This window comes from Lutra lutra, chromosome 9, assembly GCF_902655055.1.
Source record: "Lutra lutra chromosome 9, mLutLut1.2, whole genome shotgun sequence".
Lineage (NCBI taxonomy): Eukaryota > Metazoa > Chordata > Mammalia > Carnivora > Mustelidae > Lutra > Lutra lutra.
Genome location: NC_062286.1, coordinates 25,203,875 through 25,347,113, shown reverse-complemented (window position 1 = coordinate 25,347,113; position 143,239 = coordinate 25,203,875). Strand labels below are relative to the sequence as shown.

The 143,239-nt window shown below is 48.1% G+C and overlaps 1 protein-coding gene across 2 annotated transcripts; it reads left to right on the top strand.

Annotated features, from left to right (window-relative positions):
- Nucleotides 1–31,654: 31,654 nt before the first annotated feature.
- XDH (xanthine dehydrogenase) lies at nucleotides 31,655–92,845 on the top strand. Of its 2 annotated transcripts, none has more exons than XM_047744173.1 (36): nucleotides 31,655–31,809; nucleotides 37,884–37,941; nucleotides 40,864–40,960; nucleotides 42,149–42,257; nucleotides 45,542–45,668; nucleotides 46,610–46,671; nucleotides 50,168–50,236; nucleotides 50,541–50,627; nucleotides 51,677–51,818; nucleotides 54,394–54,486; nucleotides 55,052–55,203; nucleotides 56,175–56,268; nucleotides 57,663–57,772; nucleotides 59,873–60,057; nucleotides 61,358–61,532; nucleotides 63,259–63,342; nucleotides 64,819–64,988; nucleotides 68,640–68,763; nucleotides 70,659–70,778; nucleotides 71,455–71,551; nucleotides 72,328–72,452; nucleotides 72,819–72,952; nucleotides 73,355–73,442; nucleotides 74,614–74,700; nucleotides 79,722–79,913; nucleotides 80,107–80,252; nucleotides 81,069–81,150; nucleotides 81,701–81,796; nucleotides 83,150–83,278; nucleotides 83,933–84,007; nucleotides 85,428–85,480; nucleotides 87,178–87,292; nucleotides 88,075–88,140; nucleotides 88,847–89,035; nucleotides 90,374–90,550; nucleotides 92,209–92,845. In XM_047744173.1, exons 1-36 carry the CDS (start codon nucleotides 31,768–31,770, stop codon nucleotides 92,257–92,259), a joined length of 4,002 nt encoding a protein of 1,333 aa, XP_047600129.1. In that variant the 5' UTR covers nucleotides 31,655–31,767; the 3' UTR covers nucleotides 92,260–92,845. The 2 variants fall into 2 exon arrangements, with proteins under 2 accessions (XP_047600129.1, XP_047600128.1); XM_047744172.1 differs by having other exon boundaries at nucleotides 50,538–50,627.
- Nucleotides 92,846–143,239: the final 50,394 nt, after the last annotated feature.

The window sequence follows — 143,239 nt, the reverse complement described above, 5'->3', positions numbered from 1 at the left end:
GTTCTGCTCCTCCTGGGAGATGGCAGAGGGTCCCTGCGTTCCAGTCCACTACTGTATTCCCAGGTGGAGATTGGTTACCCAATCTGGGCTGGCCCTCAGTTTATGGCAAACCTAGCTGAGAGACCCCTCCTGGGCTCGCTGACCATAACCAGTTTCCCTGTTCTACTGTATGTTAACTCTACTGAGTAACTCTACTAATAGGCAGCCCTGTTAGTTCTGTGACTCCTGGGATCCTGAGACCACACTGAGACACCTAGAATTCTGCCTATTTCATCCTCTGAGCACCTTTCAGGCAGGGATGTCTCTCACTGGAGCAGATTTTTAAGGGTTCTGATTTTAGCCTCCTGGGCTCTATCACTTTCCAGTAGCTGGCTTATGGAGGCTCCCTCTACCCTCCATTTATCTTCTGATATCTACCCTCAGATTCACTTCTCCACACTTCCTACCTTGTAAAAAGTGTTGCTTTTCTACTTGTAGAGTTCCAGATTTTTTTTTTAAAATATCTCAGGTTGAATTCATGGGGGTTCAGAATGGTTCGATAGTCATCTAGCTAAATTCAAGGGACCAGATGAAACAAGGTCCCCTACTCTTCTGCTATCTTGCCTCCCTGGATGTGTAGAAGTATATCAAGCTTTTCCTTTTTAACAGTTGTTCCCTTTGCTTTTCCCCCTCCCACACACATTATTATTTTTCTGAACCATTCAAGAGAATGCTGTTCATATCATGTGCTTTTATTCTTAAATACTTCAGTGTGAGTTTCTTAAGAATAAGGATATTCTCTGTGTCACGGTACAATGATCCAAATAAGGAAGTTTAACATTGATATAATCCACAATCCATATGCATTTGTGCCAATTGTCCTGATAATGTTGATTATGGCTGTTTTTTCCCCAACCCAGGATCCAACTAGGATCACAGGTTGCATGTAATTGTGATGCCACCTTAGTTTCCTTTAACTTGGACCTGCTCCTTAGCCTTTCTTTCTCTTTCATGACCTTGACATTTTTGAAGTGTACAGACCAGTTGTTTTGAAGGACATCTCTCAGTTGGGGTTTGTCTGATGTGTCCTTATAGTTACAGTCAGATGATGCATTTCTGATGAGAACGCCGCCAAAATGATGTTGTGTCCTTCATGGTGCATTGTATTAGGAGGCACAGGATACTGATTTGTCCATTATCACAGATGTTTGATTTGATCACTGGCTTAAGGTGGTATCTGTCAAGTTTCTCTGTTGTGAAGTTGTTTATTTTTTTCTTTGTAACTAGTAAATAATTTGTGGAAAGATATTTTGAGACCATTTAAATATCTTGGTCCTCATCAAACATTCGCCAGCATGTATAGCATCCATAGAATAAGTGTTTTAAAGATTCAATAGGCATGCACACTTAACATTTGGAAAAAAAGGAGGGCAGAGACAGCTCTGTCATCTTTTTTTTAAATTTAAATTCAATTAGCCAACTTATAGTACATCATCAGTTTAAGATGTAGTGCTTAATAATTTATCAGTTGCATATAACACCCAGTGTTCATCATATCATGTGCCTTTCTTAATGCCCATCACCCAGTTTCCCCATCCCCCCACCCACCTTCCCTCCAGAACCCTCAGTTTGTTTCCCACAGTTAAGAGTCTCTCATGGTTTGTCTCCCTCTCTTTTCCCTTCCTTCCTCTAGTCCTCTGCCCTGTTTCTGATGTTCCACATATTAGTGAAACCATATGATAATTGTCTCTCTCTGATTGACTTATTTCAGTCAGCGTAATACCCTTTAGTTCCATCCATGTCAATGTAAATGGTAAGTGTTCACCATTTCTGATGGCTGAGTAATATTCCATTGTAAATATATATGTCACATCTTCTTTACCCATTTATCTGTTGAAGGACATCTCAGCTCTTTCCACAGTTTGTTTATTGTGGACATTGCTGCTATGAGCATTGGGGTTCATATGCCTCTTTTTTTCACTACATCTGTATCTTTGGGGTAATTGCTGGATCATAAGCTTACTCTATTTCTAATGTCTTGAGCAACTTCCATACCATTTACCAGACTGCCTGTACCAAATTGCATTCCCATCAACAGCGTAAGAGGGTTTTCCTTTATCCACATCTTTGCCAATATTTGTTATTTCCTGCCTAATTATTTTTAGCCATTCTGACTAGTGTAAGGTGGCATCTCATTGTGGTTTTGATTTGTATTTCCTTGATGTCAAGTGATGTGGGGCATTTTTTCATGTGTCTCTTGGCCATTTGTATGTCTTCTTAGGAGAAATGTCTGCTCATGTCTTTTGCCCTTTTCTTGACTGGTTTATTTGTTTTTTGGGTGTTGAGTTTGATAAATTCTTTGTAGATCTTGGATACCTGAAGAGGGATGTTACATCATATTTAAAGGGTTAATTCAATAAGAAGATCTAACAATTATAAATATTTATGCTCTTAATTTTATCAACTGATAAAATTAAGAGCATAAATAGCAGCCAGTTTTATCAACCAATTAAGAACTGAAGTAAAGAGACACATTGATAATAATACATGAATAATATGGGACTTCAACTTCCCACTCACAGCAATGGACAGATCACCTAAGCAGAAGGTCAACAAGGAAACAAGGGGTTTGAATGATGCACTGGACCAGAAGGACTTCACAGATATATACAGAGCATTCCATCCTAAAACAATAGAACACATTTTTTTTACAAGTGCACACAGAACATTCTCCAGAATAGGTCACATACTGCGTTGCAAGTCAGGTCTCAACCAATACCAAAAGATTGGGATTTTTCCCTGCATATTTTCTGACCACACTGCTTTGGTACTTGAACTCAATCACAAGAGGAAATTTGAAGGAATGTAAACACTTGGAGACAAACCATGAGAGTTTAATGTAAACACTTAAAGAGCATCCTACTGAAGAGTGAATGGGTCAACTAGGGAAATAAAGAAGAATTTTAAAATTTTAAAATGAGTGAGAATGAAAACACAACTGTTCAAAACCTTTGGGATACAGCAAAGGCAGTCCTAAGGGGGAAGTACATTGCAATACAAATCTTTCTCAAAAAAAAAAAAAAATCTCAAATATATAAGCTAAACTTACACTAAAGGATATGGAGAAAGAAGAGCATATAAAGCCTACACCAAGCAGGAGAAGAAAAGTAATAAAGATTAGAGCAGAAATAAATGAAATAGAAACCAGGAGAAGAGTAGAACAGATCAGCAAAAATTGAAGCTGGTTCCTTGAAAGAATTAATAAGATCAATAAACCCCTAGAGACTTATCAAAAAGAAAAGAGAAAAGTTTCAAATTAATAAAATCATGAATGAAAGAGGAACGATCGGGAAAAACACCAAGGAAATACAGCTCTGCCATCTTTTCAGCACTTGAGACTTAAAGAGTTTTTCTGGTCTGGCTACACCCTAAAACCAAGAGGTCAGTGCTGACAAGTCGAGCTGAGATCCTCCTGGAGCAGAATTTCTTTCCTCTCTGGCTCTATTAATGCTGTTTGCCAATCAGGTGGAATGTTTACTATGAAAATGTGAAGAACTGCAGGGAATAGGGAGGGGAGCTCAGATGAATCCATAAGAAAACTGGAAAATTACTCCATGGAATTTTAACTCTACAGGCTACACCAAAAGAGTAGACTTTCTCTTGTAATTCCCTTACTTGGTTTTTGGCATTGCACATCTTTTTGAAGCCAATCCTGTGTGTTATCAGGGTGCAAATATTAGCACTGTCTCTAACATCTTAACCTTGCCTTAGGGACAGAAGGGAGTATCCTTAATCAGTGGCCCTTAGAGTCCATGCTTGTTGGGAAAATGTAACTGGGCTTCTAAGAGCAGTTTGGGAACTGTTGGCACAGAGATAAGGCACAGAGGTACAGGTAGGCAAGGGGGAAATTGCAATGTGAACATAGATTACATCTGCTTAGGCAATCTACCAGCAAGAGGCTCACCCAGGACTTTGTGCTAATTTCTGTCCAACCCTGGTTATCTTCAGAAGAGTATGCAACATTTGAGCAAAGATCAGCTCTTATCAAAAAAAGTCAGCTTGTTATTGATAATAAAGAGTAAACTCTGGCTCTTATGGAATGGATTACATTTAGTAAAACATCTCAATGTACAATTTTTTTACATGAAAGAGTAGCTCTTGGAGAATTTCCTGGATTGGTGGGCATCGGTAAAAGAAGGCTAAACCATTCTGCACAAATGACGAAAGCAGCCACAGAAGGACAAGGCAAGGACAGCCTCCATCCCCTTCATCCTCTGCCTTCTACCAAAGACACAAGGAAAAATCTCAGGAAAAGAGAGAAGGTGTGTTGGGGAAAAGAATTAGCAAGATCGACATGGCTGAGAAGCAGAGACCGGTGACAGGTTTTGGATCCAATCTTGGGGAATTTGTGGGGGCTCTTAGCTCCTTGCCAATGTCCCAATATCTTCAACAAAACTCTCTTCTTCACAATTGCTTGTATGGTGATGCTTGGGGAAAACAAGGGAATGGGACTGAACTCCAGGTTTGGGTGGCTGCAAGGTGGAGAAGAAAAATGCTGTAGGAAGGAAGATGTCAGAAAGGGCAAGATTTCTGTGAGAGGAGGAGCTGGATCAAGTGAGGACGATGAGAAATCAAGCCTCTGAGGATTCCCAGCAATAGCAATGGAAGGAGAGTTCTGAGCACTCTTCTATGCAGGATCAAGCTCAACCCACTTTTACTTAAATCTCAAAACAGTTTATGCTGGGTGGGCTGGAGAGTGTGAGACCCTGGGATCAGGGCAGTCTGGAGCTGCAAAGTTGGGCTTAAAGAAAAGGAGGGTAACAAGGACAAGACAGCTGATTAGACCCTCGTGTCCTGCACTTGGAACAGATGCTTCAACTTCTGAAATTCCTTTCGTGCTCTTGGAAAGTGCTAATTTAACTTTCCAGAAGCTGGAGAGGGAAGCTCTTCTCTCCTCCATATTTCTTAGACTCCTTCACTCCCTCACTATGTTGTCTGACTGGCCAACATGGTTTCCTGCTATTTCCTAAAAGTAGCCTTGTGCTTTCTTTCCCCATGACAAGAGGTCATGCCAGTTCATGTTTCTCTGCCTTTAAAAAGCACATGCATCTCCTCTTTGTTCTTTAAGGTCTTAAAAGAACTTTGATGGAGAGCAATAAAATTCCATCCCACTAAAGAAGCTAATTGAAGGGTTTTAAATACTTGGTGAAAGGCTCTTTCCCTGAAGAGGAGACTATCTTCTTCCAACTAGAAAAAACAAAACAAAACAAAACCCAGATCCTCAAGGTGAACTCACACCGCTAGCTGCCTGGTGCCTACACAAGGCTTCTGAGAAATTTCCACCTGGGATTGAAGCTATGGAGCAGGAGCCATTTCTTGCTGTGGAAAAGGACAAAGTGGAACAGGGGAGTAGGGATAGCAAGACAGCCATTCGTGCTCTCTGGAAGGTTCTATATGGCTACCAGAGGCTTCCCCTGAAGAGTGGGACAGAGTTTCTGTGAGAAATTTTGTCAGTGGGCTATCTAAAGCTTTTTAAGAGCCTTAGTAGAATCCCAAGTCCTTGTTCATCAGGAAGAATTTTGTGGGTGAAAAGAAAGTTTTGGATTAAGTTTTTTCAACTTCATGAATAGATTAGAGTAAGATGTATAGTAAATAAAGCTTGGTGAGTCATGGTGACTTTATTCATGACAGTCAAAAGGCTGCAGCCCAGTGTCCATCGACAGGAAATGTGGTATATGCATACAGTGGAATGTCGTTTGGCCTTACAAAGGAGGGAAAGTCTGACACACGCCTCTGAGTTAGGGACAGGTAGGGCTAGGTAGGAAGACATAGGGGGCTTCTTGATCAGACTCATAGAAATACTCCAGACCACCCAGCCCTAGGTGTCTGAGGGGCAAGTCTTATTTATGACTGTTTTCTGTGGTCAACAGAAAATAACTAGATGGTAAAAAGAGGTAAGCCATTAAAGATTTATCACTAGTCCTTAATCAATGGTGTCCCCAGTATAGAAGTCAAGAAGATTTAAATTCCCTGGTTAGCTTTCTATAAAAGATCAACCCTAAAAGCCCTCAGTGGCAACCCTGTTGGGACCCCTCTCACAGAAAGCTTTTTCTGTATCCTTGGTTAATAAGCTCCTATTGCTTTGCTCGCTCTCCTTTGTCCATGAGATTCATTCTTTGACTCTGTGAGACAAGAACCTCAATCTCCAGCTTCACCCCAACACAGATGAGCCCTGAAGACATTATGCAAAGTAGAGTAAGCCAGTCACAAGCATACTACACGATCCTATTTATGTGACGTACCTAGAGTAGTCAAGTCACAGAGACAGAAATGGTGCCTGCCAGGGCCGGGGGTTGGGGGTTATGGGGAACAGTTTTATGGGTCCAGAGTTTCAGTATTACCAGATGAAAAGAGTTCTGTGGATGGATTGTGGAAATGGTTGCACAACAACATGAATGTACTTAATGCCACTCAACTGTGCACCTGAAAATAGTGATGATGTTAAGTTTTATGTTATGCATTTTCCATAATAAGGAAATTCAGTGAGAAAGATATTGTGTTGTTTGCAAAAGTTTGTAGTTCTTTAAAGCATGGTTTTCGACATGTGTTCCATGAACGCACTTGTGAGGAAAAGATTCTGTTGTCCAAATCAGCTAGAAAACCCTCTATATGTAGAGAAGCATGTTAAGCACAGAAGAGCCTCTGATAAGGCCTGCACTGAAAATTATTAAGCTTTGATTAATCCAGCATTTCACATGTGTACTTGATCCTAAAACACTTTCTCCCAGAGACCCCTTAAACATCTGTTAGAACTGGTATTCTGCAAAATATTGGTCTGGAAAACGGTATTTAAGTCTTCCTCTGATTTGTATAGGAGTTGTGTCTAGAAAGCGATGGCGGTTTTCTTCATGGACTTTGGAAGCTCAAATTTTTATCGATATAGCTAATGACCTTTATGATTAGCCATTAGAGATTAATAGATAATGCTTTGTTAGTTCAATAAAGAGGCCATAAATTAAAAGCTCTCATTGTGTAGAAAGGTCTTCTGACCTCCCTTCTCGAGAACTAGTTATTTGGATTTTGCTGATACTGGAGGCCCCCGCTGCCGCCCTGGCAGCAGCTGTCAAGTTTTCAGGCCTATAATTTGCAAATAAAAACCAGTCAGGTGGCAGTAACTGTCCCCAAATTGTCTCTTTTATTTGCCAGAGGCTACCTTTACCCTGACTGATGTAGTCCTACTTGGGTGGTGAGCTGATGTAAGAACAGCTCTTGCTTTCTTAGTTTTTATTTCATGCTTGGACTTCCTCTTGCATCTCCATCCAGGAAAGTTGCAGAAAAACAAATTATCTTAGGTCCACAAATTGACATTTTGGACAAATTATGTTCCCCTCCTGGAATTTGTATTTCCCATCTCTAAATTAAAGAGCATGGATTAGGTTGAAAAAGGTTGTTCTGGTTTAAAAAGTGCCCCCCCTTTCAGATAAAAGGAGTAATTTTCTGTTTTTTTTTTTTCTCAGCAAATCAACATTTTTGTCTTTACTTTGTGAAGGTTTTGAAGTCTAGATAGTTCCTGTTTTATAAGCATCTGCAATTTGCATACAGTGTATTTCTTTTTTTTTTTTTAAAGATTTTATTTATTTATTTGACAGAGAGAGATCACAAGTAGGCAGAGAGGCAGGTAGAGAGAGAGGAGGAAGCAGGCTCCCTGCTGAGCAGAGAGCCCGATGCGGGGCTCGATCCCAAGACCCTGAGATCATGACCTGAGCCGAAGGCAGCGGCTTAACCCACTGAGCCACCCAGGCGCCCCTGCATATAGTGTATTTCACAGAACTTAACAGTTCTGTTGTTTTTCTGTTACTTTTACTGCCAGGCTTTTGACAAATTGTTCTTAGAAAAGGTGGAAGTTTTAAAACTTCAGCTATTTTGAAAGAGAATAGAACATTTAAAAGTGAAACTGAGCAGAGTTTTAAAAACACCTATCAATAACAACATTTAAGGACAACCATTAAAAGAATTGAAATGGATATAAAACTTCTAAGCCAGAAAAGAGAAAAGAGAAAGAAATAGAATAAGAAAACAAATGGGCCAGAAACTGAATATTAAAAAAAGAAGAAAAATCATACAAAAGAAAGCACAAAGTAAAGTGGTAGGAACAAGCCCAAATATTTACATAATTAATAAAATGTTAATGACTTAAATATACTAGCTAAGATAGACTTAGAATGATTTTCTTTTTTTCTTTTTAAAGATTGTATTTATTTATTTGAGAGAGAGAGTATGCTCTTCTCTCTCAAATAAATAAGGGGCAGAAGGAGAGGGAGAATCAGTCTCCCTGCTGGAGCTTGATCCCTATCAAGCTATCCCTATCCTCTGGGATAGTGACCTGAGCCAATGACACTTAACCGACTGAGACATCCAGGCACCTGCATTTAGAATGGTTTTGAAACAGTCACACAAAATTCAGCCATGTGCTTTTACAAAAGTTAGGCCCCAAACTTAAAGTCACGTGAAGGTTAAAAGTAAAAAGTCTGGAAAAAGATAAAGCCCACAAAAATCTTACACAAAAGGAGGCTGAAGACAATATATTAATTTCAATAAAGCAGACCATAAAACAAAGAACGTCTTCCGTAGTACAGTGGTCTCTACATAGTATTTAAAAAGCTTAAATTACTAGAAAGATGCTTCAACACAGTTTCAAAAACATAAAGCAAAAACTGGTAAGTTCCCTGGAATTCTCGGGAGAAATGGGTGAATTCAGTATCAGAGCAAACTATTTCACTTAAAAAAAAATTTCAGTTACTGCAAAGTGAAATAGACAGATATCAGTGTCATGGTTGGAATTCACCAGGAAAGCATGTCATTTCACTTATAAAATTTAGTGTTAGGGGGCACCTGGGTGGCTCAGTGGGTTAAAGCCTCTGCCTTTGGCTCGGGTCGTGGTCCTGGTGTCCTGAGATTGAGCCCCACGTCGGGCTCTCTGCTCTGCAGGGAGCCTGCTTCCACCTCTCTCTCTATCTGTCTGCCTCTCTGCCTACTTGTGATCTCTGTCTGTCAAAAAAAAAAAAAAATTAGTGTTAGGCACTAGTCTAAATTTTGGGTGACAGTGGTGACACACAGGTGTGGTCCCCGATCTGCTGACTCAGCCCAGCTCCTGGGGATAATCTGGAGAAGGGTGGCCAGGACGCCCCCTCACCATGGCATGGGTAGAGTTTGGAGGTGGAGTTCACATATTATGGACTTAGATCCAGTTTGGGTCTTGCCTCTAGCGCTTAGGAGCTGTGTCTTTGGGGACAGTACCTTAACCTCAATCTAGTCATCCATAAAATGGGTGCAATGCCCACTACAAGCTGAGGGCAGGATACACTTGATACCTGTAAACCTCCCGCCCCAAACTTAAGGTGGCCTAGAGATAACATTCCTCACGCACTAGCAACTGCCTCAGAGCAAAGGCAGAGGAAAAACAAATGGTCAGCTGATAAAAATCGCAGTCATGTAGGGCATGAAATTCTACTATAGTTTGTAACTGTCTAATGATTTACAAGGAAAACACAATCTTAATATAGTCAGACCTCCAGGAGCCTATAGACTAAATTTCCTGGAGCTCTAATGTCACCTTCACGAAGGTGAAACTCCGTGTAACCAGTCACAGATGAAGCTCTTTCTGCCCACAGGTCCTGTCCCTGTGCTATAATAAAAACACCTTTTTTTTTTAAAATGCCATAAAATGTCTCAAGAATCCTTTTTGCACTATTGGGTTCAACCAATGATCCTGCATCAAGGCAATATGTCTTTTTTTTTTTTTTACTCTTTTTTTTTAATTTATTTTTTTTCTATTTTTTCAGCATAACAGTATTCATTATTTTTGCACCACACCCAGTGCTCCATGCAATCCGTGCCCTCTACAACACCCACCACCTGGTGCCCCCAACCTCCCACCCCTCACCCCTTCAAAATTCTCAGATCGTTTTTCAGAGTCCATAGTCTCTCATGGTTCACCTCCCCTTCCAATTTCCCTCAACTCCCTTCTCCTCTCCATCTCCCCTTGTCCTCCATGCTATTTGTTATGCTCCACAAATAAGTGAAACCATATGATAATTGGCTCTCTCTGCTTGACTTATTTCACTCAGCATAATCTCTTCCAGTCCCGTCCATGTTGCTACAAAACTTGGGTATTCATCCTTTCTTTTTTCTTTTTTTTTTTTTTTACAGCTTTATAAACATATATTTTTATCCCCAGGGGTACAGGTCTGCGAATCAAGGCAATATGTCTTACTTTGCCTCCTGGTCAAAATGATCATATTACCCAGGACATGTCTAGATATTCTAACAAGATATTGCATAAAACTCACACTATGAAACTATTAACTCCTTTTTAAAAAAAAAAATTCATCAGTGGCTGTCTATGAACTGACTCTTCATTTTAGGAGATCAGCACCAAATGTAGCCAGGATTTAAAACAGAGGTCCCGAGGCGTTTTCACCTACTGTCATTCATGTGATACATCAATAAATATTTACTAAGTTCTTCTTAGATGCCATAAACTCTTCGATGTCAGGCATGGTAGAGAACGCAACTATGAATAAGTCATGATTTCTACTTTGGAGGACCTTACTGTTGAGTGGGAGGACTCAGACTGGTATGAAAACTAACTCTTACTTCCCTAAAAACAGGAGCAAGGCAGGGATTCCTGCTCTTATCACTTCTGCTTAACATCGTTCTTGAGATAAGAATCCATGTAATAAGGAAAAAGTTAAGAGAAATGAAAGGCATAATATTGGAGATTAATAATTAAAATGCTTTATCCTCAGACAAATAAAAAAATAGTAGAACCAGTAAATTTACCAAAGTCATAAGATACAAGGTCATTGTACAAAAATTGATTGTATCTCTATATATCGGCAATGAAACATTGGAAAATGAAATTTTAAGAGCATTACCACTTACAATAACACCAAAAATATAAAATACTTAAGAATAAATCTTACTAAAGACATTCAAGTCCTTTATCCTCACAATTATACAAAATTATGGGGAGAAATTAAAGATGTGAGTAAATGGGAGAGATATGCCATGTTCATGATGAGAAGCCTCAACACTGGTAAGATGTGAATTCTCTCCAAATTGTTCTATAGAAATATAACCCCAAATATAATCCCAGTAGATTTTTTTTTAGAAATTGCTAAGCTGGTTTTAACACGTTAAAAATAGAAAAGGCATTTAGAATAGCCAAAACAATCTTGAAAAAGAACAGTTTTTGCTTTCTAACTTTTTTTTTTAAAGATTTTATTTATTTATTTGACAGAGAGAGATCACAAGCAGGCAGAGAGGCAGGCAGAGAGAGAGGAGGAAGCAGGCTCCCTGCTGAGCAGAGAGCCCGATGCGGGGCTCGATCCCAAGACCCTGAGATCATGACCTGAGCCGAAGGCAGCAGCTTAACCCACTGAGCCACCCAGGCGCCCCTTTCTAACTTTAAGAACTTATAAAAGTACAATAATTAAGATAAGTGGCATGGGCAGAAAAATAGACAAATAGACAAATGGAATAGAATAGAAAGTCCAGAAATAGGACCACACATGCACGGTCAATGGATTTTTAACAAGTTGCCAAAGGAATTCAATGGGATATGAAAGTTTTTTTTTAAATATTTTATTTATTTGACAGAGAGGGATCACAAGTAGGCAGAGAGGCAGGCAGAGAGAGAGGGAGAAGCAGGCTCCCTGCTGAGCAGAGAGCCCGATGCGAGGCTTGATCCCAGGACCCTGAGACCATGACCTGAGCCGAAGGCAGAGGCTTTAACCCACTGAGCCACCCAGGTGCCCCTGGGATATAAAAGTTTTTACAAAAGGTGCTAAAACAATCAGATTACTGCCTGGAAAAAAAAGACCCCAGTCCTACCTCATAGTGTGCAAAAAAAAAAAAAAAAAAAAAAAAAAGAAATTAATTTGAAACACATCATATATAGAAACACAAAAACTAAAATTAGAAAACTTCTACAAGAAAACACAATAGTTTTGTTACCTTGGAGTGGGCAAAGTTTTCTTAAATGGAACAAAATTCATTAACTATAAAATAATAAATTATGCTGAAACAAAATTTAAAAACTTATTAGGGGTGCCTCAGTGACTCAGTTGGTTAAGCATCTGGCTCTTGATTTCAGCTCAGGTCATGATCTCAGGGTTATGAGTTCAAGCCTCATGTTAGATTCTCTCTCACTTCCGATTCTCTCTTCCTCTCCCTCTGCCCACCACACCCCTCCCAGCTTGCGTGCACATGCACACACTCTCTCTTAAAAAACAAAACAAACTTCTTATCGGAAGATACCATTAAGAAAATGAATAGAGAAGCTGCGGATTGGGAAGATGTATTTGAGATGTATGTATGTAGATATGTCTACAGATACTTAACCTCAGAATAGATACAGAATTTCCACAGCTCAGTAATACAAAGAAAAAAACCCCAATTAAAGGCACTCCACAAAAGAAGAACTACAAGTGTCCAGTAAGCTTATGAAAAGATGCTTAGTGTCATTAGTTATCAAGGGAGTGAAAATTAAAACCACAATAAAGTAACACTTTACACCTACTTAAGTGGTTAAAATTAAAAAGACTGACACATCTTTGGGGCGCCTGGGTGGCTCAGTGGGTTAAGCCGCTGCCTTTGGCTCAGGTCATGGTCTCAGAGTCCTGGGATCGAGCCCCGCATCGGGCTCTCTGCTCAGCAGGGAGCCTGCTTCCTCCTCTCTCTCTGCCTGCCTCTCTGCCTGCTTGTGATCTCTCTGTCAAATAAATAAATAAAATCTTTAAAAAAAAAAGACTGACACATCTTTAAGGTGTAGAGTAGCTGTAACTTCTGTACATTGCCCCCCCCCCCGGGGTGTGTGTAACATATTACATCTACCTTGAAAAACCATCTAGCAGTTTCTTAGGAAGTTAAACATATGCTTATTTTAGAATTCTCTCCAGAATTTTTGGCACTGGTTATTTACCCAAGAGAAATGAAAATATAGTCCACAATAAAGATTTGCACGTGAATGTTCAGAGGTGTTTTATTCAGGATAGCCCTAAACTGTAAAACAAACAAACAAAAAAACAAACTAATATTACCAACAGAAGAATGGATAAGTGAATTGTAGTGTAGTCTGACAAGGCAATACCATTCAACCATGAAAATCAGTAAATAACTAGAGCACACAACAGCATGGTGAGTGAAACAGTACGCTGAGTGAAAGAAATCACATACAAATGTACACAAAAGTATACATATTGTAGGGCTCCACTTCCAAAACAGACAAACGTCCTCTATTGCGATAGAAATCAGAACTGTGGTTGCCACTTTGGAGGGCAGACTTGACTGGAAATGGGCATTAAAGAATTTCTTAGGATGAGAGAAGTGATGGGGGAAAGGCGAGTGGATTCATTTGTCAAAACTCACTGACCTGGGGCGCCTGGGTGTCTCAGTGGGTTAAAGCCTCTGCCTTCAGCTCGGGTCATGATCTCAGGGTCCTGGGATCGAGCCCCATGTCGGGCTCTCTGCTCGGCGGGGAGTCTGCTTCCCTTCTTCTCTCTCTGCCTGCCTCTCTGCCTACGTGTGATCTCTGTCTATCAAATAAATAAATAAAAATCTTAAAAAAAAAAAAAAGAAAACCTCACTGACCTACAAACTAAGATCTGTGCATCCCGTGGTATGCGAATTAAAAAGAAAGAAAGGGGGTGACTGGGTGGCTCTATCGGTTAAGTGGCCGACTCTTGATTTCAGCTCAGGTCATGATCTCAGGGTTGTGAGATCAAGCACTGTGGCTGGGCATGGGGCCTGCTAAGGATTCTCTCCCTCCCTCTGCACCTCACCCCGCACCAAAGCTTGTGCACACGCTCTCTTTCTTAAAACAACAACAACAACAACAACAACAAAAAAAAAAAAAAAAGAAAAAGAAAGAAAGGACTCTATTGCATGGTAACCACCAGAAACTGCACCAACTCCTAAATCACAAATTGGAACATCCAGCACTGGGACTACATCCTCCCTGACCTTATCCATCTTGATGGCCCGCCCCTTTTTCTGTATCCCTCAGCTCTTGTTTCTTCGCTTCCCTGTATCCAGGATAAGGTCCACGGCCCATTAATATTATTGCTCCCTTGTAGATAACCTTGACTCTTTTGCCTCTTTTCTGTCTATTCTATTTACCTCTCGCAGCCCAGCCTGGCATAAAGCAAGCCTCTGCTTGTTCCATGCCTGCTGGCATGCAGCTGGGTGTTTCTGGGCAGAAATCCCACTGTGGAGTAGCCTGATGTGCTTCTGGTTCTGTGATGACCAATCTTTTTTTTTTTTTTTAATTCATGTGAAGCCCTTAACATAAGTGACTCCATTTAAAAAAATATTTTATTATTATTTTAAAATTTTAAAAAAGATTTTATTTATTTATTTGACAGACAGAGATCACAAGTAGGCAGAGAAGCAGGCAGAGAGAGAGGGGGAAGCAGTTTCCCTGCTGAGCAGAGAGCCGGATGCGGGGCTTGATCCCAGGACCCTGAGACCATGACCTGAGCTGAAGGCAGAAGCTTAACCCACTGAGCCACCCAGGTGCTCCTTATTATTTTAAATTTTTATATTTAAAATTAAATTAATCAGCATACAATGTATTATTGGTTTCAGAGGTATGGGCCTGGGATTCATCAGTCTTTTTTTTTTTTTTTAAGATTTTATTTATTTATTTGACAGAGAGAGATCACAGGTAGGCAGAGAGGCAGGCAGAGAGAAGCAGGGGGAAGCAGGCTCCCCACTGAGCAGAGAGCCCGATCCGGGGCTCAATCCCAGGACCCTGAGATCATGACCTGCGCCAAAGGCAGAGGCTTAACCCGATGAGCCACCCAGGTGCCCCTGTGATTCCTCAACCTTATGTAACATCCAGTGCTCATTACATCACATGCCCTCCTTAATGTCCATCACCCAGTTACCCCATCACTCCACCCCCTACCACCCACACCCCAACCCTCCACACCCCCTAAACCCCCTCTCTAGCAATCCTCAGTTTATTTTCCATCATTAAGATGTGATGACCAATCTTTTTTTTTTTTTTTTTAAGATTTATTTATTTATTTGACAGAGATACAGCAAGAGAGGGAACACAAGCAAGAGTGGCAGAGGGAGAGGGAGAAGCAGGCTTCCTGCCAAGCAGGGAGCCAGATGTGGGGCTTGATCCCAGGATGCTGGGATCATGATCTGAGCCAAAGGCAGACACTTAACTGACTGAGCCACCCAGGTGACCTGTGATGACCGATCTTATTCTAAGCTTCCAGCCTCACTGCTGAGATAAGCTTATTTTGCTCTCCTCAAGGAATATTCTCTAGTTTCTAGCTGCACTGACTATACTGTGTTCCTCTTAGCTAAACACTGTCTCCTATATATATATTTTTAAACCCCAAAGAGTGTATAATCCATGTCTCCCCATTACCAAATCCAAACACCTGGTGGCATTAGCATCCCACTTTCCTTCTCTCCTGTGTCTGGAAGGAGTGTCCACTTCTCCACAGAACCAGGCTCCCCATTTGTCCTCTGGACCCCATCCTATTTTTGTCTTATCAGACTATTTGCTCTTTTGTTAGGGCTTCTGACTTCATGCTCTTTAACCCTTTGCTCTTGCTGGATCCATCCAATAAATACTCCAACATCTGTACACCAGATTGTTGTTCAGATCTCCAGCTGTTAGCATGACTTTCACTTCCCTATTTAGCTGTGCTTCTAAGAGCTTCCCGTGTCTCATCCTCACCTCTTATTTTTTTCTTCGGCGTATTCAATTTTGCTTCTACTCCCTCCATTCCTTAGGACTTGATCTTGCTAGGTCACTTCAAGCTGCCAAAGCCAGCAGTGATTTCTTCTTCCTCCTTTGACTGGAACCTTCTGTGACACTCTAGAATATTAACCTCCACCTTCTTTCTTGAAATGCTATGCTTTTTCTCGTGACTTCCATGATGCCATACTCCTTTGATTTTCTCCTGACTCCCTGGTCTTCTCCGACACCTTTGCCAATAACACCATACTTCCTCCCCTGCCTGAATTCTAGTAGGTGACAATCTCAGGGAGCAGTCTGTGGCTCTCTTCTTCTCCCCTTAAGAATAAGGGGATAAATCTTTATCCCATGCCTTCATATTTTACATAGTATGACCCTTAAAGGATCATCTGTAGCCCAGCTCTTTCTTCTGGTCCCCAGACTCTTGTATTCAATGGCTTATTTGGTGTTGCTAACTTGGATGGCTCACAGAAGTCTCAACATGAATATGTCCCAAAGAAAACAATTGATTTCCCCATTTCTACCTATCCATCACTCTTCCACATTTGGGTAAACTGCACCGAGGTAGAACCAGCTCCATCTTTCCTGCTACCTTCTTCTTCCCCCCCCGCCAAAACATTTTCTAACTCATCACAAATTCCTATGGATTTTGTCTCTAAAACATATCTTGAAATTATTACCGGCATGTCCATAACACTGTTTGTACCTCTAACCCAAGCCACCATCACCTCTTCTCTGACTCCTGCCTAACCTCCAGTTGGTCTTCCTGTTTCATCTCTTGGCCCCCTTTAATCCACTCCCCATATAGCAGCCAGAATGATTAGATAAATGAGTATAAGGTAATATCTCCCACTCACTCATAGACTCCATTGAAAACTATCAGTGGTGTATTTCACTTACAAAACAATCTAGGGAGCACTTGGGTGGCTCAGTTGGTTAAGCATCTGTCTTCGGCTCAGGTCATGATCTCAGGGGTTCTGAGATCAAGCCCCGTATCTGTCTCCTTGCTCAGCAGGGAGTCTGCTCCCTTTGCCCCTCCCCCTGCTTGTGGGTGCTCTCTCTCTCTCCTCCTTTCTCTCAAATAAATAAATACAAATCTTAAAAAACCAAATAAACCAACAACCCCCCCGCCAGCTGAAACACAACCTAAAACCCTTCACATGGTCTCAAGGTCCCACATGTTGTAGATTTCCTAGCCAACCTCTCCTTGAAATATTTTTCCACTTATTTACTATACTGATGTGCCTCTTCACATTAGTATGGAGAATAACCAGCCTCTTCCATTTCAGGTAGTCTGCACACCCTGTTCACTCTGCATGGACCAGTAAGTACACAAAGTTCCTTCACCTCACCAGTGGTGAAGGCCTTGTGTGGCCACTTCCGGCTCAGTACATTCAGTTCCAACATTGCTTCCTCAGTACGGCCTTCTGTTTGTTTTTCTGTCTCTTGACAGCCCAGTATTTTCTATTGTAGCAACCTAATTTGTAAATATGTCTTTATTGCCGTGTGTATTCACTTAATGCCAGTTTTCTGTAAAGACGTTTAATATCCGTGATGGTAGAGACCAGGCCTGTTTTGTTCACCCCTATATATCAGTGATTACAGTTTCTGACCCATAGTAGATACTCGGTAAGTATTTGTTGAATGAACTTACTGTTTCATATAATATAAATGATGATAATTTTTCCAGCCATGGGCTGGGATCAACTGTCTGTTTTTCTGTAACTATTCCAAATCTCCTCATCCCTAATTCAGGAGGGATGTATCATTCCCTCTAACAAAGTGCTAGTCTGTAGCTCTCTGTGTTTACATTTACCCTGCTACTAATGATGGCTGTGACTAGTATGCACTAATATTCCATTCTCCTCCACTTTGAGTTATAGGTGAAATTATATTTTCCAATGTCTTGTGGTGCTCCCTGTGAGAAGCTTAGCACACCTCCCAACATTCAGCTTCCTCATCAGCTTTCTCATCGGACCCACAGTGCCTCTCTATTTGAAGGATTCTATTCCTCTGATACCAGAGATGGGACACGGGCCTCACTTTGGCCTGAGCAGAAGGGAGGGGTGCAACTTCTGGCAGAAGCATTAGAGCCCCTGCATCAATCCACAGATTCTCTTTTCTATCTCTCCTGAGAATGGCAATGTCTCGTGTAGGGGCTGCTCCTTTAGCTTGGGTCCCAGGGCCTTAGGTGACCTGCAGGGAGCACGTCAGATGAGCAAGAAATAAATCACCAGTCAACCACTGAGATTTTGGGGGTTGATTGTGGCCACACTTTAACCCAACCTAAGCAGCCTGAGAGACTCACTTCCTCAAAGTTAGATGTGGCCAATGTGACAGCTTCAGTCAACAAAGTGTGACAAAACTGACGCATATCACATCTCCCCAGGTTTCTGAAGTCATGCCTTCAGGTTCAAATGCAGTGGAACAGTCACACATCAGGTATAAAATGGAAAGAAGATTAGAGATTTATGACTCGCTAAAGAGAGAGAACTTGAGATTGCCTGGAAGAAGAGCTTCTGCTCCTGATTCAAAGGCGCCTTGACTCTCATCCAAGTCCTTACTGCTGTCTTTGCATTTCTGGGATTGGACCCAACCTACAGGGAAGTCCTGGATGTCAGAGATCACATAGTACCATCTCTGTTTGGTTCCCCACAGGTGAGGTGAAGGAACTTTGTGTACTTACTGAGGTGGTCTGGCCCAAGGCAAGCTCCCAGGAGGAGTCCCCATTCTCTCCCTGTCTGCTGGTGGTCACTGGTGTGTCTCAGTGTGGGACCCAGGAACTTGCTCCTAGGAAGTACCTTACAGACATAAGGTTTATTGCTAGATGCCTGTGGCCAGGAGGTTCTTGGGAAAGTGGCTAAAATACCTTATAAAATGCTGCCAAGCTCCAACTTCTGCTTCAAGAAACATTTCCTGAATACCTGCTGTCTTCCTGGCAATTGACATTATTTCCTTATAACCGCCAGGTGAGGAAACTATTATCTCCATTAGGCAGATGGTGACTGTGGTTCAGAGAGTGTAGGGATCTTGCCCATGAGTGGAGGGTGTGCGTGAAGAGCCTGGGATCTGAACACAAATATTTGAATTCTATTCTCTCTCTCTGCCTGTCTCTGTCTTTGTTTCTCCCTGCCATGTCTGTCCTGAAGTTGGTCTGAAGGTCTTAGAGGGGACTAATCCACAGGTGGGGGCTCTTCCGGGTGTTTTAGGGCCTCCAGAAAGTTCCTGGAGGGAATCTGAATGGCGTATCTGTGTAAGTTAAGCTTTGTTCAGCAACAAATCTTCCAGGCTTCCTCCCCTATGCTTCCTTTCCTCTCCATGGATATTGGTAGGATAGGGCTGGATCTCCGGGTCCTTGCTGAGGGAGAAGGCAGGTACAAGGTGTGTGAAAACAGGTGCAAAGTTGGACTCTTTAATTCAGGCCATGCAATTACTGCTTCTTGGAGTTGATATCTGCTGCTTATACCCTGGAAAACTGGCGTCGGTGACAGAGGCTTGGCATTATCCTCTTGATTATCTCATTCTACAGAGGCCGGTACAGCATCATGTCACTTCCTACACAGTGTAAAAGGGAGGAAGAGCTTCCCCACCCATGTCCACGCAGGAAGGGACAGGAGTGTGGGGGCATGTGCTTCCTGAGGGAGCATGGTGGGACCCTGGGAAAGCTTCTGGAGGGAAGAAGAGGCTGTGCTCCAGCAGCCAACAGAATATCTATTCCTTTCCAGAAGAGAGGTGAGAGGAGATTGTCAGCTTTCCAGGGCTTCTTCTGGGGTGGGGTCAGATAAGCCCAGGTCTGACCCCTTCCTGCCAGAGCTGAGCCACCGGGCTACGGGTATGCTGGCGTCATGCTACTGGAAACCACAAGGCCCCAGGGGTGGGTGGATGTGCGCAGCTCACCCTCCCTCTGCCCAGGGTTGGCTTTCTTTGAGCAACTTTCTGGATTCCTTCCTTATCCTCTGCCAGACCCATTCTCCCATCTGTCCCTTCCTTACCCTTACAGTCATTATTCACCCACTTCTGGACCCCTTCCATCTGTTTAGCAAACATTCCTTCCAAATCCCTTTGAAATATTCCTCCTGAGAGAGCACTCAGCAATCATTGCTTGTGGCAGAGCGTCAACCCGTGAATGATTCCCGTATGACCTGCAGTTTTCTGGAAAGCCTTGCTTCACTTAAACCAGCATTTTTGGTGATTGAGGTTTACTCATTCCCAATATGTAATTTTCATTGTTGGTGCTTGCTGTTTTGTTTTACATATGGAGCGTTTCCATCCCAACTCTTCCTTGCTTGTCCAAATCTGTTGTTGACTAGATCTCTGCCCTGGTCAGTTTCTAGGGTGTATACGATCTTCTCGGTCATGAGGACAACACCGGTGTTCAAGCTGTAATCTCAGGGATCTAGTATAGTAGAAGGAGCACTGACTCTGGAATTAGAGGCTGAGGTTCAAGTTCAAACTGCTGCTCACTCCATCTCAGGTGAAAACGAAAGTGAGCCTTCATCTGAAAATGAAATTTCTTCAGTTGAAAATGGGGCTTATGACATGACATATTCCTGAGGATACCACGAAGTGATGTATATAAAAGAATCAATATACCATACAAACCGTATTGCATAATACAATCATGGTGAAAAGGAAGAAAAGGGGAGAAGAGTAATGATACAAATAAACTTGAGAGCAAAATGACTTTCTGTCCTGGATGGGAAGGAAGTTGACTCAGGCAAACTATATGAGAAGAATGGGTGCCTTTCCTTCCACCCTCCCCAGCCAAGCCGAGGTCACTGAGCAAATATTTACGGACCACTACTGTGTGTCACTGGGGACATGAAAATAAGCGAGATCCAATCTTTGTGTTATATGCCATGGCAGAAGTAGGCAGCCAATACAATGGAAACAGGTGAGGGAACAATGAATTGTCCTGGGTGCGACTGTGAGGCTGAGGCCACCAGCCTGGAGGAACTGGTTGTCTCTCAGTGGAGCTTTAAAGGGCTCAGTCGGGGAAGGAATTGGGAAAGGAAGTTCCAGGCTGAGGGTTGACATGGGCAAAGGCATTGGGGTTTGGTGGTGAGTTCAGGGGCATAGAGTAGTCTGTTGTGGCCAAAAATGGATGGTATGGGTGAGGTGGCTGAAATGAGGCTGCGAGATGAGCTGGGTCTTGACGTTGGTCTTGGTGGCACATAGAAGCCAGAGGGTGGCCATACCAGGAGCTTGGCTCTCCTTTGGAGGGACAGACCAGGAGAAATGGTGAGGCTGGGTCTTGGATATGAATTGGGAACCGATTTGTCAGGAACCCGGGTGTGTGGGGGCATGCTGTAAAGCAGAGTGACCTAGGCTATGAGTGCTTGCTTTCTTAGGCCCAAAGGACTTCTCAGCCAGTGTGGAAGGACAGATGCCCAGGGAGGCCAGAGGAGGGCCCTCGGAGGGGCAGGTCCAGGGGAGGACCACCTCTCGCCTGGCCTCAAGTTGGGCCCAAGAGGAGTCATCTTCTGTCCTTGGGGAGTCCTGCAGCCAGAGTTACCAGGAGGAGTTTGTAGGAGCACCAGACCTTGCCAGCAAGAAACTTCCATCCGCCAGAGGCTCTTTTAAGGAAGTCTCAGGCTGACAAGGTATTTCACAATACAGCAAAAACATTCTGAACATTTCAGAGGCTTGCTAAAGAAAGGATGATGCAAGGATTGTCCCCAGTAGGAAGTACTGGCCCAAACAGTTACCTATGAAAATGAAATAACATGAACTAGAACACTTCTATCCCCTGATAATATTTTCTTTTCCTTGGCTGCCCTGATGCTGAGCAAGAAATGGCAGTGTCCTGTGAGCAAGGGACAACTTGTTCAGAGCTGGGCAAGGCTCAAAGGACATGAGTAAAAAGAGCCATCGCATACTTGGGCAGGCTTTGTCTTTGGAAAGAAGGTCTCCCCTCTCCCCGCAAAAAGTCCTAGCATATCCCAAGCACTGTCAGAGCTGGAAGGGTCTGTGGACTTATACAGATGGGAAGGGGTCTTCTGAGAAATGTCAGGGAGAAGAGCAGATCCTGAGGCTCTTGCCTGAGCCTCTTGTCTCCCACGCTGGAACACCTTCTGTGGCATTATCTCGACTCAGTGCTTGGCTGCTGAAATCCTCTAGACCAGTGGAGTGGGGCCTCTGTTCCTAACAAAGTCATGGGGAGGCTTGCGAAATTTTGCCTAGGAAAAGATTTTATACATTTGTGTATATATAATTTATATTTATAAATACACAAACTTAATATTTGTGTATTTTATATATTCATGTGTATATATATATTTGTGTGTATATGTATGTGTATATTTATGTGTGTGTATATAATTTATATTTATAAATACACAGACTTAATATTTATGTATTTTATATATTTATGTATATATATTTGTGTTTGTATGTGTATATATATGTGTGTGTGTGTGTGTGTGTGTGTGTGCATATATATATATTTTGTGGGGGGGGGGGGCGGGGGAGAGGCAAATCCCCCAGCTCTGCTCACAGACCCACCAGGGAAGCACTCTTTATTTAGCTCCAGGCAGGGTGTTTCATGCATTTCCTGGAGCTGCTACTTCACTGGCACCATAGATGGGGCTCCTGGGGCTGTATGATCCATTCACAAGATTCTTGTCACCCCAGTTCCTGCTTCCGTGTGAGATTCTCAGAATAATGGTGACGATAACATAGACGTGAAGAATAGGGGACGTTTAGTATAGGGAGAACACTGATAGGGATCGAAACCACACAGTTGCACGTTCTGGGTCACTAAGGGCTATGAACTCTGCTGGTCTGGGTACTCAGCTGGAGAGAGGAGGCAGCCAAGAATCACAGGGATAGGAGAGACACCTGCTAAGGGGCCAGGGAGCACCCACAAGGCAACTGTGCCTGCCATTGTCTGCTCCCCATCCTTGGAATCCTTTCCTAGACTCCCTCCTTTTGGGTCTTCTGTCTTCCTTCTCATCTGCTTAGGCCTAAGTCTATGACTTATAGACTTGGTAGCTTCCTGGAACACAGAGGGAAAGGTTTCAGCTCCCGTATGGGATACCTCAGGCCCACAGGTTTTTTTTGTTTTTTTTTTTTTTTTAAGATTTTATTTATTTATTTGTGAGCGGGGTTGGGGAGAGAGTAGCAGAGGGAGAAGCAGGCCTCCCGCTGAGCAGGGAGCCTGATGAGGGCCTCAATCCCAGGATCCTGGGACCATGACCTGAGCCAAAGGCAGCCACTTGACAGACTAAGCTACCCAGGCGCCCCAGGCCCACAGGTTCTTAAGTTTATCAATACCTCTGGCTCTCCAGAGAGAAAAGGGGCCAAGTCCACCTGCTGGGTATGCCCTGTATGAGCACTCCTGCCTTCCCCTTCTCTGCATGCCCCAGACCTGGGGTCCTGCAGGGACCGGTGGCAGAAGAGTAACAAGTTCCATTTCATCTGCTCCTCCTGGCAGAGTGAGGCTGGAACCTAGGCCCTTTTCTCGGTCCCCAAGGAGTCAGTGTCAGATGGGTGACCGTTGAGATTGGATTCACTTTCCAGTCTTATTCTTCTCTATCCCTATAACTTTGTGACATTCTATATTCTATTTGGGATCGCAGGATTTCCCTGTACGGTTATAGTCAGCTACCTGATTTCTGCATGCTGGCTGGTCTCAGTCCTCAGAGCACCTCATATGGCCTGCAAGAGTGAAAACAGCTGTAGAACGTCTCTGCTTGTTTGTTCGGAAGACAGGCCTGAAGGGCTGGTACTGCTGCAGCCGTAGGGAGGCCACACTCCTGCTGCTTCTTCCTCTGCTGACACCATGCTGACTCTCTCCCTCCTGGTTCTTCCTCAGCGTGAAGGGAGGACTTTGTCAAGGATGCAGTTTCTCCCTTGCCTCCGAGTTCTGGGAAGAGCCGTTCTTGGGGAGGTGTCACAAGGAAAGCCCAGCCTCTGCTCTCTATTGCCATCAGAGATTCTAGACTCCGAGAAACTTGGTTCACATCCTGGTTTCCCCTTGCGTGGGGGTTACGGAACCCCTCTGAGCCCAGACAGCTTCCTCACATAGAAAACAAGAAATTATATCTGTCAGAGGGGTATTGTAGAAAGTAAATGAGATCCATACAGAACGACTGGCCTAGGACCTGGCACATATTTGCATCTTCATAAATCCTTGTCCTCTTTAAAATGTCTCTCACTGTGGAAGTGATTTAGCTTTGGCCAGTAGACCAGCCTCAGGACTGGGGGCCTCCCATGGCGCGATTTATAGCAAGAGCCCTGTATTCTCCTAAATGAGCTTTAAGTTGCTAAATCAGTAAGGAGATGTGAGGTCTTAATTTCCCCAATTGTCGCAAATGCATGAGGAGAAAACTACCAGTAGAAGCAGCCCCTGAAATCCCTCAGGAGGAAGTGGTCAGTGTGCTGATTCAGACTTCTAGCTCATGAGATTGAGACCCATGGTTTCAGAAAAATGGCAAATGTTAGGTCCCAAAACGTGGGGGTTACCCGTGGATGGCCAACATCACAAATGTTAATCCTCTAATGCAATGATCAGCTGGCCTTTGTGGCTCTGGAGAGAAGGGTGGGCTGCTTCTAGAAGTGTGACACAGGAGAGGAAGGTGCCATCAGTAGACAGCAGCCTTGTCCAGGCAGGGACCAGACCACAGGGAGGGATGCCTCTATGCAGAAGGTCAGTCCAGTTCCCACAACCTCTCTGTAAGCATCAGGGACCTGAACTTCAAGATAACAATTCTGAGGTGGCTAGCTTGCCTTCTGTCCCTGATTACTTTGGGGACTATGTTCTCTTTTTGGGTTGTATGCTCCAGGATATTAATAGCGGTTTAATCAGCTCTCTCTCTCTCTCTCTCTCTTTTTTTTTTCCCCTTCATAAGTGAAAGAGTTCCTTCCTTTTTTTTTTTTAAAGATTTTATTTATTTATTTGACAGATCACAAGTAGGCAGAGAGGCAGGCAGAGAGATGGTGGCGGGGGGGAAGCAGGCTCCCTGCTGAGCAGAGAGCCCGATGTGGGGCTCGATCCCAGGACCCTGGGATCATGACCCCAGCCGAAGGCAGGGGCTTTAACCCACTGAGAGACCCAGGCCCCTGAGTTCCTTCCTTTTTAAAAGAGAAAGCAAATAACAGCATTAACAACACTATGTTCCCATGGAACATACTGGTTCCAAGACAAATTTAGAATGGGAATAGTGGGTGATCTCCCCCATAGATGCCTGTACCCTAATTTGACTTTCCAAAGACTACTGTAATAAAACGGGTGGGGGCAGCTCTGGGAGGGCTGAAGGAAACTCTTGAGTTTTCAAGTGATAACTACTTTGAAGGAATCAATAGGTAAGTCCGAATTCTGCATCTCTGCCATGGGAAGTGGTGATATTTAGGAGGAAGGTAAGTTGTGGGTCTGCAATGTTGGCTCAGAGATCCTGGGTAATACATAAAGTACAATGAGGGGCCCTTTACGCCCTTTAAGCCTCTCTGACCCTGTATTAATCAGTGCCCGGTACGCTGCCTAGGATATGGCAGAGTCCCACTAAAACTGATAAATGAATGGATATGTGACCATTGCCCAGCATAGAAGTTTCTCTAGAGCCCATCCTTAAAACCAAGTGTGGGGATGAGGACACGTAAGGCCAAGGAGCCCATGTTCCATGGTGACGTCATTTGCACATGTAGCTTTGCAAGGGGACCAAGTCAGATATTCAAGCCATGCTGTCTTGCCTTTAATTAAAACCAGGTTCTGGCCTTGCTGTCATTCATTCATTTATTCTTTGTTCATCATTCAACAAGTATTTTTTGAGTAAATACTATGTTTATCATGTCTATGTAGTGTTCTGCACTGAAGACAGGTGAACATCTCTGCCCTTGGAGAACTTATTGTATTAGTGAATGTAATACTAGGTGCTGTAATAGACAAATCCAGAAATCTCAACGGGTAAGCACAATACAAATTTATTTCTTGTTTCTATAAAGTCATATAGACAATGTGGGAGTCTAGGGCAGGCTGCCCCAAAATGTACCACTTTGGTGTTTTTTTTTTTTTTAAGATTTTATTTATTTATTTGACAGAAAGAGAGAGATCACAAGTAGGCAGAGAGGCAGGCAGAGAGACAGAGGGAGAAGTAGGCTCCCTGCTGAGCAGAGAGCCTGACACAGGGCTCGATCCCAGGACCCTGAGATCATGACCCGAGCCAAAGGCAGAGGTTTAACCCATTGAGCCACCCAGGTACCCCTCATTTTATGTTTTGATTTTATTTTGAATTAAAGTTATTTAAGAAACAACCAATATAGGAAGAATAACCTGACTGCATCCCCAACCCTCACCTTTGACTTCAGAAAGGAAATAAATCATCCCTGTGAAAAGTACCCTCCCTGTATGTACCCAGAGGTAAAGAGACATGTTTGTCACCAGAGATAGAGAATTCTAGGCAAAGAACGTTGTGTAGATGAACCTTGCTACTTTTACCAATTAACTCCCCCAGTCCAAATTCTGTTTAGAATTCCTTACCAACTGAAGCTCTTAAACACAAGTTTTCTTTGTCCTGTCCATTCCTCACAGATTTATGTTTCTTTGTCTAAAAAAATATAAAAACTGCCTGACTTGGTCATTTCTTTGGGTCTCAATTTTGTTATTGGGCCTCTGTGTACATGTAATTAAATTTTGTTTTTCTTTTTCTCCTGTTTACCTGTCTCTTGTCAATTTAATTCTTATACCATCTAGAAGTACTCTGAAGGATAGGGGAAAATATCTTCCTTCCCCAAGACCTCCCAGGGTAGGGGAAGAGAGCACTCAGATCTTTGTGTTTCTTTAAACACTTGGGCTGACTGGAAGTTCTGCCATCTTCAGTGTGTGGCTTCCCAGGTCATCCTGGGCATTGACATTAGTGATCAGACAGTGGAGAGAGAGAACGGGAGCCTTGATATTGTGAACATCACATTCACCCACATTCTATTCATCAGAACTCAGTCAGAGGCCTTTCCTCACCTATAAGAAGGTAGGAAATGGTTCTGGCAGGGCAGTGACCTCCCAGCAGAAACTCTTCATTAGAGAAGAAAGGCATGGATATTTGGTGAAAGAGTAGATATGTCTGACATACTTACATTCTACTGGAGAGAGAATGGGTGTAACCATAAATACCTTAAGTGAGTGCATTGTATACTATTTCAGATGATAAAATGAAAAAAGTCAGGTGAGAGGCATGGGGGTGTAAATAAGTTGTGAAAATAATTTTCTTCAGTGGCTACTCATTGGGCCATGCTGTCTACAGGGCAAATGTGAGTTGATCTTTTGCATGAGTCAGAGGTAAGGACTCTCCTTCCTAAATGTGCTGGAGCACCTTGGATTAGAAAGAGAGACCTGACTTTGTGTCCAGATAGGCACACATTATCATCACCGCAAATGTCTCCGGGGTTACAGAGTTTACTGAGTACAAAAAGACATTCTCAAAAAACATAGTAGATGCAGACAGATAAAATGAGTTTAAATTGCTTCTGGGATTTTTTTATTCCTTGAACTCTTGTGTACCCGTAGTAACTGACCCAGGCTGAAATTCAGATGCTTTTAAAAGTTTTGACTCTGTGTCTCTTTTTCAATAATACCAGCTTCTTGATTCTAGAAGGATCTACTTCCCAGATGCATCTAGAATATCAAGGGTTGATTTCTGCCATAGTAATAAAGGCTTACTTGTTGCTGAGGAATACTAGCTGGTTACTGATATCAATGATAGAAGTTTAGTTGGAAAGGAGCTGGTGAGGGAATTAAATGTTGCCAATAATATCCGGAATAATGGGGGAAATTTCTGTATTTGATAAGAGTCAGGGGGTATTATACTAAGTAAAATAAGTCAGATTGAGAAAGACAAATACCGTGTTATATGATTTCACTTATATGTGGAATCTAAAAAACAAAACAAATGAATGAACAAACAAACGAAAATCAGATATCAGACCTAAAAATACAGAGAACTGATGGTTGCTGGAGTGGAGGGCGGTAGGGAGATGGGCAAAACGGGTGAAGGGGAGTGGGAGATACAGGGTTCTAGTTATGAAATGAATAAGTCATGGGGACGAAAGGTACAGTACAGGGAATAGAGTCAGTGATATTGTAATAGGGTTGCATGGCGGCAGGTAGTAGCCACACATGGGATAAGCCTAGCATAATATTTAGAACTGTTGAATCACTGTGTTGTTCCCCTGAAACCAATGTAATAGGCTGTGTCAGCTATGCTAAGAAAAAAAAATTAATGAATCACGTAAAAAATCAGGGGCTGAGACATTTCTGAAAATTCAACTCTTTCCTTTCATTGTGGACTCGGTCCCATAAGCGTTTGTTGATCCTTCTTGCAGACCTGGCACTAGGCTAGGTACCAGCAACAGAGCAGCAAGCACAGTTCTACTCCTGATTCCAGGGCTCACCCTCTAGCCATGGAAGAAAGACACTTCGCCATCCAGAGGCTGGATTTGAGCTGGACTGAGAAGGACCATGAATGCCATGCTGACAGTCCCGGGTCTATTCTCCACAGTTAGTGAAGAACCATCAAGAACCGATTTCTCTGCTGCAGAGTGGGTAGGAGGCTGGTGTGCTGTGAGACTGTTGGCAAGTTGATCTCTTTGGCCCTCATTTTCTTTGTCTAGAAAGGGAAGATAATAATAACTTCCCTGCCCATCTCTCAGGGCTATTATAAGGGTCAAATGAAATCATGTCATGCTCTTCAGGTGCCAAGAACTATGATTAGGGCTAGTTAATAATCTAGACGTCTGAGAGAACAAGGGAAGACAGGTGCCGCCACACAGGGATACTCTGAGAACACAGCAAAATCTTTTATCCGGCCTGGACCTTTGTAGCAGAGAAACCGGGCTTAGAAAACAAAACAAACAAAACAAAGTTAGTAGAAAAAAAAACCCCAACAAAAAGTGAGTAATGAAATAGTTTGAAAGAAAATTGATTTTTTTTTCTTTTCAAGTGAAAGTTATCTTAAGTGAAGAAAATGAACAAAAAATGCCATAGGGTACAGGCGAAACTGCAAATTCAGACATAAAGCAAGGAAGTGAGCCCCACAGAGCACGGAAGGCTGGACAGCTATCGCCTGGCCCTGACCAGGCCTCCAGGGAACACTCCAGAAGTTCTCCTGAATTGTTCTTCTGGTGTAGTTTTAGAGTATAGGTGAGGTTCAGTGGGGTGAGGTCCAGAGCCGACAACCAAGAAACAATTCTTGAGATGTCTTTGATACAAAATGGTGGTTTATTAAAGCACAGGGACAGGACGCATGGGCAGAAAGGGCTGCTGCCTTAGAGAGGGGTGGCTGATTGGGATACCAGAGGTCTTGCCATTGTCAAGTTCAGGTTGTTTTTCCTCCTAACAAGGTTTTAACTTTAAGAGGGTTGGGAGCTTCCAGGAAGAATGTTACACAAATCCACCCAGGATGGGGGGGCAGGGGGAGGAGGTTTCAGGATGTCAGCTGTGCTCTGTCCTCAGCTAGCCTTCTGCTTCTTCATCACTTCCTGCTGGGAGCACTTGGCCCCAAGGGAGCTTGCTGTTCCAGAAATTAGGATTCTGCCCTTTTCATTCTTAACTCTTGATTTCCTGAAATTGTTCCAGGACTGTCTGGGAGGTCTCAGGGGTTATCCTGCTCTCCTACAGACTTGAGACCTCACGCCAATACAGTGCCTATTATAAACTAAGGCATTCCTTAGGAAAAAATGGGTTAAGTTAATGTATTATAAGTTACAGTTGCTCAACCCCCAAAGCACAAAATCCATGAATTCAGCCCAAATTTGAGAATTCTTGTCTCAATATGGAAAGCATAAGCAGGAGGTCTTCAGCTTGGGGAAAAATGCTTCTTTGAGATGGATCCTCTAACATTTTAGAAAATGGTCACCGATATTTTCACAATCAATAATCATACAAAGTCAGCGTTTTGCCAAATTTCTGTATTACAGAAATAACCGAGTTACCACAGTTACCGCAGAAATAAAATCTGAATAACAGAAGCCCTTGTTCAATATTTATCTCACTTCTGTTTTTCTTAATGCTCCACAATAATAGAGAGGAATTTGAACTCCAGATGACCGAGAAGGGCTGAAGGTCGGCTGCCTAAACTATGGTTCTCTCATCCTTACCTGGCAGGATTCTTACAAAGGAGGCAGTCACCCCATTTTCATAGATCAGATTGAAGCCAAGAGAGCGATTTTTGCCAAAAGTCTCACAGAAGTGCTAGAGCTATTATTTAAGCCAAACTACTTAACCCCCAACCCGAACTTCTTTCTCAGTCCTCCCTCTGGATCTTGAGAGTTTCCTGGGAATATGGCCAGAGTTGAGCCAGGAGAAAGCAGGGGGCTTGCAAAACTGGGCAGATCAGTGGGTGGAGGAAAAGCCTCCCTACCACTGAGGAGTGAGTTAGCGTGGTCAGGGAGGACGGAGCTATGATGAAACACTGCCCGAAATCAGCTGCTCTGCTTCTCCCCACCTCCTTCTCTCTTCTTCTTTTTAGAGCGGGGTTTCTCAATCTTGGCTCTATTGACATCTTCAGACCAGATAATTCTTTGTTGCGGGGGGCCGTCCTATACATTGGGGGGCTGTTTAGTAGCGTCCCTGTCCTCTTAGCTACTAGAAACCTGTAGCATCTCTCAGTCATGACCTTGAATCATATGGACATGGGTATGTCTCCTCTATGTCTCCCAATCCCCCAGTTAAGAACCATTGGTTTATGGTGATCAACCATCCCAGTTTGCCATGCACTGAGAGACTGGCCATAGTTTCAGCGCTTTGACCAGAAGAGTTGGGGCCAAATGAGGATGGTTTGTCTCCCTACAGGTGAGATCTCATCTCCTACTTAGATAAAGTGTGTGGAAGGAGAAGGCATTGTGCTGATAATGTCCTAGTGGGCCATCCCCCTGAGGTCATGTGCCTAAGACTCCTTTCTTTCCCCATGTAGCCTGCGTGGGGCACAGGGGGAGTGACCCACTGCAGAGAGGCTGGCTCTTCCAGGACTAAAGACCAGAGGGAATGCTGGTGCAGGTGTGCCTGTGTGTGTATGGGGAAGGCCCAGCTGGGGGCTGACCATGGAGAGCTCACTGGCACTGCCCAGGTAGGCTGTGTGCCTGTGCGTGCACACCAGCAGGTAATGGGTACTGGAGGGGGAAGGTTTGCAGCTCTGTGTCAACTTGAACCGGGCCTGGAAGGTGTGGGTGTTTTAATTTATTCGATATTTTGAAATATTCTTAATGAGTTACTCTGATCACTTATCAGGGGCCTTTTCCTGGGAGAAACAAACAGAAGAAGACCCTCAGAAACGGTGTGTCAACAGGATAGTTTTTGTTGTGTTTCTGAGAATACACTCACGACAGTAGTAAAGATTTTGATTCTTGGCACACTTACAACACACTCCAGAAACATATCATTCGCCTCTCTGCCTTCTGCTCTCAGTGCCATTCGTAGGCCCATTTACAGGATGAAAACAACAGTTCTGGAGACAACATGGCCAAGGTCAGATGCCAGGTTTTGGTTCTGGATCACTGGGCTCCATGGCTCATGACCTCGTGGCAGCTCCTCCGGGCCGTGTGAGATGCATCGTCCATGTAAGTGCTGAGCCTGGGTTGCTGTATACCCGAATGGGAAAATGCCAAGTGTGGAGGGGAAGGTGTGAATCCTTTTTATCCCAGGGCTCTGACTTTGGCCCTTCCTCCTTCGTGTGATGGAACAGGTTCCAGGAGGGTGGTGCTTAAGACCACGGGTCACCTGGCCACGGGCCCTCCCCAGGGCTGACATCTGCCTGTGCCTTCCTCCGTGCTCTTTGACACAGCCGTTGGAGGTGTGGTTTCCTGCCTAAGATTGTTTGCGTTTTCCTCATTACATAAACCGGTGGCTTTTGCCAAGCCCTCCCTGTGCCCTGGAGCTCTAGGCAGCTTTTCTCCTATTGGCTGGCCAAGTTTCATTTTTTGCGGGGAGGTGTAGTTTTTCAAGCTGCTGAGCCAGGCGGTGTGTCAGTGCCTTCTGGGAGTGAAGTAGCTGGAGTTCAGGGACCCCACCTGTAACAATGACAGCAGATGAGTTGGTTTTCTTTGTGAATGGCAAGAAGGTAAGAAGGAGCTGGCCTCAGGTCCGACTTCTCTGCTCCCCTCCCAGGGCCTGATGTTTGTTCTTTGGAAGACGCTGGCTCTGTTCTTTCTCTTTCTCTCCTCTCTCACTCATTCCCCGTCTCCTTCTCTCTCCCTCCCTCCAAAGTTGTTGCTGCATTTTGTGTAACACTGGGGGAAGAAAACCTTCTCAGACCTGGAACATAGGCAGGATGCTCCAGGGGCAAAGGCATATCCGGGGAGGCAAGCGAGAAGAGAGGCTTGAATTCCCACTCGATGTGCAGCAGCAGAGACCCTGACCCAAAGCGAAGGCAGGGGCACAGGGTCACGAGACTGGAGGTCACCCACCACGCCTCTATCTCTGTGTTTAATCCAATTTGTCCTCTGGCTTTTGTTGTTTTCTTTGCTGAGAGAAGGAACAGGAACTTATTTTCTTGCTAATACCGGGGTGTAAGATAGACATAGCATTTGATTCTGGCATTTCAAGGCTAATGTGACAACTAGCTTGTATGAGGACATCACTAACATCTTGTGGCAAGCCACGAAGTTTTTTTTTTTTCTTTTTCATAAGGGGCATGTTTCTCCCCCTCCCTCCACTTAATACTGCATATAAATATTTTAAGTCTCTTATTTTGATAAAAATTGCCCACTTGGATGAACTTTGTTGGTACGCAGGGACACGGGAGCGTGGGGGGTGGGGCGTTGAGCAGAAGGGGACTTCAGACATGGGGACCAGTCCTCCAGGCCCTGCAAGGGTGCAAATCCTTGCAATTTCACTACAGGAGGTGGGAGGGAGCATGCGAGCACATGGAGCACATCGCATTGTCCCTGTTCCCCTCCCTTGAGCCCTGCTGAGATGCTCCAGTCTGCTCCAGCTCCCAGGTCAGGAATGAAAGGGACAGTGAAAGGACAGCCGTAGTCCTACCTTGCAAATAGCCATGCGGAGAGTGTGAGGGATGACTGTGCCAAGGGGCCCTCAAAGAAGGATAATTCTCTTTGTTTTGCTTTACTGGTGTTTTTGAGTTGAGAAATTGGGCGACATCTGAGGTAATTCTCAAGAGCTAAAATGAGCTTCATGGGGCATCTGGTGCTTAAATGGTCAGGATGTGTCTGGGTGACTAGCAAGGGAATTCCGTGAGCTACGGCAACATCAGTGCTCTGAAGACCATTGGGTTCAATGTGAGGCATTCCACCGGGAGGTGCTGAGGGTGGGGTCAGCCATGTTTTTCCAGGTTCCATGTGTCTCTCCATGTCAATTTCTTTTGAGGATTGGCATCTGGCAGTAAGCCAAGAGGTAGGGCACAGCTTCCCTGTTGGTGGTTGTGAAATTTTACACCCAGCATTTCCAACAACTTTGCTGCATTCAGCGATTGCCTCGGAGAGATCCAAGAAATGGTTGAATTGACTTTCTAGAAGTATTCCTTACACGAAGCATCTTCGGTGGAATTTTTCTAAACGGTTTTTACATTGAGTGAGCAGCTGGATTCAATGACTTCCAGGGCCACATCTTACTCTAAGATTGTCTTATTTACCATACCATCAATTCATATGTGACAGGACCAGGTCGTGCTCTTCCTTAGGGATGGTGTGCTGTGACGCACTGGACACGAAAAGGCGCGTTTCGAGGGAAATCTGGCCTGGCGAGGTTGTTTCCCCCTGTATCTCAGATCCACTTCAGGAAAGCAATTTAACATTTTTAGATGCTATTGTCATATCAAACCCACTATCTCTGGAAGTTTTCCTAGTGTCAGTTGCTCTGATGCCATAAGCCTGTAGCCTCTTGAGAAAGTGCTAGAAAGGTGGAGAGGCAATCTAAGAAGTGATGATGAGGTAAAAGCTGTTCTTTGCACCCAAGACCAAGCAGGAATCCCCAGTCAGATCAAGGTGGCTGTGAGTACATGCGTACGTACGTGAGTACGTGAGAAGTTACCAAAGAAGCTGTTGGAATGGGTGACTCACTCTTCATTGTAAGCCTTATTCTCTTATTCTTCCTGTTTTAGGCTGTCCAGGACTCTGTCTCTGCTGACTGGGGTTCTGGAGAGGTCCTGAGGCCAACGATCAAATACCTCAGGGGGCTTCTGTGGTGGTGATGGGCCTTGATGATGATCGTTTCCATGTCTTCTGTTCTAGAGTCAGAGTTGGAGGAAAAGAAAGAGCTGCCCAGGATTTTGGTGTTATTGTAGTGACAGTCATTTTGTGGGCAGGATTCTAGAGTATCTCAGCAGTATCTTTCTGTTTGGTGGAGACTGTGGTGCATGGAGGAGTCTGGCCGACTAGGCATGAGGGGCACAGCTAAAGGTGGGGGTGATTCCCACAGAAGCAGGTGGCAGCTACAGAGAGCCTCATGGTGGCTTTGACTCACTCACTCACATTACGAGCTCCTCCCAGGCCTGCGCCTGTGGGGTACATTGGCACTGGGTGAGTATGGTCTCTGAGAAGAGGCCAGGCACCTGCCTCTCGGGATCTTACGGACCAGTTAAAGAGAGGGATTATAATTAGGCAAAGTAATATGTTACAAAATGTATTTTACAGAAAACTAGGCCCACAAAATGCTCTTTTCAGATATTCTTCTTTTAAAGATTTATTTATTTTACAGGGAGAGCGGGGAGAGAGAGAGAGAATGTGCACATGTAAGAGTGGGGGGAGGGGCAGAGGGAGAGACTGTCCAGCAGATTTGCCTCTGAGTGTGGAGCTGGACACGGGGCTCCATCCCACGACCTGTGAGATCATGACCTGAGCTGAAACCACGAGTCTTAACCGACTGAGCCACCCATGTGCCCTCTCTTTTCAGATATTTTTCAACCACTTAGCACAGTGTTGGCATCCAGCCGGCATCCAATTAATGAGGACAGAATGAATGCACGAGTATTAAATGCCATTGGAAATCCTCTACTGAAGAGAACTATTTAAAAAAATTTTTTTGCTTTTTGAAATTATTTTAAGTGTACAAAAAAGTTGTACGAAGCATACAAAGAAACACTCAATAGGCTACACACCTTTACCAACTGTTCACATTTTATCACATCTGCTTTATCATTATCTCCTTCATTCTCTCTCTCCCTGTACACACACAAACACACACACACACACACAACGAATAGTTGTTTATGGGATAAGCACGTGCATTAGACATATATGGATATGTATATAGGTATATACATAGATATATAGATGTATATAAGTACCTACATAATGTTACATATTTATTTATGTATAAAATTAATAGAAATAAATACACAACGTATAAAATTTTCTTTCTGAACCATATGAGGGTAAATATCCAACATCATGCCCTTCTAAACCTTAAACCAAGAGTAAAACATTCTTATAGAACTAGTCTCTATAAAAATCAGGAAAAGAAGTGTTGATATAATACTATTACCTAATCTTTAGCCCTTCTGCAACATTTTCTAATTTCCCCAATAATGTCATTGATAACTTTTCTCCCAAGCCTGGGACCCAGGGTCATACTATGTATTCAGTTGCCATGTCTCTTAAGTTTCCTTTAAGCTGGAATGGCACTTTACCTTTCCTTGTCTTTTGGGACATTGATGTTTATGAAGAGAATAGGCCATTATTTCTTAGAATTTCTTTCATTTTGAGTTTGTGTTATGCTTTTTTATAATTAGATTCAGAGTCTGAATTTTGAGCAGGAATGCCCGAGAAGTGGTAAGTGTTTCTCAGTACATTACATCGGGAGACATGTGAGGTCAGGTTCCTCCATTATTTGGAATGTGAACTTTGACCACTTGGTTAAGGTGGCATCCATCAGTGTTCTCTACTGGAAGATAAATTTATTATCCTTTATAGTTAGCAAATAATCTGTAAGAAGATCCTTTGAGTCTATGTGAATATCTTGTTCATCAAACTCTCACCTACTAGTTTTAGCACCCATGGATAATTCTAGACTGGCTCATTTACTGTGCTGATTGCAAGATGGCTAACTGGATTCATTAATTGGCATTCCTCCATCAGGACGAACTTACCCATCTCTCCAATTTGTTTATTTATTAGGTATCACTTTGGACTCATAAATTGTAATCTTATTTAATGGGTTATAATCCATTAGAGCTATTATTGGTTTTGATGCTTAAATCTTATCAGAACAATATGCTGAACCCAGCATTTCCTAAGCTCATATCCCCACAAAATGTTTGTCCTTTGGAATACCCATTGGCGTCCTGTTCAGAGAGGGTTCCATGGTGTTTGCTGGGCCAACCCTGCAGCCATGCTGTGAGAGTGGCACAGCCATTCTCTGTAGGAATGCAAGGAAAGTTGGACCACTCATGGCTGAGATGATATAAAAGCCTTTGCTGGGGAAGGGTTTGGGGTCTTGTGAGTCAAAATGCAGGTGGAAGAAGAATGGAATAGTTGAAGGCACGGAGTCAGAGGTATACATTGTATTTTCTATGGGATGTGAAGACCAGGTTCATATGGAAGTAGGAGGGGAAAAGGCTGAAAATGAAGATTGCAGACATATGGAAAAGGGCCTTGGAAGATAGCCCAGGGAACTTGAACTTACCTGGCATATGTGGGAAGTCATGGGAGGCACAGAGCAGGAGGCACAGAGCAGTGATGGAAGCTGAGCCAGAAGATGAGGAAGGCACAGCTCAGGGGGAAGGCAGTAAGCTAAGAGGCTCTTCCTGTCATTTCCAAGCAAAGTGATAGGGATCTTTATTTGTGCATTTATGAGTTCTCCAAGAGAAAAGAAATAGCTTCCTGTGTGAACTTTGTAACTAGGACTTTGAACAAACTGGACTTGTGGGGTGTTTTAATGAAAGGAAACTAATTTGATTTTCCACTTTCCTTTAAACTTTTTTTCAGGGGGCAAATTCTGGCAGTTTTATGACTTCTTGGATTGCTCTTAATCAGTAAAAAATCCTATGGTCATTTCTAAGTTTCTATACACAGCCTCAGTTCAGGATAGAGAGGTGGGGTTGGAAGAAAGTTCTCATTAAGTCAGTGCTGGTGGAAGATGGCTTCCCACCACTGGGAACATTCCATTGTAAGTCTCATGACATGGGGCATGTGCTTTTCTCTGGCCCATGGCCCTTCCTCAGCCTCCAGTTGTGGGAGGTCCACTCTGTATAGACCCTATTGGAGGTCCAAAGCCTTCCATAGTCAGTGCTTGGGGGATGATTTAAACACCTCCACACCAGCTCACTCTCTCTTGCATGACTTATACCAGGTCCACAGCCAACACTTCACATTCTCTGCCCTCCCAGACTCTGGGAGTGCACACTGATCCCAACACTGCCATTTCTTCTTCAGCTTCTCTGGTAAGCCTATCTCTAGCTTTCAGATATGCCAGACAACCATATCCTCCATCTCACAAAGGCTGTATATTAGGTTCCTGTGTAGAGCTATGGAAGCCCCCTCATGAAGTTTGAGGCGTGAGGCAGATACCTCCTCTCCTCAACCTTAGGAAAATGTAAGATTCATAGTGTCGCTCTCTCTAAAGAAACTCTTGTCACATATTCTCTCTCCTTAACCATCCCAGTCACCCAAATCCTATTACCTTCATAACATAGGATGGGTAGGAGTAGTAATGCAGGTTTTTGTGGATTTCCTTTGACTCTTTGCATCAGAAACTGGCACCTCACTTTATAGGCAACTTTTCTATCTTATTGAATAAACAATTTGTGGACTTTTGGGTTGAGATTTCTTCTCCATGTCTGACATGTGTTATGTTGTTGGCATTGGGCTATCAGAGCCAATGACTGGCAGCACAGGCCAACAGACTGGCCCTCTACTCTCTGAGATGGTACATGCCTGGGGCACAGATGGGGATCTGCGGCTGCCATTTATTTGACAGAGAGGGAGAGAGCACAAGTAGGCAGAGCAGCAGGCAGAGGGAGAAGGAGAAGCAGGCTTCCCATTGAGCAGAAAGCCCAATGAGGGACTTGATCCCAGGATCCTGAGATCATTATCTGAGCCAAAGACAGATGCTTAACTGACTGAGCCATCCAGGCACCATGATATATTGGGCACATCCCTATTAACTCGACAAACTCTTGGGTGAGGCAGTGGCTAAGTATATCTAGGATACATTTTTCTTTTGTTTTTGTTCTTATAGGTGGTGGAGAAAAATGCAGATCCAGAAACAACCCTTTTGGCCTACCTGAGAAGAAAGTGTATCCTGACTTCGGGGTGAGGGTGTGGCGCAGGACAGTGGGGGTTCATTCTCTAGGCCTTATGTTATTTTCTAGTGACTGTGGGAAGCCAGTGAAGTGTGGAGGACAAAGCTCTGGAGCCAGGGCTCTGGACCCCTGCATCTTTTTTTTTTTTTTTTTAAGATTTTATTTATTTATTTGACAGACGGAAATCACAAGTAGGCAGAGAGGCAAGCAGAGAGAGAGAGGGAGAAGCAGGCTTCCCGCTGAACAGAGAGCCCGATGCGGGGCTCGATCCCAGGACCCTGGGATCATGACCTGAGCCGAAGGCAGAGGCTTTAACCCACTGAGCCACCCAGGCGCCCCTGGACCCCTGCATCTTAGTTGTAGCTCTGTCACTCAGCAGTTGTGTGACCCTGGGACATATTTTGAGCTCTCCAGGTATAAAATTATCGACTGTCGAATGAGAGGATTATTTTTGATGTTTCTTAGGATTTCTTCCAGGTAAGACTCTAGTGATGCTAGGGTTTAATCCCGGGCCTGTAAAATGAGTATCTGTGAAAGGCCCTCATTGGCCCTGGTGAACTGTGTGGCCGTTCCCCTCAGGAGGAGTTGGCCTCCCTCAGGAGATCTTCACTGAGGCTTTCCAGAGAATCTTTCCAGTTCTGTGAAGGTGGAAGGGATGTCAGAGGAAGGTGTATTTGTTGAGAAAGGATTCCAGAGTGGGGAAGTGTGTGGAGTGCCATCCAGTGTGGAGATGGCACCCTGGGAGGCAAGGGACAGGGGACTCCTGAGCACTTACTGTACATAGGTAGAGTTCAAGGTGATTTTCATAGGTGAGCTCATTGATCCCCACAGCAATGCCTCTGACCAAGGAGGAAGTGAGTTTGACACATGAGAAGGGACCTGCTTCTTGCTCGTCTATTCTGGACCAATCCTGGCAGAGCCTGACTGAAACCTAGAGGCATGCTCTCAACATTCTAGTCATGCTGGAAACTCTTCAGGGTTGGTTGTTGGGATGTCGCTCATCCCAACTTCTGCTAACTAATCCCCCTCAATCCCAGAGTCAGGAATGTCCAGTGGCTCATTCAGGTGCCCTATTTGAGGACAGCAGAGAGTAGTTGCCGTACCCACAGAAGCAAACCTGAAGTCCACAGCCTTCCCTCTGGTTCACTTACTTCTTATCAGATGATGTCCAGCTCCAGCGTACTTTGTCTTGGATTTTCCATTGAGAGAGGGTGAGTCTGGAGTTTCATGGCCCATGAACCTGGTGGAATCACTCAGTAGGATCGGGAGACTGCACAGAACTCCACTGCCAGCCCCTGTACCTGGGGGAGGGGGTCTGAGGAGACAAGCACATTCTCAGACATTGTGGACACCAATGCTAGTTTTCTGATGAAGTTTTGAAGGCCCCAGAGCCTCAGATATTCCTGATTATGGCAGTTGCTAGTTTGAAGGTCAAATCTCAAATGAAATCTGAAACCGAAAGTTTTTACAGAAGTGAAGGTCGGGTGGCTTTTGGCTGACCGCCCTGAGAGTTCATTTCTGAGAGTTCTGGGAAAGAGGAAAAAACCTAGGCTTGACTGCTATTCTGCCTTCTGAAAAAAAATCCCCCAGCTGGAAGATTCTGCTAGACTTTGGACTATTAAGTTGTCTGAATTATTGCTCATTGCATAGATTCTGAGGAGTCAGAGGAATAACTTAGGGTATAGAGAGCTCTTCCCAGTTGTGTTTTAGAAGAGAGAGCCACATGGTGAAGGGAAGAGTCCCCAAATCTGGAGTCAGGTGATTGTGTCTGGGCCCTCACACAAGGTGACCCGAGTGACTGTGTTGCCTTTCTGGGCCCACCTTACCTCCTGGGCCCCAGTTTTCTTTGTTTTGTTTTAATCTGTGAGGAAACAGTAGCTTCTGCCTCACCTGCTCATGAAATTATTGTGAAAATCAATTGGGTCCATGGGTATAAGTCTTTTTCAAGTATAAGATGCTATATGTTTAAAGAGACTAATGTCCAGCATATTAAAAGTAAGAAATAAATATTACTGAAATGACTGAATGATCAGACCATGAATGGCCTAGAATTCGTGATGAATTTTCATTTTATCTTGCAAATGAGGGAAACGACCAGCGATAATGACCTCCACCTTCGGTAGAGAGCTGGACGGCTCAGAGGCCTACAGCCTGCAGGAAAAGCAGCCACAGAGCCCATGTGTCTCAGGGAAAGGGGCCATGGTCAGTGCTGCTCTCTAGAATAGCCTAGTACTTAGGCACACTAGCAGACTCAAAGTTATCAGACTACTTCTGCAAGTACATGTAAGAGATTTTGCTACTCCTGGCCCCCAACCTCAAAGATCATCCTTATTTTCATTTCTGGTCACATATCCTATGGGTGGATATTCAAAAGCCCTTGGTCCAACTCTAACTTTGGTTCCTGGACTTCAGCAACCCAAAAGGGTCAAGGTGACAAGCAGGACTCAGTGGGTCCCAGAACAGATCAATGTCTCTGTCTGGCCTGAGTGGCTTCATTGTATACCCAGCTGCAGTGATATGAGGGTCGCCCCATGTGCTCAGCCTTTGAGGTGACTGATCCCCCTGCGCAGTGAGACCACAGGGTTGGGATCCCCTAAGACCAGACCAGGAAGCCCCTGACGCCAAGAAACATCTCCAGGATTGGAGAGCAGTAGGACTCCAGTCCTGGAGAATACTTGGGTACTGTCTGATGGGAGCCTGATGCCTTTCCTCATCTGTGCGGTAGAGATGGTCCCATTCTTCACCTTCTGGGTCACAGTGCAGATTTCTGGGATGAAGGGGCCATGTGGGTCTGCGGCCTCCCTGGGTTGAGGGGTTCGAGCCTGTGTGTGCCAGTGGATGGCTCTATACTTAAAGCTGTGCACACGCACTTCCCAGCAGCCCAGCAAAGATGTTCCTTAACCCTCAACCACCCAGTGAGGCTAAGCGGGACCAAGCTGGGCTGTGGAGAAGGCGGCTGTGGGGCCTGCACCGTGATGCTTTCCAAGTATGATCGTTTTCAGAACAAGATTGTGTATCCTTTGCCCACTGGCTGGTCGTGACACAAGGACTATGAGGCAGGGGTCATGTTGTGAGAGTGTGTGCATGTGTGTGTGTGTATGTGTGTACACGCATAGGTGAACTTTCTAGATCCAGACTCATTTCCAATCCCATGAAATCCTTCGGTCAGACTCCACTGCCTTTGGAGTAAAGTCCAATCTCTGCTTAGTGCTCAGGGCCCCTCACGGTGTGCCCCATCTTTCCTCTCCAGATATCTCTCTCTACAGGCCCAGGACTCCATCCTTGCAGGGACAACTGTGGACTACTGACACTCTTGGCCTACTCATTTCCTGGTCTTTGCATAAGCTGTTGTCCAGGTCTTGAATGTCCTTTCTTCTAGGAGTTCTCCATCTGGCTAACCTGGCTAGCTCTTTAGGACTGGGCAAAATAACACCTCCTCCGGGAAGCCTTCCTTGACCTCCTAAGTCTAGGTTAGGTACCCCATGTCTGTGCTGGTCCCAGAGTGTTCTGTGCTCAGCCCTCCTGAAACACTTACCATAAGCTGTCTAAACAGCACCTTCACCCAGGCTTCACATATTTTCCTGGGTTGACCGTGGGCTATTGAAGAACATCTCACTCACCTTTGATTCCTCGGCCCTCAGCAGAGTGCCTGGCATGTGACTGGACTCAGAAACTGGTGCTGCTTGTATACATGGATGAATGGCGAATAGAAAAAATAGACATCAAGAACCTCTGTTTAAGGGGATGGTGTCTCATGTTTCCTGGGGATCGCCCCCTCCTTTTCCCCCCACAGAGGATGGGAGACAAGAGGGTGAGAGCAGGGCGGGCAAACGTGACTGGAGGTTCTGAAATTGAAGAGGCTAAGGAAGGGCCTTGCAGGCAGAGGAGCAAGCACTGGGCCTGGAACCTGCCAGAAATTTCCTCTTGACTCAGCCTCCAGGGTGGGGGTGACTGAGGTGACTGAGGATGACCCTCGTGTTCCAGCTTGGAGGCCCAATGCCCCGCAGGACCCTGCAGGGGCTCGTGCCTCACCGGGGTGGGGGGAGCCTCCTTTGTTGCTAGCCCAGAGGCCAGGGTAGAGAGGCGAGGACACCCAGGGAAGAGCCCAGAATGTAACGTAGAGGGAGGGGTCATGACAAAGCCCCTCTAAGTCTCCGGTGCCTCGAGTGGACAACGGAATGACCTTAATCTGGGGCTCCAGTCACTTTTCTGCCAATGCCTGCCTGGCCCCCATCTGCTCTTTGCATCATGTTGCTGTGACGACGGTGGAAGGGATCGGAAGCACGAAGTCGAGGCTGCATCCCGTGCAGGTAACCGGAGGCCAGGAAGGCTCAAGCCAGGGCTGCGGACTCTTGTTCTGGGCTGTGAGGCTGAGTGTCACTGCCGGGGCAGGAGGCACTGTGGCCTGGCCGCGTCCCTCACCTCCTTCTCCTGGGGAGGAAGAGGCTGGGTGGGTGGGGGGGGGGGTGCGGTTGCGAGGCAGAAAAATGGGCCCCAGGCCTGCAGCTCCCTCCTGTGGCCACCATGGGTGTGACGTGGCTTGACCCTGAGGGAACCGCAAGGTCAGCATGACCAGGTGGCCAGGGCAGGCTGTCTATGCCAGACCTGGAGGGAGGGGGGCAAGAGAGCACCTCACCCACCCCCCACCCCCACCCCCGCCCCCGCGTGTGCTTAGGAAATCCCCGCTGTCTCGGGTTCAAGGTTTCAGATGCCCTGTGCCCTTGATTAAAAGCCCACATACTCCCTGCTTGCTGGAATGGTAATCCCATGACTTCTCTGACGGCCCCCTGCAGGGGATATGGATGTGAGCTGCTAGGCCTCTACCCCACTAACAGGGAGGTTAGTAAGGGCTTAATGAGAGAATAGAGGCGTCTGAGTGTCAGACTGAGATTTTTTTTTTTTTTTTCTGATGGTATCAGGCTGCCTGGCAGTGGATTGAAATTAGGAACCAAGAGCGGACAGTAATCTGAGGTTTTGTGGAAAGAATCAGGATATTTTTAGGCAACATGGCAACACACAGGACCAGAGAGTACTGTGTGAAGGAAAGGCCATCATTTCCAGTGCTTCTCGTATGGGGAAACTGAGGCAGGGGATCTTCCAGACATTACGGTCACAGAAGGTGCCAGAGGCAGGCCCGTTGACCACTTGAGGAGACCCACTGCTCAGATCATGCCTTTTTGAGCACCTGATGTGGGGGCTGGGCTAGGGCCTGGGGCTGAGCGAGCTACTTGTTCTCGGGGGAGGGGCAGGGCAGCTGGTACAAGTCACGTGAGATCACAGCGCCCATAATGCTTCATTTCTTAGGCAGCAAAAGGGGAAATCACTAAACTTGTCCAACCTGCAGGAGAGGTGAGAGGGTGAATTCGGGCTTGTAATTGGAAACAAGTAGATGAAAGACAAAAGAGTTTAAACACAGGGACAGTATCTGATTAATCCACCAAACCCCGCCCTTTCCAGTGGTACAGATTCTTAATCCCCATGTGCTTATTGGACCCTGAGTTAGCTGTAGAGCCAGATTCCACCTTTCCTTGTCCATTGGTTTTTTCCCTTGGGGTTTCTAGGACACCACGCTTTGCTCACCTTCCTCCCTCCAGGCTGGTGCTCGGGGCTGGCTCTAGGCCTGCCAAGTCCCTAATTGCTGCAGCATCCCCAGAGCTCCGGCCGGGCCCCTTCCCCTCGTCTTCTGCACAACCCCCATGCGAGTTCAGTACCATCTATGGGCCAACAGCACTTCCATTTACGTCTTCAGCTTTGACCTCTCCTCAGAGGTGAGATTCATAATTCCAACCGCCTCCTTGACATCACTATATGGATGGCTCATCTCAGACTTCACAAACCCTATTTTTGACCTTTTTCCCCAGTCTTCCTCCATCTGAGTCAATGGCGAAAGCATCTGCCCAGTTGCTTGAGATAAATATCCGGGAGTCACCTTTGGTTCTTTCTCTCCTGCACCACACCCAATCCATCCAGACGCGAAGTCTACTTTACTTCCAACCCTACGGCGAAGCCTTCATTTCCTTTATCCTGTTACTGCTTGGTCTGAGCTACCCTCCGCTCTTACATGGACCATTGTGTCCTGGTCCCCATTTCTACTCTTGTCCCGTGTAACCTATTCATTCCCTACCCACAGCTGGAGTAACTTAAATTTTTTTTTAAGAGAGAGAGAGCAGGGTAGGGGCAGAGGGAGAGAGAGAATCAGAGGCTGAGAGAGAGAGAGGGAGAGAGAGAATCAGGCAGAGAGAGAGAGAGAATCAGAGGCAGAGAGGGAGAGGGAGAGAGAGCAGGACAGGGGAGGAGGGAGAGGGAGAGCGAGAATATTAAGTAGGCTTCATGCTCAGCACAGAACCTGACATGGGGCTCGATCTCATGACCCTGAGATTGTGGCCTGGGTCAAAATCAGGAGTCGGACTCTCAACCCACTGAGCCACCCAGGCCCCCCCTCAGGTGATTCTTAACTAACATAATTAGATCATATATCCTCTTTCCTTGTTCAAGTCATGTTATTAAATTCAACTTAAAAGGCACCTCTTCAGAGAGGCTATTTTGGAGCACTCCCAAAGGGCCACTGGTCACTCCGGGTCCCATCAGCCTCTACTAAATCTCTACAAAACATTGATCTCTACCTGGAATTTTCCTCTTTCTTTTGTCAGTATTTCCCCTACTAACTTCATAAGACTGGTGATCTTGTCTCTCTTCTTCATTGCTCTGTTTCCAGGGCCCTTACCAAGCCTGGCACAGAATAAGTTCTCAGTAAATATTTATAAAGTGGAGGAACATTTGTATATCCTAGGCACTGGAAACACAGTACTTCAGCAATTTTACTTAAGTACCAAGAGAGACTCCCAGGAGACAAAATAATAGTAATATAACAATAATAATAATAGTAATGTGGACATGGTGAATCTCCTGGCACGAAAAATCTGGCAGAGTTTAAATGAGAATTCTGTGACATTCAATGCATATAACAAATTCTATGTAGCACATTTCCAGATTCTTATGTTCCCATGGATTCCTGGCATTGCCTTCATTTAAGAATGTAATGATATTTTAGTTTGGGGGGAAAAAAAACGTTCATTTAGTTCTTAATAAATGCCGGTTTGCTGGATTGCAGGCTAGAGTATGAAAAGAACGTGAGACCGTTCTTCCTTTCACTGTGTGTGTTCTTGGTTCAATCTCTTCAATCTCTGGGCCTCCTTCCTCCACTGTTCAGTGCAGAGAATGGAGGGTGAGAAGCCCTTCTGGTTTTAATGGTCACTGTTCTTCGACGAGACTTTCCTACGAATGACCAATGTTGGTTGACCACCTACTATGTACCAGGTATAATAATGTTAGGAGTTTAACGTGACTTATCTCATTAAATCCTTACCACAGCTCCAGAGATAAGTACGGGTGGCCCTCATCATACAGGCAAGGTACCCGTGGCCCTGGAGAGGCTTGGTGGCTGGCCAAGGCCACCACTGGGCCTAGGACTGACTTCGTGCAGGGACTGCTCTCCCACCCTCCCTGCTGGCATGCTCAGGCTTCCCGTGGGTCATCCAGAGACCCTGAGAGAGCTTCTGCCAGCATGTGGGTCTATGTCATCTGTCCATTTTAGGAGAGAATCTCCAAAAGCCACGGCTCCCAGTGCGGGTTCTGCACGCCCGGCATTGTCATGAGCATGTACACGCTGCTTCGGAACCAGCCTGAGCCCACCATTGAGGAGATCGAGAATGCCTTCCAAGGTAGGGGCCTCCGGGTGCCACCTAGGAGGGGGCATAGCAAACGGGGCATGGTGGGGGTTAGGGCAGGGCCAGAGTCCAAGTCAGGAATGGGCTAAGAGAGCGAGGCACTGCCCTCCGGAGGAAAGACTCAGACTACCCCAACTTGGTGGCTCGGGTCGGCTGGAGTTGAGCCCTCTCTCGGTCTGAAGAACACTCGCATGGTTTGGAGACCTCTGGGGGTCTCCTGCCTTAGTGTTTATCTTCCTGAGGTGTCCTCCTGCACTGGGATGGGGTAGCCCAGGGAGGTGGGCGCGGGAGGAGATCATTTGGGAAATTCCACAGAGGCTAGTCACGTGGCTCCCATTCTCCTCCGCTTGTACGGAGGATTTGCAGGATTCTGCAAAGGCCGCATAATGAGGAAGAAGGTGGCCATGATCCTGAGCCTTGGGCTGGAGTAGATTTCCCACCTTGCCTCCTGGACCCGGGAGCCTGGACAAGGTGTCTGTTCACTGGATTGAACAGGCCCCCCATCCATTCACCATTTCAATTCATCATTTATTCAATTCGTTGTATTGGGTCCTATCGTGTTAGGCACCATGCAAGGCACAGGGGGCACAGGGATGGCCCAGGGGGTGAAAGACAGTCTCTACTCTCAAGGAGTTTGCACTCTAAGTGAGAAGAGAGTTTATAATGTAGTTTGATGAGCTCACTGACAAGGCTATAACCAGGCATCAAGGGGGGTCCCAGAAGAAGCACCTGATTCAGTCTGGGCAGTCTAGGAAGGCTTCCTGGAAGAAGCGTTAGAAGTTTTGAAGTCAGGAATAAAAGGAGGACAGGGTGTTCCAGGCAGAGAAAACAGAATAAGCAAATTGAGCATCTCACTGAGCCAGGAGCAAAGCCACAAGCCCCTCCCCTGCCCTGGGGCCTGTGCTCTCAACGCAGCTTTTTTCCTCTGCTCCCAGGAAACCTGTGCCGCTGCACGGGCTACAGACCCATCCTTCAGGGCTTCCGGACCTTTGCCAAGGTAAGTGGGAGCCCCGGGGTGGCTGCAGCCCTGCTCCTAAAGCAACAACACTCAGGAATAACAGAGGGAGGGACGCCAAGGGCCTCTGGAAGAAAGAGGAGAAAGATAGGAGGGCCACCTGGTCGGTAGTCCCACTGTTGGTACCTGGTGCGGGCATTGAACTCTGCCTCTTGTTCAGAGGGTTCTGGGCAATAGCAGGAGTGCCGAGAACCCTTCTTCCAGGGAAGGCTGGCTCCTGGAAGAGGCATGCAGTCCCAGAGCTAACTGCCTCTGGGCATTCGGGTCTGATGCGCTCCGGTGGCCCAGATGCTGAGCCTGGTGTTAAATAACCACAGCCCCAGGCCCTGAGCTTCTCCGTTCTTCTCTGAGGAGCCGCCGTCTGCAGGTGGCACTCTGTGGGGCTTGTGAAACTGCTAATTAGATCTCCAGTCAGCGGGCACCTCCCTGCCGTGTTTGTATACCTCTGGGGGAGAAGCCACAGCCTGGCCGCGCAGGTCCTGATCACACTCACACCGACAGGCACCAACCATCCCGCAGGGAGGACAGAGTGCTGGCCTCTCCGTTCTTGGCTTATCTCCCCAGATTTCACCTGATTCTCCAACTGGGGCAAGTTAACTCTGACTCTAATCAAACCATCTCTTCTCAGTTTGATTTTGGGTTGAAAGGGAGAGTCACAGACACCTGTGCCTTTCACGGACCTTGAGGGTTGCTCCATTCCGAAAAGGAGCGTTGTATCCACATGACCCCAGAGGGTGGCCACAGGGATGGGGTCTACAGGGAGGGAAGGCAGCCCATTCTGCTGAATGCTTTTGATGACTAAGAATGAGGAGGTGTGGATTTAAGGGAAAATGACCAAAAGCACAGACCTGGAGTGTGGCAGACCCGGGTTCAAATCTCATCCTTTCACTGAAACGATGCATGACCTCGGGTATTTTCCCTTGTTTCTAAAATGGGATTATAATAATACAATATTACAATGTTCTATTAATACAGCTGTAACTGTAATAAAACATACATAATTACAATGATATCACAGAATTGTAATAATACCTATAATAATTCTTATGGTGTTTGTGGGAAGTACTTCTCCCTCCTAAAGCCCTTAAAACACTGGCACATCTTAAGTATTAGATACACGGCAACTCTAAATTACGATGCTGGTATGTTTCTTCCATTCCTCGCTATTTGACTTTCGTCAATTGCTCAGGCTTCCCTAGAACAGAGAATTGTTAATCTTGTCCATGTATTTATTTCTGAAGAGGCTTCTCGAAAGATACAATTTCACCAGCCCTCCTACTTTCTGAAAAGAGAAGGGCTTGTGAATGTAATCCATGGTATGGTCCTTTGCCGGGCTGGAGTTTGATCATCATTGAAAGGGTTCCCGATTCCATTGTGCTGGCGTTGCCTCCCTGGATCAAGCTGCGGGGCCTCGAGGAGCAGAGCAGAGCTCCCAAAGTGACTGGGACAGAGAGTGTGCTCAGAGCTCATGCACCTTACTCCCTGGAGACACGCCCCCCGCCCAAGGCCTTATTTGGAGCCTCTGCATTCTGAGTTTACATACAGCTCTAATGAACCTGCTTAGCTCATTCTTAAGCCCGCCATGCACATTAGGAAAGTGGGGCGTGTTTGCTAGAAGGAGGCACGCTGTTCAGAGCAAGAAATGATGATGTCCGGTTAGGAGCAAAGAAGGGCATGGAGGAACTGTAAAAATGAGCATGAGCCTAGCAGTCCAGCCTGCTGAGAAAAGGAGAAATCTCTCCAGGGGGTAAAAAAAACCAAACCCAGCTTTATCCAACCTCAGTGGGCATGGAGGGCAGTGGCACGTTATTGTACATCACAGTAATTTGTGTCATGGCCACATCCATGAAGTATCAAGTAAAAAGATCTAAGGAAGACTGTGCCAACACTTTATCTGGAAAATGTACTTCCGTGAAGTACGTCCTTCCCCACAAGGACTGGGTGAGTGAGGCTGACGGCTGGCTGGACGCGGCTTCCCTCCCTTCAGGTGGGGTCCAGTGAGTCCCCCGTGTCACCGTCTCCAAGAAGAAAGATGAGAAGAGACACTAGGGGAACTTTATTTCTCTCTTCTTTTTTGTCTAAACACAGAGGAGAAGGCCAAGGCCATGGTGGGAAGGTCCAAAGTAGAGTGCTTGGAGACCCGGCGGCAGGGTTGTGGGTGCAGGAGGGGGCTGCGGTCAGCCCACAGGGCAGCGTGGGCAGGGGGCTGAGGCAGCCGAGGCTCCTCTTCTGAGGACGGGGCTGACGGTGTTTTCAGATGCCCTGAGGCCATCCTGTCAGCCTCCGGGCCCTTTAAGGGCTTTTCTGGGCACACTCGTCACGGTGTGATTCATCCCTTGGGCAATGTGTCTCCTGTGACTCACGGGCCGAAGGACTGCCTTCTGCAGGAGCTGGCCGCTGTGGACATGGGCTTGGAGCCATCCCTGGGAGTTGCTCCCACCTTTGCCTCTCAGCATAACTCCGGGAGTCTGGAGTGTCTCCCAGACCCTGAGCGGAGACTCCCGCCTTCTTGGCACACATCAGTCAGGAGAACACACCCTTCCCCTCCTCAGCGCCTCAGTTCTGGGAGGCAGCGAACCCTACTCCCTGCTCTGCCATTGGCACCCAGAGCGGTGACGAGTCAGTCCTTGCCCAGGGGTGGTGGGTCATCGGACCTGTACCCTCCCTTTAGCACAGGGTCTCAGTGAGGAAGGAGGAGTGTTTAGCTTTCTGGCAAGAAGGACCTGATATGCAGTGGTGGGGTCATCGGTCACACTGGCTGGACACCTCTCTGAAGCCAGCGCTGGTCTTGGGCCTGCTTGGAAGGAGCCCGACAGAGACGGGGGCCTGGAAGGAGTCCAGCCAGGCCTCCTAGAACTTGACCGATGCCCAAGCAGAGGCTCTCGAGTGCCGAGAGCACCCATGGGGATTCCTCTCAGAGAGGTTTCCTAAGGAGGAAGCCCTGAGGTGTGAAAATGGGCATAAAGATATGTTTTGATAAAGTAGGACTTAGCTTTTATAGAGAAATTTTCTTTTTTTAGAAAGAGAGAGAGAGAGAGAGCGAGCACACGAACAGGGCTGGGAGGGGCAGAGAAAGAGAGAGAGAGAGAGAATCTTAAACAGGTTCCACACCCAGCACAGAGCCTGATTCGGGGCTCCATCTCACAACCCTGAGATCATGACCTGAGCCGAAATCGAGTCTGATGGTTAATTGACTGAGCCGGGTGCCCCGGAGAGAAATTTTCTTAAAATTAACATTTCCTCCTGCTTCTCCTGCGTGAGTTTCTTAGTTTCCATCAACCAAGAAAGGGGAAGTGGTTAAAACAGAGGTCTTACGTCCATGCACACGTGAGTGGGATGGGGAGCGGACATCTGCTGTTCCCCCTGGTGCTGGGGTAGGAGCAGAGCTAGATTTCATTGGATATTAGTGACCCAGGTTTTTTAAAGCTTCTGGGAAAACTCTTTGCAAATATTTTTTGTGTGTTTGTCATCTCTCTAGGATGGCGGGTGTTGCGGAGGAAGTCGCGACAGCCGGGACTGTTGCGTGAACCAGAAGACAGACTCCAAAGTGAGTGGGTCCTCCTCTCCACGGAAGCCTGGGGGCCAGTCTCAGATTAAAGGAGGCAATAGATTCTTTTCGCACTCCTGACAGTGTGGCGGGAAGAGGAAATGGTTATGCCCAGACCCCGAGGGTGGTGAATGTGCAATGCCCTCTGGCAAGACCTCTTTATCCTGCCTTCCAGGAGCTTCCCGGCCCTCCACTAAGCCGGATGGGGTAGTGGAGGTTTGCTTGCACAAGGGCCTGGGTAGATCCTACAGGACATTTTAAAGGAGGAGATATGGTATCACCCAACTCTTCCCTTTTCCAGCAGGTCACTCTCTCACCATCTTTATTCAACCCGGAGGAGTTCATGCCCCTGGATCCCACCCAGGAGCCCATCTTCCCCCCGGAGTTGCTGGTAGGTGATGCCCTGGGGAGAGGCCTGACTCAGTTTCTGTGCCATGAGCCTCTGGAGGCCTGCTCTATTTCATACCAACTGGCACTTTTGTGACCTTGTCCTTTTTCTGACACCCAGAGGTCAAGTCCCTCTGTCACATATTCCAAAGGGACCCACACTTCCTTCACACGTGTCACTCTGAGCCCTGAGAGTGGATCTCCCTGGCACTTTACTCCATGTGGAGTGTTCCAGAAGCATCTGCTGACCTCCTGGCTACATCTAACGTAGAAGCCCCCAAGCAACCCATTCTCCTCTCTGTGAGCAGTCCCTTTATTTAACAAAGAAACCAAGCTGTGCTCCAAGGGCACACTCCCGGGCTTGCTGCTCTGTTTGAGGACCCTCTCACATCCACCCTCTCTCTGGGATCCTGCTTCTTTGCTGCAACATTTATGGCAGGGGAAGAATCAAGCCTCACTTCAGGGCCTCAAGTGCAGATTCTGTGGGGTGCTGAGCACGAGGACAGCCTAGTGAGTCCAGCAGGCCCAAAGGAACGGCATGGCAGCAGGCCACCAGCATATCTTTCCCTGGATGGTGCAACCTTGAGAGCACTGTCAGTCTGATCTGGGGGGTTTTCTCTCCCAGCGCCACGTCACTCCTCACACGCTAGAACCAGCTTCTGTTGCATTCTCTCCTGACACCCTTCCTTGGCCACCTCTGCCCCTCCCCGCAGCTTGTCCACTGCCCCTCTGGGACACAGTGGCGTTGGTGGGGGGTGGGGCACTGCTTGAAACCTGGGCTTTTGGTCAGGACAGTTCAGGTCCCCTTGTGGCAGGTGAAGGTCCCATCACCTCCTGGTCCCCTAAGGACTAAGCGAGATAATGTGTCTAAGAGCTGCAACACACACCCTGCCTCAACACGAGGACGTTCCCCTCCAGTCTCCCCGACCTGTCTCTTCACCCCGAATTCCGTATTCAACAAACTGGTGGGAGAGGTGATCCCATCGCAGACTTCAGCGTATCAGGGAGCCACAGTGGGCAGGAGACAGCGCGGTAAGGAGTCACATTTTCCAGAGGCTGAAGGATGTTCCTCAGAAGCAGCTGCGTTTTGAAGGCGAGCGTGTGACCTGGATCCAGGCCTCCACCCTGACGGAGCTGCTGGACCTCAAAGCCCAGTACCCTGAGGCCAAGCTGGTGGTGGGGAACACGGAGATCGGTGAGAGCGGGGCGGACAGTGTGCCTGGGGGTGGCCCCTCGCTGGCCGTGTGTCCTCAGAATACTGGCTTCCCCTGCGCTGCCCTCATTTCCCATTTCACCTATGGGGGCGGTTAGTATCTCCTCAAGGGGTCCTGAGGAGACCCTTGCTGACTCTCCATAGGCACATGGCACGCTGGCTCTGTGCCAGGTGCTATGGGAGGAGCTCAGGTACCAAGATCACTTGTCACTGTTCCTTCCCCAGAGTACCTCCCCGTCTCAGAGAGGAGGGAGTGAAGGGGGTCAACGTGTCTAGGCTAGTGCCTGAGAGATGTTAGGGGTTCCAGCGGTGTCATTCTCTTGCCCCTCCCCTTTTCTGGGGGTGATGTGGCCACTGGCCCTGTTGGTGCCAGCACCTGGGACATGAGGCTCACCATATGCAAATAAGCCCAGGAGACTCAGGTTGTGTTGCTCTACTCCCCGGTGCTCGAAGGGACAGAAATCCAGGAATTTCTGGAGCTGGCCTGGCCCATTTCCTCTTTGCTGGGTCCCAAGCCCAGCAAGGCTCTGAAGAAAGGATCGTGGTGTAGCTGAGGTCTTCCTTAGAGGACCTCTGGTGTTTGGTGGGGGGGGGGGGGGGCGCGGCTTGACATGGTTTTAAGCAGCCCCAGGCAGTCCTGTGGGGGGCTCTTGGCTCTGGTTCTGGAAGGAACCCCTGGGCCCTGGATTCCTGCTGGATCTGTAGACACAGAGAGGAGGGTCTGATTGGTTTCAAGCTGGCAGGGGACAGAGTAGGCCCCGCCCTCATGAGCACAGGTGTGTGACCAAGATTCCAGCTGCAGAAACGTGACACACCAGGGTGTCCGGGTGGCTTAGGAGCTGTGCGTCCTGTAATGTGACCCTGATAGCCTGTGTGGCCATGGCCCTGGGGTCCAGGGTGGCATGAGTTAAAATAGAGAATGACTGTTTGGAAAAATCTTCGAGCTCCTTTGACACATGACATGTCCATAACATAACGTAACATAACATCCTGTTCATAACATAACATCCTGGACACAATTAGACTCTAATGGAAGAGAACGAATCCACACACACTTTATAAGCTTCAAGTTAGAAATAACTTCTGAAGCTGACTTCATCTGGCTCACCCCTTTTCCCTTATATATACACTCGAGAGGGATTTGGGGCAAGCTGAGCAGAGAGCGAGCCTTGAGAAGACGGGCCACCTCTGCCCTCCACCTGCGTTCTTTGTCCCTGGAGCCTGCATTCAAAGCCTGGACCACACTTTGGAGACTTTCCACAGCACACGAGGGGGTGGGAGGATGCATAGACTCTTCTTTTTGAACCTTCCCATCTGGAGCTCTGTGGGACGGGCTGGGAGAGGTGCCAAGCGGACGGGGCCCGAGGACCAGGGATGAATCTGTTCACGGAGCCCTTTCCCTTGACTCGCCGAGACCAGAAACTGGACACAGATGTGTGGCCCCACAGAGCCACGCACCTGGAAGGGTGCAGGCGGATGCTGGGGACGGGGAGGCAGACTTGATGTTTTCTCTCTGAGACCGTTTTCCTTTTTGTCTGAGTGCTAGATGTTCATGCTATTGTTACTATGATACACCAACTTGTAAGAATTCCCCACGGACCGAAACATGCCTATTCTTAGCTGCATAATTTGGGCAAAAGCCTAACTTTCCTGTGCCTCAGCCGCTTCATCTACAAACAGAAAATCACAATATCTTACAAGGCGATTGTGAGGATATAGTGAGTTAAGATATGTGAGGTGTTTCAGTGGGCTCCTGACGTGTGTTCGTATGCTGTGCTTCTCAATATTATCTCCTCCTCCCCTGCCACACACACACATGTGCACACACACCCACGCACATACACATAGACACAGACACACACACATAATTCAGGTTCATCTCATTTATTTATTTATTTTTTAAGATTTTATTTATTTATTTGACAGACTGAGATCACAAGTAGGCAGAGAGGCAGGCAGAGAGAAAGGGGGAAGCAGGCTCCCCGCTGAGCAGAGAGCCTGTTGCGGGGCTCAATCTCAGGACCCTGAGATCATGACCTGAGCCGAAGGCAGAAGCTTAACCCACTGAGCCACCCAGGCACCCAGGTTCATCTCATTTAAAACCAAAGGTCACCTCCGCGGGATCTGTGGTGGCTCCGCGTGTGCTGTGTTTGTGACAGGATCAAGTGTGCCTTCCTTGTTGAAGAGTAGAAATCGTTGAGAAGGTGTTGAAGGCACAAGCACAGAGTCAGCAGGCTAAGTGAGAAAAAATGAAGCTTTTTTGAGTAATAAAAAAAAAATCAAAGGTCTAACAAAAAAAGAGTTCATCTCATTTGAATTCTGATAGAGCTTTTCCTTGGGAGGGGAGAAAGACACGGTGTTCAGGCTGATAGTGTGGAAACCACATGGAGCCCCCATCTTGTCCCCTGTGTCTGCTAATCCTGAGAACCGTCCCCAACCCCACCGAGGGAGAGTGATGCTGTTGCGAACATGTCATAGATCCTGTGTGAGTGGCAGGAAAGTGCCAAGGCCTGCTCTGGCAGGAGCCTCTAACTTCAGGTATCTTGTTTCTCTCAAGGCATTGAGATGAAGTTCAAGAACAAACTGTTTCCTATGATCGTCTGCCCAGCCTGGATCCCTGAGCTGAATTCAGTGGAGCACGGACCCGAGGGTAAGGAGAGGTGTGCCTGGAGTCCCTGAAGGGAGGGGCTGGGCTGCTGGGGATGGGTCCCATGGGATGCTGGGTGCCAGGAAAGCCTCCCCGCATGGGGAGAGGGGGCCCCCTCATTGCCTTCATTCGTCGAGCATCCATGGTAGGGTGCAGGGGGCGAGGGGGACCTGTGTGATTTTTCAATATTCATTCTCAATCCTGCCTACATGTTAGAATCACTCATGGGGCAGGGAGTCAGTGCGGGGAGGTCTTGGGGGCTTTAAAAAAAAAAAAAAAAAGCCAGGACTTCACCCTCAGAGACCTGACTTTATTGCGTTGAGAACCACTGGTTGAGAGAGCAGTTATAAGACCAAGGGACCTGTGATGAGTCCTAGCTCTTTTATTAGCTGTGTGGCATTGGCCAAGTCACTTGACCTCTCTGGGCCTTAATTCCTCATCCATATAAGGATGTGTGATCTGGCCCAGCCCTCCTCAGGGACCAGTAAAGTGCCCTAGGGGCTGTGTGTGTGAAGGTGTTTTCTGAGCTGTGAGGGGATTCGCTGTTATTCTGAGCTTGTGTTTCCAGGTATCTCCTTTGGAGCCTCGTGCCCCCTGAGCTCTGTGGAAAAGACACTGCGTGAAGCAGTTGACAAACTTCCTGAATACAAAACAGAGGTGTTCAGCGGTGTCCTGGAGCAGCTCCGCTGGTTTGCTGGGATACAGGTCAAGTCCGTGGCGGTGAGTCCCTATTCAGGGGCCGTCAAGGCTCAGGGCACGAGGCCTTTTGTCACAAGGCAGAGGGCGGAGGGGTCCAGTGTGGCTTCTGCTGAAGAACTAGCAGGCCTCAACTGTCAGTGCTTAGAACTGGCTGGGGTGCTTGTTAAAATGCAGATTCCTAGGCCCCACTCCCAGAGATTCTGACTCAGTGGGGCTGGGAGGGTGCCCGAAGGTTCTGCTGAGGAAGGCGGCCTGTGGGTTGCTCTGGGAAGCATGTGCTGGTGACTCAGTCTTGACGCCTGAGGCTGGCGTGTCTCTTCCTGGACTTGGCGAGGCTATCAGCAAATGGATTAGAGATAAGTTAGGGAGAAGCCAAAGCGGGATGGGGACTGCCTCTCAGAATTGGGGGAGAACGAGAGGTAGACCCCCCTGAGAAGAAGGTAGAGGCCCAGCCATTGACTGTTCACAGCCAGACTTCAGACCAGTCCCAAGTTCCCTGTTTGTTAACCGTGTTCACACACCCGGGGCCGTTGGTTCTCACGACGGCTGATGGTGCTGGGCGGAAAGCCACCCCTTCCATTCCATTTTGTTGTTGATGTTTTCAGTCAGAACACAACCTGAAGCTACCAGCCCACTCCCAGTCCCTCCCCCTACCCCAATCCCCTGCTGCCTCTGATTGTGAATGAGGAGGCAGAAACTCAGAGATATTTGCTTTCACCGTGTAATAGACAACCTCAGTTCTTTCAGAAAAATTTGGGTGAAATCGAACAAATTTAAAGGCACTGACCCACATGACTGTCTGCTAAATTTTAGAGTTGAGACCCAATCCCAACTGTTAGGATCCCAAGTTTTGCACGTTGTTCTAGAAGCCCAGGTGAGGCTGGTCTTGTGCCTTCAGCAGGTGTCACCCAGTGTGCTGTGGTTGGGAGGCAGCTGTGAGAGCAAGGTTTCCTGGGCGGGCTGGGCTCTCACACACTCTCTGCTTGTTCTAGTCCATTGGAGGGAACATCATCACCGCCAGCCCCATCTCTGACCTCAACCCTGTGCTCATGGCCAGTGGAGCCAAGCTGACCATCGTGTCCACAGGTGAGAGCAACGTCATGTCAAAGTTGGAACAGAGGGCCAGGTGGGGAGAAGTCTCACAAGATAGGTCACTTTCTGGAGAGACAGAGCCAGCCCAAAGTTCAGTGATCCTGCTGTCCTAGGGTTTGGATCCCTGGAAACTGCAATGGAGATGGACCCAGCTGGGGTCCAGGAGAGCTGGACCATTTCTTTATAAAGAATTCACAACAGGATCTGTCACGCAGATCCTTACTTATCTAATGGCGTCCTGGAGCTGGGAAGCACGGGCTTGCCACAGCCCACAGCTGTGGTTTTAGGGAGTCTGTGAGTGTTTGTTAAACATGGCCACTGTTAAAAATTGAATTATATAAACTTACAAGAGAATAAATTACATTAAAAGAAAGGTAGTAAATACTCAAAATTCATCACTTCCTAATTATTTGAATCTATTTCACTATTGCCCATGCTCTTATGGTTCTTCCCATCTGTTCTATCTGTGGGTTGGAAATGCGATATAGTGGTATGCTGCCATATACCCCTTGTCTGAGGGTCCCCAAGACCACCACCAGCTTTGGTGACTCACAGGAGCTCAGGGAGGACTCACAGGAGGTCGAGGAGGACTCACAGGACTCAGCATATTGTCGTACTCATGGCTATGACTTACAAGTGGGAGGATACAAAGCAAAGTCAGCAAAGTACAGAAGGCCATGGGGTACCATCTGGAGGAAACCAGGCACAGACTTCCAGAGCCTTCTCCTGGGAGAATCACACGGGACGCCCTTCATTCCCTCAGCAACAAGTTGCACCCAGATAATGCCTGTGCAGTACTCTCCGCCAGGGCAGCCCTGTGGAGACCGAGCGCCAGGGCTTCTGTTGGGGGTGGTCATGGAGCTCTGCCTGGCACGAACCAAAGCCCAGACACCCACAAGGAAAGCAGCCGTTTGGCATAAACCATACTATTTGTACGAACAGTTTAGACAGGCTGAGTCATTCTCACCAGGGAATGGTGGGAAGTCTGCTGAAATCCAAGTTTGCAGAGGACAGCCCCCGGCCAACCTTGTAAGCAGGACTTTTGGAGGATGGCAGGCCTGGGTCAACTCTTTGCTACCCTCTTTCCAACTTCACGTTCACTGATGTCACTCTGGTAGCTTGAAATTAGCAGCAGGAGTGTGGATGCTGTAGAAATTAGCAAATCCTCCCAAGTCTGGGCCTGCCCCCTGACTATACACCATCCCTTATTAGACACACACCAGCACATCCTTGATTTAGGATTTCAGATGGAAGACCTTGACCCAGCTGTGGCAGTGACCCCCATCCCCCCTACCATGGGCGCCAGAGACCAGGATGGGGAGTCACTGGTGGATCGTTCTCTGCTTTCTCATGCTGCTTTCTCTGCTTTGCCTTTGGCCTCCATTCAGGCACCAAGAGAACGGTTCGGATGGACCACACCTTCTTCCCTGGCTACAGGAAGACCCTGCTCGCTCCGGAGGAGATCCTGCTTTCCATCGAGATCCCCTACAGCAGGCAGGTGAGCTGCTCAGGAGCATCCCGAATTACCCTTACCCCAGCTAGACTCCAGACAAGGAGACCAGAGTTGGCCTTGGGGACCAACCTTAGCATCGCTCAGCTTTGACATGGTCTCTGAACATTGCCTCTGACCAACCCTATTTCTCTCTGCACAATGAGGTGTTTCAAGGTAGGGGGCAGAGGGCATGCCCTGGTCTGTGAAACCAACAGCTAGGCCAGGGGATCTTGAGCAAATCGAGTCCGCTTTCTGAGCCTCAATTTCTTCCTCTGTAAAATGGACACAGTGTTACCCAGTGTGCAGGTTACTATGAAGATTGAAATCAAGAATTCATAAGGTTCCAGGCAGATGTCTGGGAGCCAGTAGGGATCTGCAGCCAATAGCTAGCCACACGGTTTCGCAAAACCACATCCAGCTGTGGCGGTCAGAGGAGACAGGTTTGCATGCTGAGCGGAGACGCTCCCTGTGAGTCAGGGCCTCACTCGCTGATGAGGTGTTCACTGACTTTGCTCTGGTTTGGCTTGGTGGATTTCTGCTTCATGGGAAGTTTCCCTGCCCTATTCAGGCAGGTCTGGGCATTTCTGGCTGCCTTGCTGTGTTGTTCGTGGGGGCCGTGCATCTTCACCCGGTGTGGCTCTCTCCTCCCTCGGCAGCCACACATTCCGTAATGGGCCTCACAGAAAAGTGATCTGTGCGAAAGCGGGAACCCAGCCGTCATGGAGAGCATCATGGGTCTCACCCCAGCTAGTGCTCGAGCGAGTGTTCCAAAGCATGTTTGCTCTTGCTAACTTTGGCCCCTTTAATGAGAATGCTAATGAAATTAGAGCCATTTCATCTCTGAGGTGGTTTCTTCATGACTTCCTAGCTTGTCCCTACAGACCATTTTGAGTAGTAATTCCCAGAAATTTTGTATTTCACAGACCAGGACATTTTTCTTTTGCTTAATTATGAGTTAGGGAAAAAGGAGGAAACAGGCATAGCATTGTCCAGTTTTTATTTTGCCATAGAGGAACACTGACAACAAAAACATTTCATAAAAGAAAGGAGATCTTCATACCCAGAATTAGGAAGGATTTCTCAAGAGAGAACAGCTGCCAATCTGCCACCGGCATTTCGTGGTACTCCAGCGGAAATGTCCCCACGGACTGGTACGGTCCTGGAAGTGACCAGCTAGAAACTCTGTTCCATAGCCAAGCTCAGGCTCTGGACTCACTGCCCCAGGGCCATGTTCGACATCAGGAATCTGGATTAGCTTTATGATCAGCAGGAGTCCCTGTGGTTTCTTGGAACAGAAGCCTGTGGCCACTTTGGACCTCCACAATGGGCCTCATTGTGTTTTCTCTAATAAGCCTTCCCTTAAACATCTACCTCTCATGCTAATTGGAATTTGTGGTGAGTTCAGACCTTGAGCAGAACTTGGCCCCCAAAGAGCTGGATATCAGATGGTTCTTACCTGGAAAGTTACTCATTCTCCCCTCCTATCTGGAAAGAGAGAGCCTGGCTTGAGCCTAGAGGGAAACAGATGTTCAAAGCACCAAGGTGGCTCCTGTTTTCTAGTGTGAATCATTCTTTCGAGAAGCAAGGTTTATAACTGTAGACAATAGACAGTGGGAGGCACAAGTTAGAGAGAACAGGTGCGCAGGTGGCCTGCTAAAGGGCTGCTTCAGACACCCTCTGGCATCTCACTGGACCAGCTTGAGAGGCAGTCAGGCCACCCCTTAGAGCCTGGGTGGGCTTGGATGCTGGGCACCAGGATGGGAAGGTGTGGATGCTGGAGGTCTCTGAGGACCCTCTCTGAAAACATCTTTCCTCTTCCCAGCTGTTGGCTGAGAGCACCCCGTTCTCCTTTGTCCTTGACTTTGAATCTTCCTGACTGCCAGGGAGAAATGCCAAACATCCCCAGCTTCTGGGAATCTTACTGGAACCTCTCCCGGGAATGTGAGAGTCAGTTCTGCCTGGATATCTGAATCCTCGCACCAGCCCGTTGCGGGCTTGCCATGGCGTTGTCCTTTCCGCAGGCCCCGTGTCCCCGTTCTTCAGCTTCGCCCTCTGTGGGCCCCACCAAACAAAGTGGGCAGCAAGAGCCCTTCTGTTCTCTTTTAGGGTGAGTATTTCTCAGCATTCAAGCAGGCGTCTCGGAGAGAAGATGACATAGCCAAGGTGACCTGCGGCATGAGGGTCCTGTTCCAGCCGGGAACCGCGCAGGTGAAGGAGCTGGCCCTGTGCTATGGCGGAATGGCCGACAGGACCATCTCAGCCCTCAAGACCACGCGGAAGCAGACGGCAAAGTAAGAGCTACCAGCCAAAGAAAACCACCGCTGCTCCCACGGCCAATAGTCCCACTGTTGCTGCAACCACGGTGCTGCGCCTGTTGTTGCCATGGTTACCATGGCTCCTAGTGGCATGGTTCCTTATGGCATCACTGTCGCTGCGCTGGTCTTAACATTGCTGTTCTGCCATTGCTACTGTTATGACCACTGTTACCATCTGACTACAGCCACAGCGACAGTTACTAGTGCTATTACTCCAGTAACAGTAGTGCTACTGTTACTACAATTACTACAGCGAGTGCTCCTCCTCCAGTTACTGCTCCTACTCTTACTAGCATTCCTGCTATGACTCCTGCTCTTCCTACTACCATCACTATTCTGATTAGCATTCCCACTATGGCTAACCACTACTAGTACTGCTGGTACCAGTACTGCGGTCTTTTGTATTGCCAGTGTTACTAGTACTGCTGCTACTCCTGGTATTACTACTGATTGTATGACCACGGCTGCTACCATTAATGCTATTGCTACCACTGTGGTTGCTACCGTGACTATTACTACTGTTACAACTAATTGTAGGATTGCTGCTGCTGTTGCTGTGTTGCTGCTGGTACTGCTACTACTGTTGCTACTGCTGCTCGTTCTACTATTACTTCTGCTTTTGCTAGTACTATTACTGTTGCTTCCACTACTCCTACGACTGTGTCTGCCTCTGCTAGTATTAGTTCCACTCCTATTGCTATGGCTTCTATGGCCGTTACTACTGCTGCAGAACTAGATTGGCTACTGCTATGACTGCAGCTAGGGTAGGGGAGCAGCTGACCCAAGCACCTCACTGGGACGGTCCTCTGTAGTCCATATGATGTGGATAAATAAAGCTCACCGATGGCGTTTGGCTCCTTGGTTCCAGTTCCTGGCTCCGACACTTACCAGCTGGGTTGTAGAAGTCAAGTTACTTAACCTTCCTATTGCCTCAGTTTTCTCACTGGTAAAATGAGTATAGACATTTTCTCTGCTACACTTTTAAATCGAAATGAAAAGTGATGTTTCATATAAGGCACTTAGGATACTGCCTAGTGCATATGATAAGGACTCAATAGATTTTATGATTTTTGTGTCCTTTTTCTTATTGTATCTCTTTTTAAAGATGAGGACACTGAGGCTCAGGCAAGTAACTTGCCTAAAGTTACAAAACAATACATATCTGAGCCAAGTTTGGAACCAAGGTTTCTATGACCGTCACCCTGCACCTACCACCCCGCACGAATGATTCTGAGGGCTGGACAGGAGCACTTTCCCACCATCTGCTCTCTGGCAGTTTCTGGAACGAGGAGCTGCTGCAGGACGTGTGTGCGGGCCTGGCGGAGGAGCTGCACCTGTCCCCTGATGCCCCAGGTGGCATGGTGGAGTTCCGGCGGACCCTCACCCTCAGCTTCTTCTTCAAGTTCTACCTGACTGTGCTTCAGAAACTGGGCAAAGGAAACTTGGAAAATGTGAGTGTGGGGGTGGGGACAAGAAAGAGACTCCCTGCAGGACTCTTGTTTGAGGATTTAAGAAGCCAGTCTGAGTGAGGGAGTCCTGTGGACCAGGTGGTAAATTTGCTTCTCCCTTCTAATGTCCAAGGGCAGAGGAGAAAGGACCAAGGACGCATAGCCTAGGGAGCCACATGGAGATGGGAGTCCACAGGGTGGCTGAGAGGCAGAGCACTGGGCTGGGCATCAGTGACATGGGTTCTGGTTCTGGCTGGGTCATTACCTCACCTGAGAACCTGAATAGGTCTCTCGAACTTTCCCATGGGAAAGCTGCAAAAGGGGGCGGGTAGACCAGATGATCCTTCCAGGGGCTAGCTGTCACAACTGTGGTTTTGTAGTTAGAATGGGAATGTGGCGTGAGTGGAGAAGGTAGACTGTGGAATGGGATTGTGAGGTGAGGCTGCCACAGCCAGGGCCAGGCGTCACTGCAAGGGTGTGTGCTCTGGACAGGGTGTGGCTGAGCAGGAGCCCACCTCCCCACATGGGTTCACCAAGTGTTTATTTTGTACCTTTTTTGTATAGCATTGCACTAGGCACCAAGGGATAGCCTCATGTGGGAGAGAACCTGGTTAATAAAGGCCAGCCTAGAGTGACAACTGAGAAGATGGTGTGGGGAGCATGAAGGAGAGAAGGCTCTACAGATGTGGGGACAGCTGACTGAAATCCTCCTCTGAAAAACATTCAGAATACTTCTTTTCTTCTGATTAATAAAAGCAATAAACCTAATGTGGAAAACTTTAAAAACAGAAATGTGTTAAAAATTAAAATTGAAAAGAAAAAATTAAACATTTTTTGAATTAAAGAAATTAAATTTTAAAAGTTTTAAAAATTAACTTTTTTTAAAATTAAAATCACTCTTCTCTCAGATCCTATAGAAAACCAGTGCTACTATTTTTGCTTATTTCTCTGATTTTTTTTCCCTACATTTATCTGCCCATCTGTCTGTCATTCTCTTTCCTCTCTCTCTCTCTATCTCTCCTTCCATCCACCTCTCTATAGACCCTCCATCTTCCTAGCTTTTGATTTGGAACATATCGTTTTTCTGAACAGGTTCAGGCAGGCTGCATATAGAGTTTTACACCCCCCTCCTTGATTCTGTTGAGATGATATCGTGCACATTTCCCATATCATTAAATATTTCCCACAGAGATGAGGAGGAAGAAGCCTTTTCCAGCAGGGCTGGAGAAGAAAGAGCAGAGTGCATAAATGCAGGAGGGAGGGAAGCCATTTGGTGTGTCGCAGGAAGAACAAACCATCCACTGTGCAGGCTGCAGGGGTGGGAGAGGAGTTGAGGCTGTTATTAAGTACTGAGCTCTCGAGCCCTCACGCTGATGTTGACATCGATCCAGCCAGATCTAGAAGGAATGCTAAATGAGGAGATGATGGGAACAGCTGAAACTTTTTTTTAAAAAAGAGTTTATTTATTTATTTGACAGACAGAGATTACAAGTAGGCAGAGAGGCAGGCAGAGAGAAGGGGGAAGCAGGCTTCCCGCTGAGCAGAAAGCCTGACACGGGGCTCCATCCCAGGACCCTGGGATCATGACCTGAGCTGAAAGCAGAGGCTTTAACCCATTGAGCCACCCAGGCGCCCCTAGAACAGCTGTTACTTTTACCCCTGGGGACAACCAAGGGTGGGATCAATGATAGAAATTGTCATGATCACCATGGTTATCTTGCCTCCACAGAACTGTGCGAAGCTGGACCCCACCGATGCCAGTGCCACCTTACTCTTTCAGAAAGACCCTCCAGCCAACGTCCAGCTCTTCCAAGTGAGTACACATGATGTATGGCTAATATCACGGGCCCTTGCAGGGCATTTCGGATGACGCTAACCATTGGTGAATGTCTGACTCGGATTGGATATAGGTGCTCAAAACTTCTCATAAGCTTTGCATAAATATAAAGTGAAGAAAATGGGAATCGTGTTAATGTCAGTGAAGCTATTTTCCCCCCTTCCCTACTTAAATTTCTCTCTTGGCATTACTCTTATCTTCACCTCTCTGGAAAAACAAACAATTTTTTTTCCCACTTTGTCTTTTCTGGTTCTTCCATGGGGCTGATGTGCAAAGCCAGGATTTCTCCTGACCATGTAAACAAAACGAAACAACAACTTTCTATCAACAGCAACTTTTTGAGAAGCAGTAGGTAAAAGATCAGCTTTTCCTATAAACATTTGGATTTTGTTGGCCATACAGTCTCCCAACTTTTTTGCAGCCAGAGACATTACATAAATGAATATGTGTGTGTGTGTGTGTGTGTGTGTGTGTGTGTGTGTGTGTGTGTGTGTACCGATAAAACTTTATTTATAAATGCAGCCACTGAGCCAGATCTGACCCACAGGCCACGATTTGTGGACCCCTGCACTAGAGTATGGTGGTCCAAAGCGTGAACTCTGGGGTCTGACTGCCAAGATTTAAATCCAGACTCTGCCATGTCATAACTGTAACCTGGGACAGGTCATTTCCTCTCTGTATGTTTTGGGCAAGTTAACTATGCCTACCTACACGTGTGCATAATGTTGGCATCTGTTTCATAGGATGGCTCTGAGGATTAAATGGTTTAGTGCAAGAACATAACTTAGATAGCTCCTGGCATATATTAAACACTGAATAAAATATCAGCCATTATTTTTATTATTACTTTGAAAAACACAAAACCCAGAATTTTATTATAAATATATTTTAGAACATTTTGGAAAGAACAGAAAGATATAAAGAAGAAAACAAAAGTCATCCAAGATCCTAGCTCCATGAGAAAATCATTGTATTTTTGTTTACTTCTCTCCATTTTCTCTCATGCATATATAGTTATGTATATACTACATTTATAACATGTATATATTTTTCCTACAGAATTCAAATGATCATACACACACACACAATGTTTTATGTCCTATTTCAACACTTCACATGAGCATTCTTTCCTTCTCATTAAAATTCTTCAAAAGTCTGTCTTAACAGTTGCATACTTTTCCATTGCATGTGTATAGCAGAATTGTTTTACTCCCCCATCCCACAATGAATGGACATAGAGTTTCCTCTTTATTTTTTGTTCCTGCCTAGAGTGATACTATGAGCTCCCTTCTCAGTGACTTCTTATCTGCCTTTCTGTTCCCGTGTCCCTCCTGCCTCCTCCATCCTCACTCCTCAGATCTGCTTTGACCTGAAGCTCTCCGCACTTCCCTCGGCCTGTAGGGAAACAGTGTCCTCCGCAGCTCAGCTTGACTGGTGACCGTGTTGTTCCAGGAGGTGCCAGAGGGTCAGTCTGAGGAGGACATGGTGGGCCGGCCCCTGCCCCACCTGTCCGCGGCCATACAGGCTTCTGGGGAGGCTGTATACTGTGATGACATCCCCCGCTATGAGAATGAGTTGTCCCTCCGCCTGGTCACCAGCACCAAGGCCCATGCCAAGATCACGTGAGTATAAGAAATATATCCCATGGTGGGGGGGGGCTCCTGGGAGGCTCCCCCAGAGCCTTCCCGTCTGGAGAGGAACGTGGGGATTCCTCTTAAAACCAGCTGGGGGAGGAGCTGGAGGTGTCAGGGGCTCAGTGGTGCCAGGGAGAGTGAGGGGATGACATTGGACGTGTAGGTAGGGGCCCAAGGAGGGAAGCTTTGGACACTGACCTGGGAGATTACATGTGGTTTGAAAAGCATCGAGGAGCTTTTAACAGCAACAGGTTAGACCTGCACTTTGTTGTTGGGCTAAATTTCATTGCAGAATTCCAGGAGCACCTGAGTCCGTATTAGCGGAAGCGCATGGCCTTAGAGATTGTGTCCCCACCCCACTGCTTTGCTATAGTGAACTTGGCAGGCATGCTTAAGCTCTCAGTTTCCCCATTCATCACAGGATGTTTTCCTGAGGCTCAGTGATAGATAGAGTCTGCAAAGGACCTAGCAGAGAATAGTTACTCATACCTGTTTGTTGAACTTGGAGAGCCTGGATGACAAGAATGGCCACCTCTATAATCATAATAATAATTCCCAATGCTCATACGGCACTTAATATCAGTGCAGCTTGGTTTAAAGCGTTTTGCATAGATTGGCGCATTGACTCCTCTCAGCAACCCTCCCGGCAGGTCCTGTTATCCGCATGTTCCAGATGAGGAGACAGGCACAGACACGGTCAGTTACTTGTCTCAGATCCCAGAGCTGGCAAAGCCAGAGTCGGCCGCAAAACTAGAGTTTGAAACCAGGCAGCTTCGGCCACTGGGGTGTGCGACCTCTGGATGTTCAGGCCAGAGGCTGACTGTGATTTGTGGATGGGCATTAGACGCAGAGCCTGCTGAGCAGGGAAAGCCTCCTTGGGTGCTGCCACTGCAGGAACTAGCGACCCAGTCTCCTCCTCATTGGGTTTTCCTCTGCTGCTCCCAGTCACCTGGAGACAGGCTCAGGGAAAAGGTAACACAGACACAGATAAAAGCTAATAGATACATAAACCCCTCCAGCTCTCTGGCAAAAAAAAAAAAAAAAAAAAAAAAAAAAAATTGTTTAGGATGGTACGGTTGTTTGCTCTAGAGTAAATTTGTTTGCCTTTGTCCTTGTCTTTTTTTGTTTTTATTTCTTTTCAGTGTTCCAGAATGTTTATGCACCACACACAGTGCCCTCCTTAATACCCACCACCAGGCTCATCCAACGCCCCACCCCCCTCCCCTCCAAACCCTCAGTTTGTTTCTCAGAGTCCACAGCTTCTCACGGTTTGTCTCCCCCTCCAATTTCCCCCAACTCACTTCTCCTCTCCATCTCCCCATGTCCTCCATGTTATTCCTTAGGCTCCACACATAAGCGAAAGCATATGATAATCGACTCTCTCTGCTTGACTTATTTCACTCAGCATAATCTCTTCCAGACCCGTCCATGTTGATACAAAAGTTGGGTATTCATCCTTTCTGATGGAGGCATAATACTCCATAGTGTATATGGACCACATCTTCCTTATCCATTTGTCCACTGAAGGGCATCTTGACTCTTTCCACAGTTTGGTGACCATGGCCATTGCTGCTATTAACATCAGGGTACAGATGGCCCTTCTTTTCACTACATCTGCATCTTTGGGGTAAATACCCAGTAGTACAATTGCAGGGTCATAGGGAAGCTCTATTTTTAATTTCTTAAGGAATCTCCACACTGTTTTCCAAAGTGGCTGCACCAACTTGCATTCCCACCAACAGTGTAAGAGGGTTCCCCTTTCTCCACATTCTCCAACACACGTTGTTTACTGTCTTATTAATTTTGGCCATTCTAACTGGTGTAAGGTCGTATCTCAATGTGGTTTTGATTTGAACCTCCCTGATGGCTAGAGATGATGAACATTTTTCATGTGTCTGCTACCCATTTGTATGTCTTCTTTGGAGAAGTGTCTGTTCATATTTTCTGCCCATGTCTTGAGTGCATACTGACCACATTGACCGTGACCCACATTGTAGCTACATTCAGAGAACTTGGCCCCATCCGAGCAACATGTGAATGATTGTAGTAGGAGGATAGGGGATTCTGTAGTAACTGCAGAGGTCCAGGCTTTCTGGGCTGCCTGCGTGGGGAAGGCAGGGAGGTACAGTGGAAGTGGACCTGGCTTGATCTCTTAATCTTAATCTCTCCCCTCACCCCAGCAGTGCTGCTCTCTGGCTGGGTGACTTTGGACAAGCCACTCAATTCCCTCACACTGAGTTTCCCCAAATGTAACCTGGGAATAATGACAATGATTTTTGGGGGGTTCTGATGTGGATTGCCTGTTTGGAAGTTGGTTTGTACTCAGAATAGTTTCCATACTTTTCTCTGAGGTGCCTCAGGGCAACTTCCCCATGGGGGCCTGGGCCAGAGTGAGCTGTACATGGTTGAGACTGTTATAAGTGATAGTCTCCAGACATTCTCCCTGGGAAACCTCTTGGGGGTCAGGGTGTCCTGCCATTCTGGGATAGCTCCATGAAGGTGGGGAGAGAAAGCTGGCCATGTGACGATATTCAGGGCCATTCAATTTGTGGTACAGCAAGGGCCCCAATGTGCTGAGTCTGTGTGGAAATTAGCTGTGATGTGGGTTTGAACCCGAGCTTTTAAGAGCCAGTGCTGCTCAGTGTCCACAATAGCCAAACTATGGAAAGAACCTAGATGTCCATCCACAGATGAATAGATAAAGAAGATGTGGTATATATATACAATGAAATATTATGCAGCCATCAAAAAACCCCACGAAAGGGGCGCCTGGGTGGCTCAGTGGGTTAAGCCGCTGCCTTCGGCTCAGGTCATGATCTCAGGGTCCTGGGATCGAGCCCCGCATCGGGCTCTCTGCTCAGCAGGGAGCCTGCTTCCTCCTCTCTCTCTACCTGCCTCTCTGCCTGTTTGTGATCTCTCTCTGTCAAATAAATAAATAAAATCTTTAAAAAAAAACCCACGAAATCTTGTCATTTCCAACAATATGGATGGAACTAGAGGGTATTATGCTGAGTGAAATAAGTCAATCAAAAGAAGACAATTATCATATGATCTCACTGATACGAGGAATTTGAGAGGCAGGGTGGGGGTTTGTTGGGGGAAGGGAGGAAAAATGAAACAAGATGGGACCAGGGAGGGAGAGAAACCATGAGAAACTTTTAATCTCAGGAAACAAACTAAGCACTGCTGGTGGTGGGGGGATGAATAGGGTGGCTGGGTAAGGATACTGGGGAGGGTATGTGCTATGGTGAGTGCTGTGAATTGTGTAAGACTGATGATTCACAGACCTGTAGCCCTGAAGCAAATAATACATTATATATTAATTTAAAAATTAAAAAAAAAGTCAATGCTACTCACTACGATTTGGTTCTCTAGTAGAAGGTCCATGGGGACGGGCTGTCCTGCTCATCTTCTGTCCCCCACAGCACTCAGCATGGTGGCCTTCACAGGTTAGACATTCAATCAGTTTTTGCAGAGTGGAATAGGATAGATAAGATAGGATATAGAATATAGGCTAGGATAGACTAGAATAGACAAGGAGGTGGAGAAGGGAGGAATGTCAGTGTGAGGACAGAGGGGGGTGGTGGGTCTTCTGCTCTGGTTTCCTGCCTGCGGCCCTCACTGTGCTCATTCTTGCAGGTCCATAGATATTTCAGAAGCTCAGAAGGTGCCAGGGTTCGTCTGCTTTATCTCTGCCGATGATGTTCCTGGGAGTAATAAAACTGGACTTTTTAATGATGAAATGGTCTTTGCAAAGGATGAGGTAGGTCTTGGATTTTTTTTAGACATGAAGTTAATGGAATGAATGCTTGAGCTTTAATTTATGCTCATGCCTCCAGATCCCTAAACTTGAAAAGACTCCATATTTTCACCTACTGTGGCCATCACGCGACTGACCATAGTGCAGAACAACCAGTAAAGGGACAGAGTCTGTTTGGGGGCACTTTAAACTTTCACTTAGTGTTTACTTGTTTTTTTAACTGAGGTTTGCTAATTGCACACAGTAGGATGACTCCCTGCCAAAGGGGCAGTTAAACAAGACTGGTGATTGTTTTTGAACTACCAGTTATGTTCTTAAGGGTTAATGTTGAGCTCCTTTATTAAAGAAAATAAAAATATGGCAAACAAGCTAATCAGAGTAGAAATCATAATACCGTTGCTATGTGTATTGATAATTCACTTCTATGAAAATTCATCTACTGATATATGGAGTTACACACACACACTTTCCAAACATTCAAGAGGGTGGCTGCAAAAATCCATATACTCTTTTAAAAAAAGATTTTATTTATTTATTTGAGAGAGAGAGAGAGATCACAAGTAGGCAGAGAGGCAGGCAGAGAGAAAGGGGAAAGCAGGCTCCCTGCTGAACAGAGATCCCAATGTGGGGCTCCATCCCAGGACCCTGAGATCATGACCTGAGCTGAAGGCAAAGGCTTACCCCTCTGAGCCACCCAGGTGCCCCAAAAATATACTTTTAGGATAGTTCTCAGTCACTTTACAATTCCAATACAGATCAAATGCAAATTGGAGATGATTGAGCTGTTGCTGAAGGTCAAATTCACTTTGTAATACACAAGTAATACACTTCACTTGTATTAATGTACAAGTGAAGAAGAACAACCATAGCTACCACCATGAGACACGAGGACTCCATTTGACTGAAGAACAAATTACTTTGACAATCTTCAAGAACCTCTAAGACCCGTGCTAGCATAATGGATAGTGAGAATCAGCCAGGTATAACCACCAGAGCACTAATCAATTAAGTCAACAACTTAACTGGGTCCTCGAGAGATAACGATTAGAGATAGTATGGGTTTCTAGTGTCAGAAACCTCATATTCCAAAGTGATGTCTTGGATAATTTTATTTTATTTTATATTTTATTTTATTTTATTTTTGATTTATGTTTTGGGGGATGTTGGAAGAAGATTACCTGTGAAGAAATAAAATCATTAAGTAATGAGAAAATGACAATTCTTATTCTATAAATCTAACAAAGAACTGGTTTATGGGTCATCCAGTCTAAGAACCAGCATTTGGGAACTACTGGTTCTGGGCATCTAGATGAAGTATAAGACATGATTGCTGCCTTTGAGAAACTTCTGGATGTAAATCTGAAAACAGATAAAAGGGAGTGAGGTGGCAGAAGAAAATGAAACTGGAAGTCAGTGCTGAGATTTAATCGTGGTGTAGCAATGAATGTGCCTTGCCTTCTGTGTCTGCATCTCTTCACCTGAAGAACGAGGGTGTTGGAATGGATCTGAGTCAACAGAGAGACTTTGTGCTCCCATACCACTCATTGTGCTGCTCTTGGCAGACATGACTAATCAATTGCCACATTCTATCCCAGGCAACTTCTCAGCAAACTGCCAGTAGTAAATCATCAGAATTGGTCTTTGAGATGAAGTGAGTGTGCCAACCTGACACTAGTGATCTCCAAGTCCTATTCCAGTTCCACTGATTCTAAGCAGTTATGAAGAAGCACATAATCCCACATAATAGGACAAAGACATTAAAAGGCCCCAGGGCATTCCTAAAATGTACCTTAAGGAAACTGTGGGGGCAAAGACTTGCTTTGCCTTTTGAGCAATCCAAAATAATTTGTTTTGTGAGGCAGATGTGATATCCTTCAATGGTCTGGCTCTGTTCCCAGGTAACTTGTGTTGGGCATATCATTGGTGCTGTGGTCACTGACACCCCAGAACATGCACAGAGAGCCGCTCTAGGGGTGAAAATCACCTATGAAGAACTTCCAGCCATTATCACAATTGAGGTAACTGAGAAAGGGTGGCATGGAAAAAGGGGAACTCCCTGTCCCTGGAGGAAATTTCATTGGGATCCTTTGGGGAGGATTTTTATTTTTTAATTTTTAATTATTTGTTTATTTATTTATTTAAAAATTTGTTTATTTGAGAGAGAGAGAGAAAGATAATGAGAGAGAGAGAGAGAGAGAGAGCATGAGAGGTGAGAGTTCAGAGGGAGAAGCAGACTCCCCACTGAGCAGGGAACCTGATGTGGGACTTGATCCTGGGACTCCAGGATCATGACCTGAGCCAAAGGCAGTTGCTTAATCAACTGAGCCACCCAGGTACCCTGGGGAGGATTTTTAAATGACTTCCAGTCCTGGGATTGTGTGATCTTCTAACACCTTCCCCATCATGGTATCAGACTCAGCCCACCAGGGGCCAAACGAGGTTCCTCCTTCTCAGTACCAGCTCCCATTAGTTCCCTGAGGGACCCTGCTTTTCCACAAGATCCAAGTTTGTCCCCCAGTCTCTGAGAAAACAGAGGAATGCAAGCCCCCAGGTCACAGGCAAGCTTACTTTAAGTCTGTGTAAGATGTTTGTAGAGATGTCTTTGTGAGAAGAGAGAGGGAGTTCGAGCAGCTTCTCTTCCTGGACCTTCCTTCTCTGAAAGTCCAGTCACTGAAGCTTCTTTCTGGTCCTCAGGATGCTATAAAAAACAACTCCTTTTATGGGTCTGAGCTGAAGATGGGGAAAGGAGACCTCACGAAGGGATTTTCGGAAGCAGACAATGTTGTTTCAGGTACAGCTGGTACCTACCATGGGGTCCCGGGCATGGGCTGGCCCTGGTGTATGAATTAAATTCAAGAGCTGGACCTTGGGTCCTGGAGCAGGGGAGTGAATTTTTACCAGAAGAGTCCTCCTGACATTTGTAACCAAATAATAGACAGTTGGCAGGGAAAGACGCCTGTCATCTTCATCTCTGCCCTTCTGTCTTGAGACTAGATTAGACCTAAGTGATTCTAGGGAGCTGGGGGTGTGTCGAATTTGGAAGACTGCAGGGAAGGTAGCAGCCACAGATCCTGGCCCCCCACTGTGGGCCCACAGTCAGTCCTCACCCATCTACAGGCAGGGCGCTCCCGCTCTCTCCTCCTCACCCACCCCCCACAGCTCCCACGCGGTGCAGGGCTGCTGACCAGACCCCTTTTGGAGTTGCCACCTACACTGTCCCTCATGCACTAAGTCACTGGTGAGCTGGCTCTCCAACTGGCCAGGTACCTTCAGTTTCAGAAGATGTTCTCACTTTCAGCTTTGCATTCACATCTGTTAATTCCTTCTTTACCTTTTCCAAAATTTTACAATACTAGTTTAACCTACCCGATGCATTAGGTATCATTCTGGTTACTTTTTGGGGTGGGGGATTCGGCTCCCAGATAGCTAAGGCTTTGAGCCGCTTTCCACCCATGCTGGGAATCTGGAGGTTATCTGTGAGCAGTTGGTTCCTGCCCAGGGCCCAGGGCGGGTGCACTCTCCTTAAGTGAAGTCTGGGTCACTGTGAGGGTCTTGTTGCTCCCCCAGGTGAGGTGTACATTGGTGGCCAAGAGCACTTCTACCTGGAGACTCACTGCACCATCGCTGTCCCGAAAGGCGAGCAGGGGGAGATGGAGCTTTTTGTATCTACACAGAACACCATGAAGACCCAGGTAGGCATCCTGTGGGTCAGCTCCGGGGCCCAGGGAGGACACTGGGGAGTGTCAGGCAGACCAAGCGTGGCTGTGTGGGACATGGGAAAAGGAGATCTGGGCTGGTCCAGAAGGGGATTTGAGGGTCTGGAGTGCTGGACCCCAGCACTGCCAGCTTAAGGGCTGCCTGGGTAGGTGGGGGACAGGGGGCTTCCAGAATCAAGGAATGTCTCCACAGTCACAGCAGAAATTAGGCTCATGGATGCTGGGCAGGCTCTAGTTCAGGCTTGAAGTAAGTCCAGATGATACATTCAAGTGCAAGTAATTTTTTTTTTTTTTTTTTTTTTTTTTTTTTTTTTTTTTTTTTTTGTGTGTGTGTGTCCACAGAGCTTTGTTGCAAATATGCTGGGGGTTCCAGCAAACCGGATTTTGGTCCGAGTGAAGAGAATCGGAGGAGGCTTTGGAGGGAAAGAGACACGGAGCACTGTGGTGTCCACAGCAGTGGCCCTGGCTGCATACAAGTGAGTCCTCCCTGCCAGCTCCTGAGAAGGAGAATAAGGCTGCTTCTGCCAGGAAGGCTTTCTAGATTTCCCCCTTTTAGAAGTAGATTCCCCTTGCTTTGAATCTTCCCAGGCTTCTGTTTTTAGAACTCTTGGGCATTGGGGTTAAGGTAATACACCTGTTTCTCTGTGTTCCACACATGGATTCATGTCTTGTCTTCCCTGCCTGGCTTTGAGGGCCACGCTACATCCTCTATTCCCCGCCATGTCCAGCATAGATAGCTAGACAGTGAGGCAGCCCAGCACAGGTCTCTGTGTCCTGGTGGAAAGAGGAGTGTCCTGTGTTGTTTTTATCCCTGGGACTGACAGGAACGGGCCATTGCAGAGGACCCCAGGGTTCTAAGCCTCTGATGCCTCCCTCAGGACTGGCCGCCCTGTACGCTGCATGCTGGATCGCGATGAGGACATGCTGATAACTGGTGGCAGACATCCCTTCTTGGCCAAATACAAGGTTCCAGATGTTGGGGGCTATGCCGGGATGGGAGAGACAGTGCTGTCTCATTGGGAAAGCTGGAGATGAAGATCCAGGAATCCCGGGACGTACTCTGAACATTTTTCATGACTACCTGTAGAAGTTCAAAGAAGAAATAGCCATGAGAAAAATTCAAATTGGCCAACAGCAACATAGAGTGGTGATGCTGGCTGGCCACCTCCCAAGTGATGTCCCAGCGTGGTGTTTATGCCTTTTGCGAGTTTGCTCTGGTCTATATCTGATCTTTGTCCACTCAGGCTGAGTGGCGTGACTTTTCAGCAGCCCCAGGGTAAATCTTTCCTGCAGAATGTCCTAATGTTCATGCGTTCACTGCCTGGGGTGAAGACCAGAATGGCTGTTTAGAGCTTAGTAATTTACAATGAGAAAGGAAACTGCCCAGTGCCTGGACAGGCCCCAGTTGTTAGGGTGGGCACTTGCCCCATCAGACTGTGTATGACTGGTCACTGCCACTTCCTCTGTGAGACCACCCCTTTTCTGGGTCCCTGTGAATAACCATGGATCCTGTCCCCCTAAACACGAGTATACCCTGCCAGATCTCAGTCTGGGAGCCGTTCTCTCCATGAGCTGGCTTTGCGCATCTCCCCTTTGACCTCTTCTGATTTTTGTTTCACGATTGAATTCCCCCAAAGGGATCCTCTTTCCCTTATTCCCAAATTCTTGTGGGCCCAAAGAAAATAACTTGGTTACTTTCTTTGGTAAGTAACTTGGTCTTCTGAATCCCAGTTCCTCACTTATGGATGGCTACATAAGGTCAAGGATGTGAAAGCACACTCCTGCTTGTGGGGGATGTAACATGGTGTCTGCTGTAAGGGACGTCTCCAGTATCTTCCTCAGTTTTTCTGCCCGGTCCTCCCTTCTCTGCCTCCTCACTCCCTCTCACACAACTGGAAGCCAGGAGTAGGTAGGAGGACGGAGGGGTATGGGGAGAAGGTGTTTGCAGGGTTGAGGAACATGGAACGTCACTGGAAAGAAGTTAGTTCCTCTCTGCTTCACCTGTTAAGCTCTGGTGACCTCATTTTCATGGTGTGATGTCTTGTTCTGTCCACTTTCCTTCAGGTAGCCTAGGTGGGAGGGGATGACTCGGGTTAGCAGAGGAAGAGCACTTGTGAGAATTCCCTCTCCTCATCAGGTCGGCTTCATGAAGAATGGGAAGGTGGTGGCTTTGAAGGTGGAGCACTACAGCAATGCAGGGAACACCATGGATCTCTCCCAGAGTGTAAGTGCAAGGTACCCCTGCATCCTGGGGGTGGGGGTAGGGTGGGGGTCAAGGGCAGACCCCACAGCCACCCTGGCATGGGCCTCCTCAGTTCCTGCCTGTTACTGTGGTGGTAGCCTCCCCACGGGTCCTCACCCTTGGGTTCCCCGCCCTTCGCTCATCTCCAAAGCACAAAGATAATCATATTACTTTCCTGATTGGAAACCCTTCCTGCTTTTTCCAGATACTTTGCCAAGCGAGCAAAGTTAGTTACAAAACTAGATGCACGGTCTAGTGACATTGCATGTATATGCATGTAAAATTAATGTATGCCTTTGTAATATATATATATATACACATACACACACACACATATATATACACATATACATATATATGTATATATAATAGATATAAAGATATGCATGGAAAATCCCAAAAGGGGACGCCTGGGTGGCTCAGTTGGTTGGGCAGCTGCCTTTGGCTCAGGTCATGATCCCAGCGTCCTGGGATCGAGTCCCGCATCGGGCTCCTTGTTTGGCGGGGAGCCTGCTTCTCCCTCTGCCTCTGCCTGCCATTCTGCCTGCCATTCTGTCTGCCTGTGCTCGCTTGCTCTCCTCTCTCTCTGACAAATAAATAAAATCTTAAAAAAAAAAAAATCCCAAAAGAATATACACTAAACAGTGATTGGGTGGGACAAGGGGGGCACTCACTGTCATTTCCTATATAACACATTTTTGTGATGTTTGAATTTTAAGGAATGAATTGAATTTCTTCTTTTTTTGTTTAGTAACTGTTCCATTGAAGTATAGTTTACACACCATAAAATTCACCCATTTAAAGTATATAGTTCAATGGTTTTTAGTCAATTTAAAGAGTCATACAACCATTATCATGATCTAGTTTTCAAACATTTCCATGGCTCCAAAGTCCTCTCTCATAGCTGCTCCTGTTCTTACCCTCCCTCCCATCCAAGTACTAACCAGGCCCGACCCTGCTTAGCTTCCGAGATCAGACGAGATCGGGCGCGTTCAGGGTGGTATGGCCGTAGACTGTTCTTACCCTCCCTACCCACCAGGCCAAGACACTCACCGTCTACTCTCTGTCTTTATAGATTTTCCTCTTGTAGTTGATGCATGTAAATAGACTTGTGCACTACGTCCTATTTTGTGTCTGGCTTTTTATTTTCAGATTGTTTTTAGGTTCACCCCTTTTGTAGTATGCATTAGTCCTTCATTCTTTTCTGTTGACAGTATTTCATCATATGGATAGACCATGGTTTGTTTTCCATTCACCACTTAATGAACATTTGAGTCGTTTCCTGTGTTTAGCCTGTATGGATAATGCCACTCTGAACATTCTGTTATGAGTCTTTTCTGTTTGTTTTGTTTTTTAAAGATTTTACTTATTTATTTGTGAGTGTGAGAGAGAAATCATGAGCAGGGGAGAGAGAGAGAGAAGCAGGCTCCCTGCTGAGCTGGGAGCCTGATGCGGGGCTTGATCCCAGGACCCTGGGAGCATGACCAGAGCAGAAGGCAGAGGCTTAACCAACTGGGCCACATAGATGCCCCTCCTATAAGTCTAATGTAGACATGTATTTTGTTAATTCTGGAAGTTAACAGTTATTTTTGTGATACTACTCTTTATAATTTTTAGAATCTTTATTTTATAACCATATTAGTAATATACACAGAGATTCTTCTTGTAAAAATAAGTCACATTTCAGGGAAAACAGAAGTTCCCATGAATCCCCACCGCCTGTGTTTCTCCTCTTGGCTAGGGGCTAACTGACTCAATTAGAAAACTTCACACTTCAGATCTAGTGTGAAAACGTCTCGAAAAAAGAAACACATTTAGCATTCTCACCATTTGCAACATATGCCTTTTGGTGTTGTAGGAAAAATCAGGTTGAAAAAGATATGGTGCCTGTCCCCAAAGATCTTAGAAGCTTTTAAATTCAATTCAGCAAACATTTATTGAGTGCCTAGAGTGGCAACATAAAGAAGAATATACAGCTTTGTTTCTGCCCTCAGGAAGTTCCCAGTGTGGTGAGGGAGACAGATAATAAAAGACAAAATGAAATAGAAGTACAAGTTGATAGAGTGCTAAGGGAAAGCAAAAATGGAATTAATTGAGACATTCTAAAAGCATCTAGGATGACTAAGACTGAAATAACCAAAGACACAAAAAGCAACCTGTGGGAAAGAGAGACTATACGTGGAGAAGTAAACCAAACCCCAAACGAAACAAACAAATAAAAGCTGCCATTGGTCTCCTCAGAGAGATGAGTTATTATACCTTCAAGAAAGACTAGGATGCCATAAAAATGGAACAGTCAGAGAATAAAAATGAACTCTGGTGAATTAAAACTCTGAAAGCAGAAGGGTTGGAAGAAACTTGAGCAAATCTCCCTAAGTAAAGAAAAAAATACAGAAAAATCTGAGAGAAGATACAACAAAATTCAGGGTCTCTTCCAGGAGACCCAAATAATCAAAGTTTCAGAGAGAAAGAATGGAAACTATTAAGAAGTGACTTGGGAAATCCCCCCAAACTGATGGCCATACAGTTTGAGATTGAAAGAGCCCTTCCAGTAAGCAGCACAATGAAGGAAAATAGACCTACGCTAAGTTTTACATCACTGCAAACTTGGAGAAACCTAGAGGTATAGAAAATTTTACAATTTTTAGGAAGGAGAAAAACAGAACTGTTTCCAAGAATTGAAAGACACTGATTACATTTGCCAGTAAAATGCCTTCAGAATGCTGAGAGAAACTGGAAAACCTGTTTCCAACCTAGAATCCTATATATGGCCAAATCATTAATTAAGGATGAGAGTATAAGAAAGACATTTCAGGCAGGCAAGTCTCAAAAATGTTCCTCTCTATATACTCCTCTTATTTTTTTTATTTATTTAAATTTTTATTTATTTATTTGGCAGACAGATCACAAGTAGGCAGAGAGGCAGGCAGAGAGAGAGAGAGGAGGAAGCAGGCATTCCGCTGAGCAGAGAGCCCAATGTGGGACTCTATCCCAGGACCCTGAGATCATGACCTGAGCCGAAGACAGAGGCTTTAACCCACTGAGCTGCCCAGGCGCCCCTCTTCTTATTTTTTTGAGAAGATATTCAAGAATGTACTCCAACAAAATGAAGGCGTAAGACTAGGAAAGGGGAAGATGTGGTTTCCAGGAAGGGGAGATTTAATATGGAGAGAGGCAAAGAGAATTTGGGATGAATGTGAGGGAAGATCCCAAGGTAACAGTGGAACAGGGACTCAAATGGGCTGCCCATTGAAATTGCAGTTAGCCAGAAGTCTCCAGGAATAATTTCTTCTAAAAGATAAGGCTGCTAGAAAGTTTAAAGTGTTCCAACATATTGAGAGCAGATTTCTAGCACTGGGGAAAACTTTAAGTTGACTTAGTAATAATTGCACAGAAAACTAAGAAAATGAGGGGTGCCTGGGTGGCTCAGTGGGTTAAAGCCTCTGCCTTCAGCTCAGGTCATGATTCCAGGGTCTTGGGATCGAGCCCCACATCGAGCTCTCTGCTCAGCGGGGAGCCTGTTTTCCTTCCTCTCTCTCTGCTTGCCTCTCTGCCTACATGTGATCTCTGTCTCTGTCAAATAAATAAAATCTTTTTTTTTAAAGATTTTATTTATTTATTTGACAGAGAGAGATCACAGTAGACAGAGGCAGGCAGAGAGAGAGAGAGGGAAGCAGGCTCCCCACTGAGCAGAGAGCCCGATGTGGGACTCGATCCCAGGACCCTGAGATCATGACCCGAGCCGAAGGCAGTGGCTTAACTCACTGAGCCACCCAGGCACCCAAATAAATAAAATCTTAAAAAAAAGAAAACTAAGAAAATGAAAAAGTGAAGATAATCATTAGCTCCAGGGGCGGTTGCTATCGAGAAAGAGAGAAGTAATCACAGTGTAACCAGGTGATTCAGCGTCAGTAATGTATACAGGATGATATCAAACTGCCTATTGGTCAGGTCAAAATATGGCTATATGGGGAGGATGGGGGACAGGAAGGTGATGTGATTTCAGGAATGGGGGTTAGGTGAGAATGATACCCCCCTTTTCTATAACAAGAAAGCAATATAAGAGTCTATAACTGAACACATCAAGAAGTTTCAGTGTAGGGGCGCCTGGGTGGCTCAGTTGGTTAAGCAATTGCCTTTGGCTCAGGTCATGATCCTGGAGTCCTGGGATCGAGTCCCACATCGGGCTCCCTGCTCAGCAGGGAATCTGCTTCTCCCTCTGACCGTCTCCCCTCTCATGCTCTCTCTCTCTCTCACATTCTCTTTCTCTCAAAAATAAGTGAAATCTTAAAAAAAAAGTTTCAGTGTAAGGCATTATTAGAGATGTGGAAGTTAGTGTGTAAGAGCTGATCAAATGAGCTGGGAGAACTCTACATGGGGTAGAAGGGAGGACAGGGAGGACTGCTATTCTGCACAACACAAACTTACAGAAGTATTTGACTCTTTAAGCTGTTTACCATACAACTCTAATGGGAACACAAACTACGTAAAATCAGTTCATCATAAGATCACCTATTTTTTTTTTCTTTTTGAAGAGGCAAGAGATTGGTCCTAACTGGAGAGTCTGGGAAGGGCTTCCCCAGGGAGGAGCTGAGTGGGGATGTTAGTAGTTGGGTGAGGTGAGGAGAGGCATATCAGGTAAGGGGAACGTATAGTCAACAGAGAGGATTAAAAATATGCTTGAAGAGTCTTGAATTCCACACTGAAGCTTATACAGACTTTACTCCAAAGAGAATAAGTGGCTTTTTTAAGCAAGTGGTTGACCTAAAAGGACCTTGTACTTTTGTTTGAGGGTTAGGTGAGAGGGTGGAGAGACACAGACACCGGGAGCCCAGGAAGGAGTCCTGTGTTGCATACCCCTTCATATGCAAGAAATAACTTGGGCCTGAGGATCCAGGGGGCGCTGGGAAAGACAGAGGGGGTGCAGCCCTTGAAGTCCCTTTTTTGAAGTGCCAATGACATCGGTGCACTCTTCTCGCCCATTTTGGTGTCTTCCGCTGCAGATAATGGAAAGAGCCTTATTCCACATGGACAACTGTTATAAAATCCCCAACATCCTGGGCACTGGGAGGCTCTGCAAAACCAACCTGGCCTCCAACACAGCCTTCCGGGGCTTTGGGGGGCCTCAGGGGATGCTCATTGCTGAGTACTGGATGAGTGAAGTCGCTCTGACCTGTGGGCTGCCGGCAGAGGAAGTAAGTCGGACGGGAGTTTGGTGGTGCGGGTCACCCCTACTTTGAGGGGACAGTGGCTTTGTGTCTTGGGCATCTCCCGGTGGGGAGCAGAGGAGAGGCACGTGATGTGGAGGGGGTCGGAAGCTTACCTTGAGGTTGCAACCCTTTCATCCATTGCCACCAGCGAGCCCTAAGTGTCTCTCTCTTTGCAAAGGTGCGGAGGAAAAACCTGTATAAGGAAGGGGACTTGACACACTTCAACCAGAAGCTTGAGGGGTTCACCTTGTCTAGGTGCTGGGATGAATGCCTAGCCAGCTCTCAGTATCATGCCCGGAGGAGCGAGATTGACAAGTTCAATGAGTAAGCATGGGGGAGGGGAGGAGTCCGATGTTCTGGGGATCTCTCGGGTATCATTTTCTGCAGCCTCTTGGCTGAACTCAGAATACCAGGCTAATAACAGATAAGGTGCGGGAGGGCTGAGTTTGGGGCCCCTTTCGTGGCCATCTCTTTAAGATCCTGAAATGATGTTGAGCCTGGGGGCAGATGGGCTTACAGCCGGCTCTCAGCATCCTAGCCCATCAGTATGGTCCGTCTCTACGTTCACCCACCTTAGGGGAACGCCAGCCCAGAACCCCAAAAACCACAGTTACACACCTGCCTCTGACATGAATCTGTAAATAGGACCTTGCCGTCACTCCATCACTTGGGCCTCGGTTTCAACATCTGTGAAATGAGGATAATTACACTGACTCTGTTTCCTCACTGAGTTACCCAGAAAACCAAATAGAATGCACAGGGAAGGTGTTACTGGGATCATCACCAAGGTGTGACTCAGTTCATCCCTGGGACAGTCAGTCCAAGATCACCGTGGCACACTGACCCCATCTGAACTCCACTCTGGGGGGAAGTGACAATACTTCTAAGTCCAGGCTCTCAGGGGTGGGCTCTGCTTCAGCTGCACAGAGGGACCCAGAACCCAGATCTGACCTTTCTTATTTGGTTTACCCAACCGAGTAAACCACTCAGTTATGGTGAACCACTCAGTTATGGTGAACACTATGTGGGCTGTTCCAAGGATGCCTTGTTCCAATTTTGCAAAAATGTTGTCTGACACCATGTCTGAGCTGACACAAACATGGTAGAGAAAGTTCTATGAGAATCTTCCTTTTTCTCCAGGGAGAATTGTTGGAAGAAGAGAGGATTATGCATCATTCCTACCAAGTTTGGAATAAGCTTCACTCTTCCTTTTCTGAACCAGGTAATTGCTTTATATAATTTTGTCCCTCTGCACTGGGCTGGGGCCCCATTTCCCCCTCTGTCTGCTGTATTGCAAAGGAAGGGTCATTGTCACTGGTAACAGAGATGAGTGGAGGGGCTCTCTGCTGTTTAAATGAAGTTGAACTTGCATATTTCTGTTTGTTCAGAATGTCACAGGTCAGTGAAGGCAGCATGGGACTCAGAGATCCAGGGTCAAGTCCTAGTTCTTCCTCCTCCAGGTTGTAGGACTACAGAGAGCTACTCTGCCTTTCTGATCCTTGGCTTCCTCTGTAGAGTGAACACAAAGACATTTATCTGACCATCTTTTTTCTGAAGACAGGAGACACATAGAGGAATTGGAAAATATTGGCAAAGTGTTGAAGGGCTACATCATTAAATCACGAGATTGACAGCCGCTGCAGGTTTTGTCTAAGGTTTCTAACCGAAATGCTGCCTCTGGTTTTCTTCCTCCTGGGATCCGGCCCCATCGGTCCCAAGCCTCAAGTCGGGGTTGAATTTACTGAATTTTGTGTTTGGTATCCTTCCCTTAGGCAGGAGCCCTGATTCATGTGTACACAGATGGCTCCGTGCTGCTGACCCATGGGGGCATGGAGATGGGCCAAGGCCTGCACACTAAGATGGTCCAGGTGAGCGGCCTGGACACCGGGAGCCCTCTCTGGCCCCGCAGTGCCCGGGTGGTGGGGGAGGGTGTGGTGAGATGCTGAGCAGCGGCGCACCGCACAGGCAGAAGAGGCCCCAGCTCTGGCCAGGCTCTGCCGTCTGTTTACATGTGGTCTTGGGCAAGTCTTCTCCCCTCCTGGCCTTTGTTTCCTCATCTGTGCAAAGGGCTTGGGCAGGTAACCCCCAAGGTCACTTCCATTGCCAGCATTCTAGGGCTTTATGATTATGTTGGTTGCAAGATCCTAGGGGAGCTTCCCAGGAGTGATCAGACACTGGTCCTTCTACTCAGAGACAGAAAAATGAGGCATAGGTTGGCAGGTCACAGTTTTCATAAGCAAAGGGAGCTTACGTAAGAGGGTTGCCTTGGGAGGTGGCAAGATGAATGATCTCCACTGAATCTTAAAAGTTTATAGAGAGAGGGGCCTTAATTGGGTTTGGTCAAGGTCATGTGCAGGTGTTCTCAACGTCAGGTCACCATCCTTGGAGGTCGTGACCTTGGAGCAGAGTTTGGGAGTAGGAAAGGCAAGTGGAACCCACATTCCAAGGACAAGGGAGGGATGAGGAGCCTCCGGTCCACCAGGTCAGGCTCAAGGGTCAGCTGGGGGTCACATCTTTTGGATGCCCTTGCCCAACTGTGTATAAGTGGGTGTGTTGTGGGTATGAAGGTAACAAGTTTCCCCCCTGCAGTGGAGCTCAGATATTGGAACTGGATTAGAGTTGGCACACTTGCTTGGCTCACCAACTGGCCAAACTGAATTTAAAAAAAAAAAAAAAAAAAAAGCCAAGTTTAGCTTTAAAAAGCACTGTGAGTCACCATTGGGTTTACAAATTTTTATTTATTTTTTCTCAAGTTCCAAAATTTGTTGTTTATCCACCACACCCAGTGCTCCATGCAATACGTGCCCTCCTTAATACCCACCACCAGGCTCACCTAACCCCCCCAACCCCCTCCCCTCCAAAACCCTCAGTTTCTTTCTCAGAGTCCACAGTCTCTCCTGGTTTGTCTCCCCCTCTGATTTCCCCCAACTCACTTCTCCTCTCCATCTCTCAATGTCTTCTGTGTTATTCCTTATGTTCCACAAGTAAGTGAAACCATATAATTGACTCCCTCTGCTTGACTTATTTCATACAACGAAGTCACTCCATAAAGTTCTGCTTCAAACTGAGACAGGTATGAGAACATCCCAGTCTCAATAGGATTATAGTTTATAAAATTATTTTGTTGCCTGCAAGAGTGAACCTGAGTCTGTCTTGGGGCAAAGGCAACCAAGCCCCATGCTAACCCCTCCTTGAGAAAGTGATGTTGTCTCTTTTCCCAGGTGGCGAGCAGGGCTCTGAAAATACCCACCTCTAAGATTTATATCAGCGAGACGAGCACTAACACTGTACCAAACACCTCTCCCACGGCTGCCTCCGTCAGCGCTGACATCAACGGACAGGCTGTCTATGTGAGGAGCCTGGGCAGCCCCCAGAGCTGAGGGCCAGCCCAGGGTTCTGGGCCCAGAGAACCGCCTGGGGTTGGAGTTGGAATGGTCCTTGTTGGCTCTTTGGCACTGGCTGTCTTATCCAGGAGAATGCTGTTCCTCCTGACACCAAGCTGAAAGAGAGGCCTAACAGCCAAAATCACTTCCATCAGAGCCAAGAAGGTTGAGTGTAGGATGGGGAGGAGATTTGGAGGGTCACAAGGAGCATTCAGGAAAGATATACTCCCCAGTGTTAGAACTGATCAAAAGACTATGGACAAGGTTGGAATTGGATTTTGGGGTTGGCCAGAGACCCACTGGCTTCTCTTTCCATGTGGAAGATGTAATTAAGAGAAGCGTTTGATGGAAGAAGTCATCTCCTTTGGGATCCCTCAAATATTTCATCTGTAGCCTAAGAACTAGGTGTTCTCCCACAAAGGCCAATGCTGGTCTCTTCGATGGGGTCCTATGGCTTCTATCCTGGGCCTCAGTCATTCCTGAGAGGGTGGCAAGGCTGTCAGAATGGCACCATGGGCACAGCATTACTTGGAGTTGGCCCTGCTGAGGCCCTTGGGCTTTTGCCTGGGCCAGGAAATGCAGAAGACTAATGTGTCTGGTATGTGGTGGATGTGTTCTTAGGAAGCTTGTCAGACCATCCTGAAAAGGCTGGAACCCTTCAAGAAAAAGAATCCTACTGGCACCTGGGAAGACTGGGTAAGTCTGAGCTGGTCCAAGTTGCTTTTGAAAATGAGGGACATTGAAGGCAGGCTCTCTGTCCTTCCTGTAGCAGGAATAGGGTCACGCTCTAGTTACAGGCAGAGAAGCTGAAGTGGTGGATATGGTTTCACAGGACAAGTAAATGCTCCACCTTGCTGGGCCCCTTTCTCTGTGGTTTTCATGGTTGAGGGAAGTCACCTGAGGAAAAATTTTGATCCAGGATCTTGACAACCCTGTGAGGACTGGGAGATGGGCTGCCCTGAGCCTTGGAAGGTGGGGTGACTGCTGAATGGGTCTGACTCTGGGCCTGGTTCCACACCCCACTCATCCTCAGTCTTCACGAGCCTGGTTTTCTTCAAACCTCCTGCTGTGGGAGGGCTGCCCCTAGCAGCACGTCCCCTTCCAACTCTGGAGTCCACCAAGGCTCCATCTGTGAAGGAGTGGGGAAAAAGACATTTCCCAAGAGTTTATATCATTCCTGTGGTTTTTAGAAGTCACAGGCAAGCACTCATAATAAGAAGGAGCCCAGTTCTCTGGATTCTGGTTTGGAGGCCTGTGTGTCGGGGACCCTCAGAGGGAAGCCGCAGGGAGGTCTCTCTTTGGAGGGAGACTTCATCTCTTCCAACAAGCAGACACCTCAGTGGCAGCCCCGCTTCATCATCTCTCAGCATTGGGGTGGGAAAAGTGGGCACAACAGTAACATACAGAGTGAGCCCACACATGACCCAGTCAGATAGCATATGCTTCCCTCTAGAGACCCAAAGAAAACAAGCTATTTCTCTTGGACCCCGTCCACTTCCCTTCCCACACTCACAGATACCACACACGTTAATACCACATGAAACTAGGTTGATTTGGGTAGATTGGATTTCAGCATGGAGACACAGAGAGGCAAGCTTGAGCTGGGCATTGAGGGAGGGAAAGGATTTGGGCAGATACAGTGGAGGAACCGTGCGAACAAAGGTGTAGAGCTGTGGGGACACGGAGGGGCTGGGAGAGAGCTGCCCCTCGAGTTTGGCTGGCGTGGATGTGTGTGAGACCTGAAGGAAGAGAGAACCCTGGGGTCCTGAATGTCAAGCATGTTCTTTGGAGATGATGGGGGGACTAAGCTCTAGGGCTGGGGAGTGACGTGGGCAGTAGGTTGAGATGCTCACTATGGTTGGGCTGGGCTCCCAGGCAGCCTGGGGAGGGTCCTGGAAGGGCAAAGACCACCTGAGAGGCTGCCGTAGCCTGCAGGCGTCCTGTGCCTTCTCCTCACGCAGGAGCATGTAAGGCAAAGCTTTGTGGGGGGCGGGGGGGAAGAGCCGCTGGTACACAGACCTGGTCTGAGGAGGGTGAACCCGTGAAACCTCAGTGCTGGGGAAGGGATCCTGGAAACCATGCTAAGCCCTTCCCGTTGTCTCTCTCCTCTCCTCAGGTCTTAGCTGCCTATGTTGACGCAGTGAGCTTGTCTGCAACCGGGTTTTATAAGTAAGTACGGAGCTGGTCTCACCCGCCTCACCATGTGTTCTCATCCTAACCTCTGAAGTGCCCCCCAGCACCGGACGCTCCCAGCCTTTGGTCGGGAGAGAGCAGTTCCCCTGAAACTCTAATCTCTTCAATGGACTGCGGCTCGTTTCACTCTGAAGATGCTCTAAAGTGCCCGGCATCGCCAATCTGTGTGCCAAGGAGCAGAAGCATGAGCCGTCATATCCGCAGACCTGCGCTCTGGTTTTGGTCTGGAAGCGTCTTCTTGCGCTTGGAGAGATCGGGAATCTCACTGGGCCTGTTTCCTCATTAACAACCTAGTGGGACCATCCCCAGCCACCCCTCCCTTGGGGTTCTCCTAGAACATGGGGCCAAGTTACCCGCGTCCCTTCCTCTGTACCACGCATCGGATTTCTGCCTGGAGGCTTTCCTTGGAAAGAACCACAGGAGGAGTTAGAGCACATGGTCTGGTTTCAAAATGCAGACGTCAGTGGTGCTGAAAGTGAGATTCGGAAAAGAGCACATACCTTCTGCTACTTTGAAATTCAGTAACAACATGAAGAGCTAGAGACCTCGCTGATCTGATTCCAAGGCTGTAAAAAGATGCGATTCCAAGGCTGTAAAAAGATGCGATGATATTTCCTACCGGCCGTAATGTTCCAGCTTTCTCTGGGAAGTTTAACTAGGACCTTTTCTTTCGCACATCAATGGGTTTGGAGAAGAAGTTCAATATGTATTTTAAGCAAACAAACATTTTGCCAGTGCCCCCGGGTTTCGTGATACTTGACTTGCGCAAACACACGCATGTGCGGATTTTCTCAGAAGTTCTTGCTTCGTTTTCAGGGTTGATAAAACTGGGTAATATAAAGGAACCCCCAAGTGACAATGGTGAAATCCGAGGTCAGAGAAGGTGGCAGTTTCTCCTGGGAGAATCCTTTCCCCTCAACTCGGCGATGGTTTTACGTGCATGCACACTCCGATCCCATCAGCTCATGATTTTCTGTGTCATGAATAAAAAAAACACGGGTGCGGGAGACTATAAACTCCAGGTGTGAGAAGACACACACACACACGTATGACTCATGTGAAATTGGAATTGTGTAAGATACTCAGGATTAAAGAAGAAAAAAAAATATGAGAGCATCTGCTTTTATCAGTAACACTTTCCTCAAGTCCTTTGTTGGAACCAAGAAGAGGCCCATAGCCAAGGAATCATGCAGGCAGGTGGTTCCAGGTGCACCCAGGCTGCGGGAGCTGCTGACCTCAGCTCTCACCTGGAGAAAGGTGAGCGGCCCAGGAGGCAGCACAGGCCGGCTCTCTGGTTCCTAGACCTGGAATGCCAGCTCAGCAGATCCTTTGGGAGTGCAGCCTTCATGTCTTTCGTGAGCTTGGGCAAGCGTGTCCCGTTTCTACCATGTAGATTCTATATGCCGCTCAGCTGTGCAGAATGATTCTCATAAGAGCTTTGGGCACAACTGAGCAGACAGGAGGCGGAAAGCTCTGAAACACCCGGATTTCATTAACAGGTTCAAAATATTAAAAGCACATGGGCTTTTATGAAGAACAGCTGGAAGGAAAAAATAATAATAACCTTTGGAGTCTTAGGATTTTGTGGGTCAAGCTGTGTGTGTGTGTGTGTGTGTGGTGAGGGGCAATGCTCATCTTATCACGTGTGCAATGATTTTTCCTCTCTCTCCCAGGACACCCAACCTTGGCTACAGCTTTGAGACGAACTCAGGGGACCCCTTCCACTACTTCTCCTATGGGGTGGCTTGCTCCGAAGTGGAAATCGACTGCTTAACAGGGGATCACAAAGTAAGGGGTTTCCAAACCTTTGTACTAAGTTAGGGGGAAGGGAGGAGAAACGAGTGACTTGCAAACACTAAGAATGCACTTTCTGGCTTGGAAAATAATGTCTGACATCACAGCCTGGCAGACCTCCTAGAAAGGACCAGTGAGCAAGTATTTGAGGCTTTTTTGGGCCCCCAAAGACTCTGCTTCACCTCCTCTGCCCCCCATCACAGAAGCAGGAGAGCAGCCACAGACGAACTCAAACAAACGGGCATGGCCATGTTCCCCTACGAGGCGGTTTGTGCACACTTGACTGTGAATTTCACATAATTGTCACGTGTCACGCCATATTCCTTTTTTTTTTTGTCAGTCCCTTAAAAAGGCAGACACCATTATTGGCTCACCAGTCCCCCCAAAACGGGGCTCAGGCTGGAATCAGCCCATGGAACGTATTTTGTTGTCCCCTTCCTGACACGATCGACCCAGACTCGGGTTCGGAGCCCAGGGACCTGGGAACCGGCCTTCCCACTCACGTGGAGGTGTGCGCACGTGACTCCTGATCACAGCCGAGCGTAGCCACCGCCATCCCCTGCCCAGCCTGTCCCAACTCAAACCTGAGCATTGACAATGCCAGTGCGGACCGGCAGGGCCACGAACACCCTGCCTGAGCGCGCCCAGGGTCCTATGCTTCTGAAAGTGCCATTTGGCTGATGCAGTGACTCAAGGGTCCCCAAGCCCCATCTGTCATCCCACACCTTCCTTTCTTCTCACACTGCGCTTTGTTCTCCCCCCTCCCCCCACTACAGAACCTCCGCACTGACATTGTCATGGATGTCGGTTCCAGTCTGAACCCTGCCATTGATATTGGACAGGTAAGGCACACGGGTGACCCGGGGGGGGGGAGTGATGGGCTCGGCCGCGGGTGTGTCCCCCGAGTTCCGTGGTGAGCAGGGAGGCTGGGAGAACAGACGTGTGGGGCCCACAGCGTGTGGCAGGTGCCCTTCAAGAGATCCGTAAGCCCCAGCGCGGTCACTGCTTCTCCTAGAGCCAGGCAGGGCTGGGAGTTCACAAAGCCTAAATCCACCATCCCAGAAATTCCTCCTGTCTTTCGGGGCTGCCTGCAAGCATGTGGTCCCACTTGGCACATGGGAGTCACGTTGGCCCCCGACGGACACGCAGCAACCGTCAGCCTGGGAGACTGCTTCTCAGCTCTGAGTTGCCATTTCCCCAGTGGCAGCGCGGGGGGGGGGGGGGGGGGAACAGTTCCACCCCCTCTGCCCTCTGTGGCAGATTTTAATGAAAAATTATGCCTACTATGGTATGAGTCTTCTGGAATCACTGACAAGTTCTAAAACGAATCTCTAGTGTTGATGCCTTCTCCCTGCCTACCTCAGTGCCTGGCGAAGGCCCAGAGAGGAGATCCCAGGCTGGGCAGGGGCCAGGTAGGCTGTGGAGGGCTGTTTTCTACTCCTTTCCGGGCCCACTCCAGGTGAGGCTTGGTGCCTGATGGGGCAAGCAGTATCTGTCCTTGGCCGGGGTGGGGAAGCAGAGTGACCGTGCTTTCTGTCTGCCTTGCAGGTGGAAGGGGCCTTTGTGCAGGGCCTCGGCCTTTTCACCCTGGAGGAGCTGCACTACTCCCCAGAGGGGAGCCTGCACACCCGTGGCCCCAGCACCTACAAGATCCCTGCATTTGGCAGCATCCCCACTGAGTTCAGGGTGTCCCTGCTCCGTGACTGTCCCAACAAGAAGGCCATCTATGCGTCCAAGGTACCGTTGCCCTGGGTCTCTGCTGCCTTCTGGTCTGCACGGTGGGAGGCTGTGGGGGGAAGGAAGGGCTCCACCACAGGTCTGCTGGTGGTTGGTCTGGAAGGACCAGAAGGCTTGACGCTAGCTTTGGTGACAATGGCAGAAGGGTGGGCTGTCCCTGCTTGAGGAAACAGAGTTGGGATGACACTACTCGTGCGTGGTCAAAGCTAGCTCCTTTGGCTGCACTCAGAGGGATTCCTTAATCCGGTCGAAGTCTACAAGGTCGAAGCCTGATCTCCACCCATGTCTCACGTGTGCATTTTGATGCTTGGTCCTAAAGATGATCCCACGTATGCCCCTTCCCCCCATTATTCCACAAGAATAGCATATTCATTGCAGATTGGGCAACACCTCTGTGCCAACCTTTTGTCCCCTTCAGTGGCTGGCACCTGACCTTAAACTTGATCTGCATGCCTGAAGGATTCTAGCCATCCTCTATTTCCTTGCCGTCCCCAGTAAGGATGGAAAAATGGTCGAAAATCAAGTAAGCTGACTGATACAGTCCTAGATCAAAGAAGGAAGACAGATGATCATTTGTAACCAGTGAAACACACACATTTGCTCATCTCATGGTTTACTTTACTGTGGTTGGGTCTGGACGCTCTGTGATCCTTGCCATCGACTTTCACGGTTTGACATGCATCGGGCTCACTGCAGATACATGACAAAAATGCATTTCTGTGGGACCCATTCCTAGAAATTTTGATTCAGTAGGTCTGGAGTAAGGCCCTGGAATGTGCATTTTTAACCAGTATCCCAGGGATTTTGATGCAGGAAGTTTCTGATCTATGCTTTGGGGGACAAAACAAAACAACCTAGTTAATTTATCCGAGAGAGAGAGAGCGAGCGAGAGAGAGAGAGCGAGTGCACAAACAGGCAGAGTGGCGGCAGGCAGAGGCAGGGGGAGAAGCAGACTCCCCACTGAGCAAGGAGCCCAATGTGGGACTTGATCCCAGGACCCTGGGATCATGACCTGGGCCAAAGGCAGACACTTAACTGACTGAGCCACCCAGATGCCCCTAAAATATAATTATTTAATATAACTTTTAATGGTACATTTTATTTGCATGATGGCATCAGAGAAAATCACATAGTGCTAGTTAAAAGAAATATGCCAATGAGGTTGAGTCATTACCTAGGGTTGCTTGTTCTCGGCTCCTGAAGGATTCTGACCATCCTCCCTGCCTTACGGGGAGCAACCTGCTGGGGCCAGCTGGGGTTCCAGGTGTCACTAGCCCTCCAGCTGTGGAGGCTGGGGTCGCGTTGCCTGATTCCCTGTCTCGTGCTCTGTCTGTCCAGGCCGTCGGGGAGCCACCCCTCTTTCTGGCAGCCTCTATCTTCTTTGCCATCAAAGACGCCATCAGTGCAGCTCGAGCTAGGAACCCAGATTGTAAGATGGAGAAGCTTTTCCGGCTCGACAGCCCTGCCACCCCGGAGAAGATCCGCAATGCCTGTGTGGACAAGTTCACCACCCTGGTATGAGGCCCCTCGAGTGTCCACTCAGTCTGGGGGAGGCTGGGGCAGAGGCCTGAGCACTACAGAGAGGACAGTGGGATGGCAGGCTCTCTCTCTCCACTGGGCAGCGTTGGGTCCCGGCTGCCTTCCTTCTGCCATTGAGGCGGCTCCTAGAACTTGCTGGAAAACAGCAAGAAATCCCCTTCAAGCTGCAGTTTGCAGCTGGGCCTTCTTTGAGGGAAGAGGGCTCCTCAGTGCCCAGTATCACACACAGATTTCTTTGTTTGCCAAGAAGATGAGTGTGATGGATAAAAGTCCCCAAGAGCCTAATCTCTCGTGTCCATCCCTAGCACATTTGAGACCTTTCTTTGTGAAGGCCGCTGTGTGATGACTGCGGAGTCAGGGACAGAAATGGGTGTTAATGCCTTAATCAGAGGCAGCACGTTTGTTCTGTGACTGCTGTGTACCTCGTGGATGCAGGCATGCATGGGTACGCGTGAAGACTGGGCGATCTTTCAGGAAACCAGATGAGCGCATTACAGCATCATGGGTTACTACCTCGTGTGCATAGCAGAGTGTAGCTGGGGTTCTGCAGTTATTGGAATCATTTTGGGAAACCCCTAGGAGATACTTATAGTGGACAATGCCTGGCAAAAGGAGACCATGCAAGGACAGTTTCCTCCGCTGTTGCCTCTGGGTTGAGCTCTGATGGGCGCTGCCCACATGGGACTCTCCAGCTGCCTTTGGGACAGCAGCCTCTGTTGACTTAGCAGGACCTGGTTCTTCCTGCTGGCCCAAGCTGGATTTCCCTCTGGGCATGTGACAGGAGATTTGATAGGCCTTTCAGGGTTTGGGTTTAGAGGTGAAATGGCTACTGAAGGACCCAAAGCGTTCCAGGGATGGGGAGGGCCCAGCAGTCTCCAGAGCAAGCAGATCTGCCATCCCAGGTCTCAGCACCGAGGGAGCGGGAGGCCGACGGGACCCCAGACAGGCCACCCTCCTCTGCCAATAGCTTTAGCTATGGGGTAAAGACCACCAGTGTGTGTGGAGCTTCCAGACAGCAAGGCATACCCATGGCTCCACAGTGACTATCCCACAGCCCAGAACCTTCCCACCATGGCCACGACACTGACAAGTTCCCCAAACTCCATTCCCTGGGAGGCGAGGTGTTGCGTGGCTTCCCGTAAGGTTACATGGGTTGCAGGTTAGCTCCTTGCAAACAGTCTGACGCAGAACTTATTGATTTAATGAGCCCCTCCAGGTCCTCATACCCAAAGCAAAGATTCCGATCCAAGCCCCTTTACTCTGTTATAACAATCTAGTGATTTAACACCCCTGCCGTGGTTTTGCACACGTAGCTGATTCTAGGGACCAGTCATGCTTTCCAGGACTGTGAGTAGCATCTGTAAAGGAACCACTTCTGTATTTGGACATACACGCGCCTTCAGAGCCTCCTAGAGTGCCCACCACACAGAGAGCGCTTCGCATAAATACATGAATGACTGAGAGATTAAGGGGTCCTGCCCTGGGGGTGTTCCCAGCAGCGGGGACTGCAGAAGGGTGTTTGGTCTCGGAAGGGTGGTTGGCAGTGGTGGGAGGTGGCGTGTGTGTCAGAGGGGGTCGCGCATCCCGTGCCATGGGGAGACCCCGGCAATGAGTGCTCTGCCATTCCTTCCTAGTGTGTCACTGGCGTACCAGAAAACTGCAAGCCCTGGTCTGTGAGGGTCTGAAGAGAAAGCCCCCAGCAGAGCCGCCCTTCGTAACCCCTGAGCTTCCGTGGAGTGTGGGACACACCCCACAGAATATGAGTCTGTCCATGTCGTGGATGACCCTGCCTGACTCATCAGGACTGTGTTTGGAAGAACACTGAATAAAGACCTGCTTCACAAACTTAATGATAAGCCAATTCAGAACTGTTAGGCCCATGTAACTGATATGGTATTGGAATCTTTTTTACGTCTGTTTTAATCATGTATTTACAATAGGGTTAAGAAGTATTTGTGCCATATCCTAACTCACAGGCTGTATAACCTCAGGGGCTGACGGTCTCTGTCCCTCAAGAAGGGTGTCTGCAAGCCTCCGGAAGCTTCAATTCTAAATCCACGTGCCTTCCTCAGAAAGCCTCCCCGTCAAACCAATGAACATCACATTGTAACCTCAGACGCATACTCCAATTTGCAGTGGGACAGTGGGGTGAGATTCAAACTTCCAACCGCCTTTGGGTCACTGAACAGAAGGACTAATGAAACAAATTTAAGGTTAATTGAATCTGATCTTATTAAGTGGAAGAAAATAAATTATTCTATACCATCCAAAGCCAACCAGCCCGATTATTGAGCACCCACAATGTGCTAGGTTTCTTTCTCTTCCCCTTTGTATGTTAAAAAAATCAGGTTGGGGCACCTGGGTGGCTCAGGTCACGTTCCCAGGGCCCTGGGATCGAGCCCCGCATCAGGCTCCCTGCTCAGTGGGGAAGCCTGTTTCTTCCTCTGCCTGCCTCTCTCTATCCCGCTCACCCTAACAAATAAATAAAAGCTTTTAAAAAAAAATCAGGTTGAAAAATCTTCATTGGATAGCAGAGTAATTTCCATCTAGAAATCATGCTGCCAAAATCAAGATCAGCCAGAGGGATAGCAGTCAAGGAGCCTGGGTTCTCCTGCCAGCTGTGTGTCTATCTGTGCAACCGTGGTCTGTCATTTCTCTTTTCTGTGCTTTATTTTACTGCAGAATGGAGGGATTGGACTGGAATAATCTCTAAGGCCTTCTCCAGTTCCAGAAGTCTATAAATATATGACCTGAAAACTCCAGTTATATAAGGGATCTGCAGCTATCAGAGGCTTGGCTTCCTTACTGGGATGTACTTTCTGGGCTTCATGAATCCGGCTTAATTCCTCCCAAGTTCCTGAGGTTGGTAAAGAGAACAGGAGAGGAACAAACATCCCTCTAGTTACTCCAACAGGTGATTTCATCACTGTGTGGTGGGGGGTGCATGATGTGGCATTGTCTTGTGCCTTCACTGTTTCAAACACCCAACCTTCTGCCAGATGGGGCCATGGTTCTGGCTACGGAAAGAGAATAGTGGAGGCCACGCACCTGAGCCTGGTGTTTGATGGCACTGAGCAATGAAACAGTCAGCTGCTTGGCATGTGAGAAATATTTATTAATCATTGTAATCTCAGCGAGTGCTAGTATCGGTCATGTCATAGCCAGACTTCATTGCTAGAGAACTCACACACTAAACACTCATCTATGCACACATGCACACACACATCACTTTCTTTGAAGGGGGAGGGGCAGAGGGAAAGGGAGAAAATCTTCAGCAGGCTTTACACAGTGCAGAGTCCAATTTGGGGCTCTGTCTCACGACCCTGAGCCAAAATCAAGAGTCGGACGCTAAGGGCGCCTGGGTGGCTCAGTTGTTAGGTATGTGCCTTCAGCTTGGGTCATGATCCCAGGATCTTGGGATCATCCCGCATGGGGCTCCCTGCTCAGTGGAGAGCCTGATTCTCCCTCTCCTACTCCCCCTGTTTGTGTTCCCTCTCTCGCTGTGTCTCTTCTGTCAAATAAATACATAAAATCTTAAGAAAAAGAAAAAAGAGTCAGACGCTTACCCAACTGAGCCACCCAGGTGCCCCACACACTTTCTTACACAACTCCCTTCCTCAGAGTATTCTGGATATGCCCACTGCCTTATAGCATAGGAAGGGTAGAGAACATTAGAAATTGAACTGATGTTTACATGGAGATCCATGCACATCCATTTCATTGACTTTCTAGAATGTTCCAGGATATTAGGGCACTAGCCTAGGACTGAGATGTGTCCACTGTCATTAGTGAGCCTGCAAGGACTGAACAATGACTGTGAATTTTCTTCTGAGCTTAGGAAGAGAGGCAAGGCAGAATGGTTATGGAAATCCATCACTGTGTTATGCTGATGGGCTGTTCTCTCAGATTGCTGGCCTCCTGCTGCCATCTTAGTCTGTGAACCGTCTGGAGTCTGGATGGCTCAGTCGGTTGAACATCCACCTTGGGCTCAGGTCATGATCCCAGAGTCCTGGGATCGAGCCCCACATCAGGTTCCCTGCCTGTGGGGAGTCTGCTTCTCCCTTTGACGATGCTTGTGATTTCTTTCTGTCTCTGTCAAACTAAAATAAATAAAAGCTTAAAAAAAATAAACAATCTGGAGTCCACAAGGGGAGGGTGCTTGGTCTTCCTGGTATCGCACAAGAAATGGGGCCAAGACTGCCTGCAGTACCCCACTGTGACCTGCAGAGGGCGGTAGAAGACTGGACATGAGACCAAAGCCTCAACCCGCCCAGCTGCGCTGCATTTCCAGGAAACTGACTGAGGATCTCAGTGTAGACAGCGTGTCTCCAAAGCCCTCTCCAGGAGCTGGACTTAAAGCTGACTTAGGGTTTCAGAATGACAAAATCTCAGAAGAGCGCTCAGAGGATGTGGGTCAGCCATGACAGCCCGAGCTCTTGAGGAATGGCTCGTGGCGGGAGGGAGAGGGCGCGTCGTCTTTTCTGAGTGTCTGTAACTGGCTAGGTGCCACATTTAGTGCTTTACCTACAGGGTGTCATTTGACCCATCCTGTTGCCCTAAGAGGTATTCATTTAATCTCTGCAGCCACATGAAGGAGAAGCCCGACCCACAGCAACACAGAGGACTTCCTCGGCCAGTGGTGTTCACTCTTGGAGAGCAGTCAGGAAGCTGGTGTAGACCAGGAGCTGATCAGCCTGCCAGAGTGCACTGGGGCTGAGCAGGCTCCCAGAGGCTGTGGAAGGCCCCTGAATGCTGTCTCTCCACCTGCAGGCAGGGCTGGGTTCCAACGTTGGTGTGGCCAGCCTGCTCAACTGTTGTCTGAAGGCGGCTAAGGACTGCCATCCTCCTCCAGAGCTGGGGTGACTGGAAGGCCAGGATGGGGAGGACAGGATGGATGGAGGGTGCAGGAGAAACCCCAGGCAAAGGATGGGGACAGAAATAGTCCTAGCTTATTGATTTATGACTGGGAAGGTCCCTGAGCCCAAGATATTTTTATCTTTAGTGGAGGGGAGCCTGGAAACCATAGACTGCCTATTTTAGATCCTGGGATAAGGCTATTTGGAACCTGTGGCTTCCTTGGCTGAGGCTGGACATCGCTGTGGGGCTCCCAGGCCTGGGGGCCTGCCCCTTTGTTCTGTCTCTATCCTAAACTGCAGGAGTACGTTCCCCTAAGGCAGGAGACAGATCGTATGACAAGCTTGTCACCTAGAACAAAGCAGCCCACCCATGGGAAAGCAAATACCAGGCTTTGCCCAGGAACTGGCCTAGCCCTGGCCCTTAACGTTCCCCAAGACAGACTCAGCATTTTGGAGCATGGAGATCATCCAGCTCAAGCGCTTTGTTTCAGAGCCGAGAAACCGAAGCCCAGAGAGGGTTACTGACTTGTTTAGGGTCCCACAGCCCTTCAGTGAGAGGGGCAGGCTTAAGACAAGGATGCCTGACTCCAAGTCCAGACTCTGTAAATCACAGTGGGCCTTCTCTTAGGCAATTGGGTCAGACTGCTGGGGGATCTGACGGAAATCTTTACAATAATATATATATATATATATATATATATAATAGTTATGTATAGTGTGTGTATATATATATATATATAATAGTTATGTATATATATAATATATATAATAGTTATGCTGGTTGGGAAGAAGATACAGAGATCTCAGGGCCCGAGACGAACACTGTGGCCAAGGGGGCATACGCCTCACTGTGACCCAAAGTCCAGGGCAGGATCCTGCAATGGGCTTCTTTCTTAAGCCCCACCCACGGGAACAAAACAGTAAGTGGGAAACATCCCCTCGTCCCAGACAGAGGTACTAAGTTGTCTATGCAAGGCTTGTAGAGGGTGTGGCTAGGAACTGGGCCACCTGCAGCTCATGCCCTACCCCAAGGAAATAAAGGTTGACATGGCGTTTGTGAAATTGGAGAGAGAGGATTTCTCTGAAGATAGCAAGCTGTACGTCCTCTCGGCTAAGGAGGAGAGAGAGAAAGAGAGATTATATTCTGGGGGGAAGGCCTTCCTGGCCAGGCCATTGGAGAGGGAGCATCGAAGGGACCACTCAAAGACCCAAGCCATGAAAGTTGCCTGAGAAGCTGTAGCTGAATGAGCCAAAGGCCACAGGAGAGCGATGGGAAGGGAGCATGAGTGAGCCCCATATTCTCCAGTGTCAAGGCCCCACTGGATGTCACCCAGGAGGACAGCCTGGAGAGGGTGGGAGAGTCTTATGCCCAGGGCTCAAAATGGCCTCGGCTGAGCTTTCTCGGGTGTGGCCCACAGGAAGTATTCATACCTCCTGGCCCGGCCTCCCCCATCCAGCTGGACATTCCTCCAGCCGCCCTCTAAAACCCCTGCCCCCACCCAGCCCCACCACACACAGGCCTTTTTGCAGGAAGGAAGGTAGCAGAGCTCTGTCCTGTGCCTCGGTGACAGCCTGAGAGTGAGACCAAGGTCCCCTTTCCTCACCTTGAGCCCTGAATGTTGGGAGTAGGGAGCATAAGGAGGCTGGGCCCAGGCCGTGCCCATCATTCTGATGGGCTCCTGCCTCAGCCCGGGGAGGGCAGAGCACGTTGCTGGAGTCTGAGCAGCAGATACCTCCCTCCCTCCCCTACCTCCCCAACTCCCACACATCCTACCTGTGGGGGAGACCTGGTCCCTTCTCCTGTGCAGCCAATTGTTCTAACCTTCAAACTTTTGACAAATACCAAACTGGCCCATGCATTGCTCTGTGTTCTTCCTCCCATGAGGTGGACCGGGGTTCCTCCTTGCCGCATGATGGCCTTGTGGGGCACCGACATTCCTTGCTTCCCTCCTGCCTAGGCTGGACTGAGTTCCTGCCGTGGGGCGGTGACAGGTTGCGTGCCTGGGCACACGCTGGGTTACATAGGAGCTGCATATAACACATGGGGGCTGAGACCCTCCGCTTCTCTTCCCTCTTCTCTCTTAGGCAACTCGCTTAGCTGCTTGGAACCTCAGTCTTCCCATCCATACAATGGGCATGGATTATCATACCTCCTCTGCTGTGCTGTTGTGCCGTGAAAGAGGGAATGGATTAGAAAGCACTTCGAAGAGTGCACGGTTGTATTTTCTAGGCCTCGAGCACGCCTTAAAGGGGACAGACTGCTGGAGGATCCTGAGTGAGCTTTCTGAAACACGGGTGTGAGGGAGGTTGCAGGAATGAGTCAGGTTAAACTCCTGACCATAAGGAGGTGTGCGCTGAGGGGGAATTACCAGCACCCAGAAGGCTGCAGTCTTAAAGCAAGTTAGAGGGTTTCATGTCATTATATCGTGGTGCAAATGACAAAAATGATTGATTAGCCTGTCTCAGCTTTTCACACAGAAGGGGCTTTCCCAGCCCACCAGCCTAGAGAGGAGGGCTAAGAGGGAGTGGGGAGGAGCACCTCGGGCCTCTTCCCAGGCCTTTATCAAAAGGCTGGAAGGAGACAGTCTTTCACTTCTGTCACCTCTGCCATTTAATCTTGTCTGATAATGACAACTTACATTCTTAAAGCGATTTGCAAGGCACTTGACCTTTTATTATGTAGTGGAGCTCTTGCAGCAAACCTACGAGGTGTGTGTTACAATCGTACCCATTTTACGGATGAGGAAGCAGAGGCTCAAGGCAAGAAGGTGGCGGTGCCGTCAAGAGCACTAGCTGTGACCTCCACAAATACGGTCCCATCTTGGGTCTCCCACTTAGTTGCTGGGTGATCTTGAGCAAATTGTTCAAATCTTTGTACCCGTACTTTCCTATCAAATTTGGCAGCAGGCTTCCTCCCTGGTGCTCACCCTGCCCTGGGGTCCGGGAGTGCCACCTCTCTGGGAGCTGGGGTCCCGACCCTCCCTCGTCTGATGAGATCACTGGCTTCCGAGGAGCTCCGCCCCCATCTGCCGATATCCCACGTGGTCTCCTTGCTCAGGGCATGCGCACTGTGTTTCCTAATGGCCAGGTTGGGGGCGGGCCCAGGGCTGGAATGGGAGGAGCGTGGTCCGCACACGAACACTTTTCTCCGCCCTGACAGCATCTGAGCTCTCCTCCCCTGGGTCAGTGACCCACCCTCTGAGCCTCAGCCTCCCTCACTGAGAAAAGGAGGGTAGCAGGACCCGCTGTCAGTATTTTGACGCTCAGTGAGGTTAGCTGTGAAAGCGCCCAGCGCTGCTCTTGGCCACTGCGTGTCTGCTCCGTACAGTCAGCCCATTGCTGTCGCAAGACGTGCCCAGCCTCTGGACGAAATGTAAGTTCAGTGGCTAACGTATTTCTACTGTGTCCTTGTAGTAGACGCTGTTGGAAATCCTCTTGCGAGGCTGTGAGTTCCCAGGTTCTCTAAGTGCTGGCTGCGGATGGCTGGGGTCTGCTGCCTGTTACCTGGAGAGCTACTCTCAGCTAGAACAGAAGCGGCCTCACCTGGGAGGTGAGAAGCCCTCTACACCCCTGAGGGCAGCTCACAGGCAAGCACTGACTGTCAGCAGCTGCACAAGAATGGGCCCTTGCCTCAAGATTTGTCCACCTGTCCTGGTGGTGCGATTCCTGCTGCTGTCTGGGGGACAAGACTGAATTTAGACTCCTGCTAGTCCCCTGCCTTGCTTTTCACCTTCCCCTGCCCACTGAAGGCACTCATTCTCTTTGTCCTGAGAGCAGCTCCCCCACCCCCCCAAATCACTGCAGTCAATCTCTTCTAAATCTTGCTTCCTGGGAACCCACCGTGGGACAGGTCATATGTTGTTTTCTACTTGCATCATTTAAAAACACATTACATTCTTGCATCCCGGCCCTCCGGGTATTGTATGGTTGGAATCCTCACCCGTCTTGCGAGATAATGTGTGGCTGGGAATTCCCAGCTTATGGGAGTTTAGAGTCAGTCAGTCAAAAGAGATCAGGTGTGTGTGTGCTTGGTTGATCTTAACACTTCCTTGAGTCTCTCCTGAGTCTCTGTCACGAACCAAGGCCACTTGCCCCATTCTCACAAAAATGTCCTCTGGTCAAAGCATCATCAATGTCCTCTACCGTTCCACTGAATCGTCCTCTTTTCCTGAAACAGCAGATGAGTTCCACACAAAAGTGACCAGGGCTGTCTGCCTTGCCATGGTTGGTTCCTTATATGTTCACATGGTCCTCATGTGGGAGGGATTAGTCCCTCAGGGGACATTTGGCAATATACGGAGACCTCTTTGGTTGCCGCCACCAGGGAGGGGGTGGTGAACCCTGGCATCTGGTGGGTAGAGTCCAAGGGTACCACTAACATCTTACAATGCCCAGGGCAGCTCCCTGAAGCCTCCTGAAGCCAAGAATTACTTAGACCCAAATGTCAACATTGCTGAAGTTGAGAAACCTTGGTCCATCTGATCACCTTGATAAAGGGTTAGGGTTAGGGTTAGGGAGGTGACTGAGGGCTCTGGAGGGGGCAGTGGCAGACTTAAAACCTGGCTTCTTCTTTCTACCGACCTGTTGTCTCTATATGTTATGGCTTCAGTTCTGTGTAGCAAGCATGTGACAATAATCTCCTTGTAGAATGGAAACCTCCTAGTACGAGAGCATAACAAGAAGTTCTTATTTCTAAATGGACACTCAAGAGGTATCCACTCAGCACGAGGAATTACCCTCCCTGCAAAATATAGGTAAATAGATCTATATATACATCTGTATCTCATATTTATATCTATATCTAGATCTATCCATAACGGGAATGGGGGAATGTCTGGTCTATTAGTCAAGTTTCAAGTGTTGTATTTTATAACCAGATACACTGTGAATTTGTCTATTTTTTCCTTTAAGAACTTTTGTCTTAAATAAATTAATTATAGTATATATCAAACATAAGTAATGTCGAGAAAAATTAAAGACAAATATATAATTCCCACCCAGTTGTAAAAATGTTTGCCTATATTTGTTTCCCATACTTAAAAAAATTAACATTATAAGTAGAGTTGAAACCTTTCAATACATCTCCCAGCCTCAGGCTTTCCTCTCTCCCTTGAGGTAATCTGTATCCTAAGGTTGGTGTCTATCCTCCCCGTTCCTGTTTTTATATTTTTAGTCTCTATATGCATATATTCATGGGCAAGGTACAGTACTTGGATATGAGTGTGTTTTAAAATTCCCACCCATTAACCACCAGAATAGCTCATGTTTGAAAGACTAAAAAGTCAAGTGTAAATAAGACACAGATTTCCTGGATCTCTCATATAATGTTAAGGAAGTAAATTGGTAAAACCACTTTGGAGAACTAGGAATCTCTGCAAAAACAGAAAGCACACATGCCCGCTGACCCAGCAAGGGGTCATTTCCCATTTCCAAGGGAAACGCATGCACATATGCACCAAAAGAGAAGTCTAAGATTGATCACAGCAGCGTGGCTTGTCAAGTTCCAAACTGAACCCCCCCCCCCAAGAGTAGATCACTAATGGAGTTCATAAATTAATTGTGGTATGTCCATGCAGGAGACCTGAGCCCAGGCAAGAGTGACTAAGGTGTAGCTTCATGCTTCAGTAGTGACGCAACTAACACCCATAATATGGAAGGAAAGAGGCGAGACACAAAATGAGTACAGACTTCTTATGTGCATGAGCCCATGTGTATAAATTCAAAACTAGGCAAAACTAACCTAGGGGGTTACGGTAGTAGTTATCTTTGGAGGGGGCTAGTACCTGGAGGAGAGTGAGGGTGACTTTCTAGGATGCTTGGGAATGTGCTAGGTGTTAATCTGGGTGCTGGGTACAAGGGCCAGTCACTTTGTGAAAACTCACCAAACTGAACATTACAGTTTGTACGCTTTCATACATGAACTACGTCCATGATATCGTATGGGGATAACTTTCTCCAACTGGAGTTTCTATTCAACTTTACCTCACTCCCCCCCTTTCAAGAGAGAGAGTGCATGTGTGCATGTGCATTTGTGGGGAGAGGGGCAAGGGAAGAAGGAAAGAGAGAACCCCAAGCAGAGTCCATGCCCAGTACGGAGCCCCACGGGAGCCCCACGTGGGGCTCGATCTCACAACCCTGAGATCATGACCTGAGCTGAAATCAAGAGTCGACTGGTTTAACTCATTGACCACCCAGGCGCCCCTCAACATTATTACTCTTTGGATATGTAGCCATCTTGGCCCCTTCCATCTGGTTCAGTCATTTATCGGTTACATTGTGTTTTCATAAACGTAGTTGTCAAAATATATTTTTTCATCCCTCTGCTAAGGGTTGTTCATGCTATTTCCAGTCTTTCCTGATTACAAACAACACCATTTGGTGTTTCTCTACTGACCACGTTCTCTTTTGTTCACGGTCTTCCGTTGGCATCGTGCTTTCTTTGCCCGTCCCTCCCTGTGTTCTCTGCTAGTTTGGAAGATCTGCATTTCCCTTCTACTCCGTAACAGTCATTGGTACATTTTCCACCTGCCCACTGTATTTAGCAAATCCTGCGTTTATTTAACGTTTACATGCTCTCACCACACAGGGGAAGAGCCCTGGACGGCATGCACTCTGAGCTCTGCCTTCAACCCTGGGCGCCGGGGTGTCACCTGTTGTAAGGCTCTCGGGAGTCGTCGGTCGTGTGATGCCTGCACAGCCGCATACTTAACTACACTCAAATGTTCACCTTTGTTTTTCTCATCTGTGCTTTTATAACCCCCTCCTTCCTTCTGGGTTCAATTTCCTTCAATCAGAAACACATCTGTTAGCAGTTTTCCAGTCAGAATTTGTGAATGGTCAGCTCTGGCTTTTGTCAAAACGTTTTTACTTTCCCCTCCTCCTCAGAGGATGGCTTCTCTGGGTGTGGAACAGTAGGTGGCAGCTGGTCTCTCCCCGTCCTGGGACTGTAGCTTTCTGATGTCAATCCAACAGCCATTCCTTTGCGAGTAACATACCTTCTGTCTCAGCAGCTGCTTTTCTTCTGTGCAAGTATTTTATTTTAAGGTATGGAGAAACTTTTAATTGATTAAGCTTAGGATCCACGTGCTTCTACATTCCTGTGACGGCATCGAAGGATGTTGGTGGGGGGAGGGGGGGTCCTCAAAACAGTCACTCAGAAACCAAGGCTAGCCGAGGCTCCCTCTTCTGGTAGCAGTTGCACCGATGGGGACAGGAGCTCTTTTGGGAGCTCGTGCTCTGGACATTCGGACTCTGAGTTCCCTCTTCTTTTCTGGAACTTGGGGATTTCCCTTTTTCTTTTGAGCTCAGTTGGGTGTTCCATCATTTTACCCATTCAGCAACATTTATAACCATTTCAAGCAGAAGAAGAACATTCGTTTAATTAAAACTTCATGGTGCCAGAAGTTGAATGTTTTAAGAGGTTATATTCCAAAACATTTTCAATCCCAGCTTTCAATCCTGTTTATTTTGTGTATGAATTTACATCTCAGAGCCAACTGCCAGAGCGCTCAGATTCCAAGCATCCGAAAATTACCATATCCTACTTCTGCACATTCTGGCTTTTCTTATGCTGTCAGTTTCCGTCATCAGTTGGCTATACCTTCGTGTATTTGCAAACACTTCTAGGGTCCATCGCCACAGCAGTTCATTTTATTAAACAATAACTGCCCATATAGGTTAGGAGATATCCTTCCAACAAAGATTTAACACTGACTATGGATGATGTATGCACTCTGCCCTGGGAGGAAAATAAAGATGGAGAATCCTCAGCTACCGCCCCGAGCAGCATGCAGTCTGGTGGGAGAAATATTCCCCTGATACAGACAGACCATGGTAATGGCTGAAGAAACTCAGGAGCAGAATGCTTTGAGAATTCAGAGGGACCTCACCTGTCCATGGAGAAATCAGAGAAGGCTTCACGGAAGTGGCATTTTGTACTGGTGCTGAAGGATGGTGTGTTCGTTTTCCGTTGTTGCCCCTCATAAATTCCCACAAGTTTAGTGCATTGAGACAACATCTTGTAGGTACAGCCAGGGACTGGAGGTAGTTACACCGTCTCGCCTATTTGAAAGCTGCTGAGAGTGAGTGCCCCACAGTTCTGTAAGCCTGAGCGAAGTGTGTGAGTACAGCGTGGCTCTGCTGGGTCCTTTGCTTTTTGTTTCACAAGGTCAAAATCAGGGTGTTGGCAGGGCTGCATTCCTTCTCAGGGGCTCTGGGGAGGAATCTTCCCCCAAGCTCATTCAAGTTGTTTAGTTTCTTTCTTTTTTTTTTTTTTTTTAAAGATTTTTATTTATTTGACAGAGAGAGATCACAAGTAGGCAGAGAGGCAGGCAGAGAGAGAGAGAGGGAAGCAGACTCCCCGCTGAGCAGAGAGCCCGATGCGGGGCTCGATCCCAGGACCCTGAGATCATGACCTGAGCCGAAGGCAGCGGCTTAACCCACTGAGCCACCCAGGCGCCCCAGTTGTTTAGTTTCTTGTGGTGGCAGGACCGAGGTCCTGTCTCCCTGTTGGCTATCAGCTGGGGGCCGGTCTTTGCTCCCAGAGGCCACCGCACTCCCCTTTATGCTTTACATGTGGTCACCTCCTGCAGTGGGAGGCGAGTGCCTCTCATGCCGTGGATTTTTCAGACTTCTTTGCCACATCTCTGCTGACCCCAGCTGGAGCACGCTCTCTGCTTTTAAGGGCTCCTGTGATTCTCCTGGGCCCACCTGGAGAAGTCAGGCTAGTCTCCCTGTTTCCGGGTCTGTAGCCTGCCCTCCATCTGCAGACTCCCTTTTGCCTTGCAAGGGAACGTATTTACAGGGTCCGGAATTAGGGCATGGGTGTCTTGGGTGAGCCATTACCCGCCTAGCTCGGGAGGGTAGAATTTACCTATGTTGGGCCATGCCAGAGCTCCCCAACTGAGGAGGCAGGAGACCACGTGAACAGAGCAGTGAGCACAGCTGGCTTTTTCTAGGGCGCAAACGGGCCAGTTTCTTCCAAACGATGAGATACATGTGCAGGCTCTTGGGCGGAGTGAGACCTTCTGAATGAGTGGCTGGCGGCCGTGCTCCAAGAGTGTGGGGAGTGCAAGGGGGCCGTGCCCTCACCCCTGGGGTGAAATTGCTGTTGTAGCATCTCTATGCTTCCTGTGTATGCTTTGTTCCTCATGATTGAAGAGCGTAAAGCTGGCACCTTTTATGTATTATTACATGTCTGTTGCACAACGTCCTGGCAGTCAGAAGGATGTGATAAGCACCCATCACCCGAGCATTCAGACAGAACTGTAAATGCTATGTTGTTTTGAGAGATTCCCTTAAAAGTTAGCGATATATGCACCCACCTTTCCAGGTCTGTTAATTATCCCTTGATAATATTTTTACTGGCTAGGTGGTCTTCTATTGTTTGGGTGGCACTGTGGTTTATTTAAGGAGTCCCCCGATGTTGACATTTGGCTCGGGGCCTAGCTGTTTTACTATCATAAACAACTCTGAGATGAACACAACAAGGGTGGTTTGTATGAACACGTGGCCCAGGATGTCATGAAACCCTCCGTGGGTCTGCAGAGGGAGGCCTGGGTGCAGTCCCAGCTACTAGGGTGCATGGCCCCTTGCCCAGTTTCTTCATCTGGGCCTCTTGGCTGTCTCCAGGTGTGTTGTTTGTCATTCCCTCTATCCAGCTGCCCCGGAGGGCTCTTCTGGGGACCCTGGAGCTGTAGCATGGGGGGTGGGGCGGGGGCGGATGCTGGCTCAGCGCAGCGGCCGAGTGCTGTGGAGGACTGTGGGAACTCAGCTGGGTCTAAGCCCCTGGGGGGTGGGCGGCTGGGCAGGCCCTGAGTCCTGGTGAGCGGAACCCCCAGGGAGACACGCCTGAGCTTCCCAGGACATCTCTTGGAAGTTGTTTCCTTTGGAAGGAAAGGGAAGAACACAGCAAAGGCATGTTGCTTTGATAGGCTGAAGGAGGATGGACAAACAGTTGCTGTGGGCGGTAACTAGGACAGTGACAGTATTTGTGCTTCCTGGCCGGCATCCAGCTCCTGCTACTCTCTTTTCTCCTCCCTTGCTTCCAGCTGCCTGAACAAAACGGAGGATCTGAGAATCAAATGTGTTCCTCTGGGTCGGGGGTGGGGATTGACTGGGAAAGAGCTCGGGGATCCCTGGAGGGTGAGGAAGCATTCCACACGTGTGCGTTGTAAGTGGGGGTGTGGGTTACGCATCTATCAGAACCCGGGAACTGTTGCAATTAAGAGCTATGCATTTCCCTGTATAAAAATGATCCTCAATATTTAGCAAAAAATTTAAGTGTTCTGCATTTGCAAACCAGCAGGATCTGGCTATTTTTGTGCAAGTTAACACAAATGAGATAAGGTAGAGGAAAAGCAGGAAAGAAGGCCCAGGAGGGGCTGTCAGGGGCTGACCTCCGGCTCCCCGTGGGGAAGCTCAGCTCCGTGGGCTCGGACCTTCAGCCCTCATCTGCGTGAAGGAGACATAGCGCCACCTTGCAGGCGGGGGCTGTGGCAAGGGTTTCAGATCCCGTGTAACAGCCCAGTGTGGTGTCTGACGAAGGACAGAGAGTCCACATGTGGGAGCCATTCCTGAAACGTTTCCAGGGATCTGAGGCTGCTGCTTTGCTCTGTAATTTCCTAGGCAGGGTGGGGAAGAGTCAAGGGCTCGCCCCCAGGAGGAAGAGAAAGAAGTTGGGGCCTGGGGATGCTTCTAACTGCTATTTCTGAGAAACCCCCACCTAGGACTGCTGCATGTGCCCTTCTGGGGTAGGTACCAGGGAAAGGGGTCAATGCAGGCAGATTCTGCAGGGGGGTGAGGCAGGGGCCTGGGACCTGGCGGTTCTGACCCTGAAGAGGCAGCCTAGGGTGCAAAGCAGCTAAAAAGGAGGAGTCCCAGAGCCGCATGCAGCGCAGCGCTGGTCACGTGACTCTGCCTGCAGCCAGCCAGCCCCACCTTTCTGCTGCCACATGGAAAATGAACCTGGTTACAACAATGAAATATTAATCGAAAGTAAATTTTGGAGAGATTATATAAATACACATGGGCTTTAGCTCTAAGATTATTCCTATTTGAATAGCAAGCTGCACATTGTGAAGTCTAGCTCCTGAGTCTGTCTAGGCCACGCTTGTGTCGATATCAACCCGCACCCCTGCAAACTACAGGGCTCACCATGCAGCCCTGTGTATCAGCAAAGGTGAACCAACTGGAAGGTACCTTCAAAGAACAAGAAGAACAAATTTGAAGTCATGACTGGCTCAAGACCGCAGGGGTAGTCCTCTGATTGCAGCAAGTCCTTCTAAACTCACTGGGGACTTGCAGTGACATTTTTGGACCCAGGCCTCCGGCAGTCCAGAGGATGGCCTTGTCCCATGTGGCTTCCTCCTTCCCTGGGAGAGCAGGGAATCGGGGCCCACTTTAAAACCTTAGTAGATTTTTAACATGAGTTTACAAGTCCCAAGTACTAGTAATTCACTTAATAACTTCCTAGGTAGGTATTTGCTAAGTCATCTTTTGATGTAAAATGCAATTTTATCCAAGTTAAAGGAGGGATCGGTGAGTGACCTATCAGAAGAATTCTCCCAGCGCTCCATGGGACTAAATATTATACATTGTCAAGGCTTGGCCTTGAGCAGGAGAGATGCCTGAGATGGCTATTGAAAATGCAGCTTCTAGGGTCCCCCTTGTGGAGATTAGAAGAGTCAGGATCGGGACCCAGGAATCTGCATTTTAAATGAGTCCTGGAAGGGAAGCTGATGGAGGTAGTCCACAAATAGGATTGACTGGTATCACTCTAGGCCAGATGCTGTGTGTTCCTGCTCTTCTGGGAGCATCTCCAGGATGGTTGTGTGAGTTCTGGGTGGTTGGGGGGGTCCAGCTGGTTCATATAGCAGAAGGTGGGAAGGCTGTGAGGAAGGGTTCAAACAAGGTAGACTCTCTCTGTAGGAGGAATGTTGTGGTTGGTCAATGAGTGGTGGCAGCTTAGAGAGAAATAAAGGCCTCCTAGTGAGGGTAGGACTGAGGGATGAGAGACTTAGAGGTCAAGGCCAGAGAGGCCACGTGAGAGGAAGAGGACCATGGAAAAGGCTGGAAGGACACAGGGGAAGTAGTAAAGGAAAAGAAATACACACAACTCTGATTACTTACCTCATTCACAGCTCACCAGTGGGCTCTGAGCTGGGCCCCATCATACCCTCTTACCTGTGGGGAGATGGTGCACGGAAAGGTTTACCAGTTGGCCAAAATAAGTATGGAAGTCAGGATTTCAATCCCAGGTTCATAGAGTTCATAGAGTTCATCCCAGTTCATGAGCTCTTGCTCTTTACCTGGTGCTTTGTCCAGCAAGTAAATGATTTGCAACTACTCCATTCAACATTTGTTCACTATTTCATTCATTCACCCAGCATGAATCAGCTCCTGCTGAGTGGGAGGAGCTGAGTGGGAGGAGATAAGTGTAGGTGATTGGTAAACAGAAAAGGTATTTTCTGAGACTTTGATAGAAAACATATACATCAGACAACTGTGTGTGTAACTATAACTTTGCAAACAGTTGTAAGAACAAAAAAGGAAAATTACAGGTTTATAAGAAAGACAGCAGGAGCTCTTAATTTAGACGGAGAGACCTGAAAAGGCCTCTGTAAGAATGTGATACCTGAGGTAAGACTTCAAATCTTGGTAGGAATTCGCCTCGCTAATTCTGTGGGGATTGAAATATTCCATGTCTGTGCAATCCAACATGGTAGCTACAAACCACAAGTGACAATGGAGCCCTTGAAATGTGTCTAGTATGACCAAGGGATTGAATTTCTAATCTTATTTAATTTTATTTAATTTAAATAAAGACACGTAAAGATCTGTGTGTGTGTCTAGAAGCCATTGCTTTGGACAGCACAGCTCTAGAACCAAGGGAAAGTTTATGTAAAGCCCCTGAGGTCAAGAAGGGTTTGGTAGCTTCTAGAAGCCTGAGGTGTTGGGTACAAGGGGGAGGCGAGAGCTGTGAGGCCTGAAGGGAGTGGTGTTCAGAGTACAGGCACCTGCAGGTCTCAGGTGGGTGTTCAGGTTTACTGTGAGGGGGACGTTGAAAGGTTTTGAGAAGAGGAATATGTTGGTCAATTTTATGTCTTAAGAAATTTGCTCTGGTCTGGGGCAAAGTCATTATAAGGAGTGAAAGAGGGAGAAGAGAAACCAAGGAAGAAGAGTTGCTGGTGGTTCAGCCTAAGGTGGGAAACGGAAATGAGCAGAAGTGGGTGGATTCGTGATATAATTTTCAGGAACAATTGACAGAACCCACAGATTTAAAGGCAGATTCTGGCTTCCTAGATCTGTGTTGTCTAATACCATGGCCGCTGCAGCTGCTTCAATTTAAATTAAGATAATTAATTTTACCAGTAATAATTTTTACAGTTTTTAATAATAAATTTTAATTAATTAAATGAAATCATGAAATCATGTTGCTTGCCTACTGCACATGTCACATGCTCAGTGACCACGTGGGGCCACCGGTGGCCATTATTGGACAGCGAAGATTTAGTGAACTTTTCCAGCATTGCAGAAGCTTTTACTGAATAGTGCTGGGGTCACGTGGAAAAGTATTTAAAATAGGTTCTAGACGAGATCAGCGAGGTCATGACGTCAAACACCCCCTCGTTGGATGCCCTGCCGATGTGGCTAGAGCAGTACCTAAGCCAGGCCCTCAGCCAGCAGCTTCCTCCGTGTGCCTGCTTTGTAAGCATCACGGGCGGAAACACCAGGTTTCCAAAGGGCTTTGCCGCAAAGAACAAGGGCAGAGCGGCTCTCGCTTCTCCCCGAGGTTTGTCCATGAGGAGGCGGAGGAGGGCCAAAGAGAAGGGTGTGCGGACGGCCTAATGACCCAGTTGGACAGCAGGTGAAGTCAGGAGCTAGGGGCAGGGGCTGAGTAAACAAAGCTTCCCAGAAGGCCTGAGTCTGACTCAGTCCATTTAATAATTCCATGGTAGCCTGGAGAAGGAAGAGGGACAAACAGCAAAGCACAACCATCATTTCTAGCTAGCATGGTCCAGTGCTGGGGCTCCAGTCCCTTCTGCAGAAAAGAACACATGGCCTTCTGAAACCACACACCACACGGGGGGGCTCATTTTGTCATTCAGTCCCATGTCCTCCCTCAGTGTCTCCAAAGACATCCCAAAGGAGTGGGTTCCAAAGAACTACCATCGGTTCACGCTTCATGTAGAGTCTAGACCCCAAGGAGGCCTGTCTCCAGAGAAGCAAAAGAAAAACAACAAGAAAAAAACCTGAGCTAGCAAAGCTTCCTGGTGACTTGGTCATTCTGGGAACAATGAAGTGATACACAGGAAGTAGGTGAAAAGAGAAAAAAAAAAAAAAAAAAAACCCTTGTTTTTGTCACCTCTGAGCTTCTGGTTATGGGCAGGGCTCAGCTTCAGATGAGTCAAGTGGAGGAAGGGGCGAGGGAGGCTGCCTGAGCGCGGGCTTGGGAAGTTGAGGAGGACTCACGGGAGCACAGCAGATGTCTGAGGGTCCACAATCCCCTGGGTTCTGGCTTGCGGAACCTGAGAGAGACCACTGCACTGGGGCCAGTGACGTGGGTTTATCTCCACGTCCCCTCCCAGCTCCGGCTGCTTGGGCCTGCAGCACTTGGGGTCACGGCCCATGGGAGACCCCCATACTCACCCTCAATGGAGGCAATGGTGCTCTGCTGGCCTGTCAGCAGTCCCTGTCACCCTGTGTCTTCTTGGACTGCGGACAGATGACCCATGACTAAGACACCACAGTGTCCTCTCCTCCAGTCTGTGCTTAGATTTGCCTCTCTCCCGTCAGTATTGCTGTCCTCACCTGAGCAGGACAACCATGAGCAGAGCGCAGCCTACATGCTGGGCACTGTGCTAAACACTTCTCCCGCATCAGCTCAAAAACCCTCACCATACCTGGAAGGACTGTGTTCTCTCCACTTTACCGATGAGGAAGATGAGGCTCTGGAGAGTGAGGGCAACCATATGACCCAGCAGTGGTGCTCTTCAGTATTTACTCAAATGAGTGGAACATTTCTGTCCACACAAAAACTTGTACATGGATGTTTATCACAGCTTTATTCATAATTGCCCAAACTTGGAAGCAACCAAGATATCCTCCTGTAGGTGGAAGGATAAATAAACTGTGGTCTATCTAAACAGCGGAATATTATTCAGTGCTAACAAGAAATGAGTTATCAAGTCATGAAAAGACGCATTGGGACCTGAAATACACATCACTAAGTGAAAAAAGGCAATCTGGTCAGGCGATGTAGTGGGCGATTCCAACCATACAACATGGCGGAAAAAAACAATGGAGAGAATAGAAGTCCAGTGGCTGCCAGGGCTGCGGGGGAGGGAGGGATGAGTAAGTGGAACACAGAAGATTTTTAGGGCAGCGCAACCGTTCAGTACGGTACTGTAATGGCGGATACGTGTCAGTATCTATTCGTCAAAACCTGGAGAATGGACAACAGCAGGAGTGAACCGTGAGGTAAACTCTGGGTTCTGGGTGACAATGTGTCAGTGTAGGGTCACTGATGGTAACAAATGTGCTGCTCTGATGGGGGAGGCTGTTTGGAGGTGGTGGGGTTGTGGGATAAGGAATGCTGTCATTTCCACTCAACTTGACTGTGACCTAAAGACTGCTCTAAGAGATAGAGTCCATATTTTATTTTTTATTTATTTATTTTTTAAAAGATTTTATTTATTTATTTGACAGACAGAGATCACAAGTAGGCAGAGGGGCAGGCAGAGAGAGAGGAGGAAGCAGGCTCCCTGCTGAGCAGAGAGCCCGATGTGGGGCTCGATCCCAGGTCCCTGAGATCATGACCTGAGCTGGAGGCAGAGGCCTTAACCCACTGAGCTACCCAGATGCCCCTAGAGTCCATATTTTTTTTTAAAAAAATGTGTTATCACCTGTCTAGGGTCCCAGCACTAGTGAACAATGGAACTGGGACCCAAATGCAGGACTCGGTAATCCCAAATACCCTGTTCTTGACTTGCGTGCTGTCCTCCCATTGTAGTCTTTCCTGCCTTAATTGACAGTGAGTCCATGGTGTGGCCATTAATTCTGTTTTCCAGATAAAGAAGTAGGCTCAGAGATGTTAGCTAACTCACTCAAGTCACCACCTGGGTGGGTGAGTAGCTGAGTGGGAACCTGAAACTACGTCAGCTGACTCAAAACTCTGTGTTCTTATCAGGTTACCTACTGACCCTCTGATCTAGAAACTCATTTGGCCTGGAAACACACACAGAGCCTTGCTGGTTGCCTCCACCTACCGGGTACTACATGACTTCTGCTCTGTGTTCAGTTATTCCAGCAGCTGCTGAGAGTGGAGGGAGCCCTGTGAACCCCAGGACCTGGGTCATGTCTTCACCATGGCAAGATGCACAAAAAACAGCTTTGACATCAGTCCACACCCTCAATAAAGGGGTGTGTGGTAAATGCAGAGAAGGGGCAAAGGCAGTCACTGGGCTTCCCTCACTTCTCACCTGAGTAGGCTCAGCTCTTCTCCCCTTCAGGGTAGTGGGACTCTGGGCTGGCCAGATCTCCTGGTTGTGGGGGGAAGCTTACAACAGTGATGGAGAGGCCCTTTGGAAACACTGGGAACATTTAAGACTCCTTTCTCTCTGTCTCCTATTTCAAGGGAAGTTTGACAATGCCTCTGCCTCTGTGGGCTGAGAGCGTGCCTGATTTAAAATCCTGACCACATTGGTCTTCCTCTCCTTCTAGTCTTTCTTCTCTTTGTTCTCTTCCCTGTTCTCTCAGGAAAGGTGGAGTGTGCTGCACACGTCTGTCTGTCTGGCAGGCTGGCACCTCTCTTTCCCAGCCAAAATCTACCCTCTAACCCACTGATTTTGCTACTCTGTGTAGGGGGACAACCTGGACGACAGTAAGATGTTGAGTGCATAGCCATCCCTCTGTAGAAAAGGAGCTCAAAACTTAAGATCGTAACCATTAAGACTGCCAATGAGAAGTTGCATGAGTTGTGCACTGTCCAAGGCTGCTTGGTGGAGGGGATGAGTGGTGAGTGGGGTCTGAGATGGAGACCTTGCTGTCCTGCCAAGCCGTGACCCCTCAGCACAGAGGGGCATCTCTAATGAACACAGAAGTGCCAGGTGGCCTGAGGTATTTTCCAGAGCAATGGTGATCACTGTTCATAACCTGTATTACTGTTATCTTTATTCCTTAATTCTGTTTGGCATGGCATGGAAAGAGGTTGAGCTTGGGAATCATGGCCCTAGGTTCAATCTAACTTAACTTCTCTACCTACAAGAGATAAGAACTTTGGAAGCCTCTTGGCCTCAATGGACCCACCTCAGAATGCTTCCAAATATATATTTTCATTGACCCTCTCTCTCATACACACACATACATACAGAAGGAAAAAAACTCTGTAAGGAGACCAAAGCATGGGTCACCATTCCTGTTTTTTTTTTTTTTTTAAAGATTATGTTTATTTGTCAGAGAGAGAGTAAGGGCAAGAGTGAGCACAAGCAGGGGGACTGGCAGGCAGAGAAGCAGGCTCCCTGCTGAGGAAGGAGCCTAAGGCCTGAGTTGATCCCAGGACCCTGGGATCATGACCTGAGCCAAAGGCAGCTGCTTAAGGGACTGAGCCACCCAGGTGCCCCACCATTCCCTTTTAACAGAGGAACAGTTAAGTGATTTACCTAAGGGCACTGAGTGGTAGAGAAAGGATGGAAGCTGGTGGTCTCTCTTGGCTCCAGCATGGCCCGCCCCACCCCCATGCACACACAGTGCTTCAGACCTGCAGTGGCCAGTCCAGTGTTCAAAGCACTCACATGTTCATTATCATCTGTGAGTCTCAAGGTGACCAGATGAGGAGGATGGTGGGTGCATTTAGGGTGGTCATACCGATGGCTCTTGATTTTTTGCAGGGGGAAGGTTATTGCATTTAAAGATTTTATTTACTGTTGTTGGGGGGGGGGGGCATGAGTCCATGCGTGGGCGAGCAGGGAGAGAGGCAAAGGGAGAGGGAGACAGAGAGAATCTCAAGCAGACTCCCCGCTGTGCACGGAGCCTGAGACAGGGCTTGAACTCATGATGCTGAGATCCTTACCTGAGCTGGAATCAAGAGTGAGCCACCCAAGAGCCCTGGGCTGTCCGTCTGATTGGACACAGGGGCCTGTGTGTCCAGCAGGCACCCCGAGGACAGTTAGGGAGCCCAGTGCCTCAGCCGTTTGCTGAGTGATGCTCTTGCACATCTGTATAGCCCTTTGCAGTTTCAAAGGCACTTCCAGCTATAATACTGAAGAGCTCATTTGATCCCCAGGACGCAGGGAGGAGGCAGCTGTTCCCATAGCAGCCGTTTTCTGGGAAGAGGCGGGCTGGGGCCATGCAGAGGAGTGGGCTGGCCTGGTCCATGATCCCTCTGCCCAAGGGCCAGGAGTGTGGCATCCTCGAGGCAGTCCCGCGCTGCTCCCCCCCAACCCCGCACCCTCCCCAGGACTCCCTTCTGCAGGGCTGGGGCTGCCTTCCTGCTTGTCTGTGTATCCCCCATCCCCCAGTCAGTCCCATTCATACTCTCTCTCTCCCTCACTCCCCTTTCATACACACACACACACACACACACACACACACACACACCTCCCACACACGCAGATTTTCTCACACATTCTTATGAATTTACATGCACGCATAGGCATTGGGGTGTAGACTCTGACTCTGCCCCCCCACACCCTAGCAGTGGGGTATAGACTTTGACCCCCCAAAGCGTGCGCGCGTGCACACACACACACACACACACACACACACACATCCCAGCTGTGGGGTGTAGCCTTGGACCACAGCCTGCTCCCCAGGGTAGAAACTTTCCTTGGCCCCAGGCCCTCTCCAGGGCTGACTCTATCCTACACACACAGACCCAGGCCTGGCCTCACACTGAGAAGGCAAGGAAGCTCCTGGCAGGTAGAGTTATGGAGGAGGCATTGGGGAAGGAAATGTACTAACTCCCCCACTTAGTGGTAACAGACTTTTCTGGGGCTTTACTTCACTGACTTTTTCAGCTCTGAGGGAAATCCATACACAGACTTTAGTTGGGTTTCTGAGGAGGAATCAACAGACCTCCTGTATCATTTCTTCTAGGGCCTTCCAGCCCGCAGATATACTTCTGTCTGTGGCCCTCAGAGCAGAGGCATGCAGGCCCCCACTGGAGATGGCCAGAGGCAGCCTCATTTCCTCTTCCAGGGGCTGCTCTCGGCCTCAGGGCCCTGGCCCCACTGCCGGACTCTGGTGAGGAAGGGGCCCCTTTAAGGGCTCTGGGTATGCTCAGTTATCAAGCGCTTATGTGACCTGGAATGGAGCAGGGCTCAGTGGGGCTCTGAGGGTAGTTTTCCTCTTATTCTTGGACCATTAGTGGAGCAAGAATTCCAGGCTTTATTTAGAGAAGGCCTCTGGGATCCTCAGAGAGGAAAGTGACACGCTGACCTCCATTGCGATGAGCCCCTGGGAGTCTAGGGGGTTCTCCTTTCTATTCCTGGTGCTTTGAACCCAGGACACAGTCCAGGGAGGGAGGAGAACCCGGTAGCAGAGTCTCATCTGGGCTGTCACCCACCTCTGGCCCTACCCAGTCTGCGAGGTATTTCCAGAATGTGCCCTGTGGGTCTGCTGTGCTTTCCTCTGCCTGGGGAAATTGCTCGACTCTGGGCCACTTGCAGAGGGATCTGAGGGACACAGATGCCAGCATGGCCTCTGGTGCCTAGGAATCCTTAGGAAGTGGGCAGCTTGTCCTAAGTGACAGCAGTCATCTGTTGCTGGGTCTGCGTGTGAGCCTCTTTCATCCCAGCCCCTGCTCCAGCTCCCCCAGACCATGTGGCAGCCCCCAGGGCACTGTCAGCCCATTGCTGTTCGTCTTAGAGGCTGGCCTGCCCAGACTGACCACAACCACCTCCCTCCCCACCGGCCTCAGGCCTCTGGAGATTTTCCCAGGGCGCTTACCAGTCTGGGCCCAGCCAATATCTTCTTTTACCCAGTAACCCAGCTGTTGGCAGACAGGTGTGAAAAGAACAGAAAGCAGACCTCGTGGTCTGCTGATTTAATTACTGCTCTACAGAGCCGGGGAGGTTTGGTCTGGAAAGCTCCTAATGGCAGGTCTGTCTGGGCAACAAGAACAGACATTGTGAGCTTTAAATAAGCGATTGATGGGCCACTGCTGAGCGTCATGTCGGACCAGCCAGTCTGGGCAGACCCCTGGGGCTCCGGCTCCCTTTCTCCCTCACCTCAGGCGTCTGATGTGATGCTTTGTGGAACTGCTGGTCCTGCCGGGGGCAGGGGGCTGCCGCCAGGAGGGGCAGAGCAAGGGGGGCCAGCCCCTCCCAGGAAGCAGAGCCTCCATTGCCACATCCAGCCTGGGCAGGTCATTTTCCTCTAGAGGCTCAGCAAATGTTGGTCAATTACCCGTTGTTTGCCAATCGCTGTCCTCTCCTGGGGGCCTGATAGTGAATGGTAAATCTTAGCAGTGAAGGGTCACACAGCGTGTCTTTGTGAAACTGTTTGCTCCCGGAGCCCTTCAGCTGCTGCTTGCGCCTGGCTGGGAGTTTATGGAGGAAAAGAAGTCTCTACAGCCTTGAGAATGGTGTAGAATTTAGTCTAGATTTCAGGTGGCTCCAGTGGTGGCCCTGGCAAACTCCAGGGAAGGCGTACGGTCCTGTTGGCAGCCCCTCAGGCGTATCATGCCTGCCCCTGATGGCCTCAGGGACCAGTCACAGGGTGACCGCTCAGGCTGCCCCAGATGGCCATCTTGTGTGTGTGCATGTGTGCTTGTGGTTGGATATGTATATATTTTTTTAAGATTTTATTTATTTGGGGCGCCTGGGTGGCTCAGTGGGTTAAAGCCTCTGCCTTCAGCTCAGGTCATGATCCCAGGATCCTGGGATCGAGCCCCACATCGGGCTCTCTGCTCAGCGGGGAGCCTGCTTCCTCCTCTCTCTCTGCCTGCCTCTCTGCCTACTTGTGATCTGTCTGTCAAATAAATAAAAATAAAATCTTTTTTTTTTAAAGATTTTATTTATTTATTTATTTGACAGAGATCACAAGTAGGCAGAGAGGCAGGCAGAGAGAGAGAGAGGTGGAAGCAGGCTCCCTGCAGAGCAGAGAGCCCGATGTGGGGCTCGATCCCAGGACACTGGGACCATGACCTGAGCTGAAGGCAGAGGCTTTAACCCACTGAGCCACCCAGGTGCCCCTGGATACTTTTTTTTTTCTGAATTTTTGTAAATTATGTTGTTAGTCACCGTATGGTACTTCAGTAGTTTTCGGTGTTGCGATCAAGCTAGAGGTCAGTGCCTCATTTATTCCACTTGTGGTTGTTTTGTTTTCTTCCCCCTACATTGGGATTATTTTCTTTTTCTTGATCAAATTCAAGGCCTTGCTTGCTTTCTTATTATGATGCTAGTATAACTTCATTTTTTTAAAAGATTTTTAAAAATTTATTTTAAAGAGAGAGAGACAGGCAGAGGGTGAGAGTGGGGGCAGATAGAGGGGTAGAGGGAGAGAGAGAATCTTAAGCAGACTCCCTGCTGATCATGGAGCCTGAGGCAGGCCTCCCTATCATGACCCAGAGATCATCACCTGAGCCGAAACCAAGAATCAGGTGCTTAGCTGACTGAGCCACCCAGATGCCCCTAGTGGAACTTTATTTTTAGATATTTTGAGATGTAGTTGGCATATAAAATTACATTAGTTTCAGGTGTGCAACATGATGATATACACACACACACACACACACACACACAGAACAGTGCTCACCATTATAGGTCTATAACATCCACCACCACACATAGTTACAATTTTTTTCTCTTTGGCCCGGATGGCCAAACACACATATGTGTGTTGTGGGGGAAGGGCACACTTTGATCTGTAAGGTCGGGCTATTATTTCTCAGGGGTATGGGAGGAACATCATGGGCAGCCAAGGCACTCCCAGGATGTTTGTGTAGAATGACCTGGAGGAGTCGTGACCCATCCATAGGCTGTTCAGAGTCTGGGATCACACACAGGGCCTTAGGGCCGGCTCCAGGGGCTGCCCTGCTCCAGCCCATGGCACCCCTCCAGCCAGCGAGAAGCAGCCGCAGCCTCTCCCCACATGATGTCCTGGACACGCTTGCCTCCCTTCAGCCCTAATAGTAGTGCTCTTGCCCCTCAAACCATCTGTCTGCTGTGACCGAGCAGTAAAGAACCATGCCACAGGGTGATTTTAGCATCAAGAGAATTCAAGCTGGTCATCTGAACAGGATCAGACCCATGATTTCCTCCCTCTGTGGTTCCCTCCCTCTGTGGTTTTCTCAGCGTACTCTCCCATTTTCTTCTCTCAGGTGCTTTTATTTGGAGGTAATATTGAGGGCCCACTCTGTGTCGGGCACTGCATTTGTATGCATTGTTTCATGGAATCTTCAAAACAGTCTTGGGAAGAAGAATCCTGAAACCTTAGTTTATGGAAGAGGGAATTGAAGTTGTTCAAGGAAACAAGGTGTGCCCAGAATCCCCCAACAACTTTAAGGGTTAGACCCCCATGGTCTGACCCAATCACATGGCACCATGCAGACCCTCCAGGAGAGGAGATGCTCATGTCAAGTGTGTCTCATTCATGGTCAATGCTAAGGTTTGTCCCTGAACCTGTCATTGAATTGATTCAAGAAGGTAGCTGATAGTCTCTTGTCTCTTGCTTGCAAGACCTGATGACCCACCTCTTTGTGCCCTCAGGTGATACCTGCTCAGGCCTATAGCCTACAGACCCCATGAGAGTCACTTGCCTGTTCTAGGTCCCCACCATCATAGACGCCCCAGAGGGGATGACCCATAGGAGGGGGATGATGCCAAAAGTACCCATGAAGTCCTGCTCCAATGCCCATTCTCTGTGTGATTTTTAGGCAAACTCTTAAAGCCTCAGTTTCCTTATCTGTGAAATGGAAGTAAAGTGAGGGCCTGCCTCATGGTGCTCTTGGTGGTTTATATGAGGTACCAGGCACTTAGCAGAGCTGGCAGAGGATAAGCACGCAATCATTCCTATCTATTACAGATCCATGGTCTGTTATCTACAGTTCTGAAGTCAGAAAGCTCTGAAAATTGCATGGTTGGTGTCAAAACTCATTTGGAAGCAAAGCCTATCGTGAAGTGGCGCAGAGCTATATTTAGAAACGCTAATGAGGCAGGGCTCAGAAGCTCACTGGGGCTGTTATGTGACACGTTGTACATACGCCGCATTACCCGTCTAACGTCTGAAGCATTCTGAATTCTTAAATGCACCCGGTTTCCAGGGTTTAGGATAAGGGATTGTGAACCTGGGTTACCTCCAAGGGCAGTGTGTCCTCTGACCAACTTTCAACAGCCGTGACTGTCCACTCCGGAGCTCTAAAGAGCCAAAACCCTGGAAGGAATGGAACTAACACTCTCCTCCTCGGAGAAATCGCAGATTGATATTTAAGGACAGAAAGCATGAGAAGTAACAAGTCAGCTGAAACAATCTATTTCTTTCTTGTTTGCTCTTGGGATCGTTGGAGAGTTTCTGTAGGAATCTGGTCCTAGATGAGAACAGTCTTTTAAGACCATTTCAGTTCCCAGATCCCAGGGTGTAGCACTCACTTTCTGCTTGTTCATCATCTTGCTTGGCAGGGCTGGGGAAAGGAGAGCAGACCAGTCATCTCCTCTCAAGGAATCTCTGCTTATATTTATTTATTTTTTGAAGATTGTATTTATTTGTCAGAGCGAGCACAAGCATGGGGGAGAGGTGGGCAGAGAGAGAAGCAGGCTCCCCTCTGAGCAGAGAGCCTGATGCTGGACTTGACCCCAGGACCCTGGGATCATGACCTGAGTTGGAGGCAGAGGCTTAACCAAGACTGAGCCATCCAGGCATCCTTGAATCTATGCTTTTATTGAGGATAAAAGATATGCACTCTTGAAACAGAGATTAGTATGTTAGAAGATTAGGGTTGATCAGAATATACTAGAAGATTAATTAAGAAATCAATGTTCAAGTGAATAACAGAGCTAATATGTACTCTAGGAGTCCAGAAAACGGACCCCCAAGGTGGGAGAGCTAATTGAGGGCAAGTTAATTCTCAGAGAGAAAAGCCCAGGGAAGGGGTAGGAAAGAAGAGGAGAGGTAGCACTGATGTTGGAAGGGAAAGCAGGGACTTTGGAACTCGGTCTACACTCCACGAGTCCAGGCTATGTGGTTCGGGCAATTTGGTTAAGCTTTCTGAACCTTCATTTCTTCACCTCTAATGTGGAAATAGTTCTATCTCTCTCCAGCTGTAAGTTTTATAAATATTAGGTAAAATGTTATATGTAAAGTGTTACCAGAATACCCCTTCTTCTTTTTGGTGGCCCTTGTCCCTACAATTTGGTTGTTGGAATCCATGATGTCTATGTTTGATGAAGGCACATAAGTCAGGAAGAACCAAGCAACCAACCAGCCACTCACTCAAAACCTCAAACAAATATCCCCGTCCCCCTGTGGAAGCATTTGACAATTCTCCCACCAGCCCTTCCCATCAGTGTAGTTAAGCCACACCCTCCGTTTGGCAGTGGACAGGGAAAGCCAGCCAGCCTGCCCGTGGAACTTTGCCCTCTGGTCAGACATGTGTGTTCTCAGGAGATCTCATTCTCTCTTCTTAAGACCTCTGGGCCCGTGAACACTCAGCACCACCCCATGAGAAAGTCCCCGATAGATGGCAATTGTCCTGAGATCTTGACTCCAATATCTGGTTTCAGCAGGTCATAAAAATGCCATATAATTCATACATATCAACTAGGGGAGAGGTCAAGGGGGAAATGTTCAACAAAGGGGAGTAGAGATTCATGGTCAAAATGCAGGGGGAGAGAAGGCTGCAGCGGATCTAAGGCAGAAGGAAAAGGGGAAGAAAGGGTTGCCAGGGAGGAGTTAACCCCAGAGCCAACCACACAAGCAAGGAGCTCGGGAAGACTGTCTCAGTTTAAAGGGCTCGTCTGCACCCCCATATCAACGCCTAAGAGAGCTGGGACAGAGAAGTCTGTGGACGGACGGAGGCGTCTGGTGGGACAGCAGCAGCGTTTGGTAGTGCCGTCGTCATCCCACCCTCATGGAGGATGGAAGGTCCCTGAGGATCTGCTCTCTTGCCAGGGCAGGGCAGGAAGAGCACAGGAGCCTCGGGGACCAGGGACAGTGGGGAGAGTGGCCTGGCTTAAGCAGACGGGATGCTTGGCCACTTAGAAGCAGAGATTGGAGGATTTTTGCACACCAGACTGAGCCTTCATCTCCACTCACTGGGTGCCACTGGGCATTGTTGAGAGCGCTAACGTGGTCATTGAAAACAGGGTGGAGGGAGCCCTGTGATGACAGTGAGTGTGAACATGTCAACAAGGAAGAGAAAGAAAGGAAAGGGAGATGAATAGGAACAAAAAGGAAGGGATGGGTCCTGATGATATATTTTTTTATTTTGTTCAAACGAGTTTTATTATTTCATTGACTTAAAGGGTTTTTTTTTTTTAAACATGATTTATCATGGTGAAATTCACATAAGATGAATTTCTGAGTTCCATCAGACAGCAAACAATTCAGGGGCACTTCAAATATTCATAATATTGTGGAACCACCACCTTGATCAAGTTCCAGACTTTTCTGTTACTCCCAAGTGAGACCCTGTATCCATTGAGCCATTTCTCCCCATTTCCTCCTCCTTCCAGTCCCTGGTAACCGGCTGTCTTCTGTCTTTATGGACTCATCTCTCTGGGATATTGCAGATAAATGGAATCATACAGTATGTGACCTTTCATATCTGGCATCTCTGACTCAGCGTGTTTCTGCGTTTCCTCTACACCGTAGCATGCACTCGTCCTTCATTCCTTTTAATGGCTGCGTAATATTCCATTGTGTGGCTAGACTGAATTTTAGACATTCAGCGTTACTGGACATTTGGGCCATTCCACAATTTGGCCACTGTGAATAGTCAGTAGGAACACACGTGTACCCTCCTGGTGACATTTGGAAGATGACTCTGATGCCGTGTCTTTATGTGTACTTTGCTTCGATGCAGGGACAAGTCAGACTGTGAACTGTATTTCAGAGGTTAGGTGCCCAGTTTCAGACACTGATGAGCCAGGACACAGGCATCAGTAGGCAGAAACAGCTACATGTTGGCTAGTCCCCGATTCAGCTCAAGAGGCCTGGGAGAGACAGTGTGGTAGGGCGGTGTTTTAAGGAATGGTCCTGTGGTTCCCAGGCTGGGTAGTAAGTAGCTGGGGAGGTGTCTGAAGCTTAGCTTCCTCCCTTCTCAGAATGTGTTGTGACCCCTGCTGGCCTGTCCCCAGGGCCGTGAAAGGCTACAAGACCTGTCTTCCGTGGGAGCTTCTCAAGCAGCGAAGGATCACACGTTCGTCCTGTGACTGTTATTCCCCTGTTAGAAGACACACAAACTGACACTCCTGAGTCACCCCCCCATACACTTGTGTGTTAGTCACAAGGCATTATTTGCAAGTGTTAGAAAATGAAAATCTTCAGAAGGCTGCTGGGGAGCCCACAGAATTGGAGAGATGAACACTCTGCCTCAAAAGGACAGGGACTACCCAAGGGCTGAGGGTCGGGACTGACTTCTGAGGCAAAGAAGCTGGGGTCATTTTTCTGCCTTGCCTGGCTCCACTCGAGGTTCCTGATCCCTGGAGAGGATCTGGGTGATGGGAGGGCAAGATGCTCCAACAGGCAGCCCCGTCAGGCCTGCTTGCGGGGGTTGGGGCAGGAGAGAAGAGGTGGTTCTCCAAACGCCAATAAGGGAGCTGTTAACAGAAGGAAGAGGAAGTGGGTGCTGGGAGGGCCCAGAACCTCAAATGTCCACTAGAGGCAAACTCTTTACCTTGTTTGCGCAGAAGCAAGCACAGCCAGGGCTCTGGCATCAAAGGTTCTGGGGCTATCCTAGAAGCAGAGCAGAAGTTGGGGCAACCAGGGATTTGGGGTGAAGGTTGGGGCCGGGCACCTGCACGCCCTGGGGAGGTGCTGCCTGTCCTTCTGGGCCATGTTCCCTGGGTGAGGTCCGACAGCTCCATCTGAGAGGTCTGGACCAAAGGGCATCTGGCAACTAAAAATATCCAGGCTCCAGGGAAGCAGCAGAAAGAGGTCTTCCAAAGTCGGCCAAGGCCTCAATGTAGGTAGGAAACGATTAATCACACCCTGTGATTCTTCTTGGTATGAGTTGTCTTTACTTCTTAAAAATAAATGAATGTGAACTGAGGCCCTTTAATCATCCATGTCGGAAGCGGCTGGTAGGCCCCCATGGTCCATGTACCCCAAGCTGGGGTGCCCTGCTTCCTGGGAAAACAGGAATTTCTCATCAGATCAACAGGAAATTCTATTCTTATTGATGTTAGAATTAAAAATACCACAGGGAGAGAGTGACACTCTCCTATTCCTGCGGGGCACGAGATGTACCCCACCCCCTCCCACTGAGGCGCTCCCCTTCCAAACTTTGCTCCCAGCCCTCGGTCCCGGGTTTGCGCCCTCCGAGGCTGGCCCCGACAGCATGGTGAGACAAGGGTCTGTGACCTCCCCACGGGGTTTGTTTCTGACCCCAGGCAGCAGGGTTGGGGCTGTGAGGGAGACAGATGGCTTCAGGAGGGCTGTGCTCCATGCTGGTCATGGTCAGGCCTGGGGAGCTCCTGCAGAGGCACTCATGGACATGCCGAGCCAGCTCCAGCGGGCCTCACTCCAAAGCCAGCTCAGGGGTCCTGGCCAAGAGGGACCCCTCGGTCAGAGGACCTGTTTTCCTGCAACAGTTAGGAGAATGGCATTGATTGGCTGTGAGAAACCAGCCTCGAGAAGATGGGGAAGGAAAGCCAGCGTCTCTTGAGGCCTGTTATGCTGAGGACATACTGGTGGGTGCCAGCAGGGGCAGAGCCCTCGTGTCTTTCCAGCAGCCATCAAGGGAAGGTAGCATCGGTACCTTCCCCGTTTTACAGAGGAAGGCGCAGACACTCAGAGAGGTTCTTGGGGATTGGAACCCGGATCAACGTGATTCCAGAACCCACACCCGTTTCTCTTTACCCTCGCTTTGTTCAACGTGTTGCCGCAGGTCCCAAGCAAAGCTCACAAAGGCTGCTGCTGTGGGCTCCTTTCTTCTGGAAGGAGTGCCGGTCTCTTTGGCAGGGTGGCTGCCTTTGCGTGGCCTTCACTGTAGCATGAAGAACTCAGAGAACGCAGAGAATGCAGAGGGTGGCGAGAAACTCAACGAGGGGCTGACTCGAACTTGAAAGTCACGTGACTCCTCGTGGCCCGGCTAATGCACCCTTAGCCTTTTGTCTGGCATTTGTATAAACCAACATCTAGTTTGCTTGCCCTGTGGCATTTTTGGTTTGTTCTGGCTTGGCTTATGTTTTAGCTACTGCAGGGAGAATGTTGCGCAACACCTAGGCTTTACGGCTCCTTCCCGAGCCAGGATCTTGATGGAATTTGCTTCTCATCTTGGGGCCTGAGTCTCCTCATCTGCGGTGATAAGATGCTGGACTAGGACCTGTGTTCTTGGTCCAGAGGCCAGGGTCACACACAAGCACCCTAGATGTCACTCGTCTAAACTGCGACGTGCTGCAAACGTGAGACACACCCTGGATTTCGAAGACAGCCCCCAGAAAGGATGTAAGCTTTCTCGTGAATCCTAAATGAATCAATTACTTGTTGCAATGATAATAGCTTGGGCGTAAGGGGTTAAATAAAATAGCTTCTTCAAATTAATTTCACTGCCTATTTCTTTGTACCAATGTGGCGATTAGAACGTTAGAAATATATACGTGATCGGGAAATATATACGTGATCGGGACTAGGTTTCTCATGGACAGGTTGACCTAGACCTTCTAGGCTCCTTTCCAATTGCAGTCTGGTCAGGTAATGTGTCTGGGGTTAGGTAGCCGGGTTGCTTCACAGAGGCTGTGGTGGCTGCAGGGACCCCTTCCTCTGGCAGCTCCCCTGTCGTCGTTCTGATGTCCTCTACAGAGCTGACCCCCAGTGGTGTCCTTGTGAACTGGTGTCCCTGACAGGCACTGCGCCAGCTCCTGGCTTGTCCTCGCTGCCCTCAGTAAGAAGAAGACACCCGTACTCTGAGATCCTTCCTGCTCTGGGGTTGACCACGCCCTAAGAAGGCCAGGCAGGTGGCCAATGGCTGGGGGGCAGCCTTAACATTAGCCATGATGTCCAGGACGAATAGATAGTCTGTTACATTTTATAACCTTGATATGTGTCTTTACTTCTAAAGAATTTGTTCTTGGGGCACCTGGGTCAGTTGGCTACATGTGTCCCTTTAGCTCAGGTCATGATCCCAAGATCCTGGGATCAAGCCCAGCTCAGCAGGGAGCCTGCTTCTCCCTCCAACTCAGATCCCCACCTCCCCAACTCATCCTCTCTCTCTCTCTCTCAAATAAGTAAATACAATCTTAAAAATCTTAAATCTTAAAAAAATAAAAATAAAATCTTAAAATCTTAAAAAAATAAAAATAAAAGATTGGTTCTTTTCATGCAGAGGCAGCCTAAAGAAAGCAAAACACAAAGGAAAAGGAGTTAAGAGCTAATCCTGGCCAGGTGGAAAGCCTGAAAGCTCTTAGAATACTCAAGAATTGGGAGTGTGATAGGATAAAACAAAAGCAGCACACCCAGGGCAAAGCAAGCCCACGCCTCTCACTGTGGGCTGCACCTGTCACCAAGAGCCTGCACTTCTGTGGCATCAGTTAAGGTCTTCAAGTGTTAATTCAATGAGGGGCAGCTAAAGGCAGGGTCTGGGAGGTGAGAGTCAAGCATACCTTCCTCTCTGTGGGCAACCGTATGAGGACCCAGGAGATGGGGAGATGGGAGAGTGGGTCAGCGCACCTGCCTGGCCTTTGCCCCACTCGATGAGCACGGTCCTTCCCACGGGAAAGCCAGGATATGCCTGAGACCACCAGGGATCACCAGCACATCAGGAAGCACCATAACGACCATTGTGGGGCAGGTCATGCTCACAGAGAGGCACAGAGCAAGACAGCCTCAGAGCAATTTCTGTCCCATATTATCATTCTAGAAGAAGAAAAACAGAGGCCTGTGGGCAGGCATGACTTACCTGGGATCACATAAGCTAAGTCAGGGGGGTGGGGTGGAGAATGGGGCCAGGAGCCCAGACCACTGTTTTAGGTTCTTGTCTCAAGGATCCTACAGGATGGTGTCCTGAGAGACATATTGGGCCAGATGTGAGGGGGACTTGGTGCCAGATCTGAGCCACTACTAGTGATGTGACCTTGGGCAGGTCATTTTACTTCCTTCAACCCTTTGTTTCCTTACCTGTGAAGCAGAGGATGGAGCTAAATGGCCTTTCAGATCTTATGTTCTAACCATTGGGACAAACTAGGTTTCACTGGGATAACGAAAAACCTCCAGATGTCAGTGACTTATTTCTTGCTCACACCATGTGCTCATGGCAGGTTACCAAGGCCTCAGACTGATGGAGGGTCCTGATGCTTGTTCTGTGGGGGAAGAAAACGTGGTGATTACACACTGGCTTTTAAAGCTTCTCGCCAAAATTGACAAATGTCTCTTTCACTTACGTTTTGTCTGCCAGAGTAAGTCACAAGGTCATCTGCCACCTGCCAGGAGGAGAGGAGAGTGGAAGTACTGGAAAGTAGTCCTGCCACCCTGAAGGGTGCTTACTTTGTGACAACACAACAAAGCACTGTGGGACAGCTGGGGTGGGAGCACTATCCCACAGTGGGCTTAATGGGAAGGCTTCCTGGAGGAGGCTGCACTCTGGGAGGCAGAGTGTAGAGAGCTTTGTATCTAGAAGAGGTGGCAGGAACAGAAGCAGGGGTGTGGCAAAGGACAAGAAGAATGCTAACTTAATGCGAATCTGCCTGATTTGGCTGAAGGGTGGGTATACCAGGCGGGAATAACCAGAGAGAAATTCGAGACCAGATCACTCAGAGCTTGGGGTGCCAGGAGGAAGGGTGTGTGCCTTATCTGCTTGGCTCTGAAAGTTCTGAGAGGTCTGTGAGCTTAGGAGGCAAGGTAGGGATGGCACTAGAAGCCCCAGGAGAGTGGGTGAGGATGGCATCAGGGTCAGGAGGACCAGGTAGGAGGCCACTGCTATCCTTGGGGCTGGTAGTGATAAGGGGGTGACAGTTGATGATGTAGAGGGAGAAATAAAGGGATGTAGGAGATTTTGAATTTATATGACTGGAAGGAAGATAGTGTCTGCAGAAAGAAGGCAGTCAGGTTGGGGAGCTGGTCTGGTGTGAGGGAGGTAGGGAGCTGCACTCAGTGCTAGAGATAAACCAGGAGGTCTCTCTTCTCTTCTCCAGGGAAGGCAGAAGGCAACCGAGCATGTGGGGAGCCCTAGATGGTTGTCAGGTGTGTCAGTGGGCAGGACCCATCCTGCTGGGTGTCAGGCCAGTATTCCCAGAACCTCCCAGAGAGGATCCTCCAGCCGTCCATCCTGTGTCACTGGAGCACATGCCAATGCCCTGAAGGTCATCTGGGGCTTTCTTGAGAGGGGACAGGGGTAACCCAAGGGCTTTTGGGGGTCCCTCCTGAACTCTAAAGTGAGAATCAGGCCATGTGACATGGACGGTACTCCTTCCTGGTCTGGAGTCTTGGTCAAAGGCATGGGCAAAGTCCAGTGCCAAGCCCAGGGTAGGCCCGTGTTTCAGGGGTCTGTCCCTTCTCATTCCTGACTCGTCACTTTGTGTGTTTTGTCCAGATTTCAACTTGCTGCTTCTAAAGCAATCATCCCGAGTTAATCTAGAAAAGATGTTGACGCACCCCTCCACCCCTGCTGCTCGTGATCATCCCAGACTCTGAGTATGATTATTTAAAGTAATAATGAAAAGCAAAACAGGAAATTCTTATCCGTTTTGGCAGGAAATTCTTTAGCTGTGTGGAAGGTGCTGTGCTGGGGTTTGTGCCCTCCAGGAACTGTTTGGAAATGATTAATGGTTCAAGATGGCGCCAGTCTTTCCTCAACACACTGCGGTAGACAAGGGAGGGATAAGCCGGACCCTGGGAAGAGGGGCCTGCATTATCTTGGAATGTGTATTTCTATTGATAACGTGTTCATTGTCTCCACTAATAAGTTATGGTCTTGTTTTCATCTTGCCCCTGGAATGGGATGTGCCAAATTTAGGCAAAATAAAGATGTCCCATTTCAAATTTGAAAAGTTTAATTCCTCAGTATATATTATTTTGTGAGGAATCTGATATAATATGACTTAGGGCAGAAGGTTTGCATTTACTGAGGACATATGAGTTCCACAAAATGTAACAGACCCTTTATACGTGTCATGTTATTTTCGCTAATTATGGGGGTTATTTTCCCCATCTCGCAGATGTGAAAACTGAGGTTCACTGAGGCTAAGTAATCTGGTCTAAGTCACATAAGTAGGAAAGCTTGGAACGAGAAGAATAACGTTTTCAGTAGACTCTGAATTACCAGAAGGCTCAGGCCAGGTCAGTTTTGCTCCCCACTGTGTCCACGACACCTGCCACGGTGTCTGGAATAGAGTTGTTTCCACTCCCTGAAATAGTTCCTGAATGAAAGGATTAAGGTGTGAGGCGAAAGGAGGTTGAGTATCTTAGTTTTGCTGTGACATCCTATGCCTGGGCTCCCTCATTCTGTTCCTATAAGCTCTTTTGATGGTTTCTATAGCACCAAAGAAAACACATCTCAATAAAATTTTGAAGGATCATTGGTTTTTACCAAGGGCGAGTGTTCTGGCCTGAATTGGGTCCCTTCCAAAATCCATATGTTGAAGTGTAACCCCTAGTACCTCAGAATCTAACTATTTGGAGATATGGTTTCAAGGAGGTTATTAAGGTTAGATGAGATCATTAGTGTGAGCCCTATGATGAGTCCTATTGATGAGGGAGCAGGAGGCTGGCTGAGGACAAAGCAAAAGCTGGCACCTTGCACCCCTCTCCACCTGCTCCCCTCGGTAATGTGTGTGACATTCCTCAGGCACCCCTGAATGCCATAAGTGAGAAACAAATAGTTAACTTGCAGAAATCACAATCCTACAAGACAGGAGTCTCCCTTGGTTTACAAATGTCCTTAAGATTTACAACAAAGAAGTTACCTTATCAATAGCCCAATTTCCAGAGGCACATAACTCAGTTCCTTAAGCCCTAATGTCACCCTCCCCTCCATAAAAACTGAAGGAGGCTGAGGTAGAAGGAAAAGTAAATAAAGTTAAATTTCTTTTAAACCTAAATCTCACTAACAAGGACACTTGATAGCAGGAATGTAACATTCCACCAGGAGACTCCCAGTTGTCTTTATGTTAGTGCCTCAGTAGAGGGAAAGTGGCCTTGGCTTGTTAGTAACCAGGCCTTCAATATCCTGACAGTCTTCTTTACCCCAATTGCCCTTCTGAACACCCCTTTGTCCTCACCTATCCAACTCCTGTGTATATAATCAGCCACTCCTCACATGCCCGGCGCAGAAGTTCTTCCTGCCCACGGGTCCTGTCCCCGTGCTTTAATAAACCACCATATTGCACCAAAGATGTCTTAAGAATTCTTTCTTGGTCATCGGCTCCGGACCTCAGCCCACCAAACCTCAGCTAGGTTCTAGAACTTCATCACTATGATGAGATCACTCAGTGTGACTGGTGTCCTTATAAAAAAGAAGCAATCAGGATACAGAGACACATAGAGGAAAGACCATATGGAGATACATGGAGAAGATAAGCCAAGGAGAAAGGTCTCAGAAGAAACTGTGCCCCCTTGATCTTGGGCTTGTAGCCTCCAGGACCCTGAGGATAGAAATTTCTATTGTTTCGGTCACTCAGTCTGTGGGCAGTCCATTATGGCAACCCCAGCAAACTAATCTAGCTGGTCTGTCTTGGTGTCTCATTACCTCTTGGGCCTAATGTCCACCTGCCTTGCTCTCAGACCCTCTCGTCTCCCCCGTCATCAGGACAGTGTGTTCCTTATGGTCAGAAGATGTGCTTTCCAGTAGCTGGGCTGTCTTAAACTGGCAGGCTCCACTCTCCCAGCCGATTTCTTCATCCATATTTGTTTGGCTCACAAAAGTTTTATTTTTAGCTAATTTTTAAATGTCTCCCTTTTAAAGGACACACGTTCTCCAGCTCTCCACTAGCCAGTGGACTGTGGCTTTATTCCTGTCTGCTTTACCTGTCCCCACTCAAGTCTGAATGACTTCTGGCTCTGATGGCCTCTGTTATGGGATTCTAGAATGCTTCAGGCCACAGGCTTACCCTGTGCTTGGCCTCATGCCCGGGAGGCTTCTCACGGCCAAGACGGGGCCCAGCCCCCTCCCCTCGGCCCCCACCCCCCACGAGGCCTCCTCTGCAGCCAGGGCTTAGCACCTGGGGTCCTGCCACCTTCTCCGTTTTCGCACCTCTGACTTACTTTAAATTTCCACCTTCGTGAACTTGGGACTACTCACCCTACGAGACCACTACAGTGCCCAGGTTGATACTAACTGGGTTTGAGGTTCCCCGCAGGTCTGACTGGCCTTTAGCAGTTCTATGCTGATCCATTCATTTCTTCCTCCATGCAGGAAATGATTACTGCTGGCTTTCCAGTATGTCTGTTTAACTTGAGTATTAACTTCTGTGCTGTTAGCTTATTTATGGAACGTCTAAGAATTTTGTTTACCCCTCTAATTCAATTAGACTGACCCTGGGAGGTAGGCAGTATATACCCATTTTAAAGATGTGGGAACAGAGGCTTAAAGATCTTGAATTACCTACCCAGAGTCTGATATGCTAATACCCATAGCTGCAGCTACTCCCTCATCTTCTGTCTCCATCTTTTCAAGACTCCTCTTTGCTTCTACCTTCTGCCAGATATAAGGGGGAGAGCTTTGTCCATTTTGGAGAAGTTCTTAAATTCTAAGGGAGGATGGCCTAGGAAGGAATTGGGTGCCTAAACCCTGCTCCCGTGAAGCCACTACTGAGGGGGAGGCTGGGTATGACGCAGTGTCCAAGGGGGATTTGAGGACGTGGGCTCCGTAGGGATATAGCCAGGTGGGAGGGAAAGAAAGGGCACTTTCTAGCAAACTCTCACACCTGTTGCAGGCTTCAGTGCTTCCCACACATGCAGCATTTGGGAGAGGCCTGGCCTGGGGCCTCGGCTCCCCAGAGCTGTATTTGTCAGCTTAACTGTGAAAGCTTGACTTTGAGTTGGAGAGCAGAGAGCTGGAAGGTCAGTGACCAGAGGCTGTAGATAGCAGAGGGAGTTAAGCAAGAGTCTGTAACGAGACCAATACTTCAGCTCTGCACCACACTCACTGAGCAACCAAGGATGTGTTTCTATCATCTGCAAAACGAGGTGTTCTTTTGGTACCAAGATACTTCTTGGTGGCATAAAAGTTGGCATATAGAGAGAATTCCTTCTCCTTTTCCAGTTAGCCTTTCTTCCTCTTCCAGGATCCTGCCCTCATCTCTATCCCCACACTGTCTACTTGCACATTGTATGATGGCAGACTTGTTCGGGTTTGCCTGGGATCTTACTGGTTTTAGTGCTGAAAGTCCCACATCCCAGTTAACTCCTCAGTTCTGGGCAAACCGGGATGGTAGGTCACCCTGAAGATGGTAGGTCATCTTTCCCTCCACGGACTCCTTCCTAACCTATGGACAGGCCCATGACTCCTCTTTGTTAAGCAATTCTGCTTCCCCTTGAGCTCCTAGTCCACTCTCATCTGTGGATTGCTGGACTTCTACTTGGAATCCATGTCACTATGTTCCCTCACCTTCTAGACAACTCCTGAACCTTCCCTATCAAACTTTACCAGCCCTCATTTTTGATAACCACTGGGTTCTGGGCTCCCATATTCTCCTTCTAGCTCTGGAGCAGCTGCTTCTCTGTCTCCCATCGAGGGCATGAGTGCTGCCTCTGCTCTCTCTCTCTGCCCATGTGCAACAGCCCTCAAGGCTCACGTCTTGGGCTGGGCCCTCCCTGATCTGCACAGACGCCTACAAGAGTCAGGCAGGAAAGGCAATCCATTAGACAGACTGAGTAAGGTGGAGAAGAACCAGAGACAATGGGCTCCATTTAGAGAGGTTTTCATTTTTCAGGTTTTCATGAGAGGTGGCTAACCTTGGTTCAAGTACACAGCTTTTGAATTTCAGCTGCTATGTGAAATAAGGAGGAAGAAGCCTTATCATCCAACCTAGGGCTGGAATATTTCCACCCAACGGCATAGAAGGAGATCTGGATATATCTTTGGCAAGAATTCTTAGAGTGTTTGGAAATATCCTGTCCTTGACTTGGGAGAAGAGCTCTCCTCCTTACAGCGGCATGAAAAGGCTCTCTCTTCACCTGCTTTGTACCTCCCTCCAACCCCCCTGCTGGGTAATCAAGTCCTTAATCACAAGGCTCTCACAGGGCGGTCAAGACCCTGATGGAGACAGGGGAGAACCAGCTACTCAAATCCTGGGAGCTCTGTTCACGTGGACAGCAATTCTCCTAGCTGATAAAGGCCTCTTCACTCATCATGGGCTCATTCATTTTTCCACTGGAATTCAGGGGCAGAGCGTGGCCCTCTAGTGAGCGATGATGGTCAGAAGCTAATGAGCAGGTTGATCACAAGAAATTGCAGACGTGAACAAGGTCAACAGCTTGAACGGTTAAGCTATTTTTAGTACCAGCGTTGTTAAGTCTAGAAAGGACTTTGAAGAAGAATTTGTCTATTCTTCTTGTCTCTAGTGGAGCTGTATATAAGTAATCTCTAATTTTTTATATCCTAATTCTTATTTTGATGAAGAGTTTGTGTCCTTTGCTCCTTTAAAAAACAAACAGCCCACCCCCTCACCATTCCTTCATTCCTCTATTAGGAATTTTTTTTGTGTTTTAAAAAACCATACAGTTGGATATAAAACAGATAGAAGGTATATATATATATTTTTAATCTTTGAGACATCTCCAATTACAGATGGGAGGACAAGGTATACTCAAGAATAACAACTCTTGAAAAGACTTCTTGCTGCTTCTCCTGGCCCTGCCACGTAATGGATGTCAAACTTGGGCAAGTAACTCGGAAACTTACCCTTTAATGGTCTCATCGGTCATAACAGTGATTACCTTATGGGGCTGTTCTGGGGTCCAGATGAAATGCTTGTAAGCAGCCCAGCCTGTACACATTACGGATTAACAAATGTTGGCGATCATTAATAACTTTAAGTCTTACAGAGGTTCTGGTGGTAGAAGCATTATTACCTTTATTTTATAGGTGAGGAATACTGATATTTATTTAGTGGCTCAGAACTAGATGCTCATGATGGATTTGGGCTTCCAGCTTGGGCTTCTGACTTCCTGGAATCAGCATTTACAGACTATTACTATGCAGGATAGTAGTACTCCCCCCTCCTCCCCTGTAACACCAAGAACTTCTAGAAAGTAAAATAGAAGGCTTTAATGCTCAAGGAGGTGAATTTCACAACTGGTTTAAAAGTGAGTGATCGTTACAGAAGTTGAGGTTATGTAGGTCTTGGGGTATCTGGTGGGCGTAGGGGAGACTCCAGTGAGGAAGGGCAACTGCTGACATCAGGCACATGCCTGCCTTCCAAGATTTGTCCAGGGGACAGAAGAGGCATGAGCCTTGGGTGTGGGAGGGCCGGTGATCACTCCTCTAGGGGACCAAACCTTAGGCTCCCAGTGCTGTCTGTGAGCCACACAGCCACATCAGGGTGGATTCTTCTCCAACAGCAGCCCTCCGGGGACTGCATTCACAGGGCCTGGGCGAATCTGTCCAGCACCAAACACCAGTGGATCGCCCCGGTTAGTCCAGGTTGTCTGGGAGGGAACAGTAGGAATAGGAACCCCAAGCCCATCTTCTGATACCTTATAGTCTGCTTGGCAGACAAAACAAAGACACTTGAGACCCTTAATAAGCTGCTCAGTCTTTTGTGATGAGATGCTGAGTTCATGCGTGCTTTCAAGTGTGGGGAAGGGAGAGTCACTGTGGACTTGTGACTGGGGCTAAAAAGAGGGGCAAGTGGGGACAACCAGCCTGGGCTCATCCCCTGGCCGCTTCCTGGGGCAGCATGTTGGCAGCCAGCGTCTGGAGGACGTGATCTAGAGCCATGGGGAGGGGAACAGGAGGAGGGCGATCGGGCTCACTGCAGACACGGTCTGGTTTTATTCTCATGCCAACCCTGGGACGGTGGGTTTAATTAACTGTGGTTTACAGATGTGGTTCAAAGAGGAGGTCAATTACCCTTCCAGATGATATGCTGCAGAGGCAGGGCTGCTGGGCCTGGTGGCCTTGAGAGGGGACTATTTGACCCCATGTAAACGTCCTCAGTCTTCAGATTGCTCAGCGGGAGGCCCTTGTCAATGCTGTCTTTCCAAAGCTGGAATTGCTTCGTAGAAACAGGATAAGAAGGCTCTGGTACAGCGTTTTGCAAAGTTGTTCCCAAGGACTCTCCAAAGGTTTTGTACCACTAGAGGAGCAGGATGAGAGGAGTTAACAGCACACACACACACACCCACATACACACACAACCACACACACACAACCACACACACACACACAACCACACACACGCAACCACACATGGGTGCCGAAACCCTGTGGACAGTACAGTGCTCCCAATACATACTTGGCCAAAAATGTTGGCTTAGGGCCAGAAACTACAATAACTGAAATAACTTTGGAAGAAACCCTTGGGGGCAGTGGGAAGAGCCAGGGGAAGGGCATGAGAAGGATTATCTTACCCTTCATGCTTGTTTAATGCTCACAGAGAAAGGGAGCAGCCTGAAATTAATCACCCCCCCTCACATCCCAGATCTGCTCTTTTTATTTAAAAAAAAAAAAAAAAAAGACTGGTTGGAGACACATGAATGATACATTTGGTTTTCAAAGGAAATTGTATTTTTGCATTGGAAGAAATTTAGAGTCTCTCTCTTTTTAAACTTATCTAGAGAGTTGCATTTCCTGAGTTGTAAAGAAAAAAAAATTCTTTCCCTACTTGAAACTTATCTCATTTTCTTTCAACAATAAGTCATCTTGGGTTATTTTTTTCCATGCCTAGATCAAATGAGACCAACGACAAAGGGAAGTGATGGAACTAGTTGATCTCAAAGTTCAGCCACCGTGGAAGGTAGGCCCTCTAGGAACTGAAGTAGGGTGACAAGAAAGGCATCTGGGCACAAGGTGTGCCCCAGATTAGCTGCCCTTATAAAGATGAGGACTTTTCACATAATTAATTAAATGCATATTTATTGACATCTTCTTTCTTTTCTAGACCCAAATTCCTCCAGCTCAGAACTTAGTCTCTCACAATACCCACTAGCCATGGATTTTATTCTGCTTAAGTGAGAAGGGCAAAGGGCGCCTGGGTGGCTCAGTGGGTTAAGCCTCTGCCTTCAGCTCAGGTCATGATCTCAGGGTCCTGGGATTGAGTCCCGCATCCAGCTCTCTGCTCAGCGGAACCCACTTCTCCTTCTCCCTGCTACTCCCCCTGCATGTGGGCTCTCCCTCTCTGTCTGTCAAATAAATAAATAAATAAAATCTTAAAAAAAAAAAAAAAGGAAAGTGGAGACAGTCCCATATACCCCATCCCCACGCAGGCATACCACACAGCAGGGAGGTCTAGTTTTACACTGAGGGAGACAAGGGGACCCATTATCACCATGCGAAGCCCACAGTTTACATCAGCGCCCCCTCTCAGTGTGATAGACTCTGTGGGTTTGACAAATGTGTTGGCCCTACTTTCTTTTCTGATGTGGTTCTGTGTGCATATTTGTAAGGCAAAGTATTACAGTAACGAGAGAGTGACCACGGGAAGGTATTGGATCCCAGAGAAAGATGTCCTGACACGTGGGCAGCCAGGAACTGTCATAAGGAGACCGAATTCCCGGGTGGGTGTCTGAGGCTGGGGAGACATGATGGTTTCCAAGGGCCTATTCAGCTCCAAGACCTGCGCTTCTGTAACCCAGCTGTCTGCTCTGAGGAGTGCACCCATGAAGCCGTATCCCGTGGGGCTGCTCCCCATTCTGCCCACTCCAGCCCCCGCGGCCTTATTGTAAGGATCATCTGAGTTTCATGATATCCAAGCTTCTCTTTGTTTGATAATGTCTCAAGAGGTTTGTTTGTCTCTACTCCTTTCAAAGATGATGAAATCATGGAGACAAGGAATAAGATCTGTCTGGTTTATTAAACTTAATTGTGGATAGCATAGAATTGTGTATACAATAGCATACAGTATTGCCAGTGGTCCTGGCAGTCCCACTGGTCCTTCCGCTGGTGTCCCCACAGCTGCCACCGATCTATGGCCACTGGACGTGGAAAGCGGCTTAGGGGGGGTCTGATCCCCATCATACCCTTTGTTGTTCCAGTTCTTGGTCATTCACTGATCTTTCTTGACCTAGGAGTCTGGTCTGCAATTAAAAAACAAACAAACAAAAAAAACAAAACCCAACTCATCACCAGGGCTTTTATACCGGATGTAGAAACATTTCCGTATCAGTATGCAGTCGTTTGGCTTGCTGCTTACGGACAGCGTCTTCGTCTTCCACAGGAAGCATCCTTCCCTCTAATGCTTTCTTCTTCTCCTCCTCCTCCTCCTCTTCCTCGTCCTCTTTCTTCTTTTTTCCCCAGCAGACTACAGGCCCAGCACGGGGCCCGGCACAGGGCTCGATCTCAGGACCCCGAGATCATGACCTGAGCAGGAATCCTCAGGTGGGATGCTAAACCGACTGCACCACCCCGGCGCCCCTCTAAATGCTTTACTTCTGAGAAGCCCAGTCAGGCGCTGCAGCCCAGGAAGGAAGGAATGCTCTCTCTCCCTCAACTGTTGCTCTTTGTCTCTCTCTAGGCTGTGGCATGTCCCAGAAGCCAAGATATTTTCTTTCCGCAAGAATAGCAGAAATGACAGATTGAGAGTGATTAGCAAAATGGTCTCATTCTTCCCAGAATAAGGGTCCTCTGGTCCTTCTTATCCATCACTGTGAAACAGCCTTCTGGCCAGAGCTGCCTGAGGTGTACCTCCGGGCCCATCCTTGCCTTTTCCCATGGGCCCGACACCTCCAGCTTCTCCCATGTAGGGTCCGGTGCCACATGGTGCGTGTTTCCTGGTAAGGCCACGGCTTTTGCTTGCAGTGGTCAGCTGACTCGTCCCCAGGAGCCGCCCTCTGATGGGATTAATCACCTCTGATGGGATTAATCACGGAGCTGTTGGCCCTTCCACGATGCTGATGGGATTTATTGACCGGCTCCTCCTTGCCAGGCCCTCTGTTGGAGGTGGGCTGCCCCGGAAGCCAGCTCTGAGGTGAGGATGTTAGCATGCGGGAAGCATGTTCATGCTCTCGGGCTTAGCACTGGGGAAGGGGCGGGGAGGGAGACAGAGCTGGTGGGGGAGCAGTCAGGCTGCCATGTGGTCGAGGGCTCAGCTCGAGGGCTCAGCTCACCCACGATGGGACTGCCCATCAGAGCTGCTTCAGGTTGGGATGAGGGCAGCAGGACTTCTGTTTCCTCACCCATCGCTGGAGGCTGCAGCTGCCTCAGGAAGAGGGTATGGCTCTGGCGGAAGCAGATTTCTGCAGCCCAAGGCAGTTTCTAGAGTCCGCTTGAGGGTGAGGTTGGCTGCTGGCTGCACTGCTCGGACTGGGGCAGTAACCAACAAGGACAATTTCGGTGGCACAGCAAGGTGCCCGGGGCCGGTGCTGCACCAGCGCGATGCCCTTAAGGAGCGTATTAGATATACGAATTATCTAATTCGAATTATGAATACGAATATGAATTAGATAAGAGTGCGAGTGATGACAGCTGTACGGTGGCAGGAGGCAGGTGGAGATCCCAGAGCCCCAGAGATCTGTGGACGGAGAGGTCATTGATGGCAGTAGAGGTGTCGCATTTGCTTGGGGATTGCATTTGCTTGGGGATGGCGTTTGAATTGAGTCTGGGCAAATACGGCTGTGAGCAGTCTCCTCGTTAGGCTGTCCAGCCAGCCTGGCTGAAGTGCGTGGCGCACCCAGTGGGGCTTCCTGCACACAGACCCCTGGGCCCGGATCCCATGCTCGAGGTTCTTGGGTCAGTCCCCGGGCTGACAAGGGCCATTTGGTCAAGCACCACAGCTCAGAGGGAGTCTGCTTATTTTCGCTTTATCTCAAGAAGTTCCAGGAAATGTGGCTGAAGAGTTCAGGGCTCCCGTTATCTCCAGCTTCACTTCCTGAGGCTGCAGGCCACGCCGGGGTAGCGAGAGGACGAGTTACATCTGGTTTGGGGCCTGGACAGTCACTGCTCCGGGCGGAGGCTGGTGGGGGGGAGTCAGGGGGGGGGGGCTCCCGCTGACTTCCCTGCAGTGAATTCTAGCATTTCATTCCCTTCCACGTTCCTGAGGAGTAGGATTTTCTGGAATGAGGGGAATTACTTTGTGCTGCTGAGAAAGCTGTGCAGATGTTTGGGGAGCAGATAAGATCCAGAGGGCCAGGCCACCCACACAGGAGCCCGTGCGTGTGGGGTGGCCTGTCCCCGACACCTGCCTGACTCTGAACCTCTCACCTTCTTCTCCGCCAGGCTGCCAGGATCCCTCCCACTGCTCCCCCCCACTGCTCCATTTCTCTCTGTGACTTACCTGTGACCAGAGTCACGGCAACAGCTCTAATCCCATGGTCACACAAGCAGACTCTTGGTTCCTCAGGTCAGCTTAGCAAGACCCAGCTCCGTGGGATGGGGAGACATGCGTAATGGGAATGGTGTGTGCATGTGCTTGTATTCTTGTGTGTGTGCGTGCATGGCTGGCAGACAGAGTCAGGGGAAGGGAGGTCCTCTGGCTTCCTGGGATGGGGTGGGACGGAGAGGAGGAGGAATGGGGTTGAAAGAGACAGTGGCCTCGGAGTAAGGAGACCTGATTTCACCGGGGTCATCATTGTGCCCATCTGTCAGAGATTCTCTCAAAGGTGAACAAAATCTTACTCCTACCCCAAGGTGGGGTCGGGGTGCAGTGAGGGTCATCTGTCTACACTGAGCTGGCTTTTGCTACTCAAACAGAAATTGAGAGATGCTATGACAAGACACTGGCTGGCAGAAAAGGAGCCTTCGCCTTCACCACAGTGCGATCCTGAAACTTTGTGGATGAAGGTAAACGTTTGCCATTTGGATGGTGTCTTCAGGACATCGAGGACCGGCTACTACCTAAGAAAGTCTTAGGTGGTCTACATGGAAACCGGGCTGTCATGTCGCCACCCTCCTCCCCAGACCCTCCCCAGTGGGTGCTTCGTGAGGGTTCTGAGCCTGCTGTCGGCACCAACTCATGGTGGCAGGGGGCCCGGCAGGGACTTGGGGCTGTGCAGGGGCCATAGGTGCCCACAGAGAATACCCGCTGGGCCATCATATTCAGGCCACTCACTCTTCCTGGATCTTCCACACTCTTCCCTCTGTGCCTTTCCAGGGCTTTCCCTCCTGTAGATGGGATTCTTGCCTCTTCCCAGAACTAAGCCTCTTCTCGCTCCCCTGACAGAACTCACATGTGCAGTATTTATGTTCTTGGTGAATTGTCCCCTCTATCAGCATCCTCACAATATCTGCAAAAGATGGAGATGACACCCACTTGGGGGAAAGTCAGCGGAGGCCCAGAGGCCACATGGCTCGTCCTGAGCTAGAAATCAGGCAGCGGACATCCCCACTCAGCTCCATGTGGTCTCACATAGCCTCAGGCTGTGGTCCCACATCAGGCTTCAGTGCTGTCCTGAGGCGGGGGTGTGGACCTGCCCCTTGGGAACCTCTGAGGGAGGAGGCAGAACTTCCATTTTTAACATTTCCTTTTTCTAGAATGTTCTAAGTGTTCTAAGGGCATGTGCTCATAGCCTCTGGGTTCTTCGAAAGGGATTATTACTTTGAAAGTTTATTTGGAAGATTATTACTTTGAAAGTTCCCCAGGCATCATCCCCTGTGGAGAGCCCTGCCCTACCCGCTCTTCCTCACTTATGTGGTAAGACCCACTTCAGTGCTTCCTGGGCCCCCCTGCTTGTCACAGTGGCACTCAGGCACTGTGCTTAGGTGGGCAGACCCAAGGTGGCATGTGGCCTATTTACCGTGCTACTTAGTGCTATCGGTCGCTGCTCCATCCAACCTCATGAACAAGTCTTCCAGCTTCTCGAGCACAGGAAGGAAGCTGCGAAGCCGGGACACTGTTGTGTTGGCTGGGGTCTACCTTGGTCCACCTTAGCAAACTCTCCCATGAATTTGTCTGGTTGGCAGGCCCTAAAATCCTATCCTGAACGTGGTTGCAAGGGGGGAGTCTGAGAATTGCAGTGTGTCTCTGTCCAACCTGTATCCCTTCTGTTCAGCTCTAGGCAGACACATGCTCAGTCAGTTCCTGGCATCTACAGCATGACGGGAGAAAGGGAAGTCCCATCCTTGTTTGACTCCATTAATGCCAAGTTCCCCGGCCTAAGAAGCCACGTGGAAGGGCCTTCCATGGTGTTCTGAGACACTGCAGAACGAGACTCAGACCATGACAGTCTTTGTGCAAATCTCACATGCCTTAAGCATCAGTGACCTTGGTCGTTAAGAAGGCAGGAAGTCAGTCTCCCAGACTTTCTTTCCTTTACACCCACTCGGGGACTCAACCATTGGAAGAACTTTCTAGGTATTTTGGTCACGATAGTCTAGGTTATGCTGTGGGATCAGTAGCCCATGGCCATCAGTGGTTTAGCATTAACAGGAGGGGGACTGACCCCTGGTTCCTGCCACCTGTTCAATGTGGACTGGTAAGGAATTTCAGAGTGCCCCAGAGCCTTGGGCTGGCCATGGCTCCACCTTCACACCTGCTCCCAAGTGCATTCTTGGTGCGGCATGAAAAACAAGAGTGTGGCAAGCCCACACTTGTTTCTGCAAGGAAGGGACTTGTCCTTGACACTCATGTTTCAGTAGCCAAAGCAAGTCGCCCAGCTTGCCTCGCGTCAAGGGGGCAGAATTGCAATCATCCCTGTGCTAAAGGGACCCGAGAACCAAAATGCTGCAAACAGCACTGATTACTTCTGCTGTGGGGTGGATGGGAGAGCCTGGGCCCCCTACACCATGGCCCCTACACCATCCCCATCACTCCAGCGGGGCCACTCAACATTCCCCCATTACCATTTTCCTTTAGGCACTGACAAGTTCAGCTTTAAAGATACTGATGACATTTTTACTTGAAAATGGCCTGTGAAAAACCAGGCAAGGTCCCCAGAGGCAAAATTCTCCTCGTGCTTTTCCTCAAATACATCTGTGGTTCTCAGTCTGTCATGACTCTGTGGGCTGGGAATGTTGCATGTTTACTTTTGTATAAAAGCCCTGCTTCTCTTTCTTGAATTAGGGAGAGAAGGTGATTGGCACAGGAGACGCAGCCCAGATGGTTTCTGGGGTTCAGCCGGAGTGCCTCACGCAGGCTTGTGCTGACCACCTTCTCCCTGGCTGGAAGCCATCTGCTCTCCTGAGTCCCTGCTTTGCCTGTGCTCCCCCCACCCCCGGCTCCCCGCTCCCTATCCTGGCAGGGTCCCTCATTGCATTATCAACGTTTGTATAAATGCCTCACTTCCCCCACTCGCTCTTTCAGAGCCAGAATTTATTTGATCCATCTCGAATTATCCCTGCTACACAGATGGCATTTACTAAGTATTTTTGAATAGGTCAGAAAATGAATCTGTCTTTACCTTAGGGCCTTTCCTACAGGAGTATCTCAGTGTCTTCTGAGTGAAAAAAAGGATGGATGGATGGATGGATGGATGGGTGGATGGGTGGGTGGATGGTTGGATGGAAGGATGGATGGATGGATGGATGGATGGTTGGATGGATGGATGCACAAATGAAAGAATAAAGGATTGACAATGGACAGAATCAGTTAACCTCTCCTAGGGAAATCAAAGCAAGCCTATTCTCTTTTCATAGCTCTGCTGATTCGACTACCTAATGTAGGCTCTTGGAACAGAGGGGACTGATGGAAGTGGGGTGACAAAGGGCGATCTCTTACCACTCTGCCAGCTGAGGCCTGGGCCCTCCCATGACTCGCCATGTCCTCTGCATCCTGTACACAGCTAGACTTTGGTCATGAATTAACTCTAAGGCACCAGGGGCACAATTTGCTGGGGCAGGGGTGAAGGGTGTTGCTCTTCTGATCTGATGGTTTCTGTGGCCCCAGCTGAGTCATGTGGGGGAAGAAGCCATAGGACAGTGGAGTCGCTAGGGATTCTTGCCTGTGAAACCACCATGTGGGTCCTTGCTTTCTACACTAAATGTTTCCCAGGCAGAGGCACGATCTGCCCCCAGGTTCCCGAAGCCTGTAAGAGGTCAGGAGGCTGAGACAGCAATAGCCGGAGGGACAGCCCCAGGGAAAGTGTCCCTCCGTTGTTCCCTCCCAGGTGGAGGAGCCTCAGGCACCACTTCCTCTTTCTCGTGAGACAGGAAAAGTGCCACCACACATTCCTGTGCCTTGCAGATCGCTCCAGGCTGGAGTCTCGGAGGGAGGGAAGAGAGGCAGGGACAAGTGGGGCAGGTAGGTGTGCACGTGTCTGAGTGGTGGTGGGAGAGGGGACCAAAGGACACCCCTTTCTTCTAAAGAGACAGCAACTTCATCTCCCTGCTCTCTCATTCATCTCAGGGAATGGCACAGAGCTGAGAAATGGTCCCTCTGCTGGGCTTAGCACTCAGCTCAGGGGATGTGAGACCTCTTTGCCTTGGTCTTCCCTTGCCCTTCATTTCATGAGAAAGTGAACCCTGTGGGTGCAGAAGGGAGCCCAGAGGTTTGGGGACCCTTTCCACTTGGGAGTGGTAGGAAGTGGTGGTTCCATGAGGTCAGCCTGGAGAACTCCTGGGCCTCGAGGCATCAGGCCAAGGGGATGCTGGGTATGGACGCTGGCTGCGGGGAGCCCGATCCTCCGCCAAAAATGCCACCAAGAACCCCGAGTAAGAACCCACCTCCCTCGGCTTCCTTCAGAATGATGCTCAGTGGCCAAGCAGGTACCAAAGGATAAATGTGCTGTATTACCATGAGTCCTAATGACAAACGCACTGCAGTAGTAAGCACATGATAGATACATATTATTTTCTCTATATAGTCTGAATATAGATACAAAATAAGTTATACTTGTTTCTATTTTCCATCACAGTAGGAGTAGAGCATACAAAGTGATTGGTTCAGTGGCCACAAAGCAAGCCAAGGGAGAGACCGCAAAGGAGGGCGTGGGGCACTGAGAATGGTGGGGGTGTGCCAAGGACGCGGCTGAGTCGCCAGGGCTCTGGCCGGGAACCAGACCTCAGATCCCTCACGTTAGCCTTCTGAGCATTAATTAGCACGAGGCCCACGCGATGAGGGCTGGTGGCCGCATCCGAGCTGGGACCATCCCGGCGCAAGCAGCCTCCCGCAGGCCAGCCCACCCTCCTGCCGGCGCTGTCCGACTTCTGTGATTTTAGGAACATGGGCTGCGTAGCCAGACGGCACGGTTTGCTTCTGGGATGTGACAGATGGCCAGACCGACGGCCCACTGAGTGCTGGCTGGCCCTCCTCCTTCAGCAGCCTGCCCCGGGAGGCTGTGGTGTGCCCAGCTTGCTCGGCTTGTCCTTGTGGCTGGGCAGCGGCTAGCAATGCTGGGATCCTGCGAGCGTCCCCGCAGCAGAAGAAAGTGTGTGAGTCCTCTCTCTATGTGTGACCTCTGTGACTTTGGGAAGGTCACCTCAAATCCTGAGTCTCAAGCTCCTTATCTGCAAAGTGTGTGTGTGTGGGGGGGTGATATTTCCCTCCTAGGGGGTGGTGAGGGCCGAGGGGGGATAATGGATGTGAGGTGCCTCCCACAGCTCCTGGCACACGGGAGGGGGCGGCCCAATGGCAGGAGAGTCTGAGCATCCAAACATCAGGGCTGGGCGGAAAACACACGAACCTCA

Bases quoted from the DNA above. Each gene is read 5' to 3' on its own strand.
- XDH (XM_047744172.1), top strand. From the start codon at position 31,768: ATGACAGCAGATGAGTTGGTTTTCTTTGTGAATGGCAAGAAG. The intron at 42,258-45,541 runs GTAACCGGAGGC...TGTCCATTTTAG, and splicing joins CGAGGCTGCATCCCGTGCAG to GAGAGAATCTCCAAAAGCCA. The intron at 80,253-81,068 runs GTAAGCATGGGG...CTTTTTCTCCAG, and splicing joins GAGATTGACAAGTTCAATGA to GGAGAATTGTTGGAAGAAGA.